Source organism: Glycine soja, chromosome 18, assembly GCF_004193775.1.
Source record: "Glycine soja cultivar W05 chromosome 18, ASM419377v2, whole genome shotgun sequence".
Lineage (NCBI taxonomy): Eukaryota > Viridiplantae > Streptophyta > Magnoliopsida > Fabales > Fabaceae > Glycine > Glycine soja.
Window position 1 is genome coordinate 4,811,186 of NC_041019.1, and position 144,179 is coordinate 4,955,364.

At 32.1% G+C, this 144,179-nt stretch overlaps 13 protein-coding genes across 19 annotated transcripts; 7 read left to right on the top strand and 6 right to left on the bottom strand.

The window, feature by feature from the left end:
• The first annotated feature begins 22,971 nt into the window (after positions 1-22,971).
• On the top strand, positions 22,972-25,715 carry LOC114394450 (CBL-interacting serine/threonine-protein kinase 11-like). Its single transcript, XM_028356025.1, has 2 exons — positions 22,972-23,905; positions 24,437-25,715. Exons 1-2 carry the CDS (start codon positions 23,323-23,325, stop codon positions 25,204-25,206), a joined length of 1,353 nt encoding a protein of 450 aa, XP_028211826.1. The 5' UTR covers positions 22,972-23,322; the 3' UTR covers positions 25,207-25,715.
• A 1,567-nt stretch (positions 25,716-27,282) lies between these two features.
• On the top strand, positions 27,283-38,642 carry LOC114394569 (GTPase Der-like). Of its 3 annotated transcripts, none has more exons than XR_003662798.1 (12): positions 27,283-28,317; positions 33,938-34,056; positions 34,157-34,276; positions 34,404-34,491; positions 35,171-35,262; positions 35,364-35,468; positions 36,992-37,101; positions 37,300-37,387; positions 37,474-37,509; positions 37,610-37,700; positions 38,025-38,154; positions 38,260-38,642. XR_003662798.1 is itself a non-coding variant. In XM_028356184.1 (11 exons), the coding sequence occupies exons 1-10, from the start codon at positions 27,531-27,533 to the stop codon at positions 37,694-37,696; spliced, it is 1,632 nt and encodes a 543-aa protein (XP_028211985.1). In that variant the 5' UTR covers positions 27,283-27,530; the 3' UTR covers positions 37,697-37,700; positions 38,260-38,642. The 3 variants fall into 3 exon arrangements, 1 of the variants encoding a protein (XP_028211985.1); XR_003662797.1 differs by having other exon boundaries at positions 38,025-38,092; XM_028356184.1 differs by lacking the exon at positions 38,025-38,154.
• Positions 38,643-40,040: 1,398 nt separating this feature from the next.
• On the top strand, positions 40,041-40,729 carry LOC114396652. The gene is made up of 2 exons (XM_028358741.1): positions 40,041-40,318; positions 40,398-40,729. Exons 1-2 carry the CDS (start codon positions 40,151-40,153, stop codon positions 40,497-40,499), a joined length of 270 nt encoding a protein of 89 aa, XP_028214542.1. The 5' UTR covers positions 40,041-40,150; the 3' UTR covers positions 40,500-40,729.
• Positions 40,730-43,492: 2,763 nt separating this feature from the next.
• LOC114396651 lies at positions 43,493-46,135 on the top strand. Its single transcript, XM_028358740.1, has 4 exons — positions 43,493-43,703; positions 44,193-44,331; positions 45,001-45,134; positions 45,233-46,135. Exons 1-4 carry the CDS (start codon positions 43,564-43,566, stop codon positions 45,924-45,926), a joined length of 1,107 nt encoding a protein of 368 aa, XP_028214541.1. The 5' UTR covers positions 43,493-43,563; the 3' UTR covers positions 45,927-46,135.
• A 2,150-nt stretch (positions 46,136-48,285) lies between these two features.
• LOC114394814 (CBL-interacting serine/threonine-protein kinase 10-like) lies at positions 48,286-51,645 on the bottom strand. 3 transcript variants are annotated; one of them, XR_003662847.1, is made up of 3 exons: positions 51,542-51,645; positions 50,707-50,871; positions 48,286-48,611 (listed from the first exon to the last, which is right to left on the bottom strand). XR_003662847.1 is itself a non-coding variant. In XM_028356486.1 (2 exons), the coding sequence occupies exon 2, from the start codon at positions 50,429-50,431 to the stop codon at positions 49,043-49,045; it is 1,389 nt and encodes a 462-aa protein (XP_028212287.1). In that variant the 5' UTR covers positions 50,432-50,871; positions 51,542-51,644; the 3' UTR covers positions 48,286-49,042. The 3 variants fall into 3 exon arrangements, 2 of the variants coding, with proteins under 2 accessions (XP_028212287.1, XP_028212288.1); XM_028356486.1 differs by having other exon boundaries at positions 48,286-50,871; positions 51,542-51,644; XM_028356487.1 differs by having other exon boundaries at positions 48,286-50,808; positions 51,542-51,636.
• Positions 51,646-58,406: 6,761 nt separating this feature from the next.
• LOC114397576 (phosphatidate cytidylyltransferase 4, chloroplastic-like) lies at positions 58,407-64,497 on the bottom strand. 2 transcript variants are annotated; one of them, XM_028359675.1, is made up of 8 exons: positions 64,181-64,497; positions 62,977-63,236; positions 61,941-62,131; positions 61,088-61,212; positions 59,933-60,066; positions 59,576-59,691; positions 59,062-59,165; positions 58,407-58,916 (listed from the first exon to the last, which is right to left on the bottom strand). In XM_028359675.1, exons 1-7 carry the CDS (start codon positions 64,451-64,453, stop codon positions 59,074-59,076), a joined length of 1,191 nt encoding a protein of 396 aa, XP_028215476.1. In that variant the 5' UTR covers positions 64,454-64,497; the 3' UTR covers positions 58,407-58,916; positions 59,062-59,073. The 2 variants fall into 2 exon arrangements, with proteins under 2 accessions (XP_028215476.1, XP_028215477.1); XM_028359676.1 differs by having other exon boundaries at positions 58,407-58,920.
• Positions 64,498-69,434: 4,937 nt separating this feature from the next.
• Positions 69,435-77,325, top strand: LOC114395051 (U-box domain-containing protein 4-like). Its single transcript, XM_028356740.1, has 5 exons — positions 69,435-69,762; positions 73,088-73,368; positions 74,376-74,492; positions 74,603-76,666; positions 76,760-77,325. The coding sequence occupies exons 1-5, from the start codon at positions 69,759-69,761 to the stop codon at positions 76,817-76,819; spliced, it is 2,526 nt and encodes an 841-aa protein (XP_028212541.1). The 5' UTR covers positions 69,435-69,758; the 3' UTR covers positions 76,820-77,325.
• Positions 77,326-79,465: 2,140 nt separating this feature from the next.
• LOC114395156 (peroxidase 4-like) lies at positions 79,466-83,420 on the bottom strand. The gene is made up of 4 exons (XM_028356863.1): positions 83,144-83,420; positions 81,771-81,962; positions 80,889-81,057; positions 79,466-80,059 (listed from the first exon to the last, which is right to left on the bottom strand). Exons 1-4 carry the CDS (start codon positions 83,375-83,377, stop codon positions 79,668-79,670), a joined length of 987 nt encoding a protein of 328 aa, XP_028212664.1. The 5' UTR covers positions 83,378-83,420; the 3' UTR covers positions 79,466-79,667.
• Positions 83,421-98,684: 15,264 nt separating this feature from the next.
• LOC114395787 (peroxidase 4-like) lies at positions 98,685-102,754 on the top strand. Its single transcript, XM_028357630.1, has 3 exons — positions 98,685-98,931; positions 100,875-101,069; positions 101,954-102,754. The coding sequence occupies exons 1-3, from the start codon at positions 98,716-98,718 to the stop codon at positions 102,518-102,520; spliced, it is 978 nt and encodes a 325-aa protein (XP_028213431.1). The 5' UTR covers positions 98,685-98,715; the 3' UTR covers positions 102,521-102,754.
• Positions 102,755-105,943: 3,189 nt separating this feature from the next.
• Positions 105,944-108,573, top strand: LOC114395649 (cationic peroxidase 1-like). The gene is made up of 3 exons (XM_028357479.1): positions 105,944-106,221; positions 107,031-107,225; positions 107,768-108,573. The coding sequence occupies exons 1-3, from the start codon at positions 106,012-106,014 to the stop codon at positions 108,329-108,331; spliced, it is 969 nt and encodes a 322-aa protein (XP_028213280.1). The 5' UTR covers positions 105,944-106,011; the 3' UTR covers positions 108,332-108,573.
• A 7,856-nt stretch (positions 108,574-116,429) lies between these two features.
• Positions 116,430-119,049, bottom strand: LOC114395699 (cationic peroxidase 1-like). Its single transcript, XM_028357533.1, has 4 exons — positions 118,745-119,049; positions 117,880-118,071; positions 117,334-117,499; positions 116,430-117,129 (listed from the first exon to the last, which is right to left on the bottom strand). The coding sequence occupies exons 1-4, from the start codon at positions 118,961-118,963 to the stop codon at positions 116,744-116,746; spliced, it is 963 nt and encodes a 320-aa protein (XP_028213334.1). The 5' UTR covers positions 118,964-119,049; the 3' UTR covers positions 116,430-116,743.
• A 9,084-nt stretch (positions 119,050-128,133) lies between these two features.
• LOC114395817 (protein TIC110, chloroplastic-like) lies at positions 128,134-135,170 on the bottom strand. The gene is made up of 15 exons (XM_028357673.1): positions 134,563-135,170; positions 134,264-134,323; positions 133,980-134,103; positions 133,798-133,866; positions 133,594-133,692; positions 133,112-133,178; positions 132,625-132,689; positions 132,396-132,490; positions 132,062-132,189; positions 131,870-131,970; positions 130,811-131,027; positions 130,364-130,518; positions 129,770-129,895; positions 128,710-129,678; positions 128,134-128,607 (listed from the first exon to the last, which is right to left on the bottom strand). Exons 1-15 carry the CDS (start codon positions 135,015-135,017, stop codon positions 128,365-128,367), a joined length of 2,973 nt encoding a protein of 990 aa, XP_028213474.1. The 5' UTR covers positions 135,018-135,170; the 3' UTR covers positions 128,134-128,364.
• Positions 135,171-139,884: 4,714 nt separating this feature from the next.
• LOC114395807 lies at positions 139,885-141,747 on the bottom strand. Of its 2 annotated transcripts, none has more exons than XM_028357664.1 (4): positions 141,554-141,747; positions 140,946-141,047; positions 140,425-140,595; positions 139,885-140,155 (listed from the first exon to the last, which is right to left on the bottom strand). In XM_028357664.1, exons 1-4 carry the CDS (start codon positions 141,629-141,631, stop codon positions 140,060-140,062), a joined length of 447 nt encoding a protein of 148 aa, XP_028213465.1. In that variant the 5' UTR covers positions 141,632-141,747; the 3' UTR covers positions 139,885-140,059. The 2 variants fall into 2 exon arrangements, with proteins under 2 accessions (XP_028213465.1, XP_028213464.1); XM_028357663.1 differs by lacking the exon at positions 141,554-141,747 and adding an exon at positions 141,321-141,535.
• Between the last annotated feature and the right edge of the window lie 2,432 nt (positions 141,748-144,179).

Consider the following 144,179-nt stretch of genomic DNA (forward strand, 5'->3'; position numbering starts at 1 on the left):
AAGATGTTGTCTTCTCTTTGCTGCTTCTCTTGGATTTATTATTTATCCGTTACCTCAAGCAAAACAATTAGGTACATTAACAAAAGATTTTGAAAAACGGAGGAAAAAACATTACTACTTCATTTCTGTTTTATATACTATGTTAAATTTGTTGAAATTTATAATACTTATCTATGAAGTCGAGTTAAATATTATTTTAATTGATTGATAAGGTAAAAGGTTTACACAAATAATGCATGTTTATTAAACTCAAAAAAAATATTTCTATTTTATTTATTCTTTTTGAAGTACTATATAAATTTAATTATAATTCATCTAATTCTCAAATAATAAATGAGATAAATAATTGCTAAGATAAATAAAGAAAAAAAATTATAAAATAAATAAGTATATAGTGAAAATTTAAACAATGTTTTAAAAATAATTACATTTGAGCACATTCATGAAAACAAGTACAACTGAAAAAGGAACAGCAATCATGTTAGAGGTTCTGGTCAGAATAGAAACCAAAGGTCTTCTTCCTTCACTAGAAGTCTAAGGATATCGATATACTGTATGATAGGTGGCCCTAATTGTTGCAAAATTGCTATAAATGTTATTTAAATTATTAACACAAATATATTATTAAAATAACATATGTTATTTTATTATTTTACATATTCTGTTTGTAATTTGTGACACACATAAACTTAATATCATTATCAAAATTGATAAAATTATTCGTGTACTTTTATTTTATCTGACCATTACTGAAAAAAATTCAAAAAAGATTGGTTCGTAACCTTAGTATTTATAATTAAATTAATAGTATAAGATAAAATAAAAGTTAAATTTCAGTACAAGATAAAATAAGTTTGTGTATTATCTACACTTCAAAACCCAAAGTATTGTTATGCTTGAACGTGATAGAAATATAAATTATATATATATATATATATATATATATATATATATATATATATATATATATATAAAAGTTAGTGACAAATGAAAATTTATATTAGTAAGTAAACCTTTTTAATTTGGTAGTAATTGAGTAGACTTCAATTATTAATTAAAGAAAACCAATATAATTTGGAGAGAGAAAAATACGGAACAAGTTTTTATAGCTTTATATATTAGAAAATAATAAAGCAACTCAAATAAGAGAAACACAAGTGAGAAGAAGAAAACTCAAAGAACAATTAATCCATTTCATATATACTTTATCAATTAATTCACGTTTTTTTATACAACTTATATAGGAAAGCAGAAAGGTGCTAAGATCCACTCCAGGCCCACTAGCTAATTTTCTAACAGACCTTGGTTACAATGTACTCAACAAACTTTTGGTCACGTGTTTTTATTCGATATTACTCGTATGAACTAATACCCCACTTAAGTTGGAGGATGGAAGATGTTTATCATCCTCAGTTCAGAAAAGTGATCTTAATTAAAATACTCATGGTGTAGATGCCTTAATTAGTAAACATGTCCACTACTTGTGCATGAGAAGTGACTAGAAGAAGACACATGAGACAGCCAGAAGTTTCTCTCCAACGACATGACAATTGATGCGTTAAAGGTTTGTTAATTTGGTCATGGAAAATTAAATTTGCTATAATGTGGACTTGTGGAGTACTGCACTATGATTGTCACGGTAGATAATGGAAGAGCTATGATAAGGAATGTTAATTACCATTGTCCATTCTAGCTCTCTTGTTGCATATGCAATGGATTTGTATTCTTCCTCAAAATAAGAAGCATATATTATTATTTGTGTTAAATTTCATCTTAAAATCAATTGACTTTAAGTGAAATTGTCCAACAGATATATAACCTACATTCCAAGGAGTGAGGCAGTCGATATAGAACTTAGGTATTTTTCAACAATTTGTTTCTTTCATTTCCACGGGTGATCAAAGAGAAACCAAAGATAAAAGTAAATGACACCGTTAACACTCTTCAACATATTTTGACATCCAAAAAAGTGAAAAGTAATCATCAAATGTAAAAGAAATAAGACAAATAAAAAATAAATCATCATACACTTATAGTGAAAAAATATATAAATAAATCAAATACCCAATGGATTGAAAAAAAATCCAAAAATTATATATAGGTAAGAGATTATGTAATTTTGGAATGAATGACCATTTAAGATATTTCTTAGGATGTCTATTATCATTGAAGACAAAAATATGTAAAAAAAATCTTGTATTAATTTATGAGAATCATGGCCAACCTTAAAAGTGTTGATTCGTTACAAACACATCTTCCTCCGCATCACCGAAGCCAAGGATCTGCACGTCAAAGTTCTGATAATGTAGCTAGATCATGACTTTATATGGGGTTGGCCACGAAGTGGCTAAGTTGTTGGGTGGCATAACAAATGTTTGATCATGTGATCGTCAAGAAAAGTTAGTGACTTATGAGTTTGGGATAAGAAGGATCAACAAAGAAAAACTCGAGTCTATCATTTGAAAAGTGTCCTAACTTCAAATGCCAAATTGCAGCTAGAAATCGGTAGTGTTTGATGCCAACTGATCATGTGCGTTTACTTCATTATTTATTGATAAAAAAGGTTTAAATATATTTTAGTCTTTTAAATTTAAATATATTTTTTTTAATTTTAAAAAAATATTTTTATTAATCTCTCAAATTTTCGAAAAGTTATTTTTAATTCCTTTCTATTCATGGTGTTCATGATTTCGCAATTATTTGTGACTTAACTATCAAAATTTATTATTTTAATTTGAATTTTAAAAAAAATTTATGCTGGTTTAATACCACCATAATATGTAAAGAAAAATAAAATAAAAACATGGATGTAGAATTGTGGTGATTTTTTGTTTAAATTTTACATAGTTGGTAGTTCAAAACCGTCGAAAATTATATTTAAGGAAACTAAATTTTAAAAAATTATTATGATAAAAAATCATCACAAATTATTACATCTTTAATGCAATGAAAGAGAGGGATTAAAATTATTTTTTCGGAAATTTAAGAAATTAATAAAATAAATATTTTTTAAAGATTAAAAAAATATCCAAATTTAAAGGATTAAAAATATATTTAAATCTAAAAATAAAAAAACAATTTCACCTCCAAAGAGTAAAAGACTATTTTGCTTAACCAAATCAATCTTTAGCTGTTTCTCGCGTGAATAATGCATAAATCACAATTGAAGATCAAAGTACAACTTAACTCATTTTCAAAGTATGCTTGGAAACAATATTAAATCGACAAATCCAAATTCTTAAAAAATAGCACATTATCAAGCAATAAACATTGATCGACTGAGATAACTTTACTATGCCAACAAAATGTGCCAACCAGTGATGGTCAATTTAATTTAATTTAATTTTTTTAATAGTAATAATATAAATATTTTTACACTATAAGTTCATTAAGAATCACGTTAAATGTGACTTTTAAAATAATTGTTCAAAATTTAACAAACAAATCATTTTTAAAAATATTCCATCCTATTTATATATTTAAATTTAATTAAAAATATAAAAAAAATGTATAAATAGATTTATTTATTTCTTCAAAACGTACAACCACACATGTCCATGTTCATATCACGTATGGTCGATGCCATGAGACATAGACATATTGTTGGATTAAGACAATACAACGATATAAAACAAATATTAATTAATTAGATGGATTGATATCATTGTGTTAAATCGGTGTGTCGGCACTCACTTTTGAGCTTTATTTTTATCAGAGTCTAAACTCAATTAATTGGATAGAATGTGCGAGATATATTATAAATTTTCTTATATCGTTTTTGATTTTTAAGTATATATAAAAGTAAAAATCATTTCCACCTTTTAAGTTACATCACGTGTACGACACTGCATGTGTAATTTCTCGTTTCCATTGCCGTATCAAGCTTAATTTCCATCACTTAAACTCACTATCATGTATCTGTTTCAAACCTATATATTTTCGATATAGTTGATTCCTATACGTGTATATGTGTATATGCTCCTAAGACAACGTTAATTTAAGGTACATTATTAGTTAGGTTACTCCAGTGGACCTTATAATTTAAGGTGTTAATTAATGGGAAGACTTTTAATTTTGAATTATTGGTAGAAAAGCATTATCCGGAATCCATTCAACATGTTGCTGAAATGGAATAGAAGTCTAGTTTTACAATGAAATCCAACTTAATTAAGATGCCGACACCTAATATTATGCTCTATCCTCACATTTGTTCGGAGTTTCAGTTTATTCCCTCAGTAATTCCATTGCTGCACTGAGTCTCAAAGAAAGGAATTATAGATAATCAACCAATTAACTCCGTTGATGAATTCTGAAAAATAAAATAAAAGACCAAGAACCCTAATGAAGGAACCCCAAGGCTCTAAATCATTCATTCATTGCTGCCACGAAGAAATAATTAAAACCAACGACCTTATACCACATATTTTATATTAATTAGTTTCTATGGCAAAAAATAAAATCAAACTAAGATCCCGAAAGATGCTTTTTTATCATTCAAGCCTTTTTTTTTAATCTTACAATCAAATTATAAGTTGATGGCATATAATTTTATTTATCTTTCTCTCCTTTTTTTTACATTTTTTATACACATGTCTCAAAAATTATATTTTTAAAATTAATTAAAGAAAATTTTAAAGGTTAAATTACTTTTTAAAAAATAATAAAATTAAACTAGTAAAGATAGCAATCATAAAAATGATCTAGAATATTCGCTTGTGCAGGTCGCTTTATTTTTTTGGTTACGTGAAAGTTGTGGAGATCTAGATTTCGTTAAATGTTTAATACAAGATTGCAGAAGAAAAATATACAATTGAATAACACACATGATCTATTCCCTTTTAAAAAATCATGGATAAAAAAAACAGTAAAAAAGATCGAGGGTGTTATTTTTTTTTAATTATTTGTCATTTTAAGTAAGAAATTAGGAGGGGACAAAAAAATTAAGACATATACGTTCTTTCAATCGATCCCACACGCTTATAATACATCAAAATATATACTTCACTAGGGAGTTATTAATTAAAGACCGCACACACATATATAGATAAAAAAGTAAAAGAAAAAAAATTTGTTGGACATTTTAGTGTAATTGATCTCTTTATTATGTTAAAATAAGAGTGCACGCTTGTTTTAATGTAACAACGAGATGTTCGGTTTAGGCAAAGGTTGGAAGTTACATGGAAGTTACTAAAACTTCCATCAACGGTTGGAAGTTACATGGAAGTTACTAAAACTTCCATTAACGGCAATTTTTAAAAATAAATAACTTCCATCAACCGCCAAAAACCACCTGTTCTTTGATTATAAATAATCATCCTGGTTCAGAAAGCATAACGGGTGAAAAACTCACAAGACCAAAACAAAACTCTTGAATTATAATTTTCTGATTTTATCCGATTGAACAATTTTGGTTGAACCCCGAAATTTGATTCAATCTGAAAGTGTTTATACACGACTTCAGATTTATCCAGGATTATCTCGATTTTCAAAATTAACCAACAAAAGATTGAATCAAATCTTTCGAGATGACGAACGATAGTTCGAAGATGACAAGCAAGTTTGCGAAGTTGGACAAGTTTGAAGGGCAGGATTTCAGAAGATGGCAGAAGAAGATGCACTTTCTCTTGACAACATTGAATGTGGTGTATGTGCTGAGTACACCGATGCCGGTGTATATGGAAGGCGAAACTCTGGATCAAACAAGGAAGCGTTCGAAATGGGAGAACGACGATTACATTTGTCGTGGACACATTCTGAACGGTATGTCTGACTCTCTCTTTGATATTTATCAAAATGTTGAGTCTGCTAAGGAATTATGGGACTCTCTTGAATCCAAGTATATGGCAGAAGATGCCTCAAGTAACAAATTCTTAGTTAGTAATTTCTTTAATTACAAAATGATTGATTCGAGGCCTGTTATGGAGCAATATAATGAACTGCTGCGGATTTTGGGTCAATTTACTCAACATGATTTGAAAATGGATGAATCCATTGCAGTTTCATCTATAATTGATAAACTGCCTTCTTCTTGGAAAGACTTCAAGCATACCTTGAAACATATGAAGGAAGAGTTGACTCTGGTTCAACTCGGCAGTCATTTCATGATTGAGGAGTCGCTGAGGGCTCAGGAAATTGACAAAGTCAATAATAAAACCGTAGCAGGTTCCTCTTCCGTTAATATGGTAGAGGAAAGTGGAACAGTTAAGCAAAATTACAATGCTAAAGGTAACAAACGAAAATTTCAAGGAAATAAGAACAAAGGTCCAAACAAACAGACAAAATTGTCATGTTGGAAGTGTGGGAAACCTGGTCATTTAAAGAGGGATTGCCGGGTGTTCAAAGGAAAGAACAAGGCTGGTCCAAGTGGGTCTAATGATCCTGAAAAGCAACAAGGTCAGATTGTAGTGAATAATTTTAATTCGAATACGAATTCGAATTATGTATCACTAATATCTGATGCATTCTATGTGCAGGATGATGACGTTGCTTGGTGGTTTGATTCGGGAGCAACAAGCCATGTGTGCAAAGATCGTCGTTGGTTCAAGGAATTTAGACCAATCGATGATGGCTCTATTGTGAAGATGGGCAATGTTGCAACTGAACCAATCCTAGGATTAGGTTGTGTGAATTTAGTTTTTACTTCCGGAAAAAGTTTGTATTTGGATAATGTCTTATTTGTACCTGGTATTCGTAAGAACTTATTGTCTGGTATGGTTTTAAATAATTGTGGTTTCAAACAAGTACTTGAAAGTGACAAGTACATCTTGTCAAGACATGGTTCGTTTGTTGGATTTGGTTATCGTTGTAATGGAATGTTTAAATTAAACATTGATGTTCCTTTTGTTCATGAATCTGTTTGTATGGCCTCGTGTAGTTCTATAACTAATATGACAAAATCAGAAATTTGGCATGCTAGATTAGGACATGTTCATTACAAAAGATTAAAAGATATGTCAAAAACAAGTATGATTCCTCCTTTTGATATGAACATTGAAAAATGAAAAACTTGCATGTTGACCAAGATCACTAGGAAACTTTTTAAGGGTGTTAAAAGTGAGACTAAAGTCTTAGACCTTATTCATAGTGATTTGTGTGATTTGCATGCTACTCCATCATTAGGTCATAAAAAATATCTTGTTACTTTTATTGATGATGCATCAAGGTATTGTTATGTATATTTATTAAATACAAAAGATGAAGCTCTTGATAAATTTAAAATTTATAAGAAAGAGGTAGAACTTCATCAAAATGGGCTAATCAAAACTCTTCATACGGATAGGGGAGGTGAGTATTATGATCCGGTTTATTTTCAATCTACTGGAATAATACATCAAACTACAGCTCCCTATACACCACAACAGAATGGTGTAGCCGAAAGGAAGAATAGAACCTTGAAAGAAATGGTGAATTCCATGTTATCCTATTCGGGTTTAAGTGAAGGATTTTGGGGTGAGGCTATGTTGACAGCCTGTTACTTGTTGAACCGAATTCCTAACAAAAGGAATAAGGTTACCCCATATGAACTTTGGCACAAAAAGACACCAAATTTGAATTATCTCAAAATTTGGGGATGTAGGGCTGTAGTCAGGCTTACAGAACCTAAAAGGAAAACCATAGGTGAAAGAGGTATAGATTGCATATTTATTGGATATGCTGAATATTCTAAAGCATATAGATTCTATGTGCTAGAATCTAATGATTATGTTGCTGTGAACTCGGTTATAGAGTCACGAGATGCTATCTTTGATGAACAAAGGTTTACATCTATACCTAGGCCAAAGGACATGAATTCCATGTCGAAAGTCTCAGTTAATATTGAGGATATACCTTCAACTAGTACTGAAACTAGAAAGAGTACGAGAGTAAGAAAGGCTAAGTCATTTGGTGATGACTTTCAACTCTATTTGGTTGAAGGGTCAAGGAATGATATTGAATTTCAATATCAATATTGCCTTAATGTTGAGGAAGACCCAAAGACTTTTAGTGAAGCAATGGCTTCAAGGGATGCTGTATTCTGGAAAGAAGCAATCCAAAGTGAGATGGATTCCATCATGCAAAATAATACCTTGAAATTGGTTGACTTACCTCCTGGATGTAAGCCATTAGGATGTAAGATGATCTTTAGGAGAAAGATGAAAGTGGATGGTACTGTTGACAAGTACAAAGCCAGATTGGTTATCCAAGGCTTTAGGCAAAAGGAGGGTATTGATTTTTTCGATACATATGCTCCTGTTGCTAGGATATCCACTATTAGACTGTTGTTAGCACTTGCTGCTATCCACAATCTGATGATTCACCAAATGGATGTGAAAACTGCATTCTTAAATGGTGAATTGGATGAAGAGATATACATGAAACAACCTAAAGGGTTTGTTATGCCAGGAAATGAAAATAAGGTGTGTAAACTGATGAAATCTCTTTATGGCTTGAAACAAGCGCCTAAGCAATGGCATCAAAAATTTGATGAGGTTGTGTTGTCTAGTGGTTTTGTTATAAACCAAGCAGATAAATGTCTATACAGCAAGTTTGATACTCATGGCAAAGGAGTTATCATTTGTCTGTATGTAGACGACATGTTGATCTTTGGTACCGACCAAGATCAAGTTGATGAAACTAAGGCATTTTTGTCTTCTAAGTTTGATATGAAAGATATGGGGGAGGCGGATGTGATCTTAGGAATAAAGATCAAACGTGGAAACAATGGTATTTCCATCTCTCAATCACATTATATTGAGAAGATATTGGAGAAATTTAATTTTAAAGATTGTTCTCCGGTAAGTACTCCCATTGATCCTAACCTGAAGCTATTACCTAATAAAGGTGTAGCAGTGTCTCAACTTGAATACTCAAGGGCGATAGGATCACTCATGTATGCAATGATTAGTACTAGGCCTGATATAGCTTATGCTGTTGCTAAACTCAGTAGGTTTACAAGTAATCCTAGTTCTCATCATTGGCAAGCTATGAATAGAGTATTCAAATACTTAAAGGGAACCATTGATTATGGTTTGACATATACTGGATTTCCTTCGATTATTGAAGGTTATTCTGATGCAAGTTGGATAACCAATATGGAGGATTATTCATCCACAAGTGGTTGGGTATTCCTCCTTGGAGGAGGTGCTATCTCTTGGGCATCCAAGAAACAGACCTGCATTACAAATTCAACAATGGAATCTGAATTTGTAGCTTTAGCAGCAGCTGGTAAAGAAGCTGAGTGGCTAAGAAATCTAATCTATGAGATTCCATTGTGGCCCAAACCTATACCTCCCATGTCTATCAGGTGTGATAGTCAGGCAACTTTGGCTAAGGCATATAGTCAAGTGTATAATGGGAAGTCTAGACACTTGGGTGTTAGACACAACATGGTTCGGGAGTTAATCATGCATGGTGTGATATCAGTGGAGTTTGTGAGAACTCAGCATAATTTGGCCGATCATTTAACCAAAGGGTTAAGTAGAGATCTCGTAAAAAGGTCGGCTGTGGGATTAGGATTAAAGTCCATCTGAAATCTCTTATGTTAAGATACCCAATTCCCATCTAATATGACATTAGGTGCTGAATTCAATGTGGAAAGCTTAACATGTAGAGATTGGAACACATCATCCAAAGTATCCCAAAAGGAATGTGTTCGGTTCTGTAAGTTAAGGAGGTTGAAGTATAACTTCTCAATGGTTCTTTTGAAAAATTGCATTTACAGGTGCAAGAAAAAAAAGGACTACCTATATAAGCATGAAGTTTAGCCGCTTCAAGAAGCTGGGACTTGGCTTTGATATGCTTATGAAGGATAGGGACACAGGCTAGTAAAACTAGTGTCGAGCAAGAGTAATGTTATAAACTATTGTGCAGATTATCTTCATGTATTCATTATGAATAGAAAGGGTTCAATCCTTAGTGACACCCTGATATTCGAATATTTGAAACGTGTAATTTGCTAAGATGAAATTCAATCGTCACGATATTTCATCTATGCAGTAGTTTGTGGTATGTTATGACTTTGGTGATTTGATCGGTAATTACACTAAAATGGGGGAGGTTTGTTGGACATTTTAGTGTAATTGATCTCTTTATTATGTTAAAATAAGAGTGCACGCTTGTTTTAATGTAACAACGAGATGTTCGGTTTAGGCAAAGGTTGGAAGTTACATGGAAGTTACTAAAACTTCCATCAACGGTTGGAAGTTACATGGAAGTTACTAAAACTTCCATTAACGGCAATTTTTAAAAATAAATAACTTCCATCAACCGCCAAAAACCACCTGTTCTTTGATTATAAATAATCATCCTGGTTCAGAAAGCATAACGGGTGAAAAACTCACAAGACCAAAACAAAACTCTTGAATTATAATCTTCTGATTTTATCCGATTGAACAATTTTGGTTGAACCCCGAAATTTGATTCAATCTGAAAGTGTTTATACACGACTTCAAATTTATCCAGGATTATCTCGATTTTCAAAATTAACCAACAAAATTGATTCATCTAAAAATTGTGCAATCATTAGTATATATATTTTAAATTTTGTTTTAATGAGCTCAAGTTTTAAGAAGTTATTCAAAAAAATTTACATCTCACATCGATTAAAAATAGTCATACAAAAGTATATAAATGAAAAATAACTTTCACCTTTTAAATTAGTTTTTAAAGTTGAATTAGTATTAAACTCACGATTCTAAAATAAGTTAAGAATAACATAACTCATCAAATTAAATTTCACTATTCACTTGAATTAATAAGCTTGAATATAGGGACAGATTCCAGAGAAGTTCCATGGGTTACGTTTAATAATACGTCTTGCATAGGATGGCATGGGTTTACTTGCATAAATTGCTTCCTTAAAAATCTCTTCAAGATACATGCTGCATAGGTGAAATTCTACAAGTGGATAGAAACACGCAAAACCTCTCTTCATTCACTGCAAGTGTTTGGATCCGGATCATCTTTTCCTGCTTAATTAATTATTGGATGATTTTAACAAAAGTTATTGTTAATTATTGCTCAACAAAGATATTAGATTTCCAATTAAATTCTATCAAAGCACCAAATTCATTCTTATTATTATGCATGATTTTCCTAGCAATTTCGTCCAATATATAAAACCTTATATATATATCCTTTGTTGAAGCAGGCAAAGCAACTCCATAATGCACTAATTTCTTCTTAAAACCCTATAACCTATACCATCAAATGACCCCTAATATTCTGTTACCCCATGCATCTGCGCATCTTTAACGAGTATCTGCTAGAATTGAAAGTTCTCATCTGGGTATCTAGGTATATATAAATTTTCATGTCATGTCTACTTTGGTTTATGTCAATTGTCAGTTGTCAAATTAATTAGCAAAACATACTTTTTATTACCTTTCTAGATACTATGATAATAAGACTGGAACTTCTACTTTTTCTGCTAACAACCAAACAATCTTTATTTGCTATAATATATACGTGTTATGTGTGGACTATAGTAATCACCTTATCACCAGCCTTGTGTACGCTGCCGGGTAACATCATGCATGGGAGGTGGTGATGTCCAAATTATTTTTTTTTTCAACAAATGTTAATTTATTAATTAATTTGATTAAAAAATATCTAAAACTATTACCTGAAAATTCTAATTTTTTTTGTCAATGTGATCCACCCTCAAAGCACACCATGCATGTACTCCTATTTAATAGAAGTGATTGAGTAGTTGTATTGCTCATAGTATTCATTTGCTTGATTTACGCCAATTGCATGCACTGTGCCACTTCACGCTTGTCTGCTAATTAATTACAACCAGCAAATTAATTACAACCAGCATAGAAATATGATAAATACAAATTATAAATATAGATACAATTAAGTATATAGTGACATAATGTGATACTACTCTATCAAGTCACAACTCGGACACTATTAGGCTTAAAAGAACATCATGAGGCCTAATTACCTTAATGATTTCGTGTAAATGCAGGAGGAGTAAAAGAAAACAAGATCATTAGATAATTATCTCACTACAAATCAATTATATAACATAATTATATTTCATACCTCATTCTGTTATCCTTAGAAATATTCTTTGTTGGCCAATAATTGACAATTTTCTCTCATTTGTAAACACTATAAATACCATCAATAGTAATAAAATCAACAAAGTATTTTTTTTCCACAGTTTCATTAGCCATTTAGCATAGGTAGTTATCTTATCAATTGGTCTGACCTGCCTCCGACAACCTTCACACCATGCTTGACAATAATATCCGCTAGGCCATCATTGATCCCTCAAGGAGGCCATTACATGCCTCGCACAAAACCATGCCACCCTGGCTCACGCCCAAACCACCATGGAAGCCAAGCTCGACTCCATCATGGGACGACTAGCAGCCCTTACTGTCACCCCCTCTTCCCTTAAAACCCTCCATACACCTACCCCGCCCTCACCTTCATGACCTCACATGAAGCTTGAGGTACCACGCTTCGACGGTCAGGATCCCATGGGATGGATCTTCAAAATTTGTCAGTTCTTCGATTATCAGGGGACCCCTGACCACGAGAGACTAATGGTCGCCTCCTTTTACATGGAGGGTCCTGTCCTCTGCTAGTACCAGTGGATGTCGAGGAATGGATTCCTCACATCATGGCCCGCCATGCTTAAAACGATCAAATCACGTTTCACCCTTTCATACTATGGTGACCCTCAGGGTGCTTTGTTCAAATTAACTCAACGAGGCTTTGTCAATGAGTACCTCACTGAGTTTGAGTGACTCGCAAACAGGATCGTGGGCCTTGCCCCTTTTTTTCCTCCTCAGTTGTTTCATTTCTGGCCTTAATTTGGAATTGCGTCGAGAAGTTCAAGCACTCCAGCCTCTTCTTTGCCTTAGGCGGTTGCTCTCGCTAAGCTTCAGGAAGACAAATTACAAGACTATCGTCGTTACTCCCGCTCTCCAATCCATCTTTCGTTTTCACCACTAGGCGCTGCCAACACACCCACCCCGAAATTTCCAGTCAAATGACTGACCCCGAAGGAGATGGCAGTCAAACGAGAAAAAGGTCTTTGCTACCAATGTGATGAGAAGTGGATCGTAGGCCATAGATGCAAGCCTCGCCTCCACCTTCTCATCCCCGACAACAACAAACATTCGGACTTTGACCACCCAATCGCAGAGCCACTAGCTTGTGTTGACAATACAACACTTTTCCCTTCAAATCAGCTTCAACGCTCTCTCGGAGATGTTGTCGGCCGAAAGATTTCACTTATACGTCCATATTCTTCATCATCGTGTCACCATTCTTGTGGACGGCAAAAGCACCCATAACTTCATTCAGAGTCACGTTGCTAAATTCTTTAACCTCCTTGCGTCCTCAACACCATCCCTGCATGTTAAAGTGGGAAATGGAAACCAGCTAACCTGCTACACCACATGCCCCAAGGTTGCCATCACCATTCAGGGCCACCAATTCACCCTAGACCTCTTCCAACTTCCTCTCTACGATGCCTATATAGTCCTCGGGGTCTAGTGGCTCCATGACCTAGGCCCTATAATGACTTATTACACCTTTCTAACTATGTCCTTCACCCATCTGGGTCGACCTATAACCTTACACATGGATGTACCTCTCCGTCCTGATTATGCATCATCTCATCAACTGAAATGCTATATGCACACCTAGAGCTTATCAGCCCTGTTTCATTTGGTCCAAATACCCGACCCAAAACCTCTACACTTAATTGGTCCTACTGTACCCCCAGCTTCACCTTCAATACCCCCTGTCATCACCACCCTGCTTTTGAGCTTTGAGTCCCTCTTCTAAGAACCTTCTCAATTACCTTTCATCGTTCAATCTCCCACCACATCCACCTTATACCGAACTCCGCACTAGTGGACATAAAACCTTATCGATACCTATATTGCCAAAAGTCAAAACATGAAAGGTAAGTAGCTTTTATGCTCGTGGCTGGCCTCATCCAACCCAGTCGCAACCCCTTCTCTTCGCCGATGCTCCTGGTAAAGAAGAAGGACAGAACCTGGCGTTGTTGTGTCAACTACGGGCTCTGAACACCATCACAGTCAAAGACAAATTTCCCATGCCTACGATAGACGAGCTCCTCAACGAGTTAGGCAAGGCTTCCTAGTTCTCCAAGCTTGACCTCCGACAAGGTTTTCACCAAATACGTATGACTAAAGATGACATCTCGAAAGCGGACTTTTGTACTCACCATGGACATTTTGAGTATAAAGTCATGTCGTTCGGACTTTGTAATGTCCCCTCGACATTTCAAGCGACTATGAATGATCTTCTTAGACCATTTCTTCAAAAATTTGTCGCGGTCTTCTTTAACGACATTCTCGTCTTTAGTCTATCGCTTTTAAACCACCTCAAACACTTGAAAGTTGTCATTACCACTTTATCTCAGGGCCAATTCTTTTTGCGCCGTTCTAAGTGTTTGTTTGCTTAGGACAACTTACACTACCTTGAGCATATCGTGTCAGCCGACAACATGGCCCCAGACCTGGATAAGATTTAGGCAATAGTTGCATGGCCAACTCCCTCCTCACAATTTGAATTGCGAGGGTTCCTCGGATTAACTGGTTTCTATCGAAAATTCATTGCTAAGAAAGGACCAATTTTTCTAGCAATTGGAAGCCCAACGAGCCTTCAAAGCTCTCAAACAATGTATGATTAACGCCCCAGTTCTAGCTATGTCGAACTTTTCTCTTCCTTTTACCTTGGAATTCGATGCTTCAGGCGTCGCCATGGGAGCAGTCCTCTTGCGAAATCCCCACCTAATTTCTTTTTTTAGCAAGTTATTTTATCCTCGTCTTCAACGGTCATCAAAATACATTTGTGAGCTTCATGCCATAACTACAGCAGTGCATAAGTGGAGACACTACCTTTTGGGTCATCCTTTTGTGATTCTTATAGATCACCAGAGCCTCAGGGACCTCATGTCTCAGGTGAAACAGACTCCCGAACAACAAATTTACCTTGCCAAACTCCTGGGCTACAATTACACAATCCAACACAAGTCAAGCTCCACCAATATCGTCGCCGACGCTTTCTCTCGGATTCCCTCAATTTAGTTGTATTCTCTATTGCTTCTTAATTTCAAATTCATGGACCAACTTTGGGCTTCTCTATTGGAACATTTGTCATACCAGGATTTACTCGTGCAAATCCAACAACACCTTGAAGCACATTCAAACTTCGCAATACACTGTAACCTCATTTTCCTCAATGGCAAGATTTGGCTCCCGACAAACAGTCCCTTCACTTTAATTTTGTTGGACAAATTTCATCAAACACCCCTTGGTGGTCACATTGAAGTTGCTAAAACTCTTCATCGCCTTCAGGACAACTTCTAGAACAATAAGCGTTCAGATGTCTGCCACCACATTTCTCGGTGTCTTGGCTGCCAACAAACCAAGTACGAATCTACGAAACCAGCGAGCCTCCTCCAACCCTTGCCGACACCATCTTCTATCTAGGAGGATTTATCCCTGAATTTCATATTAGGACTACCGTCGTCGAACGGTTTGACCACTATCCTGGTGGTGGTGGATAAATTTTTAAAAGGGATTCACTTTGGTGCCCTTCCTTCACACTATACGGTGCACAAGGTAGTCATCCTCTTCATGGACATTGTCTGCAAACTTCACAGTTTTCTTCGCAGTCTGGTTTTCGACCGTGATTCCTTATTTATCAGCTATTTTTGGTGCGAATTGTTCCGCCTAAGTGACAAAAAGTTATAGATTAGAACCTCCTACCACCCACAAATGGACGACCAGACGAAGGTCCTCAATCGCATTCTTGAACAATGCCTCAGAGCCTTCGTCCATGACAATCTTGCATAGTGGCTCTGATTCCTCGCCCTAGAGGAATGGTCTTACAACACCTTCGTCCACTCTGACACTGATTTTTCCCCCTTTGAGGTCACATACGACAAACGTCCTCCGTCCATCCCCAATTATCTGTTAGGATCATCACCAGTAGAGGTTGTTGATTCCTTGCTAACCACAAAAGCTAACGTTCACACCACTCTGATACAACGGCTCGCTAAAGCCCAAGCTTCCATGAATCAATTTGTAGATGCTCAATTTTCTGTGGATGATTGGTTGCTTGTTCGCCTTCGCCCTTATCGCCAAACATCACTAACTCCCACATACACGAAACTGGGAAAATGCTTCTATGGCCCTTTTCAAATAAAGGCACGCATTGGTCAGGTGGCTAACTGCCTCAAGTTGGCAATATCTTCTAGGATCCACCCGGTCTTCCATGTTTCACTATTGAAATCGTACCAAGGTCCTTCCTAAGTTGATTAGCAACTTATGTCCCCTGCAGCTTGCGATAACCACCTGATAGTTGAACCCATGATGATTCTAGACTAGAAATGGGACCAAATAACCACTCCCCTGACCAAGCTGACACTGTTTCAATGGTTTGGGCTTCCACTCAAGGACACCACATAGGAACGTTGGGAGGAGCTACGGGACTCCTATAACCTTGAGGACAAGGTTGTTTTCCCAGAGGGGTAATGATAGCAACCCAACTAGCAACTCAGACACCACTAGGCCCAAGAGAACATGCACAAGGCCTAACTCCCTTAGTGATTTTGTGTAAATACAATAATAAAAGAAGACAAAGCCATTAAATAATTATCTCACTACAAATCAGTTGTAACATAATTATATTCATACCCCATTTTGCTATCCTTAGAAATATTCTTTGTTGGCCAATGATTGGTAATTTCTCCTCATTTGTAAATACTATAAATACCACCAATAGTAATGAAATCAGGTGAGTATTTTTTCATAGTTCCATTAGAAATTTAGCATAGGTAATTACCTTATCATCCTCTCCTCCAAGATGCTCAATCGACTTAATACATCTTGGAAGGGCGACAATTATTTTTTTTTTAACTTTGTCGTGTTTGGCCTTAATGATTTTCCAAATAGATCGAATTCAATAATTGTTTTTTGCTCTCCTTTAACCGTATGTTGTGTCTAACTTTCTTATGCATAAATTGGCTGCGCTTGACCCAGAATATAAGAATGATCAAAATTCTGCATGTGCCTCAAGACAATAAAATAAGAATCTATTCACATCCAAAATATCAACTAATATATCATGTAGCATTAAACAACCAAAGCAATCAATTATGAATCAATAATTCCTAAAATGCAACTAAATGGTTAATTTATAGTCAAAGTAACTAAGGAATATCTCTAACGTGAGTGCTTATAAGTTGCTTAAAATTAAGTAATGTTGCTTTATAATTTTTCCATTGAAGCAAATGATCAGTTAGCAATGTGATGCTTATATGAATTGTTCAAATAAGTAATCATTGTTTAACTTATTCATACCAATATAATTGTTAATGCACTCCCTCTAATAATTTTAACATTATATTGGAGTATATTTTTGCAATAACAGATCCAAGGGAGGACAAGCAGGGGCCTTGGCCCCCTTTATGACAAAAAATTAAACTTAAAAACTACTAATAAAATGAAATGTATCAGAAATATATATATATATATATATATATATATATATATATATATATATATATATATATATATATATATATATATATATATATATATATATATATACTGTGTGTCTGGGTGTGTGCGCGTGCTTATTTCTCTTCTAGTAGTAGATCATACATCTAGTTTTAAACATAACATTAATAATAAATATTTTTGTTAAACTTATAATTTAGTATATAATTATTTATGTTAAAAAATTCCAATCCCTTTAATACACTCTTGGATTCATTCCTGTATTTTTGTATAAAATTTATAAATTTAAGTGACATTAATTATAGAATTCACAAATTTAAAATAAATAACTCCTTTAAACAATCATGCATGATAGATTATCTAACGCGTTACTTTTCCTTTAAAAAAACACATATTAATTCAAAAAAAGAAGAAAAATGTAACCAATAGGTTACAGACATAACCCAAAAATGTAGCCAACGCATATTGATTAAAAATCACGTTGTTTTTTTTAATTTTTTTTTTCTCATCACTCCTGATTTCACAAACAAGAATGAAGTCAGACTTAGATAATAGGAAGCCACGGGCCAACAATAAAAATTAAAGGTCATTAAATAAAAATATAAGCATCAATTTTTTTACTTTGGTTAGTTATAGTTACATAAATCCGTGTATAAAATATTTATAATTATGTGATTTTATTTTAAAATGATCCAACAACATGTAATACAAACATATTTGCTTAAATGACAAATTTAAATATATGTTTTAAGAATTGAAAATTACTTATGTTGAATACATGATTGCATGTACCAAAATTGTTTGTATTACACAAATGGTTTCAAGAAGTCACTGGCTCTTTTATCTAATCATACATTTCAAATGTTGAGTTTCCAATGGAATAAATCTTAGAAAACAATTAATTGAATGTCGTGATAACATAAAAAAATTAATCACTTTATTTATTAACTTTAGGCACATTCCATTATGAGTCTAATAATTATATCGATAATATTTTTTTCATTGACCAATATTTCATGTCCAAAGTTCATTATCATTAATCATATTAGGGAGTTGTTATTTTCTCTCCCCCTAATTACTAATTCACTTCCCTTTATAATTTTTTTTCCAAATATACCCTAAAAATTTATATTCACAAGAATCACACCGGTGATTGTGCACTCCCATTATGTAATTCTTTTGCCCTCTTCAGATGCAGATCCCACTCCTTCGCCACAACCAGCCTCAGATTCACACCACCATAAACATGTTTGTGCATCCTCTTCAGGTGCTTGACCATTTGCAAATTGAAACCGAAATGCAATATCTCTTATCTTTAAGCAAACATACATATATAGTCTATCATTATTCATTCATAGGTAAAAAATAATTACAATAACTATAAAATAGGAGAAGAGGAATGTTGTGTATTGTTTGGCTAAGACGAGACGAGAAAAATGAATAAAATATAAAAATAATATACTGATAGGATGAGAAATATAATGTATGAATTTAAATCGTTAAGATATTATTCAAATTTCATTTTTAACGAAAATAATTTTTAGTTAATCTTTATTTATCTTTTGATTGAACTTAATTTAAATTAGTCTAAGTCCCTTTACCTTAGTGAATCAAAGGATTAAGACAAAAAAAAAAAAGTTATCAATGTCTTATTAGTAATTTTTCTACTTGCAAAGGTTAATAAAAAATTGAATGAAGAAAATGATAGTAATAATTAATAAAGGCATGAGAATGTAAATTAAATAGAAGGAAATAAAAGTCAGCTAGCATAAAAACTTGAATATACTTTGTTAAAAAAAAGTTTGAGTTTGACTTATTTAACTAATTTGTAAGTTTATTATTTTTACTTTTAAAAAATTAGTTTTTTGTTAGCTTATTATATTTTGTATTTAATAAACATTTTATTACTAGATTACAATCTACATACTAGTACGTGCTCAAGATGTGATATGTGGATTTAAAATTTTTTACACGATAATGCAGTAAATAATATTTTTTTAACTTCCAAACTGGATAAATGGTTTGCCCCTTTTAAACATAATTTAAATTTAAATTTAAATTAATATTAACTATAAATTTATATTAAAATATTAAATATGTATTTCCTATAAAAAATTAAAAAAAACTGAAAAAAGGAAGAAAACATGGACACAGTCACACAGATAAGCTGTTTGCGAATTTCATGCTATATGAAGATAAAAGAAAAGAAGATAAATAATGCGAAAAGTTAAATATTACTAATAATCCATATTATGAGTTGTACTCAAACCACTGTTCGATTGCATTTCAAAAGCCGCATTATTAGCTTTCAAGCAATGTGTTTCTCAATTTGCGGACAATGCATTTGACGACCCATTGTTGCTCTAGATTATTGTGATTTGAATATTTTCATTTCATGGTTCATTACTTCAATTGCATTATGTCATTCTAAAAATAAATCATTTGCATTACGCGTTGGAAACATAATTGATTTGATTGTCAACATTAAATTGAGCACCTTACCTATATATATATAATTACCTTGATTGTGCTAATTTTTGAATAAAATGTGTATTAGTATAAAACTAGCATTCGGCCTGTGCTATGCACAGTGCAAAAGAAAGAAAAAGGGAGAAGGTGAATTGTAATTGTAAATGGAAAAAAAAAAAAACAGTGAACTCGGACATCATGTGAATGTGAAATGTGAAGAAGACCGGATGATTTTAATATAAGTATAGATAAGATCAAGGAATAATTTTATGTATTTTACCTAATAAAACCACAAGAAGATAGATATAAATCTAAAGATTTTAATTATCATACACTGTTAATGCAAATTTTTTTATAGTATATATCTAATAATTAAAAATCATCTTACAGATAACTTAAAATGTATAACGATATTTGATTAGATGATTATATAATTTTTTATCCTATTATTATATTTCAATTAGGTTCAAATGCAAAACACTAAATAAATTAGATCTTCTCAAAACATCTCATTTCCAAGTTTTATTTTCTCTTTGTATTTTAGTATTTTATTATGGAAACAATTTACATAAAAATACCGATTCCATAAAATATGTGTGTTTACAAGTTATGGACATTTATTACAATTAAGAAAAAGAAGTGACAAGTTAGTTGCAAGTGAAGAAATTGAAACTGGAATATGGCATATCTCATGGAATATTTGAGATTTTCTATAATTTAGCATTAGTATTTTAGATTTTTTTTAGGGGATAAGTATTTTTTCTAATCCAGTTTTAATTTATATTTATAACTTGAATTCATGATATGATTGATTAAACTTAATAATTTTGTTCAGATGATTAATGTATTTAGTAATCATTTTAGTTTATGTAATATTATATGAAATATTTATTTTGACATAACCAAGATTTATAATAAATAATTTTTTAAAAATATACATGTGTGTGTGTGTATATATATATATATATATATATATATATATATATATATATATATATATATATATATATATATATATATATATATATTACTTTGAATTTTTAACGAACAATTTATATTGTAATACAAAGTAAATTTTAATTATTGATATATTTTAAAAAAATATTAAAATTCAATTTAGAAATAAAAATAAAAATGATATATTGAAAAATAAATGATAAATAAAATTAAATATACGAATAAAAAGGAGATTTATTTGAGGTAGTTGAGAAATATTTTTTTGGATTAATTATTAAATCAAATTATTTCAAATTAAAATTAAAATTATATTTAAAAGGAATAAAAAAGATTAAAAAAATAAAACAAAATACTCAATATGAGATGTGAGAATTACCATAGGATCATTTGTTTCAAAGTTAAATAAAATTTATTTAAAATTTTAAAAATGATTAAAATTTATATTAAGAACGTGTATATTTTATTTAAAAGTAACAAGATTAATTTTTCTCCAAAAAAACAAACACGGGCATAGACAAATAACAATGAAACCTGTGCGAATTTCATGCTATATGAAAAATAAAGAAAAGAAGACAAATGATGCATAAAGTTAATTTTAACAAATAGCAATCCAAATTATGTACTGTGCAAACCATTGTTTCCATGCCTTTCAAATACTGTTACCACATTATTAACTTTTTAAGCAACATGTTTCTCAATTTGCCAACAATATATTTGAAAACCCACTTTGCTCTAAGTTGTGGTTTGGAACTTTTTAGGGTTCCTTTTCATTATTGACCTAACTGCGCGTTCAAAACATACGATTGGTTAGATTGTCAACATTATTAAGCAATATATAGCTTATTTTGATTGTGCTATTTTTGAATTAAAGTGTGTATAAAATCATAGTTTTTTGCGTAATTAATAAAACCATACAAATCAAGAGAGAGATATAAAAACAAAATATACTAAAATTTCCTCTGTTTTATTTTATTATGTTAACCATTTACGTAAAAAAACATTAATTTCGTGAAATGTCTTTGTTTGAAGGTTATTGGCATTCATTACAAGAAAAAGAAAGAGAGAAAAGTTAGTTGTAAGAGAAGAGATTGAAACCCTAAACCTAGAATATGACATATCTCATGGAATATCTGAAATTTTTTAGAATTGCCTTACTCTATTGCAGACATTAATAAGGTGTGTCTTACTATCACCAACATCATTTTTTTTCCGGCATTATTGGATGCAAAACAAAAATAGTATTTTATAAAAGCTATTTTTTAAAAAACTAAATAAGGCGAGTCTTAATTGCCTGTGTCTTAATTTTAACTAAACTACATGTTTGATAAATTTATGAAGGGTATATAGTTTTTCTAAAAAAATTCAAAGAACTCATGTTAACAATTTTTAAAATTGAAAAAATAATTTCTAAATAATTTATAAAGAAAGTAGTCATATAATCAACTTTTATAAACTTTAATCAAGAATCTTTTAACCGAAACTGAACGTGTTGTAAACTCGTAGTCAAGATATTCCAACAATAACACAATTTGTGTTGCCAACATAAAATATAGTTTATAGTTTTTACTAACAGCGGTTTGATGTCATAAACAAATTGCATTCCCAAAACAGAAGACCAAATTTAAGCTATAGATTCTGTTTGCTAGTTACTAACATAAAGTATGATTTGTAATTTACGGACATTGTAAAAAAATAGATTTTCTTTCTAAGTATTTACACGAAAGTAAATAATAATTCTATATTATTTAATTAAACAATATCAATAGTTATCACTTATCTCAATCATTATTATTGATATAACATAGATTATTTACTCAATAGTTAATCTTCCAATAAAATCATACTCCGACTAAAAAAACCCAAAAGCTATTGTTTTTAATTTTCATCAATTTCTTTTACCACCGACCAACGCCCATATTATCAAATGCTTAAACACGAAAATGAAGTTGATTCAAAACTGATGCAACGTGCACGAACGATTAATCACAAGCCACCATCTATTCTAATATTCAAAGAAGAAAAAGTAAGCAAAAGCATCTTAGCATATTTCACATTCACATTTTCAAACACCAAAGGGACCTCATATGGACACGTGTCAAAATCGCATGACATGGTCGACATGCACGTGTGTCCCACACCACCTCACAATCTTCTGTCGCTCCGAACCTGCCGTACCCCACAAACAAACAAAAAAAAAAAACTCAAAATCCTTCAAATTTTGTTCCCAAAAAAAACGCAGCAACACCCCCATTTGCAACGAGTCACCAAAATCGAATTCTGCAATCGACCCATTTCAATTCATCTATCCAAATCGCATAACCCACCCTTCAATTTCCGCTTCTGAGTGCTTCCTCCCCCATTTCAAAGTTAGGGTTCGGTCTCTGGTGGCGCAACAATGCCGGAGATCGACCAGGCGGCGGCGGCGGCGGAGGAAACCGCCCTGTTCGGAAAATACGAGCTGGGCCGCGTCCTCGGCTGCGGTGCCTTCGCCAAAGTCCACTACGCGCGCAACGTGCAAACGGGGCAGAGCGTGGCCGTGAAAATCATCAACAAGAAGAAACTCGCCGGAACCGGCCTCGTCGGAAACGTGAAGCGCGAAATCACGATCATGAGCAAGCTCCACCACCCCTACATAGTGCGCCTCCACGAAGTCCTCGCCACCAAGACCAAAATCTTCTTCATCATGGACTTCGTCCGCGGCGGCGAGTTATTCGCGAAAATCTCCAAGGGTCGCTTCGCCGAGGATCTCAGCCGCAAATACTTTCATCAATTGATCTCCGCCGTCGGGTACTGCCACTCGCGCGGCGTTTTCCACCGCGACCTCAAGCCGGAGAATCTCCTCCTCGACGAGAACGGCGATTTGAGGGTCTCGGATTTCGGGTTGAGTGCGGTTCGAGATCAGATCCGGCCCGATGGGCTGCTCCACACGCTTTGCGGAACCCCTGCTTACGTGGCACCTGAGATTTTAGGCAAAAAAGGTTACCATAATTTTTACCAAAATATTCATTAAAGTAACTCGGACAATAATTTTTACCAAAATTTTACCTTTTGATATGTGATTTCGTCTCAATTCTTATACTGTGGGCATAGTTTTAGAAAATGTCCACAACCTTAATTTACAAGTCACAATGTTAAGATTTTTTCTACTCATTGATTGCAAGCAAGGTTTTAAATATTGGTGGCGTTTTGTTAATATCAAACATCTTAACAAACAAACATCGTGACAAATTGCGGATAAATGCAGTTGATGTAATCGTGAACAGTTAAAACAACCTTGATGATGCTGTCTAAATCACGGTGGCAGGTGATTTTCCAAAACATTGTTGCAAGGATGATTTTGTCAACAGTGTCAAGAATTTGAGATGAAATTACTATCACAGTTTATTTATAATTTAAAATCTAGTCACCGGAAATTACAGACAAAACATACTATTATCTATGAGGTCTCTCTTAATCTCATTGTCTTATTAATTATAAAATTTGTTGTACAAAAATGACATTTTATGCAGGTTACGATGGTGCCAAGGTTGATGTGTGGTCATGCGGCGTCGTTCTGTTCGTGCTCGCCGCGGGATACTTACCGTTCAACGACCCGAATTTGATGGTAATGTATAAGAAAATCTACAAAGGCGAGTTCCGGTGTCCGCGGTGGATGTCGCCGGAGCTCCGGCGATTCTTATCGAAGTTGCTCGACACGAACCCAGAAACGAGGATCACGGTTGATGGCATGACGCGGGACCCGTGGTTCAAAAAAGGGTACAAAGAATTAAAATTTCACGAAGAGGATTACCATGCAACCGGGTCGGGTTCGTTTTTCGGGCCGAAGGACGAGAGGGTGGTGGATTTGAACGCTTTTGATTTGATATGTTTTTCTTCGGGGTTGGATTTGTCGGGGATGTTTGGCGGGGAGTGGGGGGAGAGGTTGGTGACGCGGGAGCCGCCGGAGAGGGTTTTGGAGGCGGCGGAGGATGCGGGGGCGGCGGCGGGGATGGCGGTGCGGTGGAAGAAGGAGTGTGGGGTGGAGTTGGAAGGGATGAATGGGAGGTTTGGGATTGGGGTGGAGGTTTACCGGCTCACGGCGGAGCTCGCGGTGGTGGAGGTAAGGAAGAGGGGCGGCGACGCCGTGGCCGCGGCAGTGAGGGGTGTGTGGGAGGAGAGGTTGAAGCCTTTGTTGCTTGGGGGTGCAACCACGTCGTATAGTAGTGAGGAGGAACAACAACAACAACATCAAGAAGAAGAAGAACAACAAGAACTTGAGTCGCAGGTTGCCGGTGACTGAAGTCAAAGGAAATTTGAATGGCTTGGGTTAAATCCAAAAGAAAGTCAAAATGTACAAAAGTTAAAAGAAAAAATGGAAATTGGTGGGGGCACGGTGTTTATGTTGCATAATAGATGGATGGAAGTTGGAAGGTAGTGATTATGTATTATTTTATGTTTTTTTGGTTTTTGTATATTATTGAATAAAAAAGGGGTGTATTATTTTGTTTTTTTTTTGAGGGATTGTGAGAGAGGAAGTTGCTGCGGGGAATTGAATTTACTCCTTATTATTATTCTTCTTACAAAACATTATGTGTATATTGAATATAAGTGATGGAAAGCCTTCTCCACATTATGGGATGGGAGCATGGTTAGACTTTGTACTTTTACATGGTGAGGACTATGGTTCCTCGTATAATTTTGTTTTGTAGTATTTCAGTGTGTTTTTGCCTTTGCTTTATGCATGATGGTGAGGACTGAGGATCATGTAAATGTTAAGCCCCCTTTTATCAATTGATAATTTCATATGCATTAGCATTATGTCAAATTCGGCTTTATTGTAATTTCAACCAAAAAAAAAAGAAGAAATATTTTATCATTAGATTGAAACCACAATTCCCATCCCTGTTTTTTCTTAACCCTTACAGTTTGACTTGGATTTTATTCATAACATAAAATTGAAAGATTAATATGTTATTTATTAAATATTTAATGTTAAGTCTTAACTTATTTTAAGGAATCAGTGAACAAGTATTGTTGGTTTGGGGTTTTGACCCCATGCCATTCAGCAAAAGAAAAGGTTAACAATTATTATTATTTTAAAGAATTAATTGATAAATCCCATGCTATAATGTATATTGGTTTTATTGTTATAACAAAAAAAAAATGATTTTGTTGAATGTATTGTGTAAGTGAGAGAACCCTTCTCCACGATATGGGAGTATGGTTAAACTAATAAACTTTGTACTTTTATTTTATAAGCCATATAAGATTATAAGAAGAAGGGTATAAGCTATACCCAACAGAAACAGTATATAAACAGGGTTTTGTGAACTTGCAAACAGAACCAAGCTACAACATAGCATGGCATTTATGTAAAACAACCCTCCAGGCTCCATTATTCGTTTCACCCTTCAAAGAACCCTTCCAAGACAAAACTACCCTAGTGAAATATAGTGTTAGCAGATGTTGATGTATGCAACGCAAAAATAGCATACAGACATAAATATCTATTTCATCATCCCAGCATATACAGAACTGAAAAACCTTAATTCTATACCAGTCAACAACATTTGTAATAAACTTTGTACTTTTACAGGGTGAGGTGAGGACTATGTTTCATCTTTAGCCCACATAATTGTTTGGTTTATCAGCGTGTTTCTGCCTTTTCTTTCTGCATTTTGCTCATCAATTGGATTTGTAAATAATATATGGGGGACATCAAGATTAGGAAGCATAGAGTTTTATTACTTATTTACTTTACATTGACATGTATTAACTGATTTTTGTTATGGAATTTAGTGGCGATGTTTCTGCTCCAGGTGACACCCGATATTGAATTTAGACGTGTATATTTTTTATACAATAATTATCTTTTATTTTAACTCCCTTAACTAGAATTTTAAGGAATTAGTTTGTATTTGTCCTATTTTCAAAGGACTCAATGCACATATTTGATATCACATGATAGCACAACTTTCATTTTTATTATTATAAACCGCATGTTAATCTTATTAAAGACTTAAACTAGACCCATTTTTTTCATCTGTGTAAAAACAATAGTTTTTCAAAAATAATTATGCGATGGTAGATAGTTAATCCTTTAATCAAAAGCATTAGAGTTTGATTTCTGTGTTGTATCTATGAAAAAAAAAATGTTACATGAGGATACCCTAAATTTACACCAAAACTCAAAACATTAGTTTTTTTTTTCATGTCCATCAAAATTTAGTTCCTCAAAATAAAATAAAAAGAAAAATAGAGGAAATGTGTAAGCAAGCCCAAAATCTAAGAAGGCCCGTGAGCCCATCTTGGTGGTGCTAGCAAGGCCCATGGCATTTCACACCTCAACCCAACCCAACGTAACATTACAGCGCCTCCTCCAGTGTCCCAAGATCACTGCCTCCACATTCCACCACAACACTCGAAGCTCCTATCTCAAATATTAACCGAAAGTTAAGAACTTTCGAACATTCCATGACGAGGTTAAGTTTCTAAACCTTATCTTCAGGGAACTCAAACCGTGTCTGACCCTGTTATTTGCTTCGTTGCACATAAAATTCATGTGGGGTGTTGATTTTAGTGTTTTTTGAGAAAAAAGTTTAACTGATTTTAGCATTGTTCAAAATGCCTTCTGAGGATAGTTTAAGGCAGAGGCTAAAAAAGAAGGCTACTAAACCTGTAGTAAGCACTTCTAGGAACTCTATTAGAACTAAGAAGAATGAAAATTCTTTTGAGAAAAATGGGGTTTGTGATAGAGGAAATGGGTCTGAGGGGAAGTTGAAGAAAAGGGTGAAGGTTAAAGGAATGCAATGTGGTGGAGAAGTTGAGGAGAGGGGAAAGTTGAGGACTTTGGATTCTGGTGGGAAGAAGAAGAGGGTATATGCTAAGGAGGGATGGGATAAAAATGTGAAGTTAGAGAATGGTGTGGAAACATCTAAGAAGAAGAGAACTTTGATTAGGAATGGTGAGAAGCGAGTGAAAGATGAGCCTGATAAAGGGAACACAGGCCACCTTACAATGCGGGGTCCCAGTAAGTCAATGAATGCCGGATTGAAGGTGAAGCAATCGACTCACATGGGGAAGGAAAGGAAGGAAGATGTTGCGTTGGTCACTGATAAACAGAAAGGCAAGGCGAAGGAGGTGGAGAAAATTGGATTGGTTGGGGCAGAAGATCAAGGAAGCCGTTCGGTGAAGAGAGGTAGAGAAAATAAAACTGAATTGAGCAAAGGGAAAAACCAAGAAGTTGTATCTCGTTCAAGTTTTGCCAAGAAAAAAGCCAGAGATAAAACAGGGTTGGATGATGATGATGCTGAGATGCTAGATGATCGCCCAAAGAAGAAGAAAAGGGTGATAAAGATTGACCCACATGATATCTCAAACAAGAGACTAGATGATGGCATTGGTATTAATGGTAGGTGGTTTATCTTCCTCTCTTTGCACAAACATAGGTGCTGTTTGACTATTCTTTATTTGTTGTTATGCTAATATTTTCCTTAGGAACTTTAAAATGCATTATGCAATCATACTTGTGAGTGGAAGAACTTTGCCAATGATTGTAATTTGTATGTTTAAATAAATGGTAGTTAATATATTTTTAATTCTGAATAATAAAATACTACTAGTAATTGAGCATCCTTATCTATGATGTTTAAGATGTGCAAATGATGATTTCTGTGAGTTAAGTTTTAGAGCTGTACTGAGATTATGACTTACGTTTATTTTGTCTAGTACTTCTGACACTACTAGGCACAATATGAAAATTGGTTATATGACATGAGTCATATGAACAAATTATAGTGAAATAAAGTTCTCTTTAGTCAGTAAGCTATGAAGGTTTATGTTATTTATGTGACCTTTTTGCCTTTCTCACGTGTACAAATAGTATGATTAGAATTCCACTGGAACACTTCAACTTTTTCTGCAGTCTGTTCAGTTTTGATTTTACCCTCCTGTGTGCATATGATCTAGCATTTCTCAATTGAGAAAATGTCAGTATTAAGTATATTACATATTCAACTGAATTACATTTGCATACTTGCACAAAAACTGCAATACTATTTTTAAGGGACTTGTAGTGTTAGATATTAATTAGAAAAATAATAATAACAAGTTTTATGAGCCTTAAATTGTGGAAGATGAAAGTTGTAAGGTTGTAAGTTACAAAGTCTTGAATAAGTAATTATGTGAGCATTTAGTATTCTTGAATAAGCAAATTATGTGAGTGGTCACTCTATTTTAGTATAAATAGGGGATCATACTCTTGTATTTTGTGTGTCAAATGAAATAAAATCTTCTTCTTCTTCCAACAAAGTGGCATCAGAGCTTGAGTTCTAGAGTGTTGAGAGAGAAACACTTTGTGAGTTGAGAGATGGCAAGCAATGGCTTGAGTATGTTTCAATTCCCTCGTCTTACCAAAGAGAATTATGATAATTGGTGTCGTCGCATGAAAGCCTTGTTAGGTTCTCAAGATGCATGGGAGATTGTAGAGAAAGGTTATACCCAACCTCAAAATGAGGCTATTTTGTCACCAAATGAGAAGGAGACTTTGTTGAAGTCGAAGAAGAAGGATCAACAAGCACTTACTTTCATTCATCAAGGTTTGGATGAAGCTATGTTCGAGTTGGTGTCAAATGCAACCACATCCAAAGAAGCATGGGAGATTTTGAAAACCTCCCTTGAAGGTGTTGATAAGGTAAAAAAGGTGCGCCTACAAACTCTACGTAGAGAGTTTGAATCATTACATATGAAGGAATCCGAATCTATCTCAGATTTTGGCAACAAAGTGTTGGCTATTGTGAACCAAATGAAGCGTTATGGAGAAAATATGGAAGATGTTCGTGTGGTGAAAAAGATCCTTCGCTCCTTAATCGCTAAATTTGATTATGTGGTTTGTGCTATTGAAGAGTCTAAGGATTTAGACTCAATGACCGTAGATCAATTGATGGGTTCTCTTCAAGCCTATAAAGAAAGGTTCAATAGAAGACATGATGAGTCATTGGAGCAAGTCCTCAAAGCCAAAGCTTCTTTGAAAGAAAATGGAGGAGAAAGTAGTCAAAAAGCACGTGGACATGGAAGAGGACGTGGTCGTGGACGTGGTCATGGCCAAGGAAGAGGAGGAAGAGGAGATCGTGATAATTTTGACAATAATGAATGGAGGAGCCATCAATCCGCTAGAAGTCGTGGAAGAGGAAGAGGAAGAGGTAGAAACAATTATGAAAAAGCATATGAAAAGAGGTATGATAAATCTAATGTTGAATGTTTTAATTGTCATAAATATGGCCATTACTCTTGGGAGTGTAGAACAAATGTTGAAGAGAAGGTCAATCTTGTTGATGATAAAGAAGATAAAGAAGTTGAAGAGTCAACACTACTACTATCACTTAATAATGGTGAGAAGGAAGACAAATGCTTATGGTATCTTGACAATGGAGCAAGCAATCACATGTGTGGATGCAAAGAGAAATTTGTGGAACTTGATGAGAAGGTGAAAGGAAATGTTTCTTTTGGAGATTCTTCCAAGGTGCAAATCCAAGGAAAAGGTACCATTTTAATTTCTTTAAAAGATGGTGTTCACAAATTAATCACGGATGTTTACTATGTTCCTAAACTAAAAAGCAATATTTTGAGTTTGGGACAACTTGTTGAAAAGGGGTATGAAATTCATATGAAAGATTGTTGTTTATGGCTTCGAGATCAAAATTCTAATTTGATTGCCAAGGTGTTTATGTCAAGAAATAGAATGTTCACTTTGAACATTAAAACCAATGAAGCAAAATGTTTGAAGGCTAGCATAAAAGATGAATCATGGTGTTGGCATATGAGATTTGGGCACTTGAATTTTGGAGCACTACAATCCTTAGGAGAGGAGAAGATGGTGAAAGGGATGCCTCACATCAACCATCCTAATCAATTGTGTGAAGCATGTCTCCTTGGAAAGCATGCAAGAAGGAGATTTCCAAAAGAAGCTAATTCAAGAGCAAAGGAGCCTCTCCAACTTATTTACACCGATGTGTGTGGCCCAATCAATCCTCCTTCATGTGGTAACAATAAATATTTCTTGCTTTTTATTGATGATTATAGTAGAAAGACTTGGGTTTATTTTCTAAAGCAAAAATCTGAGGCATTTGTAGCTTTTAAAATTTTTAAAGCTCTTGTGGAAAAGGAGAGTGGTTATGTAATCAAAGCTCTAAGATTCGATAGAGGTGACGAATTCACATCAAAAGAATTTAATGAATTTTGTGAAAAATATGGGATTCGTCGCCCTCTAACGGTTCCTAGATCTCCACAACAAAATGGGGTAGCGGAGAGAAAAAATAGAACTATTCTTAATATGACTAGATGTATGTTGAAGGCTAAAAATATGCCAAAGGAATTTTGGGCCGAAGCTGTTGCATATGCCGTTTATTTGTCCAATCGCTCCCCAACAAAGAATGTCAAAGATCAAACACCACAAGAAGCATGAAGTGGAGTGAAGCCAAGAGTTGATCACTTGAGAGTATTTGGGAGCATTGCATATGCTCATGTACCCGACCAAGGAAGATTCAAGCTTGATGATCGGAGTGAGAAACATGTGTTCATTGGCTATGATGCAAGCTCAAAAGGCTACAAATTGTACAATCCAAACAATGGAAAGACAATTGTGAGCCGAGATGTCGAGTTCTATGAAGAAGGCACATGGAATTGGGAGGAGAAAGAAGACACTTATGATTTTTTCCCGTACTTTGAAGAAATAGATGAAGAAGCCTTGACTCAAAATGATTCAACTCCAGCACTTTCACCAACTCCTTCAACCAATGAAGCCTCATTATCTTCCGAAGGGAGTTCAAGTGAAAGGCCAAGAAGAATGAGAAATATTCAAGAATTATATGATGAAACTGAAGTTATAAATGATTTGTTTTGTCTTTTTGTTGACAGTGAACCCTTAAACTTTGATGAAGCAATGAAAGACAAAAAGTGGAGACAAGCCATGGAAGAAGAAATCAAAGCCATTGAGAAGAACAACACTTGGGAGTTATCAAGCCTTCCCAAAGGTCATGAAGCAATTGGAGTCAAATGGGTGTTCAAAATCAAGAAGAATGCAAAAGGAGAGGTTGAGAGACACAAAGCAAGACTTGTAGCTAAAGGCTACAAACAACAATATGGAGTTGATTATGATGAAGTGTTTGCACCGGTTGCCCGCATGGAAACCATTCGTCTTCTTATTTCCTTGGCAGCTCAAATGAAGTGGAGAATTTTTCAGCTTGATGTAAAATCGGCATTTCTAAATGGCTATCTTGAAGAAGATGTCTATGTTGAACAACCAATGGGTTTTGTCATCGAAGGTCAAGAAGGAAAAGTCTTGAAATTGAACAAGGCGTTGTATGGTCTAAAGCAAGCACCGAGGGCATGGAATACTCGCATTGACAAGTACTTCCAAGACAATGGATTTGTTCGTTGTCAAAATGAGTATACTCTTTATGTTAAAACTTTTAATAATGGTGATGTCTTATTTATTTGTCTTTATGTGGATGACCTTATCTTTACCGGCAATAACCCAAATTTGTTTGAAGACTTCAAGGAGTCCATGTCTCGTGAATTTGATATGACAGATATGGGACTCATGTCATATTACTTGGGAATGGAAGTGAAGCAAACAGAGAATGGTATCTTTGTCTCACAAGAAAGCTACACAAAAGAAGTGTTGAAGAAATTTAATATGCTTGATTGCAATCCCGTGAACACACCTATGGAAGGTGGCTTGAAGTTATCAAAGTTTGATGAAGGAGAGAAGGTAGACTCCACGGTCTTCAAGAGTCTTGTGGGGAGTTTAAGGTATCTAACCAATACAAGGCCCGATATTCTATATGCGGTGGGAGTTATGTGTCGCTTTACGGAGGCTCCTACCTCTCCTCATCTAAAAGCCGCAAAAAGAATTCTTCGTTACTTGAAAGGTACAATTGATTTTGGATTGTTTTATTCTCCCTCCAATAACTATAAGCTTGTGGGATTTTGTGATAGTGATTTTGCCGGAGATGTTGATGATAGAAAAAGTACTATCGGATTTGTATTTTTTATGGGTGATTGTGTTTTTACATGGAGTTCTAAGAAGCAAGGCATTGTGACACTTTCTACTTGTGAAGCCGAGTATGTAGCTGCAACTTGTTGCACATGTCATGCCATTTGGCTAAGAAGATTGTTGGAGGAACTTCAGTTGTTGCAAAAGGAAAGCACAAAGATCTATGTTGATAATAGATCTGCACAAGAGCTTGCCAAGAATCTGGTGTTCCAGTAACGAAGTAAGCATATAGATACAAGGTATCATTTCATTAGAGAGTGTATTACAAAGAAAGAAGTAGAATTGACTCATGTGAAAACTCAAGATCAAGTTGCGGATATTTTCACCAAGCCTCTCAAATTTGAAGATTTTCGAAGATTGCGAGCAAAACTTGGTGTGCAGAAGAATTTTCCAATTAAGGGAGGATGTTAGATACTAATTAGAAAAATAATAATAACAAGTTTTATGAGCCTTAAATTGTGGAAGATGAAAGTTGTAAAGTTGTAAGTTACAAAGTCTTGAATAAGCAATTATGTGAGCATTTAGTATTCTTGAATAAGCAAATTATGTGAGTGGTCATTCTATTTTAGTATAAATAGGGGATCTTACTCTTGTATTTTGTGTGCCAAATGAAATAAAATCTTCTTCTTCTTCCAACATGTAGGTCCCAATGAACTGATTTTATAAATTATCGGATGAGGTTGAAGGTTTAGGACACATGCTTAACATCTTCTTTGTGTATTTTCTGTATTTTCAATTTAGAATTTAACAAAAAGATACAAAGAGGAGCTGTTCATTTACAGGACAGACCCGAAGGATGATTATCCTCTGCTGAACATTTAAGTTTAGTTTAAAGTTTGAATGAATCCTGTGACTGTCTTTCTGTACTGTCTGTAATACATCAAATGCTTGTGTTTTATCTTGAATGTGATGATTTTTACTGTTTACATGAATACCTTGAGAACTTCTTCCCTTTGATTCCCTAAGTTAATTTCAGGAAGTAAAGAGGAGAAGAAAAATGAAAAGGAGTCCGAGAAAGAGCCTAAGATGTCCAAGAATGCCCAGTTCCGTGCAATACAGCCTAGCCCTTTAATACTTTCCTTTGTGGAGAAAAATGTAATCTGTATGAGTAGGGACTTTTGATTGTTGTGTTGATTATGTTGTTCCATTGTTAATGTGAAGGTATTTTGACTTCTACTATGGTTATTATTCACAGCTTTTGGGAAGGAGACGCATGATTGACTTAAAAAGGGCAGGTTACAATATAGATCTTTCTGCACCCTTAGATAATATTCCCTTCTCTAGCAGTTCAGAAAGAGAGAAAATTGAAGAAAATGTATGTGTTTGTTTAGTGCAATAAAAAAACATTAATTATACTTCTAGAATAAGCATTGCTATTCAGTTTAATTGTTGTTGCTTTCCCTTTGTTAATCTTGTCATTCTGTTCTGATTGACTGTGACAGATTTTTAGGAATAAATTGGAATTTTTTGCTGCTGCAAAGGTCTCATCATCATTTCCAACTCCTAATCTTCCAGAGATTGCATTTGCTGGTATGGTTTTAAGGCACCATCATTTAACTCTACTTTTTTGTACCTTTGTTTTCTTTGTTTACGTTAATTGTATTATGGTATTGTTGCATTTATTTGGTTGAGGCGTTATATTTTATCATTATTACCTTGTTTCTGGTTTCATTATCTTTAGCTGTTTTATTTCTGTTATGTAAAAGTTAGTGTATGATATACTTGTAATAACAACAACAAAAACAATACAAATAATAAGTTTGATTGTCATTCTTGACGCAATGGCAAGCTTGCTTCCAGCTGGTCTAGTGGTCATCTGTTTTGGGTAAACAGCTTATCCATTCACAGGCAGGGCTAAATACATCTTAACCTCCTGAAAACAACAGTGGTGGTAGCCTCGTCTACTAAGCTGCCCTTTTTTGTTGTTTTTGTTGTAATAAGAGACTTGTCAAACTGTAGTCAAGTCATTGTGATGTTGATTATTTTGTATTTCACTTCCTTGTGACGGTACATTTTAGGGCTATAAACTGAACCTACATACGGTAAATTCAGTAAATTTTTTGCAGAAGGGTTTGGGGTTGTTTTCATCATTATTTTAAGGGTTCAGATAATCAAGTCAAATAGATCTGTGTAGAAAGTAGGTAGATATTAATGTACTTGCTAAGAGAAACAAGTGAAATGATATTTCTGACCGTGTTCTGGTTATCAGGAAGGTCAAATGTCGGGAAGTCATCTCTTCTTAATGCACTGACTAGACAATGGGGGGTTGTGCGGACATCAGACAAGCCCGGCCTTACACAGGTATCATAAGTTCTTGAAAGTTGGCACATTTAGAAATTTGAAAGATAAAGTGCGTTGATAGATGAAATGTTCTTTTGTAACAAATGATGAATACTCTGCAGACAATCAACTTCTTCCAGCTGGGAACAAAGCATTGCTTAGTTGATTTGCCAGGATATGGATTTGCTTATGCAAAAGAAGAAGTGAAAGAATCTTGGGAGGAGCTTGTAAGTATGCAAATTATATTCAATCTCTCATGGTCAGGTTGTTCTTAAAAATTTGGTTTAGCCTCTAAAGTATTATGATATCTTTCCATAAGTGCTAGTCTTCCCATACTTCAAGGTTATGTGTTAAAGTTCAATCACTATTTTGTTGGATTAAAACACCACTTGTCATGCTAAATTGGTTTTCAGTTTTGACCACCTACCTATTCATAGCTACTGTACTTGTGGGGCAAGAAAGAGGCCACAGGGGATTGAGGGACATCGATTCAATTCTGGGACTATTTTATTAACCTGGCAAGATGAAAATAATTCTGTTAACTAATTTTTTGTGCACTAAACTAATTGAGTTGTTTCTTGGAATTTGATTGTTTGCTGTGGTGTTTTACTGTTAATGGTGCCCTGACTCGGGAGAATGAAATAAAACCATGTTAATAATTTTTTTTGTGATAAATAATGAGTTTCACTACGACAGAAGAAATTACAAAAAGTTTGGAGGAAAAGCAATCCTCTTTGACACAGAATCAAAACATGGTGATATAAACTTTAGCACTGGTCAAGTCTTCAAAACTTGGTTTGATGTTGATGTTAGACTTAAGAGATTCACCAAATTTTATATAGAAATCATGTTAGATACTAAGCTAGATTTCTTTGGTTTATTCACTTAATAAAAAAATAACTGTCCAATTGTCTATACAAAGTGATGAAGGGGCTTGTTATTCATGTGCCTAAAGGGGCTTGTTATTCATGTGCCTATACCAATAGTTAATGAGGAGAATAAGGATGGGAAGGTTTATTCTGGGAGGAATAAACAGTAATTATACGAAGTTAATGTATCATGAGTAAGTTACAAGAGTTTCTGTTAGAAGTTTAATGAGTCAGTTACTATTGATTTTTATTTGGAGTTATAGTTGGTTAATGAGTAGTTTGCTAGAGGTTCCTTCTGGAGTTGAATAAGGGAAAATTTTAAAGGAAGTTATCTGGGAGAAAATAATACAAACTGATCATTCTCGGTGAAAAAAGGCGACACCTCTTCTAAGGGAATTCTTCCTTGAGTTTCTTTTCTGTTCATATGAATAACAGGAAGTCAGGAACCCTTGTCTTATTTTTCTACCAGTCTACTATCGTTAGTCACTTGTAAATAGGAAACCTATCACTTCATCTTGGCCAATAGTGAATATATTAAGATCTTAATTTTCGTTTATTAGTATTAAAACTTTATACTATTACCTATTGTCAATTGACCCATTTAGTGGATGCTAGATATGACTTGATTGTTAGCTATAATAACTTTGCATTGTTTGTTGCCACACATCCTTTATATGTTAAAGTTTTCTCTTAGCCAAATGGATCTGTGTTTTTAACTTGTCTTTTCTGCCTTCACACTGGGACAGTATAAGGTTCATTTGGTCATATGTGTTGGCATTTTCCATGTTTCCTCATATTTTATTGTAGAAATGTTCATGGAGTGGGTTTTTGAGTTGCCTTGTTATATTAAGCACCGGTTTCTGGAAACCCTCTAATTTTAGGTGAAGGAGTATGTGTCCACAAGAGTTGGTCTCAAACGAGTATGCCTGCTGATTGATACAAAGTGGGGTATGAAACCAAGAGATCTTGAACTAATTGAATTAATGGAAAGGTAAACCATACATGGGCAATTGGCATCATGTGTCGTTGTGCTTTATTTTGGCCATTGGTGTTGTGCACCTTTGTTCTTTATTTCTTCTTTCCTTGGGAAAGCTACAAATATAAGTGTGGCTTATATTCTGATCATATAAACTCATAAGGGGGTATGTCAGGTACCTAAATTTATTTGACAAGTGATATCAATTTGCAGATCAAAAACTAAATATCAGATTGTATTAACTAAGACAGATATGGTCTTTCCAATTGATGTGGCAAGACGTGCCATGCAAATTGAAGAGGTAAACACTGACCATCCAAATTAACCTTCTATGAAAATTAACATTCTATTTTGGAGATTAACAAGTTTCTTCATGCTTGATCACAGAGCCTCTTCCAGAACAAATCTGTAGTTAAGCCTGTGGTATGCTGATCCTTTTGGCAGATTTATTCATACTATTTTATTTTCCAATTTTCCTGACATTATTGTTGGGATTAAGCTTTGGGTGGATTGTCTATGGCAGATGATGGTAAGCTCAAAATCTGGAGCAGGAATTCGAAGCCTGAGAACGGCCCTAGCCAACATAACTCGATTTGCCAGAAGATTGTAGTAAGGTGGTCTGATTCTTTTCTTTTTTTAATTTTCTAGTATTTTGCTCGTAGCACCACGTATGCATACTTGTTTATACTATAGGTAAACCAAATATAAAGGGCACTATGCTTCCATTGTAAAACCAACTACTATCTTAACCATTTGCACACCAAGTCCAGGTACATGCTTAAGTAACATATGATAAGGCGAATGCTATTGTATTCCTTATTATTCATGGAAGACTAGGTGCATGTTTGGTAACACGGTGATTTGTACTCACTGCGATTTTCTGAAGCAACAAATAATTGTTTTGGTGTTGATTTTACCATGATTTTCATGTGAACCAGGATTTTTACCACCAATCCAAACACGCTGTAGAAGTTGTGACCTTAAAAGTGGTTACGAATCCCCTTTAGTGAGTACTTTGGTGCAACCTTCGTGCCATCATCCATCATATTTTGTGTTTTTTTTTCACTGGTAAAACATAATAATCAATAGTAATGTCTATGTCTAATTGCTTCCAATAAAACCCGGTTTTGCTTTTACTCTTACCTTGCTGACCATGCTCTCTTTCTGGTGCAGATGTTTTATATAGTCAAGACAGCACATGGGCATAGTGAAGTGGATTCATTTGTTTGAAGTGCAGACTTCATTTGCCACGTGCCAGGCCAAACCTTTTTTTTTGCCTCCCATCTAATTTTTAGTAGCATTGCAAGAAATTATTTTATGATTGTTTTGGGTGTTTTTTATATAATAGCTCAAATAATTTTTTTTCTTTGGTCAAAAAGAGTGGGTGCATGCATGACATGCTTACCACTTTAGTTTTCAGCGTGGACCTAACCTTATTAACTCCCTCAGCCGCCCCACACTTGATCTAAATATTTCTATTTATTACTATTTCCCCTGAGAAATGGATTTCAAGGATCAGCAATGAATGCCATTAACTTGTGGAGCAGTTAAATTAATGGCATTGGAATTTAATGCTGATTTGCGATAACTCAACTAAGTGGCAATTTTGAAAGTTCCATTTTACCTATAAAAAAATTCCAATATTCAAACATTGGGACATAAAGACTGGGTCCAGCTTTGTTATATTAGGGACATATATTTTGGTTTTTTATTTATGTAAAAAAATGCTTTAAACTGAAAATTTCTCCAATCAAATACAACAAAATATTATTATACCAGTTCACATTCTCCTCTAACAACCCTTTCAGAGGTCATTTAAATTAATCAGTACCAGGTCATAAAATAAAAATTCCCATTGTGGTCATCATAAAAAAAAGTCTAAATGATCATTTTAGTCTCTTATCTTATTTATTTTGTTTAAAATGATCCTTTGTTTTTTCAAAAGATCAAGGTGATCTTTTATCTTATTTATTTTGTCTAAAATGATTCTTTATTTTTTTAAAGTTATTTTAGCATTTTATATTATTTAAAATGTTCTTTCAATTATAAATATGTTTAACTTTGTCATTCGAATAATATTATAATAAATTATCATTTTAAATTAAATAGTTGAAAGAGTATTTTGAATCTTTTAAATAGTCTAAAACATATATTTGATCCCCAAACTTTGGTTCTAAATTGGTTCCTTATGTTATAAAAGTTCTAAAATGATTCCCTAAAAAAATTTTAGTAAAAAGTTTGTCCTTTCATTAGTTCTAATTTAAACGGCATTAAATTTGCATCATTGACAAGTCAATTGTGGTTCCTCCATAGTGGAATGAAACAGAGGTAAACGTTGTCCCATTGCTTACACTTGCAGAGTTCATCTTGAACAATGTTGACGAACCGAATCTCTCGTGAAACAACAAGGTCACACTGATGCTAGAAACTTCACCTCCACTAGAGGAGTTGAAATTGCCAATTACCTAAGTTTAATGTCGTTTTAATTAAAAGTTTGTCCTTATTAGTTCTAAATTGGTTTCCTAACTATTTTAGAACTTTTAAAACATAGATGACCAATTTAAAACTAAAAAATAAATTAGGAGATCAAGCATATATTTTATCCTTTAAAATAAGATAAAATATCAAAGTGAATTTTTAAAATGATAAAAGATTATTTTGAATAAAATAAAAGATCAAAATAAATATTTTAAAAAATAAAAGATTAAACTGAAAATAAAAGGCTAAAATAATCATTTTTTAATCTAAAAAAAAAACAAAAACGAGCATTTTTATCTAACATGCATAGGAGTGCTCAAATTTCTCAAATTAAACTTTGGCAAGTGTCATTATCATTATCTTTTTTTTAAGGATTTGACTTTTTATAATCTAAACCCACCAACCACATGTGTGATCCTTCCTATTGGTTATGCAGTGAGTGTCCACTACACTTAACACAACAATAAAACTAATAATAATAACGAGTTTTTAACAGCAGCCATTAAAGGGAATTTATCAACCTTAATCCCTTTGGGGTCCAAGAGTGTGCCACACACACACATTTCTGCAGAGAAAAAATAACAAAATGTGTCCTCTGCGGGTCATTCTGATATTCTTGTCCGCAACCCTCGCCGGTTTCTTCGTTCTCAGAAACCTCAGATCTCAGCCTCAGATCGAAGAAGACGACGCTGTTGTTCCTCCCAACCCCAAAATCTCTGACTCCTCCGACGCTTCCTCAAATGGAACTTCCAAGGTTGACCCATTTCACCCTTTTGCCTCAATTTCACAAAAACGTTCGCTTTTTCTTATAACCCTAATTTTTGCGGATGCAGGTTCGCGCTGTGGTAGAGTCTGGATTCTGGACCTTCGTGGATATGGCTAGTGGGCGTTACCTTTGGAGGCATTTGGTCTCTAATTCTTCCAAGAGATCGTGATGATGTGATTGTATGTTGTTGTAATTGTTCGGTTCCATGATCTCTGTGGGCCCAAATTGGGTGATTAAACGTTGCCTCTGGGATTGTAATTTTTGGGGTCAGTTTAGATGTTATGTATCATATAGATGTTGTTCATAGTGTTGTTGTTGTTGGTTTTGAATGGTGAAAAGTGCTATAACTGCAAAAATAATGATAATGATGAAAATGAAGCTTATTTTCTTGATATATCATCACGTGAAGTGTTGTCTTTTTTTAACTGCTTCTGTTCTGGATTACTGGGTTGTTTCTTGTTTTCATGTAAACTTGTTAATTTCAATATGGGTTTTCCATGAGATGCTTGTATGTTTTCGGGTTCAAGTGTATATATATATATATATATACAGCTTCATAGCATGGTGTCAACAGAGGTGCAATGCTTTTGTTGGATTCACTGAGATTTAGTTGTAGGCATTGTTATTGTTTAGCAATTGGCAACACAAGGTATCTGGTGTAGATGTAGGAATAGGATAGGTGAGTTGTTGCATTTTTCCTATAGTCAAAACTCAGAAGTTATATGGGAGTGGGGCAGGCATGGTAAACAATAAAATTTCAGCAGGATAGAATAACATTGAAATTGGATGGATTAAAGGGTTATTGAGTGTTCTGATCTATGGTTAAACTTTATAGTATGTCTGGTTCACTACTCATTAGTAATAGTAGGATAATGATAGGGAACTGAGTTGTGGCGGTTGAGTTCTCTAAACAGCATGTCTAAAAAAAATATTTTGGGATGCTGATGGGTTTTTAGGTAGAAAGCAAGAACAGATTGGTTTCTAAAAAAGCAATTTGCGATGATGTTTAGTGAAGGAAACTTCCCTGCGTAAAACTGGGGAGTGAATATGCCTGTATAGAGAAGCAAAAAAAGAACATGAACACGGAATCATTGCTTCTTAAATTCTTCATGAAACTGACTGGTGCTTGAAAAATGTCATTATAAAAGTAAACTTTCTGAACCTGTTCTACAAGAATTTGGATTAGATTCTCGCTTTCTCAGTCATTAGAGGATTTAAACTTTCTACCAATACTAGAATAAACTGTGCTTGATGTTTGATGATATTTCTATTCTTTCCAAATCCAAATTTTTTCCATAATGTGAACCTTTCTCTATTCTCCAGTTAGTGTCTCCTTGACTCTCTTGCATCCTGTGTCCCATGTGTCAGTAAAATGTAATATACTGAAAGCATGAGTAGACACCAATGCAAAAGATCTGAAGCTAATTTTGACCAGTATCATATATGATCTTGCATGGTAATGGCGACCTATGTCCTTTGTATATGATCTTTCTAACTGGGAAAATTTCTATTCTGGTGGTTTATCTAGTTTATGCATCTCTGGAGAGCAGTGGCATGTGAATGTTGTATCATCTTGTATTGATTATCACAATGGAATTTATCTTGATTGTGACAGGGTAAGAATTACCAAGTTATGCAACATTTGGAACGAGATTTTTTCCTTCCTATTATTGGTGTCATTGCTAATTCTTAATTTGACTTTTGATCAGTATCACTACAATCATTTGGTTACAATCTTGTGGGGGGTAATATTATAAATGGGATCCCTCATTTAGTTACAATTTTGTTTTTCTCAAAATATTAATGTTTAATTAAACTCAAATATAAATAAGGATTTAAAAAATGTACATCTTCATTACTTATCTTCATTTTGATATTCATTATTTTTAAAACGTCGGTTAAATAGTAATAATTTATTTCAAACTCTTTCGTTATTCATTAGTAGTATTCATTTTTGGTCCAAAAAAAAGTTTGTAGTGTTCATTTCTTTATCTTCATTAAAAGAAAAGTACTTGACATGGTCAATATGCTAATGCTAATTGTTATAACGTTTTCTATTTTTCCCTCCCAATTAAATACCTAAAATCTCATCCTAAAAAAAATACCTAAAATCTCATTATATAAAAATCACTTAAATGGATCCTCTAATATTGATGAAGTATCACCTACTATTGAATTTGGCTTTGTCAAGGTAAGAAGATCTTAAATAGTAATTTTTTATAACAAAAAAAAAGAAATTGCTTCATTAAATAATATAAAGTATTATTAAATTAATTTTGTATTATAATCATCGAGAGAATCTAAAGGAAGATATTAATTTTTCAGACAAATGGAATTTCAAAGTTTGAGTTTTTTTTAAGAAAGATTTCACATTTAAGCCAATGTTTGGTTAAAAAAATGAAGGAAAAAAAAAAGACTAAAGAAGTCATTTATGAAGCTATTTAGTACCAGAGAAAATTAAAATAAATAAAGATAATTTTTTCTTTTCTCTTATTTAATTGTGTAATAAGAGAATGAAAATATATGTATATAAAATAACAAATACCTAAATGTAAATAAGATATGTAATAAATAAGAATATTTTTTTAGGGAAAGAACATTTTTATCTTTATATCTTATAAAATATTGGTGGGAAAATAAAAATAATAATTTTTTGGTTACAAATGCAATTTTTTTTAAACAATACCTGCACTAAAAGGTTAAGGAAATGACCATTTTAATAATTATCTGATTATTACTCATTTCTATTAATCTTTTTTATATATATAATAACGACAATGAAGTTTGAATTTTTTTAAGTATGATTTTTACCATTAGTACAACAAATTGTATAATAATAATAATAATATTTTACAAAGTTAATACATTAAAATCAAATAAAATAACTTCAACAAAAACTAATCATTATTTCCGATTAAGGTTATTTTATACTAATATCAAGAAAAAAATCAAACAAAAAATATAATTACATATTTGAAATCGATAATTACACCACACATAACGATTTTTTTCAAAAATCAAAATTGCAAAATGCAGAAAATGTGTTTTTTTCAAAAATGTCATTTTTTTCCTCTCTCTAATAAAGCCAACGTATCTTCCGAGCATAATTTAATTTTAATAATTATATAACATCATGAGAGTGACCTTATGCAATCTCATCTCATAGACAAACATATCTACCAGTCTCGACTCAACGGTCATATTTCATTAGAGAGAGAGAGAGAGAGAGAGAGATGCGGAAGAGAAAGGGTGCATCTGCAGTGGTAGAAGACGAAGAAGAAAACGAAAACGAGGATTGTGAAGGAAATGGTTTCTTTGCTTGCTACCTCTTGACATCCCTCAGCCCCCGCTACAAAGGCCACACTTATATCGGGTTCCTCTCTCATCTCATCTCTCTTATTTTCACTTCTCAAAGATCCAATTTTGATGACACCCTTTTACTCAATCCAAAAATCACGCACACCCCTTTTGATTTTTTCTTTATACAAACCATGGGTCTTTACCAATTTGTTTGGTTTCAATTTCATTTCAAGTTGGTGCCCTTATTATGATCTGATGATCCTCTTGTGCTGCTAGTTTTTTTTATAAAAAAAATCACTTTTCTTTGGTAGAAATGTTGGGTATTTAACTATTTTGTTTTTAAGGTTTCTGCTTTGACTTGTTTGTTTTGTGATGGATCTTACACTTGTTTGGTTAGAAATGTTTCTGCTGCTAGTTGTTGAAAAAATTTGAATTTTTCTTTGGTAGAAATGTTGGGTATTTAACAATTTTGTTTTTAAGGTTTCTGATTCAACTTGTTTCTTGTGTGATGGATCTTATGCTTTTAGTCTTCGTGTTTATGTTTCCATGTATGCAATTTCAGATTCACAGTGAATCCGAGGCGCCGGATCAGGCAACACAATGGGGAGATTGGGTGTGGAGCTTGGAGAACGAGGAAGAGGAGGCCTTGGGAGATGGTTTTGTGTATCTATGGCTTCCCAACAAATGTCTCTGCTCTTCAGGTTTGAATCTGATCTTGCTTTCCGTATGTAATGTTTCGAACATTTTTAGCAATCAAAATGTTTGAAGCTTTATGTTTGGCGTTGTTGGTTGCTTGAGCTAGTTGAATTCATGAAGTGCTAAGCATGAGGGCATGTTATGAATGCTGAAAGATTGTTATTTTATGGACTTACTCATTAATAAGCAATTAAACATGCAAGGGTCAAGTCTATTTTTGGTGCAGTATCAATTTCCAACAGGACTAATTTGCTTCTAGATGTATGGTACTTGGGAACTATCAACTGACATGTTTTCTAGTCATACTAAAAAATGCACTTGTTAAATTCTGGCAGTTTGTGGTTAACATATCCAATCACTTGTATGAGAATATGCGCTGATAAAAAAAAAACTTGTATGAGAATGTGCTTTAGAATTTTCATTTGGAAAAGATAAGATGTGGAAAATATGGGTATTGGGGCTCAGATTCCAATACTAGTCTTTTTTGGTTTCTTCCATTTCACCTTTTTATTCTTTGTAAACTTAATTTGTCAGGTTTTACATAGCATGAATGAGTCTGGTTCCTGAGAAGTTTGGCATGATTGGATCAAGTAGAAAGCAAGCATATCATGTTATTTAAATCCCAAATTTTAAGATAATGTTTTTATGATGTTAATTTGATTTGGGATTTGCAGTTTGAATGGGCATGGCAGCACCCTGTTGAATCATTGGCGGTAAGGAAGGCAGCTGTGGAGTTTAAATCCCTCTCAGGAATTGCCAACAAGATTAAACTTGCATACACAATGCTCACCCTTCCATCCTGGCAGAGGTATGGTCTCTATCTCTATTGAGTTAGGAATGGACTTTCTTTTTTGCTGTAATGGTGTGATTTAGTTCTTGATGCTGACTTGATATAAATGATCACAGCATGAATATCACTGTGAACTTCTTCTCCACTAAGTACATGAAACACTGTGCTGGTTGCCCGAGCTTGCCCGCACACATGAAGACCAAGTTTGGCTCACTGGATGAACTTCCATGTTATAATGAAGGCATTGATGGTTTGTCAGAGAATGAAGATGATAATATTGATGAAGTAGAATTCAATAATAATACTAGTACTAGTGGTTCTGTTCCAGATGTGGGTGATGATTTAGTCACTCCTGATTCACCAGAAAATCCAAATCACAGGGACAAGATTAGCGAAGCATTTGAGTGGAACAAAGAATCTGAAGTAAGACAACCACTAGGTAATTCATTTTCTTCACAAGAGCAGAGCCAACCGTTTAGTTCTACAACGCCACTGACAATGAAATCATCTTCAACAACTTCATTACATAGAGTAGATATTATTGAAGATGATTTTATGAGTGTGATCAATAAGAGTGGTGCTGATTTGATTCAACCAGAACCTGAGCAATCAGGTGCTACATCAGCAGCCAATAAAAATCATGATGTCAGCCACACATTTGTTGTGCCCAATGAAGCTGAGATTATCGATTTGTCAACCCCCTCCCCTAGTTGCAGAAGTGTTTTGGATAGGAAGAAGAGAAGAGTTTCCTCTTCTGTTGGTACTGATTTTATTGACTTAACCAACTCCCCCAACTTTGTCCAATTGTAAGGCTTTGGCCTGCCACAACACTGATGTGATGTGATGAGAAAACATAATTTGTTAAATAATCTGCTTTGTCACACTCCATTATCTTTCTCAGATATGGATCACACAAAGCAGTTATTGACAACAGAGACCACCAATGAATGTGTAAGAATGGAGAATTCTGAACAAATAAATATTATCTTGTTTGTTTCCTCAAGGTTTGGTTACTGCCATATTTTCTTTCTACCATATTTATGTTCTTATCTAAGGAGTTTGTTTCCAGTAATTGCACATAATTGAGAAGAATTAGTGAATATATTCACATGAAAAATATTATGAAACCTTTCAAGCGTTTCTACCTTCAGTACAACTAACTTTTTAACACCACACTTCTGTTATTTGTTTTACCAAATGAGTTTGTATTAGGCAAGATGAATTTAGATTCCATTAATTGGACAGAATTTCAGAAGAGTCAGTAAACACATGATACACATGTTTGAAACTTTCAAGTGTAACAACCATAAACTATTGTTGCTTCAGTTTTTTAATTTTTTATTTGAGAAAAAAGATGAAAACGTAAGTCCATGCCAATAATTTACTAATCATAATGTTCAATTCATGTGCGTGTCTCATTGGGAGATATATAATGTTACTAACAATAGCCAATAATAATTTTTGCCCTGAATTTTTTGACGTTTAATACGTAATGGCCGTTGATCAATATGACTTACACTTCAGTAGCAAACACAATTGCTAAAGTTTGCAATGATCATTCTGCATCATATAATAGTAGCGGTGCCTCAAAACTAGGCCTGCCTCTCCTTTCCTTTGTTATGCTTTTGGCACATGGGACATTGACTTTGATTAAAGTGCTTTTGAAAAGGACCAAGCAGATGACAATTTGAGATAAGGTGCCTCAATCAAAACTTGATCGGGTAGCATGCATCTTATGATGAATGCTTTGTATTCATCCTTTTCTCTCGAAAATAAACAAGAGATCTTCCATGTCGAGTAAATTATCACTTTCGTCTTTCCAAATATTAGTGTGATATGACATTAATTTTTGAAATTTTTTTTATCTAAATTAACATTGAAATTTATCTTGTCACCACAATAATAATAAACTAATATTCCACTATCAGTCTCTTTGCTTCACAAAAGTATGGGAGAGAGTAATTATATGCAGTTTTCCTCTTACATATGCAAAGAGGTTGTCAATCGCAATAATTATCTTTTTAAAAAAATACTATTATCATATATTCATATTCGTTTATAAAACATACAAAATAATCATTAGATTATCAGAGTAATCACTTTGTGACACTACTTCAGTCCTCCATAAAAATGAATATATTATAGTTGGAAAACATTTTAAAATCTTAAAATTTAGTGCAAATATTATAGTTGGAAGAACCACGCTAGAAAAGGTAAATATTAAAGTTGGAAAGTCCAAAACCTTATGAATTCCTCTCTAGAATCTCGTACTTCTAACATGGGACTCAAGTCTCATACCTTGTAATTAAATCCTAACATACATAATACTTATAATGTAAGATTCAAGTCTCATATCTTTCAATTAGATCCTAACATCTCACTACGCTCCATAGTACTTCTAACATTGAACTCAAGTCTCTAACCTTAAAATTAGATACTAACATCTCTCCATGCTCTGTAAACCTAGACCCCATGCAGGCTAGTTGTGTACTAACTCTTTGATTAGACCCAGATGAACATTGCAACATCAGTATCACTACCTCGCGCCACACGTTTGCAACTGATACATTGTGAAAGGCTCTAATATTGAAAAAACCTTGTTAAAACTACACAAAAGCCCGTTGTAGTTAAAAGCCCAAGACCTTATAATCTGCAGGCTAGGATCCCATATTTTCCAATATGAGACTCAAATCTCATACCTTACAATTGGATTCTGATGAAAACTAATGTAATAACTACTTAATCATCGAGGATTTCTTTTCTTTTCTTTTTTTATCAGTCAATATTAGTTGTTAGTTTTTATTTAAGAAAAATCTTTAAAAGACTAAAATGGCTACACAGGACAACTCAATGTTTAGAAGACCAAACCAAGAGTTGCACTAGCGTGTTTACTCGTAGCTTTTTCATTGAAGAGCTGAGATCCTTCACATGCTGCTAAATGAGCTCTTGTTGCTTACTCAGCCTGCTGATTGTGTTAAGAAATGGCACACTGAAAATCACGCCAAGCAAACAGAAATTAGTGCCTGCTTCTGCCCCTCACCAATATGCTTTCTTACTGTCAATGAATTCTATTCTGTGATCAAAATGCCATTACACAAAATTCCTTTCCATGATGTGCAAACAATAATAAAGGGAACAAAAGGAGGAAGTGTCCACCGGAGAGAGTTAATAAACAACCAATACTTTTGAGGCCAGCACGGCTCTCACTATGAAAGTTTTCATTTCCTTGAAAGATGAGGAACCAATAGAAACTATTGTTGTCTATCACAACCAAACATGGATTGAGATCGCCTGCAGTTACACTTTTAACTGCACCACTCCTAACCTTTCAAAACATTTGTTTTTGTATTAAATAGAAGCGTGAAAGCTTCTTCTGAAAATTAATCACCATCAGATTTGGAACTGCACCTCACGCAATTCAATCACCAACTGTAGGGGACCCAATTTCACCTAGTCTCTTCTGACACAAGTGTGCTTGTTCCTTAGGCAACCCTCCTACACATTTGAGCATTCATATATCATTTGGAGTAATAATACTGGCTTGAGTGGATTGGCTCAACAGAGCTGAGAGTTGGTATATATATTTAGGATTTAGTTCATCTAACGTGAGTAAAAGTAAAGTAAATAAACTCCTAAAACATATTTAAATTATACTTTGATTGAATCTGAACTGGACAAGAGTTCCTAAGACTGATGTTATACAGAAAAATTGAGAAATGATCAACTTCAATTTTGCAAACAAAATTTTGAGACAAGATATGCTACAACAAGGTGAAACAGCTAAAAATGAAGGGAAAAAATGATACAATGATGTCATAGTGTGATGAAATGCAAGATATGCAAAAACAAAATTTAGAAGAAAAAAAGAAAAGAACTGGGATTGCCATGAAATGCAGTAAGCATGACATCTCAAAACCGAGAACAGGTTATGACTGTGGTTGTTGTTGCTGCTGGTCATCTGTCTGTTGCTGTTGCTCTGACTGTTGTGATTGCAGTTGTTGGTCACTTTGCCAGATCCAAACAATATCCTGAAGAGCAGGCCTAATATCCTCTTTCAATATCTTTTGATATTCCAATGTATCTCCATTTGATTTTTTCACCTCCACCATATGGAAACAAGGTGTAACCTCAAAGATCTCTGCATCAATGGATAAAACTCCCTTCCTACCTTCATTGAGGCTCTCTAATTTCAACAAACCCGCAGCTTTTTTCTTTATTTTCATCCTCAGTTGGTTAGCAATGTCTTCCAGCTTGGAGATGATGACATTTGCAGGTAACCTTGAACTAAATCTTGCTTCCTTTTTCTTAAAACTTTCATCAAAGAATCTAGAAAGATCAAAACCAACAGAACGGGAGATAATATCAAAGGCGTTTATACTTAAGGGCACAACTGACTCCCCATTTGCTTCTGCTGCTAGACCATCACAATCATTTTGATCAAGAAGAACAGTACTTGAAGAAGAGACAGTGTTGTTTTCCACTACAGGTCTTTTGTTTTTTATATTTTGTCCTTTCTTAAACCAACTATTTTCTCTAATAGTAGATATCGGAATCCTAGTTTCAGGATTTGGATTCAACATCATGCCCAATAGCTCACATACTTCTGGTGGGAACCAATTAGGACATTTTAATTCTGCTTTGCTTATCTTCCTATACATCTCTATCAAATTCGGGTCGTGAAAAGGGAGATAACCTGCCAACAAGACAAACAAAACAATTCCACAAGACCATATATCAGCTTTGGTACCATCATATCCCTTCCTTTTGATGACTTCGGGAGCAACATAAGCAGGTGTGCCACAAGGTGTATGGAGTAAGCCATCCTGCCTCTTGGAATCAACGAGAGCACTTAAACCGAAGTCAGAAACCTTTAGATTCCCATTTTCATCCAATAGAATGTTCTCAGGCTTTATGTCTCGGTGGTACACGCCTCTACTGTGACAATAATCTACAGCATTGATTAGCTGCTTAAAATACTTGTGTGCCACATCTTCCTTGAGCTTTCCTTTGGCCACCTTGTTGAAGAGCTCGCCACCTTTAGCATATTCTATAACAAAGTAAATCTTACTCTTGTTGGCCAAAACCTCAAAAAGCTGTATAATATTGGGGTGCCTGGCCAGTCTCATAACAGATATTTCGCGCTTGATTTGTTCAGCTTGCCCAGTTCTCATAACCTTATCTTTGTCAATCACTTTAATAGCCACACTCTGGTTAGTTATTGTACTCCTAGCATAGTAAACCTTTCCAAAGGTTCCCTGGCCAAGTAATCTTCCTAACTCATATCTTTGCATTAAGACATGTGGCTTACTCTCCATATGAGACCTTAAAGTAGTATGAAATTTTCCACAACTTCCTCGGCTCACTTAAATTCTATATCATTTACTATTATGAAGTGTATGTAACTATACCTATATACATATAGCATAAAGGTGTTTCAACCGTCTTCACACGGGTCGTGTATTAGCAGAACAGGCACTCTACAAAAACTTGTGTGCCTATTGTGCATCAAGGAATAGCTAATAAATGAGCTACAAACTTGTAGTCCCCTCTTGTCAAGCATTAAGTGGGGAATCAATAGCAAGGGTATCACCTTATGAATCTCAGCCACAAAGCTGCAATCAAGAAGGCACATCTTTTTGGCATTCCCAGTGGTGTCTCTGTCAACCAGAAGTCAGAGTATGTGCTGGAAACCCTAAATCAATGAACTTCAGTCACATACTTGATTTTCAGAAAATAATCATTTGTTAGAGAGAATCTGCAAAACAAAAGGAACAAGTACAACCACTTGAATAACTTCTAAGATCTGAATAAAAAAAGGGAGAATATGTATTAAGATGATGAACACAGATCAGATGCTGATCTAAAAACATACAAGGAGAAAAACTAAGAATGGCCATGACACGATTAATTGATTACTAATGTCAGGTAAATAAACAATAATTTATGTTCTGAAGTTAAATATGCAAATAAATAGAAAATTTCAGAAAGCAAACCAACTGATCTTCTTTAGTTATGATCTTCAAATGATTGTCTAAATGAGAATTGAATCAAAACAACAATTCTGCACTATTCATCAGGTTTGGAAAAAGTTATTACTCATTCAACAAGAATCCAAAAGGGTGCAAAGAGAAGAGATGAAACTGTGGTAGAATGATAAAGAAACCTCAGAATCTGAACTACACTTTTGGTCTATGATTGTTTGCAGGAAAAACCATGACTAAATTTTGCTTCCTAGTATGCAGAAGCTTTAAAATCAGTCTCAAAGAGGAAATAAAATAACCAACCCAAGTTCACAGGTACAGTGATAGGTGATGATATCATATGGATGATTCAGGAACATGCTCGAGTTGTACATATAAATTGAACCAGAAAATCTAACAGATATAAAAAATAAAAAACAAAGAACAAAAAAATAATTTACTAACCTTTAGGATTTAAGATGCACATGTAGGTACACATTGAAGATGCTTCACAAACCAAGAAACAGATGTGTGCGTTTGTGTGTGTGTGTGTGTTTTGCATCTATGTGTATATATTTATATATTGCACATTATAAAGTAAAGATTTCAAATCAGGATTAGGAAACCAAAGTGAATTGATTGGTAATTTAATTATTTATTATAATTATTATTTGATTGTGGCAGCATGTATTGTATCTCTCAAGAAAATGATGAATAAGTGTGACTGGGCCCGGCCCAAGACGTGTGACCAAAAAAGGAAAAGTTAAATCATCTTGTAATTGTATGATCATTTGTAAATTACAATTTATTAGTTTTGGCTTGATTTATAGTTTAAAAAGTGACGTTTTATTTTTAATTTTTTTTTTCTTGAATTTTTCTCGTTTATTGCATCTGATTTTCAAAGAAAAAGAAAAAGTGTAGAGTTGTTGAGGGACTTTTTAAACAACTCTTGATGTCCTACATCAGAAACCTTCTGAAGACTGAAAATTTTTATTCAAGAAATATCAAATATTTAATTGCCAAAAAGATTTTTCTTAAGAATCGCACGTTGAAAAGAAAATTAAATATGTAACAATGCATCAAGAACCTACACAAAAATTTAGTTGGAATGCATTTCTTTAAATTTAATTTACCTTAAAACCTACATGATAAACTTTTAAAGATTTAATCATTTTGAAAATATAAATACCTAATTAAACATTTTAAAATATTATATTAACCTACAAAATTATTTTAATTGAAAATTTATAATTAATCCAGTAGTACTCAAAAGAATGCAAGTAGTAAATTCATAAGATTGATGCAATGGTATAAGAATAATTTAATAAAAAAAAATATGTTTGATTTTTTGTATGCAAAATTCTCTTAAATTAAAGATAACTACACATCACCAATGAGATTATTGTATAACTCAGGAAAAAGAAAAGAAAAGAAAGGTACAAATACCATATCAAATACTATGGTATTGTTTTGATGGAAGAAACACACACACCGTGACTCACGGAACATACCTTCCACTTTCATTTCAAATAATATTATATGGCTCTTTCGTAGGATCTTAACTTATTGTAGGTACTAATCCTTGTGCACAATTATTCACTTTTTCCCCCCTTTGCTTGAAACTACAGAAACTTCCTTCTATAAGTCCAAATTGTTAGTTTATAGTGAATAATTTAGAGCGAATAGGTTCTTTTGCCAAAGTAAAGATATTTTGGTAATGACCATTATTTCATTATCTTATATTTTTTTATTAATTTATAATATTTTCTCATGTTCTTCTTAAAAAATATGGATATAGTGCGTAACTTTTTTTTTTTCATTTTTATATTCACTATTAAGTAATTCTTCTTTTATCTAATACTACCTCTTTCTTGTCACCTAATTTTTCTAGTGGTCTATTAATATTTAGCTAAAACGCTTTTTGTTTTCGGTACATGTTGAAAATAAAGACAAACAACCAAAAATTATATATTCAGGGATGGATTTAAGTAGGAAAGCACGGATCTTGATCCTTGCCCTTAAGATTCTTTATGAATATATATGAGAAAAAAATAAAATAAAAAATAAAAAATACTAATAAAGAAAATGTATAAAGAATGAATTTTTGAATTAATATTTACTTAAAAAATTTCTACTAATAAATTATGTCTTTAATTTATCAATAAAATAAATAATAAATATTATTTTGATTTATTATTTAATAAATAATTATTTATTAGAAGTTAGATATTTAAATAATTGTGAAAAAAAAATTGACTCCCATTTGATAAACTCCAGGATCCGTACCTGCAGAAATAACTCTTTTTGTTTAATTATTCAAATAATGTTTATATATTGACGATGCTTTCTACACAATTTGAAAAAAAAAAAAAAAAAAAAAACTCCCCTATTTGAATGCTGAAGCAATTATATCCATCCGCGGCAATACAGTTATTTTAATATTTATTCTTTCTTTTTATATGTTTTTGGATGAATGTGTTGATATTTGGCCAAATTAGGAGAATGATAAATAAAAAATAAATAATGTTAATTAATTTATTTAAAAAATTAACTAAAAAATAAAATTAACACATATTTAATAAAATGTTTTTTATATTAAAATAAAAAATGTTCAATATACTATTTTAAAGCAATTAAAAATGAAAATACATTACATATTTTTAATTAATATATTCTTAAGCTAGTCATTAATAAGATCTTAAAATAAACAAATGGGTAGGGTAAAATGACCTGTACTCTGGAAGACACGTTCAAATTTTAGGTATATCTTTATCTTTCTTTCTTTTTTTTGGTAAAAAAAATTCTAAATATATTAGTATATATCTTCAAAATATCCCAAGTCTACCTGTCGCGGTTCACAATATGAGCCCATGAGGTCATGACCGCCCCAATTCTATTACAGTACAAGCTTGTTAAAAATAATACTACTTACATTTGATTATATTTTAATATAAATGGACTTCTTAAATATTTTTAAAGGTGATTCTTGACATAATCAACAATTAGTTTTGACTATATATTACTAACTTTGAAATGTTAGAAGATAGAATAAAGACTATAGCCAAAAAATTTAAGTCGAGATAGTTAAAATCACCTCATACCTTTTAAAATACTAAAATTAATAAGATGTTTAAAATTAGTTATTAGTTGCTTGTGATGCTAAACATTGAAAAAGGCAAAATATTATTGGAAAAGATATTTATAATTATTCACTAATGCTAAGATATTCCTTTATATTGCAAATCTAACACATAATTCATAGTTATATCTTCAAGGAAGGAAACATATTTTTTTAAAAAAATATATCAAACATGTTTAAGTGTTTTTCTTGTAGTGTTTCTATATCAACTTATTAGCATACATTCACAAAACATATATAAAATGTTAAAAACAACTAATGTTAAAAAGAATTTTTTGTACTGGTTCCTTTATATTATATTGTGGGTGCTAAATAATTAAATTCTTATAATTACATTAAGATTTTTAATTAGTTGATGGGGTAAAATTATTTACACCAGCAATAAATTAAAATTAAACACAAATTTAAAATGAATTTAATTTTCATAAATCACTAGTATAAATACTTTTACATTGTTTAGTCAGACCAAATCGAATTAGGTATGACTTGTGTTTTGAAAGAACCAATATAATAATCTATTCTAGTGTTTGAAGAGGGGAAGTTGATCTCAAGCTTCTACCATTAACTTCATTGGAGGTCCATTCACTTGCAGATGTATTAATAAGATCTCTACTTATAAAGACTTTGACACTCATGTTAGAATTCAATAGAATAACGACTAAGATGTGTTAATAATGCATATTTGTATAAAGTTGTTTTAGAGGGTAAACATCTTTCATCATGAACATGTCATGTCTCTCCAAAACAGTATTTGCTAAAAAGTGAGGTGAACATCTTTTATATCTCAGGTCTATGCTCGTAGGAACTACTTGATTGACAACAATAATTATGTTATTGATAATGAATGATGATCAAGTGATGATTGTTCTTAATTAGGGAGTAGTCGAACTCTTGATTGATAGGAGAAACCGGGTGATTGATAAGAGGTCGAACTAAGTGTTCAGTCTAATTATTTCTCTAGAATAATTTTGAAGGTTTAACCTACAAAATAATTTTAGCATTATATAAAAGTTTGAAAATTATTTATACTCTCAAAATTAAATCCATTTAAAGATAGACAATAATTGTGTAGCATAAGCTCCAAACAAAGAAACGCATTGAGCGGCTCTGCGCATCCCTCGGCCTCAGCCACCGCCTTGCATTTTACTCATTCAATGCCTTTGTCCCCTGTAAATAAGAAATGGATTCTTGCATCTCAGAATATACTACCTATTTAATTAATATTATAATACTTTGAGATATAATGGAGTAATTGACAATTTGGAACAAAAATGATAATAATAATAAAAGAAAGCATATATTACTCTAAGAATAGTTTTCACGTGTCTGAACAAATTAGCTAGCTCTGCGAACAATAATGGAGTCATCCCTGTATATAAAGTATAATTTCACCATGCACAGAATTACTGGACATTTAACTTTTGTATTTTCTGCCATCAACGCCGTATATAATATGAATAATATACCCCTTGTTTGGATTAGTGTTGATATACACTCGATCCATGTTTACCCAAAGTTAGAGGTGACAAATGGATGGATCGAATCACCTTAATCAATATTCTAATGAATGAATTAAACTAGTCTATTAATTTATTTTAATCTATTAAAAATTATTTCAGGGATTTGACGATCTGTTTGATAAGAAAATATATTTAATCCATCCATTAACACTTTCTTTATGAATGGATATTCATTCAATCCATATAAAAAAATATAATTTAAAACTTAATTATTTTTAGTTTAAAAATAATATATTTTTTTAAAAAAATCAATATAATTTTTAAAATAATAATAGCCCAAACAAATGTCGATCTAGATTGTTTTTAACTAATCTCGATTAAGGCTAATTATTTGCAGACATCGATTGAGACTATTTTTTTTGTTGATGTTGACAGATGATGTTAACTAACTTGGCCGATGTTGGCCAAGAGTATTTTTTTGGTCGAGGTCGACTAAGTTTTTGGGTCAATGTCGGTCGATGATTATTTTTTGCCGACATCAACTAGGATTTTTCGTTCCACATCAATCGAGACTATTTTTTAGCTGATGTTGATCTTCAACTAGGTTTTTATTGGCCACATCAGTCAATGATGTTATTTTGCCAATATCAACCATAACTTTTTTTTGTCGATATTGGTCATGGTTATTTTTTCTAGTGTCGACTAGCATTTTTTCGGTCGATATCGGTCGGGGCTATTTTTCGACCGACATCAGATAGTGTTTTTCTCGATCAACGTCAGTTTAGACTATTTTTTGGACAATATCAGTTAGGATTTTTTGGCCGATATCGACTAGAATTTTTTGGTCGACATTGACCAATGTTATTTTTTGAATGATGTCGACTAGGATTTTTTTGGACGATGTTGGTCAATGATATTTTTCAACCAAAAAATAGCCCTAGTCGATGTCAACTAGAAAAACCTAGTCGATGTCAACAAAATAAAAGTCGTAACTGATGTCGACCAAAAACCTAAGGCAATGTCGGCCAAAAATAGCTCTAGTAACTGATGTCGACCAAAAACCTAAGGCAATGTCAGCCAAAAATAGCTCTAACTGATGTCGGCCAAAAAAATCCTGACCAAAGTTGGCAAAAATAGCCTCGACAGACATCGGAAAAAAACTCTAATTGACATCGATCAAAAAATAGTCTCGGCTGATGTTGGCCTAAAAACATCATCAACTAAAATTGTCCAAAAAAATCCTAGTTAGCACCGACGAAAAAAATAGCCCCAACCAAATTCAATCGAAAAAACCCTAGTTGACATCGTCTGAAAAATAGCATTGGCCGATGTCAACTAAAAAATATCATAGACCAACATAAGTCGAAAAAACTCTGAACAACATTAGCCAAAATATAGCCCCAACCAAAGTCGACCGAAAAAAACTTAGTCAACATCGTTAGAAAAATAGCATCAACCACATTGGCTGAAATACTTCATTAACTAATGTCAGCAAAAAAAAACTCAAGATGACATCAATAAAAAAATAGCTCCGACCAAAGTCAACCAAAAAAATCATACCCAATATCATCCGTAAGTTAGCATCCACCAATGTCGGTTAAAAAATATCATCAACCAACGTCGGCCAAAAAACTCGGACCGATGTTTGCCAAAAGAATAGTCTTGACCGATAACGACCGGAAAAAATCATGGTCGACGTTAGTCGAAAATTGGTTACATTCTTTTATTATTAAGTTGGATCAATTTTAATACATTAAGTATTGATTAGAGAATTCATTAGATTTTAAATAAAGTGGATGAATCATTAACTATCCATAAAATTAAATGGATGAATTTAAATCCATTCATTTGTTTTATTTTTTTTCTAATGAATAGATTGGATGGATTTATTGTGGATGGATGGCGAATAAACGGATTCATTTACCATCCTAATCAAAGCTATTACAAATAGCTTCTACCCCATTTTTAGTTTTTTGATGTGAAAATCTTATTGTACGTGGATCTGAAACGCATGCCCAAACACGATATATGTCCCCTTAGAAATCATATTAGGTTTCGGATAGGAAAATCAATTATCGACAAAATCAGTGAATATTTTATATCTATAACATGACAAAAAGAAAATATTAGGTATCATTTTTACACTGTTTTCCTTGTGATATCAACATAAGCAAGAAATATATTGGATGACCTCAACAGGGAAAGGCTACTAGATTTGTAAATTAATTATTTTACGAAGCTACACATTATTTTTTCAAATACTTACATTAAGACTTTTATTCTTCTGTTTTTCTGCCTCCTCCTACAGTCCGACTCAAAATAGATTTGATGCACGATACAAATCTTAAAACTCAACATTGACTTATATACGATGAATATCGTCAGGTATAATCAAGTTTTAATTTTAAGTCGCCTTAAAAAAAAATTTAATCTATAGCATTGCTTCTATAGGACAATGCACCAGACCAACAGCAACGTGTACAATATGCAGTTGGTTTGACATCTTTTGAGGTTTCACTCATTTCCAGGGTCCAAAATTTGTTTGCTTCATTCAAATGTTGCCATTTGCACCCCCAACTTAAATCTTCAAGTACCGTTGCTGCACAATTACTATGTAATATGTTTACTGAAATTTTTCTTTAATCTCCTCACTACAAGATAATTTTGATTTTTAGTTAAACTAGTTTGACATTTTTTGGCCTGTTTACTTTTCATTTGACAAACCCGAAAATGTTTCTAATGGCTTCAATTATATAAGTAACTAATACAATACTAGTACCAATTATAAGTTTATAACAATTTATTTTCACTAGCCCCACATTTCTCTGATTATTCTACAGTAGTATTCCTTAGAATATAAGTTAGCAAGACATCAAAATAACTGGAGCGACTCTGCAACCGTTCTTTTTCTTTCAAAGCCAATTGTGCTATTTACAAGTTAAAATACAATAAATACCCCTGCTTTGTCCTCGTATCTGTGACCTATTGACCTCATGCAATTCGAAAAAGAAGCAGCGATGAACTGTGGTCAAGTAGACCTGGCGTGATAAGAAAATTTCTGCTGCTCCTTTTCTGATGATCATCAGAAAAAATTTCTTTCCCACCAAGAAGCTTATCCAAATTTATGTAAATCATCACTTAATCCCATGAAAAATGTCCAGGAGTTTCCGTGAATATTTGAGTTCAATTTGTCGCCAGTAATGTTTCAAAGCTGTCAGTGAACATACTATGCAGATACCACCTAACTTTAAAAAATTTACACATGATAAGATATCTTAATAATTCTGGTAAAGATTATGTTACTTGTTACTTCATATTTACTGATAATATATTGTTTTAAACTATAAGCAGATGAAATTTAAACTCTAACTTGAAGAAACACTTACCACTGTTTCATGTCATACTCCATACAGTGGTAAAACGGTTTTGATAAAGTTGTATGCTAGAGCACCCGTGAACACATAACTGTCCGCTCTGTCTAGTACTCCACCTGCATTTAATGTAGTTAATAAAATATGTTTTACCTTTCAAGTACTTTCTAGTTTCCAATGAAGAAAAAAAATAATAAGGCAGGACTCTAATATGAGGTGTTCATCTTCGGAAGCAAGATGACATCCCTAAACAAAATTTTCAACCATATGATATGTAATTACTTATTAATGATTTGGAGATAACCAAAATAACAGGACTATTTATATATTGCTATTTCTTCAGTCCACGCTAAAATTTCTCATATCAAGCAACAACAATATCAAAACCTTATCCTATTAGGTGAGATCAGCTACATGGATCACACGACATCATTCAGCATGGTTAAAAACCAAAATTTCTCATATCAAACAATAAAGTATATAAATAATGCATCTATCACAGAAATATTATTAAGTAAAGAGGAATTACCATGACCAGGTATTAGTGTGCCAGAGTCTTTAACTCCTGCATCTCGTTTAATCATTGATTCAGTGAGATCACCAAAAACAGACCCAAAGAAACTTAGAACACCAAGACCTATTGCACTGACAAAACCCATGCAAAAACCACAAATGACCACATGTCAATAACTGTTCACAGGATATAAAGTTGCATGGTAAATGTACAAATGTTCATCTTAGACTAGAATGACATCTATTCATTGATTAACAGAAGACAAGTAACATTATGAACAAAACAACCATGATACTGAAACATCTTAATTCTTAAACAGGTGGGACAAACCGAATTACACACTGACGTTAACTTCAAGAATAGGTAGTGTACCTTGATAAAGGTATTGGCCAGCTGAAAATTTTTGACAGAACAGCAGAAGTAACTATACACCCACAAAAGCCTATAATAGTACCCTCCCATGTCTTCTTTGGACTTATACTGGTAAGTGGTGTTCTACCAAATGCCTGCATGAAAATACAAAAAGAAATTGCTGGATTAAGGGTGTATTTTTGGAACGGATAACAAAGAAACTGTTTGAATGTGAAGTCAAGAAAAACTAATAACTTAAATCATGACAAATTCATAATAATTAGTTAGATAGATGCCAACTTTTGACTTAAAAAATGCAATAGCTACATAAAATACTTTTATAAAGGAAAAAATAAATAGTTCTGTTCCCTCGGTCTGTTTTTTTTTTTAAAAAAGTATTCCTTATACTCCAACTTAGAACTTCTCAACTTTGCCCTCATACAAGCAAGTATTAGCTCCCTCAAAATTCTGGATTTTGTTTTGGTACCAACCTACTAATGCCACTGAGAAACGAGGTGTGCTAATCTTTCGCAACTTAGCTTCAGACTGATGTGTCTGAAGATTTACTCACTTATGTTTGGTGTAGAATTTTTTTTAATCAAAAGATGATCCTTCAAAAAACTGCTCAATGAAGTGCATGCCACTCTTCAAACAATTGAACACAACAGCAATAAAAGGAGAAATCTAATCAACTTCAAGATATTATAATGAATTTGACATAGAATATGTGGAGACACGTTACAAAATCATTTCTAACCGATAATAGGCTTATATGCGAATAAATTACTATCACAGAACATTGATGATACTCAGTTATTTGGACTTATAACCAAGATAACAAACAGACTTAAGCATATGTATATCCATAGTATTAATTATGTTGTTTTCCAACCGAATAAAATCAATCCATAGTTCCACTCCGTTCACATGCTCCAGTTGTTGTTTCAAGATGTGACTTGTCAGACTGTATGACCAGGATATCTCACTAAAAACAATTTATTTTATACTAACATTAAAATAAACTTCGAACACCACTAATATCATGATAAATTTTAAGAATCAGAACAGGCTCAAAGAAATGGCAGGACAAGTTGGCAGTTACCAAATATAAATACTCTTTAAGCAAGTGACAAATTTGAGAACATAGCTAAGTTGCAAACCAATAAGTCTATATACCTTGCCACCAAGAAATGCAAATGTATCCGCTGCAATAACGCTGCTTATGGTAATCAAAGTTGCCACAAGACCAACTGTCCAATGAGCTTGGCCACCAAGAAGTATAGGCCATGTTGCTCCTATTCCTACAAAATAATAATCTATTAAGGACATAGGGCCTAATTCAAGCCACAGAGAAAATAGGGAGTTCAAAATTATGCTAATGAATATAAATAATAATATATGCATAAGTTAGCTTTCATTAATAAATTCTAACTAAAGGAACAGACATCAATGACAAGTGCTGTAAAGTAACATACATAAAATGGGTAAACATATATAAGCTTCCTGAATGATGTCAACCGGGCATTTGATTCATTGTAGAAATTACATCTGCTACTATAGCTAGTCAAATTCAAAGCACCTCACATCATAACATTGCACATGAAAGAAAAATAACTAGAATATATAACCAAACAGTTTTCTAAACTAGAAAACCCGGAAACTAAATCATATACAAGGAGGAAAAAATACCAGACTTGCTGCCATGGTCCCTTTAGTTCATATTATTACACTATTTGAAGTTTAATTTACTTTCAGCCAAGGGCAAGAACACATTTCAAACAAAGTATTCAAATTTTGAACTAAACAACTACAAATCTACAATGAAGCAAGAGTGCATTCAGATTCACAAATTATTGGTTTGAATCATACATATAAATCTACTACTACTACTACTACAAAGAGATATAAACAGCAATGAAGGGTCGTGACTTTGGTGATTTTATTAATTATGAAGAAATAGATCTGACCCTTTTCAGCCACACAATCAGCAGAACCAAAATTGAAAGAGGAATTAAAAAAAGTCAATTACTTGTGTTCAAGGCTGGAGCTGCTAAACCACATCGAAGTTTAAGCCAAAAAGAGGGAAGATATCCACAATAAAATAACCCAAATATGGCACTACTTAGCTGTGCAAAACGAGGACTTCCTCTTTGTAAGAGTAATGCTGTGGCCAAAACAAAAGCAGCAGAAGTCACAGAAACATCAATATGACCACGATACCTGGCATGTATCAGAAATACCAATCAATCAGCAAGCAACATCCATCAACCTTCTATACCAGAAGTTATAACATATAAATACGTTTTAGAAGCTCTCGACATAAGTGTTCACATCATACAGATAGAAGCAAAGCAAACTTATAAGGGTAAAATACAGATTACCCCCTAAAGTTTGGGGCATTTTTATGATTGGTACATAAACTTCATTTTGTTACACATAACCCCCTTAATGTAAAGAAAAGATAGAAATCATCACATAGGCTGCTAGAGATGACAGAATTTTGCAACAAATGTGCCTCACATGTCCCATGAGAAAGGTCCCAAACAATCTTCATTTTCTTTCCCAACAATGGTAACCAAAAATCCTTCTTGCACTAAAATTCTCAAGTGTGTTAATCTTTCTCGAGATAGAAAAGGCTATTTTGTTGATAGGTTGATGTCCCTTTGATACCATTTGAAAAAAGGCGGTGGGTAATGTAGGAGGACAATCAAGATAAGTTGAAAAAAAAAAAGGTCAATTATAAATCAATTAAAAACCATCAATTATTTTTAAAAAATTAATCAAAGATTATTATATTAACCATAACCTCTCCCCCTTAACCTCTTTTCCCCTCAACCTCTCTTTCCCAACATTTGATTTTGGTCCCCCTAGATATCAAAAGTTAAATGATAGGTATCCTGTTCCAACAGGTATGATAACATAAAATCCAAGAGAATAAATTGCAGAATTGCACTCAACATGTAAAACAAATATCAATAACTTTTCACTGTTAAATGCATATGAATCATGATTGCTAGCAAAATGCAAGTGCTAATGGAAAAATAAGGCAGACTAACCAATCTTACATGACAAACAATGGCATCAAGGCACAAATGACAGAGCAGACTCGTGACACATAACGTGGAGGTGGTGTCATTCCTTCAGTAATTCCATGACTCCGAACCAATTCAAAATATTCTCGAGCACCAGTAAAGACAGCAGCAGCTAGGGCAACCGCGAAGACCCATCCACCAGCCAAAACAATGCCTCCTACACTAATCCCAATGCCAAGTCCAAAAACCACCCGGTTCCTAAGCTGCTGTTGAGATTTTGAGGGCAAATCCTCCTACAAAGGCAAATGACAACATCCATCAACTCCTCACAAATCACAATCATCCACTTCAGTGACCACATTCTGTCCACATGCATACCCAAAAAGTAAAAAATGAAAGTGCATTGTCACCCAACACAATTTCTCAACAGTTCTTCAAACATTCTAAGCTTTAATTCCAAAATAACAAAATCCTCAGCAAGCCTCCAGTTCACCATTATATTAAAACTCAACCAACTTCAAATTTCATCATTTTACAAGGAACAAAACCAAAACCAGTCCATCCTGTTACACACTTTTCTTGCACAAAATTGAAACACACCACACGATTGCAGTGCACAGCATTTTCACTCTATTTCTTCAATTAAAAAATTTAACATCAATTCCACATAACAAAATTGCGTCAATTTTAATTCCATCCTTCACAAAAATGTTAACATTTATGTTTCCACAAACTGGTTCAGAGCTCAGAACTCAGGTGACATTTTTTCCATGTTGCGCACGGTAGAACTCTAAACTCAACACGTTACTGACCTAATTAACTGAACTCGTAATCATGCACAACCAAATGGAACGAATTCCATTTCAATGAAAATTTCAAGTTCGTTATTGAATAATTGAATTGAATACCTCCTCTCCAGTGATTGTAGCACACGGCATTTTATGTTATTTTATTTTACCAATTAAAAAGCTAACTGCAGTTCCACATAACAAAATCGCGTAAATTTCAACTCCGTCCTTGAAAAAAAAAATGTTAAACGTCTCTGTTTACACAAACCGGCTAAGAACTCAGATAACAATTTTCCAGGGACGACGAAATTGCGCATAGTAGAACCCTAAATTGAAGACGCTATTGACTTAATTAACTGAACTCATAAACCGTAATCAGACATAAGTTAATCAAATGAAAGGAATAAAATTTGACAGAAAAATTCGGTTTTGGTAATTGAATTGAATACCTCGTCTTCGGGAATGACCGTGGGGGCACTGGTTTGAGGAAGTTCGGGTTCGGCCTGGCCGACGGCGGCGAGGACGAGGGGCGGTCCGGTTCGGCGGGCGAACCGGAGGAGAGGTTTGGGTTTGGCGAGGAAAAGAGGGTGAGAATGGAGAATTAGGGATTGCGAAGAGAAGGGACGGCATGAGCAAGTGCAGAGAGGAATGAGTTTGGGATTGGGATTGAGATTGCGAAGGGGAGAAGAACAGAGCGAGTTAGTGAGTCGAGGGTGAGCCATGAGACCGAGTTGATAGAAGAAGAAGAATGGAATGTTCTTTTAAAGCTTCGATTTGGAGCATTTTTATTACCCTGCCTCGTTTTTATCATAATACAACTAGTTGGTTTTTTTTTTTTACTTTGGAGGATTTAAGAGTTTTTATTTATTATTTATTTTCTATTTTTCTATTTAACGGTAAAGTAGAGCATAGATTTTTATAAAAAAATATGATAATTTTTAATTGATTTTTTTTTTGCAATAATTAAATGTCAAAATTTATATGTTTGGTAACAAAATCTCATGTATTAAACCTCATATATTTTATAAAATTATTCTAGTAAAGTTATTCGAGTTATATATAAAAATAAATATGAATTAATCGTAACATAAATAAATTATATAATAGTTTAAAAAATATAATTTTTATACTTTCAAATTAAAAAATAAAAAATATTTTGATATAAAAAATATAAATATTATTTATGTAAAAGTTAAATATATTAAATTTAAATATAAATATATAAAAGACTCTTGAAATTAAAAAAAAAAATATATATTTATAAAAGAAAAATGAATTTATTATAAGTTGAGTACCTATGCACAGGGAGAATATACATATGGATTAGTGTATCATAAATAAAATATACTTTTTATAATTTCAAATTAAAAAAATAAGGATGATTTGATATAAAAATAAATTTAAAAATTTTTCATATAAAAATTGTATCAACTAAATTTAAACATAAATAAAAAAAGTCTCTCAACATCAAAAACTAATTTAAAAAATATTTATCAAGATATATTTGTTTACTAATGTGACAAATGAATTAAGATAACATAAATAAAATATATAATTAAATATATTTTTCTAGTAAAAAATATTTTTTTTTTTACTTTTAGAATAAAGATATGAAAGATATTTTCATATAAAAAGAAATATGAATATCATTCTTATAAAAGTTGTATCTATTAATTTAAATATAAATATCTAAGAGTTTCTTTATATAAAATAAAATTATGAATATAGAAAAATTATTTACCTAAAAATATTTAATCTAATATAATTACTTGTCTCATGAACGGATATAAATATGAATTAATATAACATAAAAAAATATATGTAACTATTTAAATATATATAATTTTTATACTTATAAATAAAAGAAATAAAGATGTTTTGATATAAAAATAAATTTAAAACTTCATTCATGTGAAATTTACATATAAATATAAATATCTAGAGTGTTTTGACGTAAAAAAATCAATGATTATAAAACAAATATAAAAATTATTTAGATGAATCTGTTTTAATATTAATATATGTGTAACCATTGAATATAAATATGAATTAGTGTATCATAAATATAATATATAATAGTTAAAAAGATATAATTTTTATATTTCTTAATTAAAAAAGGATATTTTGATATAAAAGAAATTTAAACATTATTTATATAAAATTTATATATATTAATTTAAAATATCAATATCTAAGAATACTCACATGAAATAACAATGATTATAAAAAAGGTATAGAGATATTGGGAGGTCTAATAAAATTTCTTTTTATCACCTTAATTATTTGTTACTAATAATAGTTGATAAATTATTTTATGCAAATGAATTATGGTTAAAAAATTAGGAAATTATTAGCGCAATATAAATAAAAATGTAATCTATTATGGTAAAAAAAAATTAGGAAAAGTATAGACATATTGAGAGGTCTAATAAAATTTATTTTTATTACCTGAATTATTTGTTATAATAATAGTTAATAAATTATTTTACAGTATTGAATTATGGTTAAAAAAAATTAGAAAATTATAAAGTGTACACATATTGAAAGGTCTCATAAATTATTAACGTGTAAAATAAAATTGGAGCTGCAAATAAAATGATAAATCATAAAATCATATTTAAATTTGAACACAACCAATGATTATGAATGAACCAAAATTACACCACATCTCTTTGCCTTAATCCCGTTATCTTTTGTAAATGTATATCACCCTTTAGCAATGTATCGCTATTTTCAGTTCTATTTTTTCTCTTTATTTGACAAACATATTTCCTCCCTCCTTCGAGATGAACATTGATGTGTTTTTGGCATGCTTTAACAATGTTGCCAACAAATCTAGCTGGTATATACTGCAAACGTATGAGATTGTTAACAATAAAGTTAATATCTCCAAAATTAAAAAAAAAATTGAAATTCACATTCAAATTCTAATAATTTTTTTAAAATGGTTAAAAATTTAAAGAATAAAAATTATCATCCTATGGAATTGTCAACAACAAAATTACGATTTACAGTATTGTTTAATATTAAAAACGATTAAAAATATAATTAATATGATAAAATATGCGATTGCAAAGGAATTGATTTAATTGATTCGTGACGAAGGAAGACTGTGTCCACGCCGCCGCTTGTACAAATAGCGGGGATTGTTGAGTTCATGGTGTCTATGAATGTGACTCAAGCTAAATAGGAATGAGTCACGTGACTTAGCCAAATAATTTTAACACTTAGATTAATTCATTTTAATGGTTGAGTCATATCAAACTCGATTCTCTTAACTAAAATTTTAGTTTAAGTCTTATAAATAAAAAAGAAAATTCTAATTAAAGATGATTAATCAAATTTTTTAATGAAAATTTGTCATTAACAAGATCATGAATACCCATATCAATAATGTGAAAAAAAATTAAATAAATTCATTCATAGGACTAATACCTAGATTAGAGATTAATTCTTTAGTCAACCCTTTGAAATTTATGAAAAATATCTAGAGTTCTCATGGACGAGCCAAATATTCTAATTAGTAGTGTGGTTATTAAAAATAAGTATACAAAGGATAAAAAATGTTCAAGATTAATAAACTTTTAAGTTAAACGGACTGTAATTTTGAAAATTAAATATTTGAAATATATTTTACTATGCAAGAAACCTTAAAACAAAATTGTTTTTTTTTTTCCTCATTTGCTTTAAGAAAATATCAATATTACATAATTTTGTGCATAACTTGTAAGCCCTAGTACAAGAAATGAGTTTATTTTAGTATAGAAATATCCTTACAAATTATGAAAAATATAATCATAACTTTATACATTGTAAAAAAAATAATCCTAACTTTGGATTGTCGATTTCATGTTTGAAATAAAAATAAATGCTTAGTTCAATCCATGTAGAAAAATTATTTTACCTGGTTTGATTTCTAAAATAAACTACTAAATAATCTTAGGATTATTAGTGTGAAAAGCTATAGTCTGTCCATTTTTTTGAAATAAAATTTTTCTGAAATAACTTATGTTACCAATTTTTTTTTCAGAGACTAAATTATAGGATTTACTTAGGAATTACCGAATTAGTTATACGATAAAAAAAAATAGCAACACTACAAAAAATATGACAACAGACAAGGAAAACTCATTGTTGCTCCTTATTTATTATTTTTCCTCCTAGATAAAGAATTTGGTGATGACTGATGAATGTTGTTACATTCAAGGTCCTCATACATTTCAAAAGGTGAAAGGATAAAAAACATAATGTATATTTATCTTTTTCGTTCGAGACATTCTTAGGGCTTTGATTTGAATAATGAATACCACTTACCATAGGATAGGGTTATAGGAAGCATCGACGTACGTGGTTAAGGGATCGCGAGATTAATCAGAATATGGTTTCATTAATGAAGAAATGTGTAAAGTATATAAACATAAAAATATTATTATTTCGAATAAAGTATTTTATAATAAATTTAACCCATTCTAAATTATTAATAGGTATATTTTATTTTTTAGTTTATACATTTATTTACTTTTGAAGAGATATAAATCTTATTAAAACATGGAAAGGGATAAAGCTTTTTTATTCCGTTCCAAATCCCATTACAGATCAAAGGAACTTTTTGTCTTGTTCTCTTTTAAAGCTGAGTGGATAGAATCAATAGATGAATAGATAACTTTACACCAAATAAATAAATAAACAAAATGAATAGATCTCTAACTATTTTTCGTGTGATTATTAACTTTATTATAGTTATTACAAATATACTACAACTATATATCACTTATGTATGAACGTCTCATTCCCCAGATAAAAAAAAAGAAAAAAAAAACTTTATGTATGTGTCTATGTGGATCCAGATATTTATTTGATCCAAAAAAAGAAAAAAAAAACAGCACACATATTCTTTACAAACTACACATAAAAGTCAAAGTTGAGAAATAAAAAAATCTTCCTTGTTTTTTTAAGATGTTAAAGACATATATTTTCTATAACGAATTTGTGTTTCAACTTTGTATCTATGCACACAACTTTGCTTGTTTTTTTAGTATGCATGTGTGTGAAATATTTGTTAGTTTTATGAATAATTTGCTTTTTATTTTTTTTCATTTATGACTAATCGATTATATTTTAAAATTTTAATAGAATTTACTTGTATCAATTTATGTTTTTTTGTCATATGTTAGTGTAAAATATTCACGAGATTTTATTTGTATAAGACTTTTATTGATTACCTTTAGAGACATTTTTTCTTTAGATTTTCATCTTCATTACTTGTGTGAAATCTTCCTAATGTCATTTTTGTGGCTTGATGGACAATTCTCCTTAGAGTAATTTTCTTACTATTAAAGATTAGTTGAGTAATTACAAATTAGATGAAATTATTTGTGATTTGGGCATGTTTTACAGTAATCTTCTAGGTGGACTTACTCCATAGTATTAAGAATGTTTTTCTATTCTCATTTTTAATATAAAAAAATACAAGTTGGTATGTAATGAAAGAATTTTAAGATTGATTTAGTAGTAAAAAAAAAAATTATTTTTCAGTAGCCACGGAATCTTGTATCATTTAAAAGTTAAGACCACAAATTATTTTTAAATACTAAAAAAAAAAGAAGGGTAATGAAGTCAATTATGAGATACTTCGAATGACCAATCATGTGATTATGATCATTAATCCTAATTAAAAAAATCCAGCAAGAGAAGTTGGGATTCAACAAAATAATAATAATAAAAAAACTCGAACAGAAGAGAAGACGGAGTCTCTAAAATTTCCCAATTCATTGAGCACCTTGCCCTAATCACGCGTCCTATTCTTCCGGCGAATCGCCACCGTCGCCGGCAATAAAACCAGCCGCTCCACTCCCTCGCCGGCGGTGGTACTAGCAACTCTCCCTCGCCGGCAACTAACCAAGACTAAGGAAGTAGAGTGAGAACCCGCGAAGACTCTTAGCTTCACTTTCTTCAGCTCACAGTTTCTATCACTTGCCGAATCCAATCCAACAGAGTCCTGGAAACAGTGGCATCAGCTTTCGCCCCATGGGTAAATTCCACGTTTGATTAAAATTTTATCGAAATTTTATCTTTGACCAATCGTGAAAATTTTCTTGTGAGAGTTTGCTACTGTGGTTTGTTGTTTTTGCATCGTTGTTAACGTGATGAAGAAGATAAAAACTAGGAGAGTTTGAAATACAGTTGCTGGTTAAGCGTTAAAGAAGTTATGATTTGTTTTCTGGTGTGGGTTGAGTTCGGCTTGTTGAACTGGATCAGCTCCAAGTGTTTCTTTCTATATTTAGGAGTTTCGGTCGTTTCGAGAAAACTGATTCCTAGTCATGTGGAACAAACTTAACTGTAGTTACGTTGCGTTTGATTTGATATACTCAACTTGATTTGAGGAATCCGATTTTTTTTCTAATTAAATTATTGCGTGTCTGGATATGCTCTGGCAACGAACGTATATGTATTTTTTCACGTAAAAACTGATAGATGCTAGTTATATTTTCTTCGGTTGGACGTGCACTAATTTTATCTTGATGTGCTGCCTGTGTGTTGAGTTAAGCAAACTTGTCTAGAACTGCTTTAGCTTGACTCAGCTGGTAGAGTGTTGTTATCTTGAACGCCTCTTTTGCTGTATTGCACCAGGAATGGATATTATAAGATAAAATTGTCAAGTGACAATGATGCTTGGGTGCATTTGCATGAGCGCGAGTCATCTTTTTGTTAGGTGTGACATGGAGTCAGAACCCCTACTTGAAGTAGAGTGGTCTCCTCTTCTAAAATTGGTATTTAGAGGTGGCTGTTCCTCCATGTCAAATGGAAATTTGGAACCACAGTCCGGCTTGTTTACCTTGTGTAGATGTACCATTCTTCATGACTTGATTGGGTTGACTCAGTAGTGTGACTCTCATATTAGGCCTGTTATTAGCTTGGCATTTGGTATTAGGCTCTCTTTTTCTTTGAAGTTTCCTGATTGTATTGATATATTGATACTGACTAAAAGTTTGTCATCTTTCTTATTTAGCCTTATTTGATTTCTCCATTTATTGCAACTCTCTTTTTCGTATTTTTTCCTTTTTAAACCATCAAACGCCATAAATTGGCATTTAATTATATAAGTAGGGCTGTCGCCTGGAGTGTCGTGTTGCGGCACCCTGCTGCTCCGCTAAGGGCTGTCACGTCATGCCTAACCATTGAGGCCAAAATCATGGAACATTGCTGCAATTTGCAGGCTTCGTGGTGGCTCCTCCATTTGTGCCATTGCCGGACAGGCTTTGCGACCTGCACTGTCATTGGACAGCCTCTGTTCTGTGTTTTTTCTGCAACTTCGGGTGAGGCAAAATGGTTGGTGATAGGGGTTGACAGCTGATTGGAGAAGAGGCTATGTTTTTTTTTTTTTTTTTTGTTGGTGATAAAGGGTGATGGCTGATGAAACTAGAAAGAGGCTTGGGTTTCTTTTGGGTGAGAAGGGTGTTGGTCCTGCACCCAAATTGGCCCACTCCTATGGTAATCAGTCTTTTAATTTGGGAAGGATTTTTTTGCTGTCCACATATTTAGTTGTTTAAGATATTTCTGTTGATTAGACCAGGGTTGTCAGAATCAAATTTAAGTGTTGGAACAGAGGGGGCTTGTAGGATGGTATGATTGTAACATGAATAATAAGTTCCAACTAAAATGAAAGAATTACATGTATGTTGTGTGTATAATAATAAGAAAACTAACCTCTAAATCACAACAAACATTTGATTAAACTTAGATGGATGATTCATAGGATCTTATACAACTCATAAGTCACATAAGTTTTTGACAACACATAAAACTAAAGCATGAAATTAAATCACAACAGAGCACCAGCAAAATCATAGAACTGGAGAAAAGAAGAGAAGCAACAGGCCGAAAAACTACAACGAAGCTATGAGAGAGAAGGTCAAGTGTAAGGGAGAGAGGGAGAACCAAAAAGGGGATTGAATGTGGTTGAGCTTTAGGGAGTAAGGGGGTTTGCACAGAATTAGGGCACCAACTATATATATAATCTGGCCTGGTTCATCTGCATCTCCTAGTGCATTTTCAGAGCGCTGACCTGACAATCTTATGCCTTGGAGTGATGATCCATGATGAGCTAACAATGGAAATGATTTAGATGGGTGGGCGACTTGTGGAGGAAGAAAAATGTTGGATCATACAATCCAACAAGTTGGTTTGCAATTTGTCTACATTGGGTTAGACACAACCGATGCTAACATTATTCCAATATGATTGGGAGGCTCGAGGTTCTGATCACAAGTCTCTTCACTCAAAGGAGGAAGGAGGCATATGTCTCACCTTCCCCACCTCATACTATAGTGGAAGCTGGTACCCTTGTGCACTAGGCTTTCCATTAGACAAAACTCACATTCATGAGCCTTTCCTTTTATCATTCACAGATGTGATGTATAAAAAGGTAATGATTTTCATTTTTTTGTTATCAATTGTATGTGACATACTAGAGTAAGTTACCACCAGGTATGTAGCTCTCAACTTGGCTGACCTAGTTCAGCTTCATGTCTTTGTTTGCCCTATGCCAACAGGATTGGGTTGAATGTTCGGTAAATAGTTTCTGAAAAATGTCAACACTAACCATAATGGGTTGGTAGATATATAGGCTAACATTTATTATTTAAGAAAAAAAGCTTCAAAACATGTAAACAACTAATAAGAATTCACCAAATGGGTTGCTTAACATTATGTGTGTGTGGGGGGGGGGGGGGGGGGGGCTGGGGGTGGTGGGGGTTGGGGTTGGTATCAAGTGAGAACTTATTTTAAGAAAGGAGAACTATAAATCTGAGTCATATAACCGTACATGAATGGTCAAGATTAAAAGTTCGTTAGTGGTCACATGACCACTTTAAAAAGCCATGTGCTTTTTCTTTTAATCTTGACCATCCAACTAATATCTAATGGTCTATATTTATAGTTTTCATTTTTCAGGATAAGACGTGTTGTCATTTGATACGTTCCCTATACGCACATGTATGTATGTATGCCTTATTTTTCTTTGGTTTGTGCCTTTGAAATGTAACATAACTTGTTAGGATTCCTTTATTAATTGGCTTAATTATAAGACAATATATGTATGTATATAACTTTCTTTTTACATGCATGTAGTGAAGTGTATGAGGAGGCTTCAATCTTCTACTCTGCACTTACATGTATTATATTTTGGTTTTGTATTGTACCTGAAGGTCATACCTTCACTTTTTGTTTTTTTATTAGAGTTAGAATTTTCTAGCTTACGCTGTTATACAGATTGGGAGCTATTTTACCCTCCTTTTGTATTGTATCTACATGCAACTTATTATTGCTGCTGTTGTTGTTGTTATTATTATATGCAGGTGTTATGGAGATATCATTGTTAAAAATGATCGTAAATGGAATGTCCTCATTTTTGCATTTATCTTTTTCTGGAAACATGAACTCTGAACCTGTCTCAAAGTATTACCAGAAGGCAGAGGAGATACATAAGTTGTTGAAGCCAATCATTGATGCAATTGTTAATCCTGAGTTAGCTTCTGATGAAGTGCTTAATAAGATATTGGAAGAAATTGGTTTTGCTGTTAATGAGTTAAAGGAGCATGTTGAGAACTGGCACCTATTATCTAGCAAAGTATACTTTGTAAGTCTCTCAATATCTTAACTCTTAGTATGTAGATACAGAGGACATATTTGTCTTAGTTGCTACTTCAAAGTAAAATGAAAGAGCTTCCGTTATGGGGTAGTTGTCCTTGTCTTTTCTTTATGTGCAGATTCAATTTTAGTATAAATATGTCCAATACTTTGTTTTGTGGTTGGTGAGGAAATCATGCTATTTACTTCTGTTTCATATAGAGGATCATGGTTATGATAGCATTGGTGTATTTTGTCATCTCGCTCAGTCCTTCCCTTACTACCTTTCTATCATCTTGTGCCTTTTCTTTCAGCAGTACTTCAAAGCATTTCACTCTCTGCATAATCAATGCTTTGCTTTGTGTTTGCTATGCACCTATGTTGGAATTGCCTTTTCAAGTTCATTTGTTTTTAATAATTAGAGTTAAGTGGTTTTACTTTTGGAAAACCAAAGGTTCAGGATCCTAATGATTCAGAAGACATGATGGTACAGTAATACTATTTAGTGTAAATAGAGAAGATGTGGTGGTGGTAGTGCATGTGATAACATGTAGCTTGCTTTTGGCTTCCAAAATGCTGTGACTTTTATCAAATATGGATTTGTGTTCTATTATTTCAATTTTCATCATGTTTATTTTTTTTGGGTCATGATCCTGAATCATCATTTCTAACATTTTGTTTGGAGAAATAAATGATTGTTATCTTGGAAAATGTGTACATTTGTCATTTTATTGAACATCTTCAGAAGATCAAGTTTATTTTTTACTGCAACTCAGTGAACTTAGTTAGTCCTTCCAAAAAGGTTGCTGTTTCTTGTGTCTCCACCTTAGTGTGATGTGTTCAGGTTAGAAGTGAGAAACTTGCAAGTATCTTTGCTTGAGTTGGGTTGCCACCTGGTCTAGAAGAATGTATAGTAATTCTTTTGTTGTGCCTGCATCTCATGGACGTTCATGGTTTGATTTTTGCATGTTGATTGCATGTCAAGTTCTCACTACTTCCTCTGTCTTTGATTGCTAGGTTATGCAAGTTGAACCCCTGATATCAAGAATTCGCACTTCAGGGCTCAATATTTTCCAGCAGCTGAAGGATTCTCAGCATTGTCTCCCTGATGAATTAAGTTCTGAATATTTACAGGTAAAATATTCTGCTGATCAAGTACTTAAATTGAGATCCCCTTTTAGTTGGATTTATATGTTTATTAAAGGGAAAAAACATTGGATGTATAATTAATGTAAAAATTGCAGCTCTGTTCACAAAAACTTAAGCTTTTGGGACATGAAGAAATCTCCCCAGTCATTAAGGAAGCTATTACAGAACACTTGGAAAATGTAGGACCCAGTTCAGAGCTCCTGACAAAAATAGCTGATAGCCTGGGCCTAAGGTCTAATCAGGAGGTTCTTATTGAGGCAGTGGCCCTCGAAAGGTTGAAGGAGAATGCTGAACAAACTGAAAAGACTGCAGAAGCTGAATTCATTGATCAAATGATTGCTGTTGTAACGCGAATGCATGAGCGTCTTGTTATGCTTAAACAAGCCCAGAGTAGCAGCCCAGTTTCAATACCTGCTGATTTTTGTTGTCCTCTTTCTTTGGAGTTGATGACTGATCCCGTGATTGTGGCATCAGGGCAAACATATGAGCGAGCTTTCATCAAGAACTGGATTGATCTTGGGCTTACTGTTTGTCCAAAGACACGTCAGACTCTGGTTCATACCCACTTAATACCTAATTATACTGTAAAAGCACTAATTGCAAATTGGTGTGAATCAAACAATGTGCAACTGGTTGATCCCACAAAATCCACAAATTTAAATCAAGCATCTGTCCTTCATGGTTATATGGAATCTGGTACAACCAGGGAATCACCTGTTTTTGCTCATTCCAGGAGCAACCAGCCATCCTCACCTGAGTCAGCACGTTCTCGTTCTTTTAGTTCACCAGCTAATAACTTAACTTCTGGTGGAACTCAGCGAGAGGGAACATCACCTTTGCATCCCCGTTCAACTTCAGAAGGCTCCTTCAGAGGTATGGTTAATGGGCAATATATGGATCTTGCTAGAATATCTCCTGAAGGTTTGGATGACAGGTCTGCTAGCTCAGATGAAAGCAGTGTGGATTCAGCTAGCCATCCATCAATGTCACCATCTAGAAGGGAATCTTCCAGTGCCTTCAGCTCTGAACAATCTCAAACCCATATTAGAGCTGTTTCTGATTCCAGTGCACTTTCTAATGCAAATTTTCCCCAAGAAACACAAGATGATGACAACAATGCTCCTCAGCTGTCAACAAGTGCAGGGCACAGTAGAGAAGCTTCTGGTGAATTAAATCCAGGGACAGAAACTGGTGGTACTACTGCCGTGCCATCAGTGCATAGAGAACCTGAGTTCCCACTCCGATTGGAGACAAGGTCTCGAAGTCAAGCCATTTGGAGGCGGCCATCAGAGAGGCATGTTCCTAGGATAGTATCTTCTCCTGTTGTTGAAACAAGAGCTGATCTTTCTGCTATTGAAACCCAGGTTCGGAATTTGGTTGAGGGGTTGAGGAGCTCTGATGTTGATACTCAGAGAGAGGCAACAGCAGAACTCCGCCTTCTTGCTAAGCACAATATGGATAATAGAATTGCGATTGCAAACTGTGGAGCCATTAACTTATTAGTTGATTTACTTCAATCAACTGATACAACAATCCAAGAAAATGCTGTTACTGCACTTCTAAACTTGTCAATCAATGATAACAACAAAACTGCAATTGCAAATGCTGGTGCAATTGAACCTCTGATTCATGTGCTTGAGACTGGGAGCCCAGAAGCCAAGGAGAATTCAGCTGCCACTCTTTTCAGCTTATCAGTGATTGAGGAAAACAAGATTTTCATAGGGAGGTCTGGGGCTATTGGACCACTGGTAGAATTATTGGGAAGTGGAACCCCTCGGGGAAAGAGAGATGCTGCCACTGCTTTATTTAATTTGTCAATATTTCATGAAAACAAGAATCGGATTGTGCAAGCTGGTGCTGTGAGGCACCTTGTGGACTTAATGGACCCAGCAGCTGGAATGGTTGACAAGGCGGTTGCCGTCTTAGCAAATCTTGCCACAATTCCAGAAGGAAGAAATGCAATTGGTGATGAAGGTGGTATTCCTGTTCTGGTTGAGGTTGTGGAGTTGGGTTCTGCGAGAGGAAAGGAGAATGCAGCTGCAGCTCTTCTACATCTTTGCTTACATAGTCCCAAATTTTCAAGCAAGGTGCTTCAACAAGGAGCTGTCCCGCCATTAGTAGCTTTATCACAGTCAGGCACCCCAAGGGCCAAAGAAAAGGTGGGGTTCTTTCTTTGTAGTTTCATACTTTAGTTGCTTTTAATTCTTCCTTCTATTCTTTCAAAAAAGTGATGGGTTTTCTTCTATGTTTAGGCTCAGGCTCTCCTCAATCAATTTAAAAGTCAAAGACATGGGAGTTCTGGGAGGGGCTGATCTTGAATTCCCAACTCGTGTGGTATCCAAAGGTTTTGAATTAACTCCTGTATAATGTCCAATTTATATATTACATGGTGCAAATAATGTGTGTAAAGGTGTTTTGTATCGTTTTCTCTTGCTTGGAAAGGGAAAAAAATATTTGTGGAGGATTGATTGTGTCCTCCTTGTGAAAAACCTTTCTGTATTGCAAAAAAATTATACATGTAAGTCTAGCTTTTGTATTAACAAAAAGGGTCCGGTTTTTGTTGTTGTGGTAATGGTTGTGGACAAATAAAACATTTGGTTTATTTAGTGACACTGTAATTTCCCCTTTCATTGAGATAGGGATGTAGGTGTAAACTGTTATGTTCATGCGTGGATGATTTTATAACAGGCAAGGCAAGCATCTTGAAGAAAGCATGATTATTTGTCCAATTGATGCTTGATTACATGTAGAAGGTTCTTGCCTTCCTATTTTTCATTTTCCCCTTGATAATCCAATTGCTTTATAGTATTGTTGTTCATGTTACAATATAATAAAGAAAAGAGTTTGTCAACTTTGTCTAAGAATTTATCCCCCTTCACCCATTTTGTAGACACCTCCTTTTCTGTATCAATGCAAGGTATTAGTGTTTATACAAATTAATAGATTTTGGAAATTGAATTGTACAATGTGAATTGTGAGCCGTTAAGCTGACAAACTAGACTATTAGTCTTTATTATTTGCAAGGCGAATTTGACAAGGGGATTTTGAATGAAAGTAATTTTATAAAATTAATTTTGATTGAAATTGATTTTAAAATGATGTGATTTATGTTTTTATTATAAAATCAAGTTAGGAGTCAAATTTAATATACTTTTTTTTTATCAAATGCAAAAGTTACTTTAAATCATAATCAATTTTAAACTCAATTAATTCTTAAATTTTTTTTACCATGAAACTAAACATGTGAAAGTTTATTTGAAATCAATGCTGGATTTAAAAATAATTTTTTAATGTGAAATCAAATACATTTGGATTCATCAAATTCTGATGTGTTTTATTTAATTTATGCAATTACATAATACATGAATTATATGTACGGAAAAGTGAGTACACAATAGAAGTAATAAAAAATATAAATGAACAAATGAACCTTTTTCTACTTTTGAGAGAGAATTGTGAAGATCATAAGTTGTTGCTAAAAAAAATATTCAAGAAATTCAAACAAATAAAAAGATACTCCCCCATTTCAAAATAATACTCTTCATTCTAAAATGACTAAATTTTTAGGATTTTTTTTTCATATTGACTGATATTTTTCAGTTTTTAACAAGATATTAAAACTTTTATTCAAAATTTATCTTAAATAAAACGGAAATTTTACCATATAAAAAACTCACACTCTTAGGATAAAGAATCTAAAATTTCATCAAAACAAAATACAAAGATCCAAAGTGATCTCATAATGAGCAAACTTTCTCACCTCTGAAAATAATCGTGTCGAATGTAAAAAAAAGAAACTCAATTAAAAAAAAGTAATCAGGAAGTAAAAGGCGCAACTCAATTAAAAAAAAGAAATGCACACCTTATTAAAAAGGCACAACCAAACACAAACAAAGAAAAGTAAAGCCTTGTTGCACCTTTTAAGTCAAAGGCAATGACACCCATAACCATAAACTTTCATTGACTCTGAGATTTATATATTACTCAACAGTGTAATTCTTATGCCTTTTTCATTTTAATCATAAAAAGTAATGATACGGAAAGAGCTTGAAAAAGAAAAAAGGTCCCACACAATCCACGTAGCAAATGTTGTAGAATTTGATCTCACTAATTAGCACAGATCATATTCACTAGATCCTTGTGAAGTTTGTTTGATTTAATTTAATTAAGAAGATTCAGTTTGAACTCAAATTGTCAATGGAACCATACAAACTTGTTTTTCAGAATCAAATCAGATTATTTAGAAAATGGAATCAAATAATTGGTTTCATTGGTTTTGTCAAATTTAGAACACTCATAACTAGTGATAGTTATTAACAATGATTATGACGAATTGACGAGGCAAAAGAAGTCAAAGAGAAAATTTATTCAGCAGGGGAAATGTTTTAAAAGAAATTATTTTCAGTCGTCTTATAATATGAGATAATTTAAGAAAGTTACTAAGAGTGATAGCCACCATTAGACAGAATCTCTTTTATTTTTTACTCCATCTGTTTGATAAGTAATTTCATATCACTTAAGCAAGTTATGTATCAAATGTGTTGTTTGAAAGACCATCTTGAGGGACTACAACTATAAGTCTGTGACTACTTTACACTGAAGCAACATTATCAAAGAAAAACAAAATATTAGTTAATATGAGAAATTTAACAGTATTAGTCTCAAACAATTGAGTTGTAAAATGTTAAAATTACAAAGACTGTTAACACTTTTTAAACTATAACGACTTGATCAAAACATGAATAAAATTAACATTTTTACTATTCAAATAAATAAATAAAAACAAAATTTTAATTCTGTCTTAAGATTTCAAAATGTTCTTGGGTCAAATCCGATCCATTATTTACATTAAGGAAACTTTTCTTTTGTTTATAGTTAAAAGTTGAAGATATATACACCGGAGACTATGTTTCATACAGTGTAGCATTATTGATTGAAGTTATATGCATTATTCCACCTGCTACAAAAGGCAAAATGCCATATAATTTATTCCATATTAAAATTATAAGGTTACACAAGTACAATTTAAATTGAACTAAACAAACAATTCACAATTTCCCAACCCAAGAGAAATCACTTAAACAACAAAAAAGACCAAACAACTTCCCCCTTTTGAAGGGTACAAAGTTTACAACAAACAAATTTATGTGTCACTTCTAATTAATTCACTCTCCTGCAGTTCTTCCTAATCTCACCTTGTGACCCAGTTAAGGGTTTGATATCTCCCATCCTAATCATTGCTTTAACAAAGTCAGTATCAAATGCCTTGTTATTCTGGCTGTAAGTTCTTACCAGTGAATCAGTGGATCCACCATTGAAAAGCACTTGATCAGAATTCAGGAGTCCCCTTTTGATGAGAAGGTTTTTGAAGTAGTTGTTGTCAAAATGATTTGGAGTTCTGAAGTCTAGATTTGCTAGATTGTTGTCACCTGTGCCATTAGTCCTAGGACACCTCCTCTGCCTGGCCAATGCAAATGTTCTATCAATGTTGGTTTGATTGTATATGCGATCTCTGAAACTAGTACACCTTGCTTTGCCAAATGTGTGAGCTCCTGCAAGTGAAACCACACACATAATATCATAAATAGAAATTTTCAGTATTCCTATATAATTTTTAATAACTGATTTACTGTTGTTAGTCTCATGTACTAGTCTCACTAATAATTATTAAGTTTAATTTTCATGCGCTGTTAGTGTAAATATTTTTTTACAGTGTCAACTAATTAGAAATCTCATTAGATAAGACATTCTAATTAAATTCATATTATTTACTTACTTTTATGAATGATAAATTAAATATATGGAGGACTCTCGAAATAGAGTATTTCTTTATTATTTTTTGATTATTAACTTCATTCTCTCTATTTAGAGAATTTGAGGTTACTAAATCCCATAACTATAATGTAGCTGTAATTTCTGTTGATTTATGAAATTGCTTGTTATTCATATTTTATAGTTATATATGAAATATATTTTTTTTTCAATGACAGACAACAAGGTTTGAACTTAAGATTTTGTGAAATTTTAATTTTCACCATTAGGTCAATCCTAATATTAGATTCACTTATTTCCCCGTACATTGAAAAATCATGGATGATTCTTGGTTGGTTAAATGTGCCTTTCTTGTTGCTTAAATGTGTTACTATTTAAGGACATGACTTCAAACTTAGAAAAAGGACTTGATCCAATGCATGTGGTTGTTTAAATGTCACATTCTAGTATGAATTTTGGAAAGGAAAAATCACTGTTATATGCAAAACCGATATTAAAACGTGTCTCAAGTCTCAACTAAACACAGACAAAAGGAGTAATTGTTCATATAATGGAAGGGAGAGATCAAAGATGGGGAAAAATAAGATAAAGAAGAAAAAAGAGAAATACCAGATAAAGCAACCATGTCCCTAGCAGAGAGTCCTTGATCTCGAAACCTTGTGATAAGGTTGGTGAGGTTAGATGTGGGAGGTGGAATAACACCAGTGTTAGCAGCAGTAAAGTTGGCAGTTCTGGAATCCCTTCTTCCAAGTCTAACTTTCCAAAATGGCCCTCCAAGCTGCACAATACAACAAATAAATATTTTAAGGACTTCAAAGTTCAGAAACGACATATTTATCAAATATGTTTGGAAAATCACACTACAAACAAATATAATTTATATGCTAATGATAGAATCATTAGACTTAATTAACTTCTTTGCTATAAACTTTATGTAATGCAGATATGATAATTAGTATAAATATTATAAGTCTATACTGTTATTATTTTTGGTTTTTCACAAATATTTTTTTTTGTTTGTTTAGATAACCCTGTATGAAACATAGATGAATATTAAATATAAATACCTCTTACGAAGGAATTCAAATCTTAATTTGTCACGTTTTGAGGAAGTAATCCATTCTGTTAGATTCAATTTTCTTGATGTCTATTGTGTTAGATCGATGTAACACATTGATATATAATTTTATTGATATGAGAAATTAATATATATCGTTGGTGAATCATACTTTTTGCATAGATATACACTGTTAATATAAACGTTGTAACTCTACACTAACAATATGTCTCATTACATTAATACAACAAATAATAATATACTAATATATAGCGTAAAAGTTTTTTATATTTTCATTTAATCATAAATAATTAATTATGAATGATAAAATTATTGATTTTTATAACAGTCATCTTAAAATTCATATTAAAAATTATTTCTGATCTAGGCTTATTAAACTCGATGTTTAGCAGATTAATTAGGTTTGAACTCACAAGAACAACAGAGTCACGAGAAGCAATGTCCAAGATATCAGCACATGAGACCACACCAGGGCATATTTTCTCGACCTCAGACTTGATAGCATCAATTACTTCAAAGCCTCTCACTGAATTGTTGTTAGCAGCTGCAGTTTTCTCCCCCTGGAAGGTTGGAGTGTCATCAAGTAGTATTGACCCATCACAGCCCTGTTTCCATTAAAGCACCATCAATCATATATCTCAAACATGACCAAAGAATTACCATAAATTTGATTCAGAGATCTTTTGAAGGCAAAAAGAATTAGTTAAATTTTAATTTATCCAAAAAAATTTAATTAAAATTCATGCATAAGTTGATTTTAGTTTACGGAAGAGTTTTTTTTTTAATTTTCTTTTCATATAAGTGCTTATATATAGAAGCTTATCTAAATAGGACTATAATTTTGAATGAATTTAGGATACTATGTTTTGATTTGAGAAAATATTTTTATTATTATTTTATGTTTTAATAAATAATAATAAAATTGCTATTTTATTTTATTAATTTTCTGTTCATAAAATTTTGAATTGAAAAATGTTTTTTTTTTCACTTTTTTTTTACAAACTTTGAAAGCAAGAAATATTTTAAAATAATATGATATTTATATATATTCATTTATAAAAACATGAAGTAAAAATAATAATTACTTAAAGATAATATGTTTTGGTTTTTAAAAAGAATGAAAAATACTACATATTTACCCGGAAACTATCTGCTATCATTATTAATAAACGTATAATAAATTAAAAACTTATCAAAATTAATTTTTGTTTTGAATAACATTACTGAAAGAGGACAAAATCAATTTCTTAGTGTCAAATCAACGCACCGTGCTACGTTAATATCTCAGTACAAGTGTCTGTGTATTATATTAGTCGGTAACAAAAAGTGATAAATATAACCATTGATTTACCAAGAGAGAGGTAAAAAATATAAAATTAATGAGTGAAAAAAAAGTTAAGTTATTTATTTACAACGTTTGCATTGTTAAAAGACAAGTGAAAGATGCATGAGTTATATCATATATGTACTTGTCATCACCAGTGAGATCTTAACTGAGAAAATTATGGAGAGGTTTTGAAAAAAGGACATGAGCTATATAGCCCCAAAATGTAGATAGCTAAAAAGAGTTACTTCATGAACAAAAAAGATCATATCACATGCAAAAGTCCTAATAATCTAGTAGTAAAAAATATAATTGGTAAGAAAAATCCTATTAAAAGTGATATGTTAGTTAGGTTTTTCAGTAAAATTAGCCAATAAATACTTCACACTGATATACCATTAAAAAAAGTCATACTCTAGTAGAAGAAAAAAAAAACTAGTATAAAGGTTAGGAGTAAATTACTTGAACAAAGCAGTCATGGAAGAAGAGACGAACAATAGATGCCCCAATGCGAGGTTCTCTGACAACAGCAGATTTAACTACAGATTTTACAGTGTTGAAAACGTTGGGACATGTCTTGGAATAGAAGTTCTTTGAGAGGTTAGCTGAAGAGGTCCCTGAAAGAAGCAGTAACACAGCCAATGCAACAATAGCTGATGAAGAGAAAGAAGAAGAACGAATAGGAGAAAGTGCCATTCTTATAAATTGAAGCTATAGAAGTGGCTGTAGTAAAATGTGCATACGAGAGCTTCAATATATAGAGACCATGATGAAGCTGGTAGTTCACACCCTCACCTAATTATTTTATCAGCTTTACGTGAACATCTCTGCATTGAATTGACCTATTTTTATTTTTGTCATCATGATATTTATATTGATATAAAACATTTATTAATTTTATTAATAATTAATCTTTATAAAAAAAATGTTTAACTAATTAATATTTTTAATAGAATTTTTTAATCATATTTTTTTTTTATCTATAAAACTAGAATGCATGCAAGACTTTATTTAAAAAAAATGAATCTATTTTTGTCAGATAAATCTCACATATAATTAGTGGTTTGAATTGATGACAATAAAGACGATTCATTTAACTTTTCTTTTAAATTGGGAAACATGCACATTAAATTACGATGAAATGAACTTAGTTTGTTCGATCAGGGGTGTTATGCTTTTGATTTTTCAACATTGTAGGGTCCGCATCCGTGTTGCCTAGCTGCTAGGAAAGAACATGCATGCATGCCAATGTTGATGACTAGTAAAATTAACTAAAGGTTGCAAAAACCCGTGCTATATATTTTATTTTATGATATTACCTAGAGATATAGTATTTTATATTATCTTTATAACATAACGATATTAATATTTACAAATAACATATAATAGAATGTTTTAGTTGTTTATTCAATTCTTATGATATTAATATATATAAACTTGAAAATATTGGAAAACGTAGAGAAAATATATAATTGAAAAGATAGACAACTACTTAATTAAATGTCCGAGCTTGCTTGTTTTATATATGGTTCTTTTAAATCTCCAGAGCATGTGATAAATTAGGGGTTCACCAATACGAATGTGACAGATTAATATTATAATGGCCACACACACTGCCCTAGAGTTATAAGAAAATAACTACTGTCCTTGATCGCCGATCCAAGTGTCTCACTCTCACTTCTTCTCTTCGTTGATATGTCTCACTCTAACTTAGTTACAAATAATTGTAAAATTTTTAAGTATTGTCTTTATTTTGATTATGAAAATGGAGCGGTTCAATTGTCCTTGCATTTTAATATTATATTTTCTTCCTATTGATTAATAGTCTTTAACGAAGATCAACGAATTAAACTCAAGTCAAATAAGCTCAATCGTAAACTTTCGTTTGAATGTGCGTTTAAAAAGTAATGCATTGCACGAGCAGGACGTGTGTTGATTGCTTATGCACACATGTTTGTTGTAATATACCATGATGGTTTATATATTATTAATTAAGCAAATTATATAGTTAGATTAATTCTAATTTACGTATGCTGAAAAGGATGTTTGGTCAAGATTGTCGACGTCGTAATTAGTCTGATTATTCTTGATCAAACTAATATATTCAGTATATTTTATTGAGATAAAGATGCTTTACCCAGATCATGGAAAATCGTGTATCTCTCTATAGAACGAGATGATTCACACTAAACATAAATTATTTGCGCCAGAAATGTTTCCTATGAAACAAACCTCTGGTCCGTTGATTATTATGTGCCTAGAAACATGTTTGAGGAGAAAGAAACCAAAGGCATCAGTAAGATCTATTCCATACTTTTTCCCTACGTTAATTTTGAGAGCAAATCAAATTTTACTAAAATTAAGGAGTAAAGGGTTATGTTCCAACTTATATAAAAACACGTACTAGTAAGTAGTAACAGCCAAAGAACTTAAAACAAGATGAGAACTTGAAATAAGTCAAAACTCCCACCAATTCTGAGGGTTATGATACCATTTCGTATAAAAGATAAGGGTTCTTTTAGATCTCCGCAAAATCCATTTCTACTAGGCAACCTTAATTCTATTAAGTAGATATGAGAAAAAAGTAACATATATAGTTTGATCTTAATTATGACAAGGCTCCATCAATGCTATTATAAATTAATGAGGAATATAACTTGTAATAATTAAATAAGAATTTTGATACACACCACTTCTTTATGACCTCGCTCCCACGCAAACCTCTGGCATCTAGAATGAGAAGAAGTTTCACTTTTAACTTGTCCGTAAAACAAACATCACCATATTATTATTTGGATATTGCTAACTAATACTCTTAGATTATTAATTAAGAAAATAAAAAAAAATATTGTGAAAATCGTAAAAAAATGTAAAAAAAATTATGGATAACATGTATAATTTTGTATATTTTAATAATTTTTTTTAGTTTCTTAACTAATGCCTTAAAAGAATTAGTTAACATTTTTTTACTATTTTATTTCTCTTTATTAATTACCTTACATATTTTTCGTTCTGTTTTTTTTAATCTTTCTTTGTTGTACAAAATTGTCCATATTAATTTTACAAATACAGTTCCTAGCAAGTGACACGAAACCAATTAATGATATATACGTATTCTTCGCTGTTCTGATGTCAACGCATTAGTTAGCTATCCACATCATATTTACATGAAGTTCAAGCATGCATGTGCTTGCAATACAATTCAAAAGAAAGGGGCACTTATAGCAATGCGGCGGTAACTCGTTTTCCTAAAGTAGAAAAATGTTATATATTATATACAAAAGCATTTTAATATTTGTATGAGGTATCTTAATTAGTTCATATAAACATACGTGTATGATGCAAAATCAAAGACTTGTATTCAAAGACAGTAATTAATTGTTGACAGTGGATTTTATTTCGAGAATACTAGTTATTTTGATTATAATTAATTTGACTCAAATTCTTAATGTATACTTTTTCTGTTTGATTATAAATTATAATATTGAGGACTTATGATTCAAATCCTCTTAGTAAGTTAATAGTGTTTAGCTTTTAGTTGATAACATATGTATGTGTCAAACTTAATTCTCTAATTCGATCAAGACCCTGGTCTACTGATAAATTTGAGTAACGAAATTTGACTTGATTGTCAAATAATCAAATCCAATATGCCAGATAAATTTGTTATCGTGAACAAGTAGGTAAAAGATTTATTTCAATTTAGTCTTGAAGTTAATCGAATCACAATTTACATGGGGAAAAGAAATTATGTGCCAAGGGGAAATCGTTTTGCCGTGCTGGGTCGAGCTAGGTAAATGCAAAGAAGGGAGAGACATGTAGCCGAGCTATCAATTGAGTGGGTTGTGCGTGGTGAAGTCAGAGGTATGTCAATCTTTGAGGAGGGATCTTTGATGGGGAAGAAGTAGTGATGTTGGAGAAGTTGAAACATATGGAAGAGAGCGATAAAATTGGGTTGTTAGAAGCTCAAAAAGAACATTTGAAGGGAAGGAGAGGTTTTATGATGTAGATGCTATCAAACAACATTAGGGCACTTGGGGGAAAGGTGAAGGAGGAATTTATTTGAAGATTGATACAAAATGAGAAAATACAATTTCTTTGCTTACAAGAAACAAAGAAAGAAGTGGTTGATAATATTTTTTGTTGTTTTTTGGGATGATGGGGATTTCCATTGGATAGCATCACCGGCACGTGGAGCTTCAAGGGATTTGTTGTGCATTTGGGATACAAAGTGTTTTCAACTTAGAATTCATTTTGTAAATGAAAGGTTTGTGGGAGTGGAAGGAATGCGGAAAGAGAAGTCACAATAAACATTTATGCACCGTGTGAGAGGATGCAAAAGAGAAGTATTTGTGAGGATTTGAGGGAGAAAAAGAATGAAGTAGGGGAAAGAATGAAGTTTAATAACTTCAAAAAGTTTATTTGGTATAGACCAAATAAAAAAGTAAGAAGTCAATTGATTGAGTCTTGGTAACTAGAAAGTGGTTGAATTTGTGGTCAATCCAGAAACATATAATAAATTTTTGATATATATAAATATTTCAGATCATTATCCTATTTGGGTAAAGAATTCTATTATTGATTGGGAACCTAACCCTTTAAGGTTCTTGATTGTTTGTTCTTGAATAAAAGATTTGTGAAGTATGTGAAAGAAATATGAAATGATTTAAATATTGTAGGGTGGGAAACTTATTCACTTAAAGAGAAATTGAAGGAGTTGAAGAAGGGATTGATCATGAAAGTGTGGAACTTGGAGCATTTTGGGAACATAGAAACAAGACAAAGTCAAATTGAAAAAGAGATGAGTGAGTTAGAGAAAAAAAGAAGATCAAGAGGAACTTTGTGAGGAGGAGGTGAGTAGGAAAAAGAGTTACAAGAGGAGTTTTGGAGGGTGATCACTGTTGGGAAAACTTGGACTTTCCTACTTCGTGAAGTTAAGATAGACACTTAGTCATTAAAGGTAGTAATGAGAGCACACAATTATAATTCTCAAATATGGAGATTCTTCCACTATACAAAAGAATAGTAGGATTACAAGGATGTGTTTACAAAATTGACTCACTCTACGATGACTCTTTAACTTTTTAGCTTTCTTACTCTAAGAAGTGGATTGACTCTTGTCTTGGATGGTTAGGAATGAAGGCTCCTATCTTGGCTCACTCAAGCTTGAGGATAGAGACTTCCAAGCTTGAAGATAGAGATTTTTCAAACTATTTATCTTCTCTTACAAAGAGGCTCTCTAACTTTTTAGTTGTGGAGTAAACACCGAATAGATTTACATCGGTGGACCATGAGCCACTACATGAGGGAACTTGACACCACATTTTAACCCAAAACCTTAAGGTTCAGGTTTATGGGTCTTCCTCACTTATATGGTTCTCAACTTTTTCACTTTTGCCCGATATGGGACTTCACCTCACACTTGTAACTCAACAGTCACATATAATAAATCTTTGACACGATAAAAATCAACAACAAAAAAAAGTGATAGAAGGTGGTCAAAATTCAATATATTTCATGTTTTTGTTAATTAGAGGAGAAAGAAAAATATGTTGAGAGGGTTGAATATTGCCGATAATGAGTGGGTGGATAACCCTTTGTAGGATAAAGAAGGAATTGGAGAGATTTTTTAATTGAGATTTTTAGACTAAAGTTGGAATGAGTTAGAATGAAGTAGGTAAATCCTCAACTAATTGAACAATGAGCTTCAATTTCGGTTCAAACTTCAATTTAAGATATTATTTTGAGAAATCGAAATGTAACAATCAAACATATCTTTTAATACTGTAAAAAAAATTACAAGTTAGACACCAATAATGATATATAATACCATATATAAATTAATGTTGATGTTATTGATATTTCCAATTTTCAACATAAGAATGAGGTCTTTTCGTTAATTAAAATCTTTTTTAAGAAAATGTATTTAGTTAAATATATATTTTTTTGTTCTACTCTAATTGCTACATGCATGTGTCTCAGTGACGTAACATATTAACAACTAATTCCTTTGGTCGATTATGATTATCCTATAAGAGAAAAAAATTGTTTCAAATTAATTTTTATTTTAGTTTTTTTAATGTAACATCAATTATATTTTTTTATTTACATTCCTTATAATATTAATAACGAATAATAAAATTTATAAATAAATTAATGATGATATAAGATTAATTTTATAAAATTATAAAATTCTTTTTTTATGTATTTATTGTTTCTTTTTTAACCTGTGTAAAATAACTAAAAATGACTATTATTTTGAGATATATAGGATAATTTATATAAAAGAAGCATACTTCATTTAAGGCAATTATAGTGATATTTATAGGTGTGAATATGGATGCTATATTTGGTGGTTTAAAACCAAGCATTGGGGTTAAATAGTGAAATAGCCAATCATATCATCTTGAATTCTGCAGGCCCAGCCTTTGTACTGAATTTTATCTTTAATCGTTAACTTGCATCTTTAATGCATGAATCCCCTTTTTTGAACCTATCCACAATATATAATATATCAACAATACTATAGTATATTAAGTTATCTTTACATTAAAGAAGTGCAACCAATATTGAAGAAATCTCTTTTATATAATTAGATGAAAGATGGATAGAAAAACAAGTTCGATAGCTTTTCTGGTGAAGCTCATTAAATCTTGTGTCGATATAATTATGAGTTAGTTAAAAGGTTTGAATCGTCATTTATGTATCAGATTTGAATGAAATTACATATATAGGTTATTTTAGTATAATTAATTGAAAAGTTATTTAAAAGTTAAAAAGTTAATTGAAAGTTGAAAATTAAAAAAATTAAGTTATTAAATTATAATTTTTTGATAAAATTAGTAAAAAATATAAAATAAAAAAAATTATGATTTAATTTAAAAATAATAATTAGGAAATTAAATAAATATTTTGTAGATGAAAATAAAAGAAAATATAAAAAATTAAAATTAGAATTTAATGTTTTAAAAAACACTACTTCAAATAATATTTTAAAAAAAATCTAAAAACTACTAAAAAAATTTATTTATCAAATAATAAAATAAAATTTTCAACTAATAAAATAATAAAAAAATTGAAAAATTAACTTATATGTCCCTCCTAACATAATATCATTCTTTAAATTGTGATCAGATAACCAGCTGGACCAACGTAATTAATGGATGGTGTGTGCTGAGTTCTACAAATTAATAATACATAGACTTTTTAGACCATGCCTGTTGTTTCACTTCTTCCGTTTTATTTATTTATTCTTAATTTAGGAACTCTGGCATGTGGCGTGAAATATTTGACTTGAAACTTACAATAAACACAAGGGACAAAATCTTGGTTGGCTAGCTTGTTATCTTTTGGTTTATAATATTCCAACTTTTACACAATATAGATACTGTCCGCAACTTTTTTTTTTTCTTTCTGAATCCAAAACTACTAAAATAATAAATATAAACATTTATTTTTTCAAAAGTGTTTTTTTTATAAGAAAAATTTTATTAATTTTTTTGTTTTAGTTTAGGGTGGAGAGTCCTAATTCCGTCTATACTACAAGGCTAACTGAGTAGATGCTGGATTTAGATTAATTGATTTTGGTGTATTTACTATTAGCCGTTTAATCTTCATCCAATAGCTCAAAACCAGTCTTGTTGAATCAACGTCTAGGAACATGCAATTTATGCATATGCATGATAATGATTGGATTATTATGGATGTTGCCTAATTCTATTTCTATGCTCACTAGTTTATTTTTGAGTAAATTACACTCTATCTATTTTTCTCTAATACTTTTTTTTACATTACTTTTACCTCATTCTTTTAATGTCGTTAATTAATGTTAATTAAAACATGTGAAAAGATTAAATTGCTCTAATATTTTTATTACACTCACACCTCTTCCTGTATTTTTCTCAAATTACACCCGATATCCTAACGTCAATTAAAATATGTGAGTAAATAAATTTATCCCAATATCTTTGTTAAATACTCAATAACAAATTAACAATTGATTATGTGAATGGATTTTTCTTAAGACAATAACAGTTTTTCTTTTAATATTTGACTCTTCATTATTGTTAACACTTAAAGAAGATCTAGTTCTTGATTGAGACATTATATCAAATACCTAATTATCAAAAATAAATATTTCAAAGAAAAGAGTTAAAAACACAAATACAAGAGCAGAACACTAAAATTTGAAACAAATAACCATATTCAATCAATAAACATTGCTGGAAACACGTCCAACAAAAACATAGTAACCAATGGGGTGTTTGGTTTGATTGTTTTCTGTTTTCATTTTCACTGAAAACAAAAAATGGTGATGAAAATGTGTTTGGTTAGATTTTTGAAAACATTTTCATTGAAAATGAAAACAGGAAACAACCAGAAAATGAAAACAATAAAATCTCGTTTTTAGTTGAAAACAGGAACCTCATTTTGGGTAAAATGAAAATGCGATGGTAAGGAATGTAATTTTAAGTAAATCTAAAAATACAAAAAGACAAGAAGTCAATATATCATAAATTTTGAATATTTTTATCTCCTGAAAACAGAAAACAAGAAGTCAAACCAAACATGTTTTCAGAATTCTAATCTTTTGAAAATGAAAACAGTTTTCAGAAAATGAAAACAGAAAATGAAAATAGAAAATAAAAATGCAAATCAAACACCCCCCAAATGATCCAACACGCACAAAAAATATTGAACTAAAAGAAGAAGAAGAAGAAATGATATTAACACATGCATATCAATAAGGTGGATTCATGTCCAACAAAAATTAAGTTCACGTCCAACAATTAGAGAAAAAAGAAAAAGAAAAAAATGTTAAAATATTTTAAAGTTGAAAATGATATCATGTCTTTTATGGAGTTAAGAGGAAGAAGATGAGATTATTTTTGACATAAATTTTCATTAAAAGTCATGTGACCAACATGTATCTATTTTCTCTTAAATTATTAAACAATGTTTAGAAGGGAAGATGTCTGAGTGTAATATAAACTAAATAATTAAGGAGTTTTTTTATAGGGTATAAAAAAAGAGAGATATCAAATGTAATTTAAAAAAACACAAGTGAATATAATTTACTTTATATTATATCATATATTCTTTAGCATACAGTGACAAGCTTTACTTGGAGTATCCATAATAAAATTGTTTTTCAGGATGTTATTTTTTATTTCAAAGGTATTGAAACTTGATATAATGCATTGTTTTTTATTTTTTATTTTTTTTATTGGTGTATTAATTTTTAGTATATCTTTATTTATCCCTTTAATATAATATGGCATTGTAAGACTCCTGGAGTCCTGGATTTGAGTTAGACTGTTAGAGTACCCCTTGTATTATATTTATAAAAAAACTCAAAGTTTTATAGACATGAATGATAACGCATGAATGGGTCACACACTGTAAGGTAACAAATTAAGTATAAGGTCGCCTCAATGGATGGCAAGAGAAGAAAAGGAAAAGGGATCATAGATCCGAATTCTCAATTAACAATTTTAATAAAACTTATAAATTAATATTTATCAATAAAAAATGTAAAAAATTAAACCTTAATGTCACACATTGTTACCCTTATGCAAATGTAAGCAAAATAAATAAAATAAAACCTAGTTAGGTGGATAGAAGGCATTGAAAACCCCCAATATACAGAACATTGGGTTAATTAATTAGAAATTTCACGTGCATTAGCAATTCCGTATAGCTAGATTATGCATGATTGTATGTGACAATTATTAATTAATAGTGGCTACAAATATGGTTTTCATCAGCTTGCTGCTCGACTCTATTGTTTTGCTCAAAATTCAGTGAAGTATGTATCATAATTTTGTACGTATATGCGTCATGCACGCTAGCTCATGAGAAAGAGAAAGGTGTAGACACTACAACATAAACAATGAACCAATTGGTTCGCAAAATAAACAACCACTGGTTGCTATCACTTTGTTAATTTAGACTTCTTTTTCTGGTGAAGTGTAGTTATCTTTTCATTGAAGTCGAGACTCATTGAGTATCACTTTCATTTGATTTTCATGTGTAAACAATTCAGACAAAAAATATGAAAAAGTATCGAGAGACTCATTGAGCATCACTTTCATTTGATTTTTTATTTCTTAAAAAGGGAAACAAGAGAAGAAAAAAGGGCATTTGTCTCTATCTGTCAATATTATATCCTTAAAAAAGGAAACAAGAAGAAAAAGTGTACCTAGAAAGTAGAAATGAATTGAATTAGACATTTGATAAAAACAAGTTTGATTATTATTTCCTTGGCTGGTTAAAAGGTATTTTTTTTATTTTATTAATTACTTGAGCACAACTCATTTGCCATTTGAATTGAACCAAAATATGCTCAACAATTTTGTCTTTAATTTTTGCATATTTACAACGAAAAAAAACATTATAGAATAGAAGCTAGAAAAAACTAAATACAGGCGCGCATACACAAATATAAACACTCAAATAATTCATGAACTGAATATATGAAAAACTGAAGTATGAGTTATTTAACAAACAAGCAAAGATTAATATTTTAAATTAGTAGCTTTGTAAGCTCAACATGTTGAGCTATTAAGAAATCGAATCGGTAATAATAACTTGATACAAGAATAAGAAAACAATCACCATTCTAATTTAACAACTTAAGTTTCTGAAAATATTGATTCTTAACTTAACATGATACAAGAATTTTTACTGTCAAATAATTAGAATCCTTGCATTTCGGAAGATTCAACCTTTAACACTAGTTTTTTTGGGGTCAATCATCCGTAACACCTTAAATCATTGGACGTTGGCAAGTGCTATTTCCACTATCTCTTTTTAATAATCCACTCCCCTTTCAAATTTGTTTACCCAAAATACCCTCTTACCATAAAACATATTCGAAATTATTTACACTCCCCACTACATGATTTGATTAGGATTAGCATTTCTTTGCAACATCATTACAATTATTGCTGTAAATATACATGTGTATTCTCTCTTGGCAGTAGTTAAATAGTACTAAAAAATTATCATATCCTTTGTCATGCTGGGTACGTTTATGGTCCACGTCAGTGTCAGGAATAATGTTAAGCTGTTGGATATATAAAGGTTATATTTGGTGGTTTCAAATAGAAGGGAACATGGTTGAGTGTTTCTATGTAGAGAAATCATGATATGGTGGGGTGTACCTTGTAGATATTAGCAATTTGGTCTTCTCAGCAAGTGGTTAGGGATGATGAAATAACAAATGTCGATTCGAATAGTGGGGAGCAGTGTAAATAAATGACACAAGGATTTGCAAAGTTTAAGTCTTTGGGATTTGGTACTCGTTATTGGCACTTTAACGAATGATATGTAAGCAAAGTGTGGGTATAAGGGTGCTGGTGTGAAAATCAATATAATTCAGGATAAAATTCAAGGCCAGTGGGTACAGTTGTGCTTAATGGTTGGAGGAGCTACGAGACATTGAATTGTTGGGATTTATTGTTGCGTGTTACTATTAGTATTTATCTTTGGGTAAAATTTTGATTGGGAAGTATTTTTGACATTTTTCAAAGGAAACGTGTTGGATATTTCTTTTACAATAGTGATTTGATTTGATTTGTAATCGGAGAGGAAGATGAATAAATGAAAATTACTAATTAATATTACCTCACGAGGGGGTGATTACGACAAGCTGAAGTCAGATTCCAGGAAAGAGAGGAGTGTAAATAATGTCCAGAATCTACTTTCCCATAACAGGGTATTTTGTATGATCAAATTTGAAAGAGGAGTGTATTAACAAGAAGGAGAAGTGGAAATAAAAATTACCTTGGATGCTTTCTCTTTATACTTGTTTATGAGACAAAAGCCCATTAATTTATTAAGAGAAAGCCTTCCTAGCCTTGGCCCAATGTTCTACCAAGGCTAATTAATTATAGTAGGTTAGCTGTCCACTGAGATTTTACCAATGGGAATTGATATTGGTCTCTTCAAAATTACTTTTCATCCTTATCATCAATGTATAAATATCAAAATATGTTTTGCCTTCTATTCTCTAATATTAACACTTACTCTTTCTTATCTATAATGTCCATAACACAAACAAAACATAATTTTCTTGTATTACACAAATTATAACATAACAAAATCATAATTTTGTTGTGTTATAGAAATTGTGACACAATGAAATTTCGTTATACAATATTTTTGTACTCTCATCAGGATAATAAAAATGTATTTTTATTGTGCATTGTGAAAAATAGTATTTTTGAAATTTTCAAAAGATGATAGGACCAATAATAATTGTATTGGGGTCAATAACAAACCTCTAATTATCTTGTTCCGTCTCATTTGTTAAAGCCTCTACTTTAGTTCTTTCCTGTTGGTCTTTGAATCAGAGGGGATAGATCTAAAATTTTCTTATGTCAATTACTTAGATGTATTCTAAGAGTTGACATATATAGTAGTGCAAATGAAAACAATATAGCTATTACCAACTGATTTTTCTAAGTTCTAATAGTCATGCGTGCGGCCGTGGATATTAGTTAGTTAGTCCAAATTGATCTTGTCTCCTCTCTTACTCGTTCAAATTTCAACACTTTCTCTCACTCTATAATGAAAACACTTTTCATACTTAATTGTGTTTTCTAGCAACTTTTTTTTTTATCACTTTCAGTGAGGCTGGCTATAAGCTTTTTTCCTTAATTTGTAATGATGGTACCAATTTATATAATAATAATAATAATAATAATAATAATAATAATAATGCCAAAACTTCTTGGCAAAGCCAATTATAAACATTTCTGGGATTCACATAAAGGCATTGCTAGGTGTAAGACCTTAAGAGTTTCCCATCATGGGAAATGTATTTTCCACCATTAAATATCTTTATTTTATAATCTATGACTGCCTGTGTGTTTCTCTTGGTAAAACTAGTTGACCATCGTAGAAGCTAAACTTTAGTACTACAATACAAAAAAAAAATGAAGTGATTGCTTAATGGTGATCCATTGCAACTAGCAATAATTACAGTTGCCAGATAAGTTAGTCATGTAGATGTTTATCATTTTTCTCTCTCTCAAATTTAACAACTGAATTATTATAAACTCTTCTTTTAACAAACATGATGTATTTAAATTTTATGTTTTACTATGAACCTTTATTTAATAGTATTTACTATTAGTTTTTTTTTCCTGCCCGGGCCCCTTTAAATATTGATTCATGATTCGTCAGTGTGTGTAACCTAATTTTATTTCCCAATTAAACTTGTGGCCCTGTTTCTTATTTATTAGATAGAATGCAATGATAAGATGTGAGTGGAGCCAATTACTTGCCCACCAACTTTTCGTAAGATTAGCTATGTCGATTTAAATAATATATGTATGGTTAACTGTCACCTGAATGCATGGCTGAATCCACCTGGGTCATACCAAGAAAAACGAATTAACTGACATCAAGCAATTTTTTGTTTGCTTGAAATTGCAGAAAAAGTTATATGTACTAGCTAAGATCTTAGTATTTCACAGGATTATGTTGAAAGCATCAAATGTATTGCATTAGATTTAATGAGAAGGTAGATTTTGGACAGAATAATAAGCTTGCATTTAATAATACCGTTGACAATCTTTTGGGTAACATCAAGTTGTATGCTATCTATTTTATCTTATTTTTCTTGGGTCAAAAGCATACTCCCGTTGACCCCGAGCCAGAGCTCATGATTACCATGAACTCGATGCAGTTATAGGTAGAGCAATGAAATAATAAGATATATCAAATAAGATTCCTTTATCAATGTCTATAATGGAAAAATATGATTCCTAATGGCAACGTTTTGCAATATTTCTTTTTTGGACTCCGACTTTATTATATTTTTTTAATCACATTATTCAAGTTCCCACACCTCTAACATTTGTTTACATGGTAGAATCAGCGAACAAATTGCAAAATAATGAGGTAAACTGTTGTTAAAATTTAAGCTCAATTGCATTTTTCTCCAAAGTTTTATAATATATCGCATATTTTATCCTCATTTTTTTTTCAAAATTTGTCCCCTAATTTATAAAACATTACAAATTTTGCCCCACATTAAAAAATTGCCACGATTATAACATTCGTAGTGGTTTTTCATTTAAACCATTACAATTAAGACAATTTTGTGAATTTTATTCGTTAATTGTAGTGTTTTTTATATGAGGATTTTTTTTATATTTTATAAACTGGAGACAAAATTCGTGACATTTTAAAATTTTATGAGATAAATTTGTAATCAAGCTTGAAATTTCATTGTAAAAGGTATATTGATATAAACTGATATGCATATATGTTTATTATGAATTCACTTCATCATGGAATTTTTCCAAGAGACTTGATTAATTTATATTTTAATAATACACTTTTTTCCTGCGAGACAATTCTTCTTAACAAAGATAGGAATAATGAATGACTAAAATGTAATTTTTATTTTCATTTAATTCGCGATCCTTAATTTTGTGTTTCATTTAATTCCTAATTCTTAATTTTGGTTCTTATATTTTTTCTGCAACTTTAATTCAATTCTTAATGTTGCATATGTTTTTTTTTATAATTTTTTTAGTACAATGACATAACATATTCACTTAAAGTATTATAACAAATACTTAATCAATTAAAATATAAAAATAAATTTTACAAAATTAGGAATTTGATCAAAATTACAGATTTTATCATAGAAAGACCAGAATCACGTGAAAAAAACATAGAAAAATCCAAATTATGGATCAGAAATTTAAAAGAGACAAAAGTTACAATTTAATCTATAATGAATGGGTACGGAGATTAAACATGTAAACGTGTATAAGAATTAAAGTATTTCTTGTACTCCTTTAATAAAAAAACTATTGTTTATAAAATAAATGTTATTTATGAATCAAAATTAATAATTAATTATGTTACACCTATCTTATTTGTTTAGAAAATAAATTGAGGGAGTGACTGCTGAAATAAATATTTAATTTTATTATTTTATAAAGTCGAATAAAAATAATGTAAGAAAAATTATGCAAAGAAAAAAAATTATTACTCAACAGAAAATAATGGTTGTTTGATTACATGTGCAGATGTATATATACACTCCAACATCCCGCAGAAAGCTCAGGGTGGGAAGGAGTTCAAGAGTTACATGCTGAGTAAGTCTTAAAAAATATGCGTATAAATTAAATCTGTAGACGCAAAAGGGAAGTACCAAGCAACCAAATGATTAAGAAAGGAAAATTAAAAAAAAAACTGAGATCTACGTATCTAATTTAACTATTTATTTAATATGCTGCAATTGCAGTCGAGTGTTTTGAGCTTTATTTATTGGAAACGGCATGTTTACCTATTGTGTTATATATTTATCAGCACATATCATATTAATTTTAAATATTATTTAGGTGTTAGACAATGAATCATGCCCTCAACATGCTTGCATCTTAATATAGTGCACATAAAATTACTGAACATTAACAAGAAAAAACCTGTCTGGGTCATTGTTGCGAGCTCACTGCTATATAAAAATGTTTTGCATTGAATTCTTATATAAAACTTCAGGATATCGGATGCTCCTACTGTATTATAGCTAGGTTGTAATAAGGAAAACTTAATCATTTTTATGCTTAGCATTTATATGATTGAATAAAAGTTAGGGAAAATAACAAAAAGTTAGTAAAAGAAATAGTGCTCCAAAAGTTGTGAAAGTTGATTAATTAGTATCTTATTTAGGGCTTAAATATGTAATGTAAGTCCTCCTCTCTCTCTATATATATCTATGCAATATTACTAATTCACTATGCATTTATATGAACATATATATATATATATAAAATCTCTTGACTTTATTTAGTTTCTAGCCGACGTGTGGCAATGTTATGGACCACAATCCAGTTGTATTATGTACATGATGAACTAAAATATTATAATGTGAATAGTTTAAGCAAGTATAGTCAATAATCAATTAATTTTGCTCGATGGCTTATGGCTACTTCCTTTCTATATAAATCATATCCCTAGCCAAGGCAATAATAACTTACACAAAGCAGGGTAATAGCCAGCACAACACAATGGCTTCTAATATCCAAACTCTGCTTGTGCTTGTTCTGGCAACATTGGGAACATTTATGATCCCTTCCAATGCACAGCTTACTCCTAATTTCTATAAGAAAGTTTGTCCCCAGGCATTGCCAATCATAAGGTCTGTCGTTCACCGAGCAATTATTCGTGAACGACGCATTGGAGCCTCCTTGCTGCGTTTGCATTTCCATGACTGCTTTGTTAATGTAAGTTATTTGTGTGTGAAATGGTACATATGCATATGCTACTGTTCTTTTATACACACATATTGACAGTGATTTTTTTCATGTTTTCATACCATAAATTTAGACACAACTTGGTACTAATATTGTGGTCTACTTTCCTATATTACTTTGTTAAAATCAAAGCTGAAAACTTGTTACTAATTACTATATGCATGGCCAATTAAAGCTTCCTAGCTATATCAATTTATATTTATGGTTTAATCAATTAAAGTCTTTTAGTTTTACCAGCCAAAACCACATTATATATGTTGTAGCTTTTGCCTCTAGGTCACTATTGAGGTTGATATATGTTAATATCTCTAAATGATTTTTTTTACGGGTTTCTTAAACTTAAAGAACTAATTCTTATACAATTTCATTATTGGAGTGACAATTCTTATGTGAGAATTGTTTTTTATATAAACAACTGTTCTGATCTTAAGAATGTGAAACAATTATATTATATGACTTATAGTTCTTAGGAGCTGTGCTGTTGGTTCTGTCAAAAACAAAAAAAAACTGTACTATTGGAGAATTTTTTTATATTGAAATTCTTAAATCTCATGTCACAATGTCGAGTATACTAGAAGTGGCTAAGCAACTCCATCATAGATTCATAGTTGCACCATTGGAGATGCTCAAAAAGTTAAAATCCCTGCCTTCCACTTTTACAGTCAAAGTGCAATTTTATAACAAATTAAATAACCAATCCTGTATGTTAAACAACTTCATACCACGATTATTTTGGTTTGATTTCGAAACTTCCAAAATTTGTGGCTTGTAATAAAATAAAGATCAATTGAATTAGAATATACTTAACATGTGAAAATTTATACATTGTTATCTAATTATGGATTGATATATAATTATTTTTTGTTTATCATTTTGAAAATCACAAACAGTATAAAAATTTACGCATAGTATATGAAAGTTCAATTCATAAAAGAATTGCTTCAAAATGCTATGAACTGACAGCATGTTTGGGAATCATTAGCTAACTCATTTATTTTGCAGGGAAAAATTTGTTTATGGATGAAAATTATATTTATTATATTAAAATTTATTATGAATTACAATATTCGGTCTTTTGAAGTTAAGCAAATCTCAATTTTTAAGAAAAAATATTTTAACTCTATAAAAAAAATACCATTAATATATTATCATTCAAATTTTAACATCAAATTATTTTCAATATAATTCGAGATAAATTCATACCCTTTTATTGTAATTTGATTTGTCTTGAAATTAAGCGTACATGATTACACTAGGTTCTTAAAATAGACCGTTAAGTTTACAAAATGAATATTTATACACACTACAAATATTATTGTAGTAATGTTTAAATAAATTAACCTGTTTAATCCAAAAGACTTAATCAAAATCTTAAAACTTGACGTATTTAATTGTTTTGACTTTCTATTTGTCCCATTTTTTTCTTTATAATTATATCTAAATTAATAAGGTTTCGAGTAACAAAATTGAAGCCAGTTCAATTTTCACTACAGCTTCAAATTAATTAAAGGAAAATAGAAACAAAAAATAGAAAATAGAAAAAAGCGAGGATAATTAGATATATAATGGAGATAGGTGATATGAAGTGAAAGTAAAAAGTGTTATGGAAATATTTATAATGAATGGTTGTTTATGTATCATTACATATAAATCATAATTAAATTAAATTTCAATTTTCACTGATCAATATACGGTTAAACCTGAATTATTGTCAACCTCAATTACGTGTTGCAAAGTGATGAAATCATGTCCATCATAAAATAAAATAATCTAAACATCCATCAATTAAGAATTAACGGAAACATGCATCAACAGGCACACGAACATGCATGTCATTTTCTATTAGATAACATTATAATTTTCTTTTTTATAATATACTAATTTGGTGATTTGTTGAATCCTTGGGAGCACAGGGTTGTGATGGATCAGTTCTACTGGATGACACGCACAACTTCACTGGCGAGAAAACAGCCCTACCTAATCTGAATTCAATAAGAGGTTTGGAAGTGGTTGATGAGATTAAGGCAGCGGTTGACAAAGCTTGCAACCGTCCTGCTGTATCATGTGCAGATATCTTAGCTATAGCTGCTCGTGATTCTGTGGCCATAGTAAGTATTGATTATAATTAACCAAACTTTTCTTTCCAGCTAGGAATTCTTAATTTATTTGTTGGGATAAAGTCTTTAATTAAGTTATATATTTATATTATTGTTATTATTATCGACTTCTTAAATTAAAAAATAAATTTAATTAAAATACTCTCGGTTACACAAAAAGATTCATGGAATAAAAATTATCTTTTGGACACTCAAAGTAAGTCTGTAGACCAGAAATTATTACATGACAGGAATTATTAGGACAAGTTATTGAGTGTTATTATTCTATTTTTTTTAAATTAAAAAACTCAATTACATGTAATGTATAGATTGATTGGAATCATAAACGTGATGATTTATAACTTTGTAATAATTGCTCAGTTACACACCTAGAGACTTAAGAAAACATGATAGAAAATGATTAATATGATGTGATAAAAGGAGGAATAAAGAAAAATAAAAAGTATCAATGAAACATTTGTATTGTTTGACTGCGAAAGAATCAAGACTTTTATCACAAATATTGTGGTGTTACAAATAGGAATTTGTCACCTCTTTGTCTCTATATCATATTTTACTTATTATATCTATCACTCGTTTTTTATTTATTTTTTCGTATATGTAATTAGTATTGTATCCGCGAAATATTATATTACTAGTAAAACCAGAGTTTAGTTTAGAGTAATATTTTTTGAACATTTCATTTTTCAAACACCTCAAACTCTTTTTGTTTTCTTATCATATCATATTATTTATTATATTTATATACTTTTTTTTCTCAGTCACTAGGCATTGAGTAACATTTGGAGTGTACATGTAAAAACCATTTTTGGTTAGTTTATTCATTTCTTAAAGGGAACCCTAAACGTAGCACATTGTCTTCCTGTTAACAACAGTTAGGGGGTCCACACCTATGGTACGGCGTATTACTAGGCAGAAGAGACGCGAGAACAGCAAGCAAGGATGCTGCAAACGCCAATCTCCCTCCTCCATTTTTCAACTTCTCACAGCTTCTCTCCAACTTCAACTCTCACGGATTAGACCTCAAAGATCTTGTGGCACTCTCTGGTGGCCACACCATAGGGTTTGCAAGGTGCACTACCTTCAGGGACCGCATCTACAACGACACCATGGCCAACATAAACCCTACTTTTGCAGCCTCTTTGAGGAAAACATGCCCTAGAGTTGGCGGTGACAACAACTTGGCACCGTTGGATCCAACTCCTGCAACGGTTGACACTTCATACTTCAAGGAATTGCTGTGCAAAAAGGGTCTCCTTCATTCGGATCAAGAACTCTACAAGGGAAATGGCAGTGAAAGTGACAAGTTGGTGGAGCTTTATAGCAGGAACCCTTTTGCATTTGCTAGAGATTTCAAGGCTTCTATGATCAAGATGGGTAACATGAAGCCTCTCACAGGGAACAAAGGAGAGATCAGACGCAACTGCAGAAGAGTTAATTAATTAATGTTGTTGGGATGGACCACAATAAAGATTGAAAAATTAAGAGATTAAGAGTATTATTATTATATGTCAAGTGAATCAAGCCATGCTTGCCATGTATTATTTTTTAACTGTGTGTGATTGTTATTTTATATTTTCTTGTACTAAAATATTAATGTGTTAGGTTCAAATAATGTTGAACCAAAAGTTTCAAAAAGAAATCAGCTAAAGAATAAAGGTCACATGTTAATTAGACTGGCTGTGCAACAATTTGTACTTTTTGAATGCATGCACCAAGGCAATCACCGCAGGAATTTATAATTTTTGTTATTAAAATTTTAGCTACCAACGACAAAAACAAGGTTAGACTTCTCTAAAGTAAACACGAGTAAATTAAGTAAGTAGACAAAGTAACTAGATTTTTTAGTATCCAACAGAATTTTAAGGTATCTTAACAAACATCAAATCTTGAGCCCACGGTATGACACATATTTAGCTTATGACTTGGAATAAACATGAATAAATTTTAATTATTTTCTAATCCCCATGATCTTTGATTCTTTTATAAGACCTTAAGATATACTTATAATTTTGATTTTGATTCTTTGTGCCGACTAGTGACTAATCCTTAATACGGGGTCTCATCGAAATTAGCATACTTAAACTCTTATCCCGTGCATCTTTAAGGATGTGTTCTACAAGAATTCATAGTTGTGGTTTTGGTAATTCTTTGGACTGATTATGTGACATTTTTAATAGAGACTTAGTTGCATCTTAACTCCTTGCCCCTTTTTAAATATGAATGACAAGAACTAGGAGAACCTACAATAAGAGCCAGATCCAAAAAGAAAGAAATCCAACAGATCACAACAATTCTTGAAGTTGTAATTATGTTGAAGGACATTGAATCAAAATTATTTTAGTGCATGATTATTATTGAAGATCCATGAGCTAGAGGGTGTTAGTGATGACTTTCTTCCTTCTAGAACTAAATGAAGTTATATTTTTTTTATTTTCATTTTTTAGTATGTGACTAATTACCATGGTGTCTTTTCGTGTGCACCACTAGAAATTAAAGTCTTATATTCATAATTGCAATTACTAGGTGCATTTAGAATAATTAAAGACTGATTATGTCTGCATGTACACAAAATTACAATGGATCTAAGAAACTTGAATTTTTAGATAAATACTTGTGTGTTGTGAGAGTATTCTTTAGGTTTTAAACTGAATCCTGACCCATTCAAGGATTGTTTATCACCCTTGTATCATCTTCGTTTTATTAAGCGATCTTTGACTAGAACTGTATCATGATACAAGAATCAAACTCAATTCTTGTCACACGAATTTAATATGTGTTATTAATTAAGTTACAACTATTTGATTATTCCATCACATATAATTTGTTGTGTAAGTACACATAATATTAATAGTTGATTTTCTGATTAACGACTGAGATTTAATAGTTTATTTCCTAAGGTAAAATTAATAAATAATTATAAACTACTTAACTATGAATTAGTTACAAATAAGTTTATAAACTTGTTTCTCTCCTTATAATAGACTTAAAAATCTTTTCGTATCATATGCAATTGTACAGACTCCTTGATTAGGTCTTCCTCTCTAGCTAGTGCTTTCTTCTTCCCCCGATCTCTCCGTTATATATGGCTCCATTCATGTCCTTAATTTTAGGGCATACATTCAAAGTTAAAAAATATTTACTCGTCATTTTTTGCAGGGTATGTTGGCCTGCAACTTAAAATAAGGGAAAATTATATGTCTGTAATGCTGAGCGCGTAACGTTTATATATGTAACATTTTTAATTAAAGCATTATTACATCTGGTCAAGGTGAAAGAATACACAAAGAGAATAAGCTCTATTAATTATTTGGAATTGGTCTGGTCCCTTAGTAATTTGGATTATTTTCGTTGAAAAGTCATTTGGAATATACTATCACACTTAATTGATGGAGAATAGTGAAACGGAGATCATGATGCATGCCACACGCTCTCGGTATTTAATTATTAATTAAATTAACAATACCTACCCAATATTTTTGGTCATATCTCAATTATTGTTAGTGCTAAGCCATTACCATGGTCGCTTCGCTCCTCAACCTCCTTCAGCCTATTTGAAATTAATTTCTGATTTTCTTTTCCTTGGTTACTTGTATGACTCACTCTAGAGTAACGAACAAAGCATGTATTAGCAGACGGCTATGACGGAATTTTTGACGGGAGATGCAAGTTTTGACGGAATTTCCTACAGAAATTGAGATAAAAACCTAATTTATTTTGATTTAAGAATGAGTTGAATTGAAATAAAATAAATATTTATATATTTAGTCACTGTCCACCTATACAAATTAAATGGTGGTTGCTTAGAAACTATCATTAATTCAAGGTCAATGTAATAGCTTTACATTTTATATATTTATATTATTATATATTATGTATTTTTATAAATATGTAAGCATAGTTAACATTTTAAGAAATCATTATATAATTGAACTATTTTAGTTTTTCTTTTTGATAAATCCGCGTGGGGTCAGTTTGATTTGAGGTAAAAACTAAGTTAAAGAAAAATAATTATGAATTAATGAATACAATTACTCAATATATTCTTTTAAATGTTTGTCTTTTTTTTTTATAATGACAGTAATAAGATTTAAATTATGATCTCATATAAATTATTATAACCCTTTATTACTAGTTAGGCTGACTCTAATGAAACATTAGTAGTGCTGCACGGCTAGCTGCACCTCTTTAAATTAGTAGTACTGCACAAAATGAAAGTACAAGATACGATTTACTCTTAAATATTTTAACATTGCAGAATATAGGCCGAGTTTTTCGTTCCAATGTTTTCAACTATACTTGGTTACAACTTGTCAAATACGAACTTATTATATTCAGTTTTCTCAAGAAAAGTTGGTATTGACTTTTGGATACAATGCAATTTGTCTCATTGACCCATTATACACAGTATTTTATCAAACAAACATTTTCATTTTTCTTTTATTTCTTTATCTTTTTCGTAATTATATATGGCTCTCATTTTTCATTTTGTTTCGTAATAAATCCGTGTTTCAAAACTTCGGTATTAACATCCTTTATATTTTTATATACCCCGTATACCCCGAAAAGATTAGTCCAGTTTTTAGCACAAGATTCTTACAAATTTCTTCACTATTTTGTTTTGGCCAAACATACGACTTTTTCCCTTTTTAAGCTGGCATGCATTATGCACGGATAATTGCATGCAGTGCATGGATGTATGGCCTGTGGGGGCATATTTGAACATTTCTCGTACGCGGTTTACGTCAATTTGTTATTTAGCAAAACCAAGTTGGAACACAACGATATAATATATTACTATGTAGATAACTCAAACAAGTAAGCTACCTTAGCTAGTTGCTACTTCGAGTCTATATAAATCCTCCCCAACCAAGATAAACTCACACATCAATCTTTGCTTGTTAAGGTCCATCGAACCTAGTAAAACAAAGAAATGGCTTCTCATCATCTCCAATATCTTGTGCTTGCCATAGCCACACTTCTCACAATCTCTTCACATGCACAACTCACTCCTGATTTTTACAACAATGTTTGCCCTCAGGCACTGCCTATCATTAAGTCAGTTGTTCAACGAGCAATATTTCGTGAACGGCGCATTGGAGCATCTTTACTTCGTTTGCACTTCCATGACTGTTTTGTCAATGTGAGTTACATATCCCTGACATGCATGCTGTCATGAGAATTTTTCCTAACCAATATATTCATGCATGCAGTAATCTTTCCTACTACATTTAGTAATCCTCTTTACAAAATGTATAAAGTAGTGTAAAACAAAGTGATGTAAAATAAATATATAGTAGAAAAATGTTTGCAACACACGTTCCACTCTCTTATTGCATAAAATTTATTGAAAGTGAAAAAAATTGTGATACCACATCATATTTAATAATTTTTTTTATCTTGATTAATTTTATAATTTTTAATAAATTTTAACCTATTAAAAAGAATGTATTTAAAGAATTAATGTGTTAGAGAATATATTCCAAACACTCCCCTAAATATAATTTTAGAAAAGAACTTTATATATATATATATATATATCTCTTCAAATGGTAATCTTGTCCAGCTTTGTTTTCTAGATGTTGCTAATGCAAAAACCTTAATTTCATTCATTATAATTGTCTCTGACTTTTGTTTTCCTCCCTTATTGATAACCAAATTAAACTTATACTTCATTTTCAAGCCAAGTTGACTAGGCCAAGTTAATTGATTTCATTTACAGTTATTTTTCATTGTAAACATGAAATTTTTAGTTTAAACTTCGTACGCGGCAAAATGATAAACGAGGAAAGGTAGTCCAAGTCAGAACCCATATATAGCAGAAAGTTTAGTGAACTTTCCAATGGATGCAACCATTCATGATAAATTTAATAATTTAATGCATGCAACCATATTTATAATATATATTATTATGACCTGAAAGCAATTAATGTCTATGGCTGCAAATTATAGGGCTGTGATGGATCAATTCTGCTGGATGACACCCCCAACTTCACTGGGGAGAAGACTGCCCTTCCAAATATTAACTCAATAAGAGGTTTGGAGGTGGTTGATGAAATTAAAGCAGCCGTTGACAGAGCTTGCAAACGTCCCGTGGTATCATGTGCAGATATCTTAGCTGTAGCCGCTCGTGATTCTGTGTCCATAGTAAGTGTCATACTAATCTTAATTTTATTCTCACACTTCACGAAAAAATTGTGTTTCACTTCTCTTTAGCATGTATATATATATATATATATATATATATATAAGAAAGGTGTTTTAAAAAAAGAAGTGGTGTAAAAAAATAAGGAAAAATGATAGATATACATTACATTTTTTAGGTGAAAGAAAGAGAGAAACAAAGAATAAAAAATATAGTAAAGGAAAATACTAAACATACACTCTAAAAATGGGGTGTCTGAACGAAAAGAAGAAAAGGACATGAGCAAAAATAAAGTGAGAAAAATATAATAAATGTTGCGAGGATAAATGAAGAAAAAAAATAAGATAAAAATGAAATGAAAGAGTTGAAAAGTGAATGTATAATAATATTTTTATAATTGGCAATGCATGTGATATAATGATAAAGAAAGAAATACATAGAAAAATAAAATAAGATAAAGTAGAAGAAATTAACTGTATAAATATTATTGATGAAAAAAATAAATCCACCTTCAAAAAGTAACGAGTGTGGTTTTCTGTAACAGTTGGGAGGCTCACTCTACTGGTACAAAGTGTTACTAGGCAGAAGGGATTCAAGAACTGCTAGCAAAGATGCTGCAAACTCAAATCTTCCACCCCCATTTTTCAGCCTCTCTCAGCTACTTTCAAGTTTTCAGTCTCACGGCTTAGACCTCAAAGATCTCGTGGCTCTCTCTGGTGCACACACCATTGGATTCGCGCAATGCGCCACCTTTAGGAACAGGATCTACAATGACACCAACATAGACCCCAACTTTGCATCTTCTCTGCAGGGTACGTGCCCTAGAAGTGGTGGAGACAGCAATCTAGCACCGTTGGATCGTTTCTCTCCCTCAAGAGTTGACACTTCGTACTATACCTCTTTGCTGAGTAAAAAGGGTCTCCTTCATTCTGATCAAGAGCTCTTCAAAGGAGATGGTGGTGAGAGTGACACTTTGGTGAAGCTCTACAGCAGGAACCCTTTTGCTTTTGCTAGAGATTTTAAGGCTTCCATGATCAAGATGGGTAACATGAAGCCTCTTATTGGGAATGCTGGAGAGATCAGAGTCAATTGTAGAAGTGTCAACTAAATGCTTTTAAAGTGAAGCGTGGGGTTTCCATAATAATCATGTGATCTTCTGCTGGTTCAAAATTGTATTACAATTCATTTTTTTTATTAGAATGTTATTAAGTGAAGTTGCTGTATTGGATGTCATTTATTGTGGCACTTCTAAAAGTAATATTGAAGGTGCCACAATGTCAAGACTTTCAAGGTTTTATGATCGTAATTGTATCATTGTTATAAATGTAATAATTGTTTCTGATTGTATTAGTTGTATTTGTCCACAATTTTTTAGAATATAAAAAGTTGGGATGAAACCATACTATCGAAATTGTAGTATAACATAATTAATAATTAGTAATATGTGTGTCAAGTCAATATCTAGCTACAATGATTATCTTGGAAGTAACATTATGTTTGACTTTGGAGCAGAGAACCATGCTCAAAGTATATGACAGAAACCTTGATACGGAATCAAATCTTTATTAGTGTGTTTTGGTTTTCGTTTAGACTTTAGACTAACTTTCAAGTAATGTAAATTAAAAAACAATAACTAATTATTTTAGCTCTTTTTCAATAGAAAATCAAATACATTCTACTGTATGTCTTAATTTTAGTCTCTCCATTAAAAGTAACATATCATTAGAAAAAACAACTGAGAAAACAAATGTTATATTTAAAAAGAAAAAAATTATTAGAATTTCTTTTGAAGAAATTATATATATATATATATATAGATAAAGAAATAAGTGATTTTGAATTTTTAATCCCTTAATTAGGACAACTTTGAAATTTTTTGTTAGGCCAACGAATTAGCCTATCACTAAACTAAATGACGAATCAATATTGTTAATTTGTTTTCAATAATGATAATTTTTGAACAAAAAAATGCTAAACTCTTATTTTATATATTTTTTCATGAAAATTGAGCAAGTGTATTCATCTTGAATCCGTGGTGGAAAAATGATATTGTGTTTCGAAGTGACTAGGCTGTAATGGTGGTACTAAGAGGAAAGTCGTCTTAAAAAAAGAAAGAAAGAAAGAAAAGTCTTCGCCTGGCCTGCAAAAAAAAAAATGACTTTCAAGTTAATTTTTGTCTTCAACAAAAGCAAATGATATATTAAAACGGTACCAGCCAGTGGTACCAATAACTTTTAAAACCAAATAGGATGGTAACCGACAATATCCAAAACTGTTACCATATCCCACACACTCGATCGATCCCATGGTTATAAGTTATTAATGTCAGCGCAGAGACATAAATAAAACACAATCACCGATTGAGCTTGATCGATATCCGTCCAATAACCCTGCACTATAATAAATTACATTGCCATTAAAATTTCCTACAATATTCAGCACCTAATATTAATGTGTTACGAACTAAATTCACACTACCAAACTAAACTACCAAGTAAGATTATTCAATTTTTTTCTTGCCTTTATTTCATTGATAATGGGTATTTATAGTGATGTACATTATTGACACTTAGGTCATAACAGAAAAGGGGACAATAATAATAAAAAGGAATAACAGAATGCAATGACAAATAACATAATGCATAAAGTTGTCGGTAAGGATCTCTTCACAAGGTTGTAATCAATTGTACGTGTGGGCCTCATGTTGCTATCATTACAGCTGGTGTTGCTATCATTACCCACAGCTGGAAAAACCAACCTGTCCTCAAGGTTGGGCAATCAAAACAAAACTGAAACAAGAGTGAATTTAGAAAAAAAAAACGTGAGTGTTTGGGACTTGACAAAGATAACCCTGAGAGTTATCACATACGTGAAGGTGGAGAAGGTTGGGTTTGTGACCCGCATCGAGGGTTGTGAATGTAGAATGTTGGTAAATATTTGTGTTTTAATTTAAAATTTATAAATATATATTAATTATATTAATTCTATTTTATAAAATAATATTTATTTTAGATTTTTTTAAGATTTTGTTTTAATGAGTCAACTAGTTTGTTCCGTTTGTTGTGGCAATTGTAGGTTGATTTTCAACGGTCATATTTTGTTGTTACATAAATGCTTATATATATCTTTCTTACTCTCTAGAAACACAACAATGACAGAGCTACAGTCTTATTTCTTTCTCCCTAAAATTTTCTCTTTCTTTCCTATAAAAAACTTATTTCTTGAGAGAAAGAGCATGAGTGTTCAGAAGGTTCGATGATCTTTTCGCTGCACACGATCGGAATCAACGGGTTGTCGTATCTTGGGAGAGAAGGACAATCATAATTTCTTACCCGTACAGTGGGGGCGTTTTCTCTCTAAGGATAGTGTTTACCCGCTTCAACCGAGGCTATTTAATTCTTTCCCTTGATTTAATTTTTCCTTGTGCTTATTGTATGCTATAGTGCATTATTGTTTCATGTGCTATCAATTAAATTTGTTTTGTTACTACTATTTTATTATTTAATTTAAAACTCTGCATCTTCTTATTTATTTCTTTCATTTTTATTTTATTTTTCTAACGTGAGAGAAGTGGCTTTGTTGGTGGGCTTTGTTTAGGGGCCTGACAAAGATAACCTTGAGGGTTATCTCATACGTGAAGGTGGAGAAGGTTGGGTTTGTGACCTACACCGAGGGTTGTGAATGTAGAATGCATGGCCAAGACCTTGACGATTGTAACACCACGGTCAACGAAGCGCTGACAGTGGCTTCGGTGGTTGTGGTGGACATGGTGGTGGGTGTGGCGGCGGGCGTCAACGCCAGTGAGAGGCAGAGCAAGAGGCTGAGGGGCAAAAACGCGAACGGTGACAAGAATGGCGAGTCCAAGAAAGATCTTGACAGAGACAGAGAGATACCATGACCGCGAATGATCCTCTGGCCGTCACAGGAATGAGAGGGAGAGAAACTGAGAAAGAAGAGACGTTCCCACCAATCTATCATAATAAATTCAACAGGTAAATACTAACGAGTATTTCAAGAGCATTAATTAAAAAAATTAAAATAAAAATATTTTTATTGAAATAGAAAATTATAATATTTATATTTTTTTGTTCTTTTATAATTTATATAATAAATACTTTTCACTTTTAATTTTTTAACCAACAGCCTAATGTCCCTAATAACATTAGTTACCAACAACGTAACCTGTCCAATATCCTAAATAAGTGTTGCAACATAATTGTTTCCTATAACCACGATGCATGTTTTTCACTACCAAACTTCAGAAGTCCAACCAATCCATTTGAAACCTGCCAAGTGCAAACACACCATGAGCAGAAGCCAGCATTGAGCAAAGGACAATAGAAATTTCTGATGAGTGTTGCAACATAATTGTTTCCTATAATGGAATTGGTACAACAACTCAACCCCGGATACATGCTGCCGGATTGTATGACCATTGAGCAAAGGACAATAGAAATTTCTGATGAGTTCTTTATCCACGTCCAGGAATGATACAGAATCTGTTGAATAATCTCATCTTTACGGGAAGATATATCCCTAAACACAGGTTTATTTCTGAAATTCCACACAACTCCATACCAAAAAATTTGCCATCTTGAATTCACTACATTGTTTGTTTGCAGTTGATGCTGCCGAAAGTGCATATCAGGGGAGCTTGGCAGAACTGTCAACACATTCGCCCAACCATAACAAGTCTTCCATATATCTTCCACCTTTGTACACCAAAAGAGAGTGTGTGATACAGATTCTTCCACAGAATTGCAGAATGGACAGGAAAAATCATAGCCTTCAATAACCAAATTCCTAGCCTTTAAGTTATCCCTTGTGGATAGTCTATTTCTCATTAATCTCCACACAAAAATCCTCACTTTTTGTGTTGAATTTAAAAATAACCTAGGATATTTATTTGCCAATGATTGATCTCCCACCCTAACTCAGAGGTGAAAATAGGAGACCATATTATCCCTCAAGTCACATGGTTTAAATATCTTGGGTCTGTAATACAGGATGATGGGGAAATTGAAGGGGATGTGAATCATCGCATTCAAGCAGGATGGATGAAATGGAGAAAAACATCGGGGGTGTTATGTGATGCAAAGGTACCGATCAAGCTAAAGGGAAAGTTTTATCGGACTGCGGTAAGACCGGCGATTTTGTACGGAACAGAATGTTGGGCGGTCAAGAGCCAACATGAGAATAAAGTAGGTGTAGCGGAGATGAGGATGTTGCGGTGGATGTGTGGTAAGACTCGACAGGATAAAATTAGAAACGAAGCTATTAGAGAGAGGGTTGGAGTAGCGCCTATTGTAGAGAAGATGGTGGAAAATAGACTTAGGTGGTTTGGGCATGTAGAGAGAAGACCGGTAGACTCTGTAGTGAGGAGAGTAGACCAGATGGAGAGAAGACAAACAATTCGAGGCAGAGGAAGACCCAAAAAGACTATAAGAGAGGTTATCAAAAAGGATCTCGAAATTAATGGTTTGGATAGAAGTATGGTACTTGATAGAACATTATGGCGGAAGTTGATCCATGTAGCCGACCCCACCTAATGGGATAAGGCGTTGTTGTTGTTGTTGTTGTTGATTGATCTCCCACCCAAACATCCTTCCAAAAAAGTATTTTGTCCCCTTTCCCTAGTTCCCATTATCACATGCCCTACCACACGACATACTTATATCTCTCCACCAAATAGAAAAATTTTGTGAAATTTCCTCCCTCTCCAAACCTCTCCAACCCCCCATATCTAGACTCCAAGACTTCACTCCAAAGATCCCCATTCTCCTTCAAAAGCTCCCACCTCCATTAAATCAAGAGTGCCACATTAAATAAGAAAATGTTTTTCCCTCCGAGCCCTGAAATTCTTAGGTTGACAATTTTCTTTCTAACTCTCCCAACACATTTTCCTCCCCTATCAACCCCTCCCCATAAAAACTTTGAATATTGACTAGGATGTTCCCCAGATAAAGTGCAAAGAATATTGAAGGACATCTCTGCTTAGAGTGGTTTATATTGTTTTGTTCAATGGTTACTTGGTATTTATATTTTATGTGGGTATAAATATGAATTAATCATTGAAGGCGACATCTCTTTGTACAAGGGTTCTGGTGTATATATATATATACTTATATGCTGATAAAAAAATGTCTTTCAAGTTAGTTAATAAAGTGCAAAGAATAGAAGTGAACAATTATTAAAGAGAATGTATACTTTAAAATGTGTTAAGATACAATAACAATTTGTTACTTCATTCGTTACATAATAATTATTGTATAAAATAAAAAAATTTGTCATAAAATAATTATCATTTTAATTTTTAATGTAATATTAATTATTTTTAATTTTTACTTATATCCTTTATAATATTAATGATTAATGATTTGAACTAAAAAAATTAATGATGATAATATTATTTTTTATAAAATTGTTATTCTTTTTTATTTCTTTACTGATTTTTCTTAATATGTCTAAAATAATGTAGAACGATCATTATTATAATGGGATAAGGAGAGTATTGTATCTTATTAACAAAGGGCTAAAGTTGATGTTTAGCGGTAAATGTTGTTATGGATGTTAACAATTGTTTAAAAAATGTTGAAAGCTAGCAATTAATGCTATTCATTATGCATCACATGATGAATATTTAGAGACATGTTCTCTGCATATATTCTTGGACGTTTATAAATTAAGTTGACCTACACAATATTTCAGCCTAGCAAGCCATGATTGGGCAGAATTTTTTGGCGTTTTCGGTTTCAAATGTAAATTTTAAAACAAAGCGTGTCTAATAAAAATAAAATTAAATTAGTTTTTAACTCAATTTTTAAATATTTTTACATTCATTTTCAAAATTAAGAAAAAAAATTTACGAATTTGATTTTTAATTTTAAAAAACATATTTTAATCACTATCACCATTTGTTCCCAACATCACTTCTATCAGAGTCATTATCATCACTATCACACAATTATCTCTATTGTCACTATTTCACCACAATCACCATCACTGTTATTATCATCGTCATTTTCACAAATATTATATATATATATATATATATTAATAAATAAATACATTTTAAAATTATAATATATATAAGAATATAAAATATAAAATTAATACCCCAATTTGGGCACGAGACACTAAGCCAGTAAAACTAAAAAATAGGGTGTATCTTTTGTTATCCTAGGTTTGCCAAATCAAGAACAACAATCAACACAAGAACTTGAATTATCACGAAGCAGAATCGATTCTCAAACTCGTACAACTCAATTTGATGTATAAATAGTCCGAGGTGCGTGATAGTCATATTATTTGATGTATAATTCGATCTCTCAAGATTTATCATGCTGATCCTGCATTGATGGCAACATCAAAACTAACAAGAAAAAGAGAGTGGGAAAACCTAAAAAAAAACGAGGGAAGAAATTTGTGTGCATAAAACAAAAGGAAAATGTTATATTATACTAATAAGTTATTAAGAGAGTTTAATTCAGTTAGAGATTTTGAGTTATTATAAACTTTTAATATTGTTTTTTATTCCTATGAATAAAAAATATATTAATGTTATAAATACAGTTGATATAATAATTACAAATTAATTAACTAAACAAATTGTGAATTAATTATATATTTAAAAGAGATAATAAAATCAATTAAAACAAACTTCAATAGTACAACTTAAAACGGGTTATAAACATTAATTGAATGAATTTGCCATTAGTGTCATTAAAAACGAAAATTATTCCAAGTTAAAAACTGTAATTTAGAAATTAAACCTTTTCCGATTAATTTCAAAAATACATTCAAAACTATTACCCATAAATACTAATCCGATCAAAATACACAACTATAAGCCCTCACATTCCATCACCTTTATGAGCCAAAGAAGTGTAATAATTCAAATGTCTCTTCCAAGCTTCTTCACCATCCCTTTTGCTGCTCATCTATGGCTAAGCCTTGTAGGTATCATTTGACTCCAAGCCATTAATGGAACAAACACCAATTTCCCTGCTTACTCTTGCCAGCTGAAACAGCTGCTTCTTTCCATATCCCAACTGCAGCTCAATAACCTTGCCTTTGCCTCTGATGCAGGAAACTTTTTGGCTGGGTTTCTGGTCTTGTTTCTATTTACCCCCCCCCCCCCCTTTGGTTAGTCCTCTTGATTGGTTCAACTCTTGGCTTAATTGGTTATGGTGTGCAATATCTCTTCATAACCAGCCAAATTTCCTCTTTGTCCTATTGGCATGTGTTCTTGCTAACTTTTCTTGCTGGCAATAGCATTTGTTGGATCAACACAGTGTGCTATGTTGTCACCACAAGGAATTTCCCATCTGAAGGCCAAGTTGCTGTGGGACTAACAAATAGTTATCAAGGGCTAAGTGCAAAGATTTATACAAACATTGTTGATGCCTTTTCTCCAAACAAGAAGGCTAGAACCTTTCTCTTCTCTTACCCTTTGTAGTTAGCCTAATAGCGGCTCCTCAAACTAGAGAAATTGAGACCACAGGTCATAAGAACATTGGTTTTGAATTTGCTTTATTGTTTGTTAATACAATTTTCACTGGTATATATGCTGTGATGACCAGCTTGCAATTTTTCACAAGCAAAATGTCCTCATTGGTCATCCTGAATGATATTCTAGGCCTTTATTTTTATTTCAGTATGAATTCAACAAGATTGATATATTTTTCTTCTACAAATATTATTCCATATGTATATATAGACTTAGCCAGCTCAAAATAGGTATTTGAAACCGAAACAAAAAATTGAACATTGATATAAATTTCTTTTGTTTATATTAACAAATTAATTTTTAATTAAATATAATGACATTTAAAAGATATAAGTTGAACCGAATGATTAAGAAAGAAAGAAAAGGTGGTGTATTTGATCTCTTACTAACAAAAAATTAATAATTAACATCTAACAATTTACCTATATAAAAACCTAAATATAATGACACGATAATTCTTTTCCAAAGGGACATTAAAATTTTTTTCAGTAATAATGCAATGAAACATCTACTAACATTAAAATTTATTTCAGTAAATTAAACACCTAAAAATAATTTTAATTGAAAGTTTCTCAACAACATTCTCTATGAAAATAACTTTCATAATATTATTTATCCAAGGGACAGTGCTTTAAATTTAAGTACCTTTACTTAATATCAATTATAAAAAATCACAAAACAAAATCAATTCTACAGCTCGTCCAAACACACTAGATTGTAATAAAGTAACTTTTACACCAATAATTGAAAGTGGTATGAGTAATAAAAAAACAAAAAAGTGGTATGAGAATAACAACACTTTCTCTCTTTTTTTGGATGAATAATATCACTCTTTATTTGGCCAGTTCATAAATTTTTTGGAGAACTACAAAAATAAACCGACTACGTATCACACCATACACCAAGAAATTAAAACCATAACACATAAAGATTGTGACTGGATGAGCATATATAATTCTCGAGCTTAATTTTCTCAATTAATGCTCATTGATTAATTTTCTCCATTAATTTTTAGTTAACGTTGCGGCAGTTAGTACGAATTTGGCCACTGCTTCCTGTTAAAGGGCTGAGGTTTCCCATTTTGACCATAGCACTGGCAAAGTCTGCATAGAAAGTTGAAGAGCTAGTGCTGTAGGTAGTGACCTGAGAATCAGTAGAACCGCCACTGAAAAGTTGCTGATCAGAATGTAGAAGCCCTTTCTTGTTCACAAGGTTCTTGAAATAAGCATTGTCAAATAACACATTGGTGGTGACATCAAGTGGGGAGAGGTTGCTGTCACCATCAGTGCTTGGACAATTTGACTTGGCTGATGTTGCAAAATCTGAATCAATGTTGGTCTCATTGTAAATCCTACCCCGGAAGAATTGGCATTTGGCTTGCCCTGTTGTATGAGCTCCTATATATATATATATATACATACATACATGTACACAAATTTTAAGATAAGAAAAAAAAATACCATTAGGTTGCACTAGATCCACATGCGATTAATTATTATGTTGACATAATCTTAATTTGAGGTAATTAATTGATTAATTAGATACCAATGGAAGTCTTTGAGAATTGGATTTTTTTAATAAAAAAAGTGTTTTGAATTTACCTGAGAGGACTACCATCTCTTGGGAGGTAAACCCCTTGTTTGAAAAGGCAGATATGAGATCATTGAGATCCATTAGAGGGGATGGGATATCACTAGTGGCAGCATCTTTACTTGCAGTGGTTGAATCTCTTCTCCCTAACCCTATTGTCCATGATGGACCACCCAACTGAGATAATGAAAATACCAATCAGTTAATAATTCAAATTAATATCTATACATATATTTTAATGTGAAAAGGTTAGATTATCAATCATTCCAAAAGATATATTATAAAAGTTAACAAATTATATGTTAAATTGTGATCGAATGAAATGTAAAATTCCTCTATGATATCAAATATATATAGACTATTTACTCTTAAATTAATTTATATATCTAAAAATTTCAAAACATGGATCTTTTGATAAAAAATTCAAGATGTCGATTAATGTTTCTATTCTAAATATTACTAGACATTTTTCCATTTTAAAGACAGTATATGTATGTGTGTGTGTGTGTTGGTGAGTTCGTTTATGCTGATTATTGTATTAAGTAAAATTAACTTACTGCTACGACAGAATCTCGTGCAGCAACAGCAACAATATCTGCACAGGAAACAATTCCTGGACAAGCACTCTCCAACTGACTTTTGATGTCGTCAATTACATCAAAACCCCTCAAAGAATTCAAATTTGCAGCAGCTGACTTTTCTCCCGTGAAGCTCGAAGTGTCATCTAGAAGAACTGATGCATCACATCCCTACGAGGTTCATAACAATCAATCAGTGAAGACACAATGTGTAATGCATGGAAACTTATACCAGCTAGCTGGCTACATTCTATTCCTTGACCAAGTCCAATTTTTACATGATAAGTATTTAAGCTTTTCAATTTACGATTCAAAAATTGATGATATGAGAAAAAAAATTATGTACTAATGATATAATACAGTTTAACAATATCATCTAATATTACAGATTATAATGTATAATAATATTATTTACTTTTATAATAATTATCTTAAAAATAATTATATTAATGCTAAATTATAATTAAATAATAATATAAAACTGTTTTACAATGTAATTATATAATTATTTGAACTCTAATAATCATTTGATTATATGTCATGTGTGAATGATGAATCATGTGTTCTAAGACCATATTTAATAATTTCTTCCTATATATGTATGACAAAAATTAAGAATGCATCTAATATCATAGTATTAACGACACACAAAAGGAAAAAGGAAAAAGGAAACAATAACTTACAATTAAAAACAAATATATCATGTGAGAATATAAGTTGGTTAATTATTTTTATTCTACATATTTTGTACCTAAGTCATACGTGTGTGAATATGCATGCGTGCACTTCATGCATGAGTCAGAGTGAAACAGATGAAGGAAGAGTTAGAGAAGAAAGAACGTACATTAACAAAGCAATCATGGAAATGAAGACGGAGCAAGGATGCTCCCATGCGATGCTCTTTAGCAACTGCACTTTTCACTGCAGATTTTATGGTAGAGAGGGCATTGGGGCATGTTGATGCATAGAAATCTGAAGATAGCTCAGCAGAGGCTAAGGCAATAAGTAGAGAAAACAAAATAGAGAAGCAAAATACGTTATAACGTAGTGAATGGAAAGCCATTGTTCAAATTAATGCAATAGCACTAGCGATTAATAATGAGAAGTTGCTAGCTAGGTCAAGTTTAATTTGCACTTGTGTTGTTCTGTGAGTAAACACTGGTCCTCTCGAGCTTAATTTATAGCAAGGCATGCGCGGTCCATTTTGGACCTTATTGTGTGATCTGGTTATCATCAACTTTAATTTGGTCAAATTGACAGAAAATTAAACACTACTATTCACATGCGTTATTGGGTCTCAACCAAAGTCTTCCATTTTGTTAAATTATTGCATGGTAGTTGCTTATTTCGATGAGTAGTGTATTAAACTTTAAGGTAAAGTTAAAGGTAATCGAGGGGGAATAGATTTCTTATTCAATTGTTATAGACTTGGAAAAAAACGTTTCCAAGCAATGTATTAAGACTTGCAAAAAAGTATAGCAAGTATATTAATTAATAATAGACAATTATATAAATTTTAATGTCACAAAAAATATTTATATTTTAAAGTGATAATATATCAAGAGCTACAGTGTAAATGCACCGGTTGTACAGTACAACAGACATACACAGAATCTATTCCTCACTTTTTCGTGAGTCTTGGCCTAAAATTTGAACTTTCCTAATAGGAAAATAGTTTTTGCACAAGTGTAATAACTTTTTGTTTGGTCCTTTAATTTTGGAAGAATGTTTTTAAAATGTGTGTATACAAAAACAAAGTAAAAACATGAAGTATACTTCTTTAAGCACTCTGGATTTGAATGCTGTTCTTTCTTCTTACCATTAGCCATCATTAATTTACTATTAGTGGGTTTCCGTGTAACAGTGTTATAAGCATTTGAAAACGAATTAAAGAGAGGGATACTCTGAATATTCCAAATAAAAGTCTCACTTTTAAAATTAAAGGTGTAGAAATACTGCAGGGCAATGGCCTATATGAAGAAAAAAAATACTTTTTTAAAATTGAATTTGCTTCAATATGCTTTGACATGTCCAGTTGCTTATATGCCAAATCCCAATAACTAATTTTCTTCAGCTTAATTTATTAAAAGATAACCTAATCCTCAACAAAATAGTCATAAAAGGTAGCTACCAACTTATATATATAACACTGCTACTATAAAAGAAATTAAACGTGAATACCAAACGAAGTAGTCATGATATATTTATTCACCGCTAAAGGAAAAATGAATACAAGGGCTAGCTGTACGTAGTGCTTTCATTCATAAACTATTGCACTTTGAAATGTGAACCTGCGATTAAAGGAATCATATGTTAGTCAACAAAACTATTTCCAAGACTTGGAAACCAAGTTCTGCCAATCTGCCAAACTTTATATAGAACATTCCACATGTATGGTAAAATTAATAATTAATAACAAAAGTAAACGTTACATACAAAAAAGGGTCCAAAAGGTTCATATTTGAATCTGGTTTGTGAGAAGACCATGATGATGGAAGAATATACTTAGCAATATATATATATATATATATATATAAAGTGACTTTTCAAGGGTCACAGTAGCATATTCAATGTTTCATGTGAGGTCCACCATTTGTCCTTTATGTGTCTCCTTTGGTAAAGATGGAATATTGGTTTCTACTTTCCCCATTTGCAAGCAAGTAGCAGCCAAAATTGAAAATAAGGTGAAAGCTAGACGACTACCTACGTACGGTTGCCCAACACCCCACTAAACTCAAGGTTTTTTTTTATTCAACACTAAACTCATGGTTGACACCTTTCTTTTGGGCATTTTGAAGAATAGGGTGATACATAAACATTAGAATAAAAATGAATAGACACTCATATGTAGATAAGAGACAGAAATATAGGTAACATAGATAATATAATTTAGTACAAAGAGAAAAATAAAAATAAAATAACAGTGTCAACTTGGTGTTTATGATATATGAGTGTCAATATATAACCAGAGACACACAGATGGAGAGGGAGATGAGCCCAAGCCTCGCCCCTCTCTTGATACTTTTTACGGGTATAGATATATATTTTTAAGTTAATTAATGTAAAATTAATTATTTATTTTATTATTATAATAACGATTAAGATTAATTAGTGTAGAATTTTGTAAAATTAATTATGTTTGTTGTTTTTATAATACATTTAAAATAAAAATTAATTTTAATTTTGTAAAAATAATAATAAAAATTTAAAAAATTATTACTCATTAAAAGTCAAACACTACAACAATTATAAAAGAAGAAAAATATTTAACCCCTTTTAATAAGTTTCTGGATCCATCCATATAAAAAAAGAGTTTGTCTAATTGGTCGAAGGTAAAAATGAAATTAAAGAATCCCATCTTTAATGACAGGTAGAATTCAGATAATTTTTTTTATTTTAAATTCTACCATTAATACAATTACTATCATATTTAATGATTTTACATATTTATTTCAGATTAATAAATTAAAATTAATTTTTCTAGTTTCAAAATAAATGAAAACTATTTATCTAAAGTGAATAATGAGTATAGCTTTTTATAATTAATTAAATAAACAATCATAAAGATTTATCATTTTATATTTTATTACATATATTTATACATTTTAGTATAATTCTAATTATTAAATTTCAATTAACAATTATAACTTAATTATTTATCTATTAAAGTAATAAATAATATGACATGTGCGGGATATTCAAAATGTTATAATTTCAATTTTTCAATTTTCATAATTTTATCTATAATTTCACAAGTATAGTATTTATTTGTAATATTTAATTAAAATTATAATCAAAATTTTATAAAAAAAAATATTATACTTGAATGTTGTAAAATGAATAAAAAAAGAGTGTATGAAAAGAAAAATATGACATATACTATGTGTATTTAAAACAAGATAATTGTCTGAATTTTATTGATCATTGAAAATGATATTATTTTACCTCTCTTTTTTCATCTTGGATATCAATAAGACAAACCCTATGTATAATTACTCTAAACATTACTATCTTGTAAATACTTTATTGACATTTATTATTATTATTTTCTAAGTTTCTCTTGCTTTATATTTACAGCATATATTACTTATTAAACACTTCTCTCTTTCTCTTCCTAGATATTGAATAGCTATAGAGGGTCCATGCAACATTTCCCTTTAAGAATGCAGGTATGCAAGTATACAAATGAGTTACTAGCTAGTTAAATTCTTTCCTAAAATCAGTTGTATTAGGTCAAAGAAAGATATATAAAAAAATATCAAACAAGTTGTTGGTTCGAGTAATATTAAATTCAATTTCCTTAAATAAACTCTTGGGTTCGAGAGTCTTGTAAATAAAAAAAAAATGATTCTAATAAGAAAACCTCACTAAACGTGATTAGAAAAATGTGATGTATCCCATAAGAAAAAAATGTTATTACACTCCTCAATTTTACTAATATACTTCCCTTTATAAAAAAATTTCAAAAAATTTCATTTTTTTTGGGGAAAATACTTTCAGAAGTGTGTTAAAATTTCAACATTTTCTAAATGTGTCCAAATTTTAACACATTCGGAAAAATAATTTTTGAAAATCAATTTTCAAAAAAAAAATCCTAATTGTCTATAAGTTGCTCTATGTTATGCAACTCATTTTCTCCATTTCTTTAGAAGTAACCCTAGAAAAGAAATATAATTATGAAATTATGGAGAAGTTGCATATATGTGAATTTTGTGAATGTATCAACACCCCAATCATTGTAATGACAAATTTTTCAAGTGAAGTAATCAACAAAATCTTGTTATGTTTGTTTGGAAAAGTTGTTTGATTGAGAAGTAAATTTTTTGTAACAGCGAGAAGTGCAACCAAGCACCCTAGTTCTCTGCGACGAAGACAACATCGTGCACTATACCAAATAGTGCCAAGGTTGCCCCTTAAAGGTAATCAGCGCCTTTTTTTTTTCCCTTGAAATTTGGCTTTCTAAAAAGTGCTTTTTTGAATGTGTTAAAATTTTCCTACTTTCAAAAAATAGTTTCCAAATAAAGGATAGTTTTATAAAAGAAAATTATAAAATAAGGTATATTAATAAAACTTCGGGGTGTAAATACCAATTGCATCCTATAAGATCATTTTATCACATAACAATGGATCTTTAATGCAGCTCAGATTTGCACTGCTAGATAGTTTTAAAAATCGAACCAAATCGATGAATTCAACCACTTGAGCTAGGAACTTGTGGTATGGTTGATTCAAATTTTTCGTTGGATCCATCATATCATTGGTTCTATGGTTGAACCCATAAATCAATCTGGTTGGACTAGTTAATCAATTTTTTTATTACTAATATTTTTTTGGTTGAACTAGTAATATATTATTTTTAAAAATGCCAAATTTAATGAAAATACCAAAAAATATGGTAAACCCAAGGATCTGAAATTTATTAGTAGATCAATTAACTACTAAACTATCATAACTATTTATTAAACCTATGACACAATTAATACATATACTTAGATTTTATGTTACTTATATCGGTTCTTGTTTAACTATTGATCTACTGTTTCAACTAATAACTCATCAATTCAGTGTTTCAACTTAGTCTATTACAGTCCAATTTTAAAACTACAGTGTGCTCCGTATAGGAGTTTTTTTTTTTTATCATGCTTAGTATAGGAGTTGCACACATCACTAACAACCTATTGAATGTGTATAATACAAACTCTTAGTTATGCGTGTGATATACAATGAAGTCAGCTATTGATATTTTTGGTTAAATTAACATAAGTTATTTTAAAGAATAATTTGTAAGGGAATTAAAGAGATCCAATTGATGCACAGTCACACTTCTTGTGTTTCGACATTTCAGGAGGAATTGATCTTTGTATTTTATGGAATGAGACGTAAATTTAATGTTGTTGAACAAACATATTTTATATGCAAGAACAAAGGGTAGTGTATGAAGCAGTGAGTTCAATATTATGGTTATAATTCTAATATTATATATAAAGAAAGGGCTTCGATTCTTGGGGAAGACTTGCAAAGTACTCGAGCTTCCAACAAGCAAAGATAGACATCAATGGCTCGAGGCTACAAGCAACTTATATTGGCATTTCTTGTTGTGTGCATGTTTCCCAGTGGTTTACTACCAACCCCTGGATTCAGCTATTTGTCCCAAGTTATTAAGAAATACTAGCCCAGTTGTTGCTCCGAAAATGTAGATGAAGAAATACAACTACTTCAATTTCTTCTCTAATGTCCACTTGAACTTCTTTGTTGTCTAAAATTCACCCTCTTTCACCTCATTATTGTCTTTTAAGTCAGTAAAATTAATGGTAGACTCTTGATCTTCTCCATTTGTGTTCCATGATCCTACTAGGAGCCAAGAAGTGCAGTTCAAATGTTTTTCCCAAACTTCTTCACCATCATTTCTTCCTCTGCTCATCAATTGCTAAGCCTTGTAGGCTTCATTCGTATGCAAGTAACATCATAAGCCCTCACACACCATCACCTTTGTGAACCAAAGAAGTGTAATTCAAATGTTTTTTCCAAGCTTCTTCACCATCCCTTCTGCTGGTCATCAATGGCAAGACACTATGGACATTATTTGGCTCCAAGCTATTAATGGAACAAACATCAATTTCCCTGCTTACTCTTGCCAGCTGAAATAGCTTCTTTCCATATCCCAAGTGCAGCTCAAATAACCCTGCATTTGCCTCTGATGCAGGGAAACATTTTGGCCGGGTTCCTACTTACTGGTCTTGTTTCTATTTACATCCTGGCTATTCCTCTTGATTGGTTCAACGCTTGGGTTAATCGGTTATGGTGTGCAGTATCTCTTCATAGATATGGTTGGTTATGAAGCTTGGGAAAAACATTGGAAATGCACTTCTTGGCTCCTAGTGGGATCATAGAACACAAATGTACTAACATAGCATTGGATCTTCAATGCAGTCCACATTCTAGTAGCGTGGTGTTGGTGTGCCATGGTTGGAGTTGGCTCTTTGCTATTTTCTAGCAATGGAAGAAAGGGAACTTGAGAGAGGACTCCGTGCGTTTGTTGTATGTGAGAACGTGATCGTGTTTTCTACGATGAGTATGAGGTGTTCTTGTAAAGGGTGATTTTGAACGAGGAATGTGTGCATGCATGCGTGTCTAGATCGAGAAAGAGTGTGCCTTCCTTCAATGCATGTGGCATCAGTGGGGAGAGAACAGGTGAGAGAAAAATATTAAATGAGAATGATTCTTTAATCTTTATGACATGTAACGTGTGGAATGTGTGTGATACGTCATACGTGAGTATTAGCGATGAAAAAAGAAAAGGTGAGGGTTATGTGAAAAAAATTCAAATGTATCAAACCAATTCATATTTAATCCACTTTAAATTCATTTATATGTTGAAATTCAATTTTTTAGATTTTAAATCCAATCCATGATTGGTTATTTGTTTAGCTTTCTAAATCCAATTCAATTTTTTGGACGATGACAACGGTTAGGGTTATTTTAGTCAACTTTGATAGGGGTTATTTTTTAAGTTGATGTTGTTTAGAGTTTTTTTTTTTCTTGATGATGTTTTTAAATTGTCATTGGCTAGGACCATTTTTTGGTTAATGCCAACAAGGGTTTTTTTTCGACAACGTTGGTTGGGACTATTTTTTTTTATCAATGTCATCCAAAGTTTTTTTGGTCAACATTAGTCAAGATTATTTTTCAGTCAATATCAGCTAAGTTTTTCTTTTGTCGATGTCTGTCAAGGTTATTTTTGGGTAAATACTGAGTAAGGTTTTTCGCCTGACATCGGCTAGGAGTTTTTGGTTGATTTTAAACAATGCTATTTTTTGTGGATGACGACTAGGATTTTTTGGACAACATCATTCAGGACTATTTTTTGGTCAACATCGGTCGAAAAGTATCATTGAACGATGTCGAAAAAAACAAAAAACTAGTTGACATGTGATAATTGTTATGCATAAGTAATTTAAATATTAAAATCACATAGTAATTATCTAATTTTTCTCTTTTTATTGCTTATTTTGTGTTAAAACATTAGGAATTTAACTTCTTTTGAGTTTTATCTGGTAGATGTTAAAGTTAATTAATTTATAGTGTTTTTGGGTGTATTTTTTTGTAGAATTACACAATAGAAGGCCTAGAAGAGAGTTGAGTTGAAGGAATGGAGCAACGCGCTCAATGCGTCAACAACCGCTCAGCATGAGGAGCCAACTAGGAGGCCAATCTTAGGACGTCTTTGGCAGCTTAGCGCACATCTAACGGCTTAACGTGCAGTCACTTATGTCAACTAAACTTTGCATGTGCGCGTAGCGTGCACGTGCATGCTTAGCGCATAGTCAATGTCGAAAAACATGACTATGCTAAGTTTTAAAGGAAAAAGGAAGAAATCAGGACAGTTTTTTGGGGACCAAATAAGGAGCTAGGGTACGAGAAAAGATGGAGAACCCATTCATTTGGGGACCCTTTCCTCCATTTTCTTCCACACCTTTTGTTTCCCTTTTGTATTAGTAAGTCTTTGATGACAATGAGAGGGTAAACCATTCATTATTGGGAGCTCAACAACAAACACTCTTGATTCTAACTATCTATTTAATGTTATTTTGATATTATTGTCTTTTTTCTGTGTTTAGTATCATGTTTATGGTTTGATCACCCATGCTCATGTAGTGTTATAGGGTTTATGCATTGGAAAATGTTTATCTCCTAAGAACTTGAAAAGAACATCTAGGTAATCCATGTCTAGGGATAGAATGGTCTTGTTTAGCCTTATTTATGCATCTTTATTCTTAAAACAAATTATTTGATGTAACTCTTAAGGGATTAGGAGTGAAATTAGGTACTTTAAGCTCTTTCACATGAGGGATCATGATTAGGATAGGTTAGCGGTGAATGTAATAATCGGAATAATATTAAATAGTGAAAAAATTTTAATGTTGCAACAAGAGTAGTTTCGGTAGGCTGAGTCCCAACATATTCTGTAATTCTGCTTCAACCGATAACTCACCCCCCGAGTGTTTGTGTTCTATTTCTTTAATGTGCTCTACTTAATTATCTTTATTTATGTTGAATTTTACATTCTGTATCACTATTCGACCAATGTCGAATTTAATTCATTAATTGCTTAAAATTGGACATATACAAACTCCGAGTACAATCAAAGTCCTGTGAACTCGATACTCGATCTTACCGTTTTAAGATACTAAGAAAAATTGGTATACTTGCTAAGGAGTTTACAACGTTGATTGAAAAAACCTTAGCTGACATCAGCAAAAAATTATCCCAAGTCAATGTTGACCAAAAGAAATAATTATGGTTGATATCAGCCAACAAACCCTAGTCGACATCAACAAAAAAAGCCTCAACTAACATTGCTAAAAAAAACTCCAGTAAGTGCCAACAAAAAAAATAGTTTCGACCAATGTTGACAAAAAACATCACCGACTGACATCAGCAAAAAAAAGCCTAGTTGATATCGACCAAAAAAACCCTAGTCCACATCAACAAAAAATATCCACGATCAAGATCGGCCGAAAAATCCTAGTCGATGTCGGCCAAAAAATATCATTGGCCGACATTAACCAAAAAACCCTAGCCAACTTGACAACAATAAAACCTACTTGAGATCGACAGAAAAATCATTGATCGATATTGATCGAAAAATGCACTAACCAACATTAGCTGAAAAATACCCTAATTGATGTCGATCTAAAAATGTCTGGACCAATGTTAATTGCATCGATTGAAGTCGATTGAAAATAACCTTGGTTAAAGTCAATCAAAAACAACATCAGTCAATGTAAATCAAAAACTACGTCGAATAAGTTTGGACAAAAAATGATTTTTGATTTGAAAAAGAGATTTAAAATGGATCCAAAATATCCAAATTGGTTTTTTTTTTTAACAAAATATGAATTTTAAATCCAATCCATTTAATTAAATCTGAATTTTAAATCCAATTTATTTAAATGGATCTCGACTCTCGACTGGATTTAGATTGAATTTTCAAAAATCTAATTCATGTTCACCCTCTAGAGAGAGTTTCGTTTGTCAAGGTGAAAGGATAACTAGTTTGTCATGTAAATTACAAGGCTTTTAAAATTAAGGGACCAAATTACAAAGCTTACAATATTAATTAAATTTGATGGAAAAAGCAACATTGCATTAATTTAAAAAATTAAGGAACCAAATTAAATTTTTTAATAATAATAAAGGAAACATATTGAACTAGCTAAGACAAAAAAAATATAATTTAACCCTTTTTATTTTGATAAAGATCAATATGATTTGCATTGATCAAAAACATCAGCAGACTAAATCGTACTGTCAAAATATGATCAATCTGAAATCCCAACTTCTACTCATAAATCTGCGTCTTACTCATTTCTTTCCCGAGAATCTATATGATTTTCTTTTCTTTCACCTTTAAACAATATGACAATAGAAAATGGGTTTTTTGACAACTGTTTCTTATAATTCTCAGAATACAAACTCCTCTACCTCTGCATTATTACTAAGCAATCTTTCTCCCATCTCTCGAAGAGAAGCTGCTGTGGAATCATTTATGCCCAACAGATACTGCAAACGAGACAATTTTTCAGGAGTTGCATTACTCTTCATGTATATAGTATAAAGATCAGCAAGCTCCTCTTGCACTCCCCACGAATGTGGCCGAGAGGGCACTGCTTTGTCACAAGCCAGCATGTTATTGAGTGAAGAAACCTGTACACAAGGTGAGAAGCAATCACGATTGGGCTATACGCAACAAAATTTAGAAATATATATTATAATTTTCTGAACATGAAACTTCAGAAGACCACTTACCACCCCTTCACGATTTCTCTGTCTTAATAGTGCCACGGCTTGAATGAGAGAGTTAGATAACCTAGTTTCTGCAAGCTCTAGAACCACGCCTCTTGCTTTCTCTTTATTAATGTTGAGATCCAACGGGATTCTTTCATATACTTCCTCCTCATCGAACTCTCCAGTGCCTGATGAGAAAATATCACCAACAGTTTTTTTGAAGAGGGTCTCTCTCAAGTCTTCAGATACCATGTTGTCTATCTCAACACTGGCTTCCTTAAGTTCTCTTATCTGCTTAATACTAAGCTTCCCTTGAGTTACTGCAGTTTCAATGGCTGCTGCCATTTTGGTAGTAGTTATACTGTTGATTATCTTCTGAGAATATTCTTGAGGTAAGCCAACTTGGTTCTGCAGATTATTAAGCTGCTCCACCCTGGCCTTTGTCAGCTGTCCATCCACTAAAATTACCTCAGCTTGCTGCCTAAAAGCTTGCTCTGCTAGACTTCTATGTACTTCCACTATTTCTTTACCACTCAAACCAAGAATCCCGCCAAGCTGATTTAGCAGAACATATTCTGAATCATCCTTCTTGGCAGTGATTTGGGCACCAAATGGAACCCTTGTCTCTTCACCAGTTAAACAGAATAGGAGGTATATCTTGTAAAGATCAGTTCTATCTCTTTCCGAAAGGTCATCTATAAGAGTAATTTCTGTATGACCAAGATTCCCCAGCTTTGCTTCGAGTTCTTTGTTTTGTCTTATTTTCTTAAGTGTCTGCAGAGAATCCCATTCTTCATCTTCAGTTTGTATCACGTCATCCTTTCCAGGTTCTTCAGTCGACTCATCATCTGACTCCCCTTTAATGTCATTCACCAACTCAGTCACAACCAAGGTGTTGAAAGCTATCATTTTCTTTAATTCTTTTGCAGATTCTGTACAATTCCCAGCTGCTCGTGCACGTTTTATGTAATTAATAAATATTTTCCTTACCTGTAGTGTGATAAAAACAGCAGAGCAAAAGTTAAACTCATTTCAGATCCTCATAAATAGACATCCAATTTCCTGATAAATGGACACTCACGGTCTTGCTTGCAATAGACATAGCAGTATCCCCGGTTAGTCGCAAGCCATGTGCTGCTTTTCTTACTGATTTCCTCATCTCAGCACCATTTCCATCAACCCCTGATGCAATCGCATCCTTGACAACCTATTAAAAACAACACAGCAGAGTCAATAAGAATACATTGATTTCTTTGCATATCTATATCATCAACCAACTATAAATTAAGAGAATCAAAACCAATCCAGATTCATAGTATTTAGAAACAAGTCAAAATGAGTGCATCATCACCACATAAAAAAGTCACTTCCCATTTTAGTAATCCAAATAGCTATAGAATAAACAATACCCCGAAACGGAAAAATAACAGTCCTCAAAGAATAAGTAGAAATTAGCGAGAAACAACATTGCCTAGGAGAAACATCCTCTGTTCCATTGTCAATCACTGACTAACCTTGAACTATTGCTCATGGAGGAAGGACAAGGTTGGTATATCGAACAATAAATGACATGAAGACACATCATGTTTTGCACAAAATGTATGCATGGAATTCAGTAGATATGACCAATAAACTAATAAACAATAGAGCATTACATGCAACCTCAACCTGGTACCTTTTCAAACAAACTGCCACAGATATCCGAGTGAGCTGTATCAATGGTCTGTTGAGGTATACAGAGCATTACACCCAACCTCAACAAAGCAGCAGCATCTTTATCACTGAGCTCCCCATCAGCCACCAATTGCTGAAGCTTTTGGCGGTAAATTTCTTAATGTAAGAAACTATAGTTAGATTTGAATATAATAAAGCTTACAACAACTAAAGTAAATATGCACACTTTACCCTAAAGTAAATTTGACACAGAACAAAGATAACAGTCATGTAATGCTAAAAGCCAACCATCACAAATTCACAACAACTAAGAAAGTAGATAAAAAATTGAATAAGGTGTAAAGCTTCAGATTTAGAATCTTAGATAAATATAACCTTATAACAGCACATTGAAAATTCTGGCACTACATGTGTGTAAACATGACAAGGATAACACAGAACAAGTTACCTTCATGAATTTCACAGGCCTTTTGTGGATCAAAGTGTAATTCATCACAAAGTTTTTGAAGGAATGTTTCCTTGCTATCTGTCATTTCTAAAGAACCACCTGAGACAGCCTGTGCAAGTTTTTTGCGATATACTCTTGATGTAACATCAAGCATAATGGCTTCGGCTTCACGTTTACCCAACCCAAAAAATTTTCTCAACAGATTTAGTGCAGCTACCTGAAATATATGATAAGTATAATTAGAAAATCATCTTTCTGAGTGTTTAGCTAAAGAAAAACAAACCCAATATAAAGGTCAATTCAGCACATATAACAAAAACAATTTTTTCTAGTTATGCTTATGATGGTTTAGATAAAAGGTCATGTGTCTTTGCTTGGCAGAATGCTCATTCACCAAAACAAAATTAGAGAATGAACAAAAAAAGGCATGTGAGGCGGGATCTTATGGTTATACATTTTACATGTCAAAAAAACCACCAGATTTCAAAGTTTAAAGCTAAAGTTGTTTATCAAGGACCCAAGAATTATATAAAAATCAAACAAATGAAACCAAACTAGCAGTGAAACATGGAAAACAACCAAAATGTACAGTGGTGCTGAAAACAAATCCTACTTTAAATTGAAATGCTTATAATGAGAATGATGGTACCAAGGATTGCACACCAAACAACCAGTTCAATCAGCTTTGGCACTGTGCACAAGTAAAAAAGATAAGGAAGAGAATAGAGAACAAAGAAGGATCAGGAAGGCTCATTATAGGGATAGCTTCATTTATTTTAATGGTTATCAGATCCAGAGTTGTAGTTGCACTCACTATATGCTATGGGAACTAAAATCAATATATAAGAAATCATATAGAGCACTAAGTCCCAGCTAGGTTATTCCATCTATGTTGTCCAAATATCTATCAATTTTCTAAATGTTCCCATGTTCAATAGAAAAAAATCGGAATGTTGTACCTGAGAAAAAATAATCCAAACTCAGCTTCAAATAATTATCATAGTTTCCAGAAAAAAGGATATGTTAGTTAAACACTGCATAAATGAAATGGCTATTTACTTTATTATCTTCCATGCGACCACTAGACAAAGCATTTGCAATATATGCTCTATAAAGGAGCTTCAAGTCCTCTATCTTTCTGTCACCATCATACTCACCACCTGTTCCAACCAAAGATGAACTAGAGTTGACATAAAGATTTTGTATTCAATACTTGAAGCTGAACAGAACAAAATCAGTCAAGAAGTTTACCCAGTAAAGAAACTGGGCCAACACCTTGAGCAAAGTGGTCCACATCTGGGTGGTTCTTTAATGAGATTAGTATATTATTAAAAGCCAATATACTATCAAGCTCCTCTACAGCTTCGATAACTCCATAGCTGAAAATTTTAAAATTGATTAGAAGTGGGAAATTCCTCAATAGTAAATTTCTTGCACCAATAAAAATTAAAAAACCAAGAAACCCTTCATAATGGATTGCAAATAAAAGCATCTCCAGAATTAAATAGCTGAATCCAAGAAAATCCACCCGCATTGGGTGCAAAAGAACACATGATACACATTTTTTGAGAACTAGAAAACTTACACAGATCTTGTGTGGGATTTAAGTATACCATGTGCTACTGAAATACTTCCCTCAACCAATTTCCTTGTGTGCTCCTTAAACAAGTTTTCAGCAAGCTTCAAAGGAAATTTCATCTTAGTTAATAAGCAGTACACTATTCCTCAAGGAAATCTTTGATAATGAAAGGTTTATTACACAAGAGAAGCAGTCAAAAGTTATATTCATTAAAGAAGCAAAAAAGAAAATGCACCTGATCAGAAAGGCAATACAAGTGTTGTGCTTCTCTAAGTGTAACGAGTTGTTCTGCATCAATATCTGACAATTTTTTACTCAGTTAAGGAATCAAAATCAGATAAATAGTTAACTACTTGTTGTAGTTGCTACAGAATGCATTTGTTTTGTTTTGATAACAATTTTAGAGAAATACCATATTCAGAATAAAATCTAACGTTTCAGCAGAATACCGCAGAAGCTACAAGGCTTTATTTAATACCACAAATGCATAATAAACTGAAGAAAAGCATAATATGCAATAGTTTCTAGATGGTAACAGGCATTGATTAAAGTGTACCAAACTAGCTTCTTATAATCTAAGCAAAAACATCATAGTTATATTAACATATAAAAACAAATTACAAAAATTATGACAGCTTAACTGGAGGATTAACTAGTGTGTTAAACACTTCACTACAATAAGACCAACTAAAGCTCTAGATGCATACATATCGCATAATTACCTCTGCCAACTGATTTCAGCTTGGAAGCATACAATCGCTGGGCATTGTCACGTATAGCTACTTCAACCTAAAAAATATACTATTGCAGTCAGAAAAACAAAAAGAATAGCATAACAATCAAAATAATAACAAAAACCTATTAACACCATGAGAGAAAAAAAAAGCTATATCCATGTCAGTGTTGGCAAAGAAAAATAAGTAGTTATGCAGCAAATGTTAGTTCTTCATTTTTTGAAATACACCAATACATGATAATACAGTGCTGTTCCTAGGATATTTTTGAATAAACCTCTACGAAAGAACTTATGGAAGAAAAAAAATTGAAAAAGCAAAATGAATCAAATTTCTTCTATAACTTAAAAATCAACTTATGCACCTTAGCTTTTGGAGAAGTTAGTTTACACAAAAAAATGGCCCTAGTCTAAGTGTAAGATAAAAATATCACATTACACATGACACAGGTACCAGACGTAATTAAATACCTGAGAATCAGTGACCTTGAACACATGCTTCCAAGGTAGAAGGAATGATGATGCTTCTCCAAAAACGAGATATGACATATATATCAGCTTCTGAAATGCCTGCATTAGAGACTCACTAACAATGTTCAAGCTCCAAGTATTCATTTAAATCCTCAAAGATACCCATCTAATAGTTGAGATAATAGTACAATTGAATTGACTTACCCGGTATTGCTCAATATCCGCTTCACAATCCCCAACCTCAAGCCTCTGCCTGAAAATGTTCCTACCAACCTGACAATCAGCAAGCATCAAAGCAGCAAAATAATTAACTGATTCTGTTAAATGATAAAAAAAGGTATTCAATCGAGACAGACATTCACACTATTAACAGACAAAAAGCCTACCTCAATATGCATAGCAGCTGCATCTGGGTCATCAATTCCTAAAGAATTCTTGAAGCTAATGATCTTATCAGCCTCGTCTCCTTTAAGCTCCACATCACCAGGAGGAAGCAAAGACGACACAAAGCTGAATGAAAATTTGAAATGCAAATTAATTATTCGAGCAATTATAGGTCAACACAACACACATGCATGAATTCATAGCCTCATCACACTATGTAATCATACACAAACATGCACACGTGAAGATATCTCAATTCTCAATAGAAAATTGATTAGTCACTCACTGGCTGTAAATATCACAAATCTCCGCTTTAAATGCGTCATCCTGCTTGCTCACACCATACCTACAAAATTAACCATTGCAAGAGCATCGAAAGAATCAGATTCATAAAATAAAATAAAATAAAAAACACACAACTCTCTCGACAATCAACTTAAATAAATAAACAATTGATTAATTAATTAACGCCAATTAGTCATTGGTAATTGACCAACACCGTACCAACTACCAAACGTAGCTCTGAATCCATAATTTCTACGATCTAATAAAAAAAAAAAATACATAACAGCAATGCAAACACACCTATTGGAGATTCCATCGATGTCTTCCTTCTTCAACAAGAAAGGATTATCAAGCCCTACCACATAGTTATGCAAATTCACGGCAGCGACTTGCGGCGCAACCGCATTGAGAGCGTAAGCAGCGGCGGTGCCGGCCACGCCGAACGCGACGGCTCCGCCGATAGCGACATTCTGGCATCCACCGAGCTTGGAGCCGAGTCCATATCCGGCGGAGGCAGCGGCGGCGAAGACAACGACGGAGGTTGCGAGCCGCACCGGCGGCGACAGCTTATCGACGAGGTGTTCGATTCCGCAGAGATCCTTCGGGACTTGCGGCGGAGCGGAGGTGGCGGAGAAACAGCGAGGGAAGAAGACTCTGAAACGGCGTCGTTGGGAGGTGCAAAGAGTTGCGAAAGTAAAAGGAAGGAGGGGAGGGTAGCAGTGGGAAGAAGGAATGAGAGTGTGTGAGGGATTCATGATGATTCCCTCGGAAAACGACGTCGTAAAACTGGAGTGTGGTTGTTTGTTGCAGAAGAAACAGAGAGAGAGGGTTGCACCGTTACAGTTACTGTAGTGTTTTTAACGGAAAGGAAGATGAAGATGGCCAGGGCCTTAATTGAGCTCCTAAGGCCCAAACTATAATAATTAAAAAATGTGGTTTTTAGAAAGAAAAGAAAATGTATTTAGGAAATTGGAGTAATCATTAGAGAATATTTAGTATCACATTTTTTGGTACATAAACTTACTATCTTATGCTCCACTAAAAAATGTGATGGGTACCAAAAAAACAATGTTCCCCTAAAATAATGTATTTATAGTCATTAATATTAAATAGGAAGTTAAAAATAAAATAAAATATAAATTTAATTATAATTTTAATGTTTATTTTTTTAATTAATTTTACATTTTAAAGCAGTTAAATCCCAACTCCATTTGCATCAAGATATTCTTGAGGATATTCATTGTCTCATTATAGCACATAAATCACGAAGCTAATATACCTCTTGGATGGTTGGGATTCTCAACAAAACCATCTGAGAAATCTCATGAATGGACTTTTCCCTTGATGTTAGGAGTCTTCATGAACCAATCCAATCTAATGAGAATCGAAAAAATCCGATTAAAAAGCCTCATAAATTGGGGACTCGGGTGTTTTTATTCATTTGCTTTTACTGTTATACATAGACAAAGTTGGGTAGAGGATTTTAATTATGATTACTTGTAAAGTATATTCGATCTCTTTTTGTTTTTTTTTTTTTTCTTAAGGGTGAATATCCCTTGTACCCTTAATCCTCTATCCTGATGATATTCTCCATAGAGATGTCTTATAAAACCTACTACCTTTCAAGCATTTCATGGCTTATTGTGTTAGTTGATCCGATCCCTCACAATTTTATTAATTTTGTGATTTAATTATTTTATCAATCGTATCTCTACAAACAAAAATGATTTTTAGTTTAAAAATTTTAAGAGTAAAACTATTTTATGTTCTTAGTTTCATGTTTTTTATTTTACTTTTTAATATGCATCGCATCAAATAACAAAACTCCTTCCAACATTTTATAACAAAAATTCAATCCTTTATTCTATTTAGGTATTTTGAGCTAAGAGGGGAAAGAAACAACATTGAATTATATGCTCATTCTCACCGAACTCAAAGCACACATTAACGCAAAAAGATAATTAAAGATGATATCAACTTTGTTTCCTCGAGTCATAAACCAAAATCTTTTATGGTTTCCTTGTGCAGTCTCATAATTACTTTGTTGCAACACCCAAGCTTCATTAAGTGTTATGATATTTTATGACCAGATGAAGATGATTTGGGTGATGAATGGGAGTGGGAGTGTGGTTCACAAGAATGAAGCAATTGACGTCAACGTTTTGAATTTTGATTAGATAAGTTTTACATTTTGTGTTCCAAAAGCTTCAAAATTAGTGACTATTGCTGACAAGTAGATGCAGTACGTGATTGTGGGAAGGTGGGTGTCGACCATGGCTGCCAAGTGAAAGCAATAATGGTTGGAAGCTGTTGAGCGATGATATGTTTTGAATTTGTTTTGCTTTTAATCATATTTTTCTTGAGACTTTATAATATTTTGGATATTTTTTTATTTTTTTTCTTTTAATTTCTTCTTTTTCATATCTGCAAATAATAAATAAGAAAAATATTAATTTTTATCATTTAATACAAAAATAACTTTTAAATAAATATTTTTAATATATTTTTATTATAAAAATAACTCATATTTAACCGTTATTAATCGATCACCATTATTCTCAAGTGGAGGTGATGGATGGTGGGTGGGATGTCATTGTGAAAGGTGAAGATGTTTTAGGATATCATTGAGATGGAGGAAAATAAATGTTTCTTAAAGTTATAACTATTTTCCTTTTTGGTTTTAAAAATTAATGTAAAAGGGTTTTCAAATTGATTAAAAAAATAATAATTTTAACTCCAATTTAAGCCAACACATTTTGTTTTGAAATATATATTTCAAAACTAAAAACTTACGAACAATCCAAACCAGCCTTAAAAGTTAATTACTAAAGTATAAAAGATATAAATGATAGATAATCATATCAAGGAAACTTGTCCCTCATTGTATGTAGGAAAATTGTCATAACACACTCTTTTGACAAGACATTTTTTTTTTCAACATTCTTTGACTAAAACTTATTTAAAAAAAATTGTAGAAGTTATTTCTTATATGACGAGTTTCTCTTTTGATATTTTAGTTTTTAATAATTTTTAACTAATTATAGAATGTATTGTTAGTTGTCCTCTAGATAGATTAATAATCCTTCTTGGTCAATTTAACTATTAAAGAAACATCTTTAAGGATTTTATTTAATCTCTTAATACACATCATATTTTTCCCTATTAGTAAATTTAACTATTAAAGAAAGATCTTTAAGGATTTTTCCACGATATATGGTCCACAGCAACACTGTTAATAAGTGGGTGAATAGCTAAGAAAAGAACCCGGAAGAATTAACAAGTTTGGTGTAAAGTTTGTCTTTGGAGACAAAAGAGCAATAATTTGAGGAAGTAGAAGGTTCATAATTATAATTTGGTTGAATGTGGGTGATGGATGATTCTCTTTGTCGAACAAACACACAGTGTAGTTAATGATGTAAAGAGAGAATGTGAGTAAAAAAGACGTTGGATTGCGTGAGTTATTATTGGTATATATGCATGCATGAAGCATGATAATAGTGGTTGTTCCTACTCAACGACATTTCTCTAGCCAAAGGGAAAGGAACAAGATGGGGAATCACGTACGTTAATGTGTCCGTTTTCAACACTTGGGAGATAAAGTTGACGAGTACTATAAGAAGCAGCCAGATTCTTCTGTATTTGTTCAATGATTGTTCTGATCACAAAATGTTAATTATAAGGTGTTCTTTCTCCCTGCTAATGCTAATAGAATATAATGTGTGTAGAGGACACTTATTGGATTTAGCCATTTTGGATCGGACATGTAAAAGCCCAACTAATGGAAGGCATAACATAAGCATGAAAAGGGCAAACAAAAAAAAAAGTTAATTGGTAAAAAAAAACAGTGACACACGTGATCCCAATATTTTTTACTGGATGAGTCAGATTAAAAATGTTTCTTTAAAAAAAAACAAAAAAGAAGGATTAAGAATGTTCAAAACCAACACTATACATGTAAAATTAAAAGACCGAAACAAAATTTCAAATAATTAATTAGATTAACTCGGCATTGAATAACATATATATCTATATGCATGCATACACACACACACATGTAAATGTAATATGTGTTTTGTACTGATGTTATATGTTTACAATATATATTTTTTGTTATGATAATTTTTAATATATGCTTCATTTTTTTTATAAATTTTATAGAAACATATGTTAGTAGATAAGTATATATAAATATTTTAATATATATATATATATATATATATATATATAGTTATGAATATTAATATATATTCAAATAATTCAATATTCACACATATTATATGTCTACTTCATTTATATAAATGTATGTTTTAAAAAATGTTATCTTTATTAAAAGGAAATAAAGCAATATGTAATAGAAAAATAAGAGATGTAATTCTCCATTATTTTAGTTAAAATATTTTCCCACTGTTTTTTTAGCTAGCGTTTTGGGATTTCTCTTGCTATTTTCTAAAGGGGTGGTTATTGCTTATTGTTAGATTGGTGTTGGTCCTTGAGAATGTTTTACTAGGAGTATTTAATGTTATTTATATTGTCTTCTTTTTTTAATGTAAATTAATGGGGGTGAGTGTTCATTGTATATATTCTTTATAATATAATTCATTTTCCTTTTAAAAAATAGTAGTAGAACTTTATTTAAACATTTATTTATTACATTTTAATATACATATTGAAAATTCTAATGAAATAAAAAATTCAACACAGATTAATTTATTTTGGGCAATAATTAAATGGTATTATCAATAAATTAATTAAAAAATAGTTTGATTGTGCAAAACTAATATACAATATTCCAACTTGCAAACACTCCTACTTCATATCTCGTGCTTCAAGTTAAAAGTAAAACTCTTTTACACTCATCCGCGAATTTGGATGTATATTTTATGGAACCCACCTGATAAGCAGAAACAATATATCTACGTGTGATAATTAGGCCTTTAATAACGGCGGTGGCATTTTTTATTAATCCTTATTCTCTTTTCACACTGGTTAGGATGGTAATTATATCATACAAATAAATATAATTACTTCTGGATGATAGTCTTGTTGAAATAACCAAGTTGTCTTTGAAAACTTCTTATAAACAGTAAGCTTCTTCCTTTCTAATTAATTAAATTTCTTTTAAGCTCTTGTTACAACACGAATAGGATTCAGCCAAACATATATAAGGGAAAGGACTATCTACTAAAAGAGTCGTGCAAAATTTTAATTTAATTTATAAAATATGTCAACTATAAATAAATACATATATATATATATATATATATATATATATATATATATATATATATATAATACAATATTTTGTGGAAAAAAAATTCCTCGGTCCCTAACTTTTATTTCGAGCCGAGAAATAAATATTAAAAATCTTGTAAGACTTTTTGCACCCTCATCGATCCCCGTTGCCTTCCGGAGTTAAACTCCCCCATATAAGATGTTCCCCAATAATATTTAAAATTAATTCGTTTTAGTTCTTTCATCTAGTACACTAGAACATTATTCACTTATTAATTAATCACCATATACCTAGTGGTACATATGGAAAATAATAAGTGTTCTGAAATTAATCTTCTATTCAGTCACTAAAAAATTAAGTAGAGAATAGAAGTTTATACATATGGGGTGTTTATGTGGAGAAAGTTTGAGCATTATCTTATAATTAATATTCAATATATTCATCAGAAAGGCCAACTTCTCGTTCTATTTAAAGGAGTAAACATTGTTACAAGAAGCAGGAAACTGATCAAGCAAGCATAATATTAATTTCTAATTATGACAATAGGTGCTGGGGCATGAATCATTATATCTGTGAAACTTCCCTCCAGTTTTGAATAGCTTGAGACACTACTTGCTCAACTAGTTGTGCATCCAATGGGCGAGTATCTTCATTGTTCTCCTGCAACACCCATAACAAATAATCAATACTATCCGTGGATCACAATGCTAGGAAATACAACTACTCAAAAACTCAAAAAGATATTTAAAAAAAAGGTTTAAAGTTTAAAGCAAAATTGGTACTAATAATATTTTATTTTTATCTAAAAAAATTGTTTCTTTTGTGATTAATTAATTTTTTTTATTGATTGTGCCTACACAAATTGCACTAACAGTACAAAATATTGCTCTTATGATTTAGATAATTATGTATGTGTGTCACATTATTACTTTGTTTCCGAGAGCTTCTATACTGAAGCTGTGCGCACAAGAAACCCTAGCTTGGAGCACATCAAGCCCCAGCTCTTCAAAGGCTTCCAATATAAACACCAGCAACCCCTGGCAACTGCTTTCACTCAGCACCTTGATCACAAAACCCTCTTCTTGTGTTTCAACTTCAAGCTACGAAATCATTAACAGCAACCACAAATTAATTATTGCCAACTTCTGCTGATAGGGAAATTAAATTGCGGTAGTATTCTTCCTAGTATGAATCAACTAACGGATTTTTCTATCCTATACAGTAAATATCCTAACTGGACATCTATATATACCCCTTTTAAATAAATGTTTTTAATTGTTTAAAAAGAAAAAAAATTATATCAATAATTTCAATATAATAAATATTTTCTACAACATAGATCGATTATCACAGGATTATTCCAGCTTCATTAAACATTAATCTCAAATTCAAGTCATGACATGTTTTAAGAACAGAAAACTATATATTAAATATGATGAAGTTCTCATACCTTAGGCATTGGATCATAGTCAACGATTTTTCGTGCCGTTGCCACTGTTAACTGGTTCAATTCTTCCAGTTTTTGCTTTAAACCTTGTATGTAATCTGACACCTGGAATAACACTGAGGCTTTAGGGCGCTGCATAATGAAACACGGAATACGTTCCATATCTATATATATATATATATATATATATATATATATATATATATATATATATATATATATATATATATATATATATATCAAAGTGATCTTCAATTGTTGAACAAAATATGCATTTAGAGGCAAAAATATAAGCAAGATATGAGAGTTTATATATATCCAACTGTTATTGAATATACACATACACACAAGTAGAAAAGAAATTATCAAAGTGAGTACATGAATGTTAATTAATATTGAGTGGAGAATTCTCCGAAGAAGATTTTGATGAATGAGATGAAATATGTGAATTGGATAAAGAGAAGAAAATGAAAGTGATAACTGTGAAGAAATCAAATGGGCTGTTCCCCCTTTATGAAGTGGATTCTTCATGTAATAAAGTTTGTCCAGAAACTGGATGAGTAGAAAATGGCATGCAAACAGGGAAGAAAGAGATGTTTCAGAGTAATCACCGAGTGTGAGTATCTGATTGAACGAAGCAGGTGTAGGTTCCTGTACATGGCTGTTCTCTTGTGAACCCTGGAAACCATATTCTCTCTCTCTCTCTTGATTTATCACACTAGTACTCTCTCTCTCACAAGAACTATGTGCAAAGAAATGTAAACATTATTTGATGGTATATAAAGAGAGGGTGAGAACGCAGAATCTTGTGGATCACATGTGATGCAGTTTTGGAATTACAAAATGCATGAAATATTGTTTTAACTTCGATCAAGGGTCTTGTTTTTTTCCTCGTGAGATATTCATTGTCACTCAACCAATTTTGTTCTCCTCTAGAGCTAATTATTAAGACCTAGTTTGACACCGTATGTTTTACGGGGACAGTACAGATAATAAAGTATTGGGATTTTTTAATTTGAAAATGGAAAGTTAATTAACCAAGATTTAAATAACTTGACAAAATTACCAGTAGGAAAATCTCAAAGATATTTGTTTATTAGTCCACCTACCTTTTACCGTGCCTTGATTTAGAATGGCCCAAACTATTACATTAATTCATTAACTATTGAATGTTAACTTTACAAGCGGGTAACTTAATAAATATGATTTTTTTTATCAATAAATTTTAATTTTATTAGTATATAAGGAGATTGAATTTGTGATATTTCTCATCTTTCCTTTTCATTTAACCATCCAATCCATTTTCCCTTTTGAACCTGTAACCTCCTCTCCTCTCCTTCTCATTTCACCCTAAAATTCCTCTTTCCAACTATTAAGTCAACCTTATATTTTGTTTGTATTTTGTTTTTCTTTTAAGACTTGCATGTACACACTTATGTAGTTTTATTAACATTGACTATATTCTAAATCTAGTTTGTCACACTATATAGGTAAGATAGAAAAAGGAGATCACTATTATAATATAGCCTGTACTTGAGACAAAACTTTTGTTTTTTTTTACACAAATTAACTCGAGTTAATTATCTATCCAAAATAAAGTAGATAGGCAAAGCCTCTTTCAATACAACTTATAATATACAGTCAGAAATTAAAGATTAGTAAACCTAAGGAATCAGCTTTCTAGCCATTGTATTAGGTCCTAGTTGGTCAATTTCTGTTACCATTCAAAATATGTTAGTTGAAATTGGCTAGTCGATGCTTAGAGTCAAAATTGTAGCCGATATAATTGAGAAGGAGATGAGGCCGGAAAGATGATTCTCTGGATTTATTTGAATTTTCATCTAAGCTAAGTTGTTAAGATTCGACGGGCAGGAATCAATTGGATTCAAATAAAACATGTCTCTACTCTGGATCCGGAAAACAATGAAGCACCACAGGAGGGGTTAGAATTGCAGATTTAGCAAAATTCCACTAGTAACAGATCGCACCTGAAAAATAGGAATTGAATTTGAAACGTGGTAAAAGAGGTTGCAGGTTGTCTTAGCCGGAATAAGTGTTTTCTATAATAGCTTGAGAACACAAAAACTGTTGATAGATAGATTTATCCTTTTGACATTCAAATCACATGACACAAATTTTGAAATCGTGTTGGAGCAAAGTTAGTCAAATTACATTCGGCTAGTTATTGATTCAGGCGACAACAATTTCTTAAACCATATAGAGCATATGAAAATTAAATTTACTCCTATAGTTATCTACAGTTACCAGTTACTTCTTGAAAATCGATATGAGTAAAAGGAAAGGAACTAGTATGATGAGAGCAGGAAGTTAATCATTTAGGAGTAATGGGGTTTGAGTTGCCACATTCTAGAGGCAGTCAAAGTGGATAACAGAGAAAGGGGACAACATGTGCAAGCTGGTGTGTACGTAGGTTTGTCCTGTGTAAAATAAGCCACCTATTCATTATACATATTCACGAAAGAAGAAGCGTGTGGGGCCATAGGGCAAGGGGAGAAAACAGTGAAATGAAACATTCTTCTGCATGGGAACGTGTAAAACTGATGAAATAAAAGAGGTGGTGGTGGTGCCATTTGCAGCATAGTGGGGTAGGGCTATGTTGAGGAAGGAATCTTAATGGCTGAGGATAACTAGCTTAGCGCTACATAGCAAAAAGTGTCAAAAACATGTTATAGCTTTAGGTGTCTTCTTTGGATGACTCCAAGCTTTTCTCACGGGATAATAAGTCGATTCTCTCTCTTCTTTCCCTATGCATTATCTCTACCCACACACGTTAAAAGAAATTTTGGTCTTATTATAAAGTGCTGCAAAAAAGAAAAAAAAATGATACTAAATCATGCAATTTGTTAAATTATTATTCTCCACCTTCCAACAAAAACAAAAAGCAAGAACGCTTTGTCCTTCTCTGCTGTCGTTTTTATTTACCTGTTGTGAATAAATTGAGTGTATGCGTATGGTTCGATTATATTATTAGGGTTTATGGAAAATTTTGAAAAATGGGTGATTATTTTTCACAAATTGTCTTAAACAAGCACTTCTTAAAATGATATAAAAGTTAATAATTATATATAAAGATTTTGGGATGGCGTTTAATTTTGTGATTTCTGAAAATAAATATATTTCATCGACTAATTAAAATCTCATAATTAGGCATCTGAATAGGATTAATCTCACCTAGTAAGATAGGAAATACCGTGATACTAGTTCTTGAGTTGATAA

What these genes read in the sequence shown, in the direction of transcription:
- LOC114394450 (XM_028356025.1), top strand. Translation starts at nt 23,323, where the DNA reads ATGCCGGAGATCGACCAGGCGGCGGCGGCGGCGGAGGAAACCGCCCTG. An exon ending in TGAGATTTTAGGCAAAAAAG is followed by an intron (nt 23,906 to 24,436) that starts GTTACCATAATT and finishes CATTTTATGCAG; the next exon opens with GTTACGATGGTGCCAAGGTT.
- LOC114394569 (XM_028356184.1), top strand. Translation starts at nt 27,531, where the DNA reads ATGCCTTCTGAGGATAGTTTAAGGCAGAGGCTAAAAAAGAAGGCTACT. An exon ending in TGATGGCATTGGTATTAATG is followed by an intron (nt 28,318 to 33,937) that starts GTAGGTGGTTTA and finishes AGTTAATTTCAG; the next exon opens with GAAGTAAAGAGGAGAAGAAA. An exon ending in AAGAATCTTGGGAGGAGCTT is followed by an intron (nt 35,469 to 36,991) that starts GTAAGTATGCAA and finishes CTCTAATTTTAG; the next exon opens with GTGAAGGAGTATGTGTCCAC.
- LOC114396652 (XM_028358741.1), top strand. Translation starts at nt 40,151, where the DNA reads ATGTGTCCTCTGCGGGTCATTCTGATATTCTTGTCCGCAACCCTCGCC. An exon ending in CCTCAAATGGAACTTCCAAG is followed by an intron (nt 40,319 to 40,397) that starts GTTGACCCATTT and finishes TTGCGGATGCAG; the next exon opens with GTTCGCGCTGTGGTAGAGTC.
- LOC114396651 (XM_028358740.1), top strand. Translation starts at nt 43,564, where the DNA reads ATGCGGAAGAGAAAGGGTGCATCTGCAGTGGTAGAAGACGAAGAAGAA. An exon ending in CAAATGTCTCTGCTCTTCAG is followed by an intron (nt 44,332 to 45,000) that starts GTTTGAATCTGA and finishes TGGGATTTGCAG; the next exon opens with TTTGAATGGGCATGGCAGCA. An exon ending in ACCCTTCCATCCTGGCAGAG is followed by an intron (nt 45,135 to 45,232) that starts GTATGGTCTCTA and finishes AAATGATCACAG; the next exon opens with CATGAATATCACTGTGAACT.
- LOC114394814 (XM_028356486.1), bottom strand. Translation starts at nt 50,431, where the DNA reads ATGGAGAGTAAGCCACATGTCTTAATGCAAAGATATGAGTTAGGAAGA.
- LOC114397576 (XM_028359675.1), bottom strand. Translation starts at nt 64,453, where the DNA reads ATGGCTCACCCTCGACTCACTAACTCGCTCTGTTCTTCTCCCCTTCGC. An exon ending in AGCTCCAGCCTTGAACACAA is followed by an intron (nt 61,213 to 61,940) that starts GTAATTGACTTT and finishes ATTATTTTGTAG; the next exon opens with GAATAGGAGCAACATGGCCT. An exon ending in TGGCCAATACCTTTATCAAG is followed by an intron (nt 59,692 to 59,932) that starts GTACACTACCTA and finishes GGGTTTTGTCAG; the next exon opens with TGCAATAGGTCTTGGTGTTC.
- LOC114395051 (XM_028356740.1), top strand. An exon ending in TATCTAGCAAAGTATACTTT is followed by an intron (nt 73,369 to 74,375) that starts GTAAGTCTCTCA and finishes TTTGATTGCTAG; the next exon opens with GTTATGCAAGTTGAACCCCT. An exon ending in CCCCAAGGGCCAAAGAAAAG is followed by an intron (nt 76,667 to 76,759) that starts GTGGGGTTCTTT and finishes TTCTATGTTTAG; the next exon opens with GCTCAGGCTCTCCTCAATCA.
- LOC114395156 (XM_028356863.1), bottom strand. Translation starts at nt 83,377, where the DNA reads ATGGCACTTTCTCCTATTCGTTCTTCTTCTTTCTCTTCATCAGCTATT. An exon ending in TCCATGACTGCTTTGTTCAA is followed by an intron (nt 81,963 to 83,143) that starts GTAATTTACTCC and finishes TAATGGAAACAG; the next exon opens with GGCTGTGATGGGTCAATACT. An exon ending in CTCGTGACTCTGTTGTTCTT is followed by an intron (nt 81,058 to 81,770) that starts GTGAGTTCAAAC and finishes TGTATTGTGCAG; the next exon opens with CTTGGAGGGCCATTTTGGAA.
- LOC114395787 (XM_028357630.1), top strand. Translation starts at nt 98,716, where the DNA reads ATGGCTTCTAATATCCAAACTCTGCTTGTGCTTGTTCTGGCAACATTG. An exon ending in TCCATGACTGCTTTGTTAAT is followed by an intron (nt 98,932 to 100,874) that starts GTAAGTTATTTG and finishes TTGGGAGCACAG; the next exon opens with GGTTGTGATGGATCAGTTCT. An exon ending in CTCGTGATTCTGTGGCCATA is followed by an intron (nt 101,070 to 101,953) that starts GTAAGTATTGAT and finishes TGTTAACAACAG; the next exon opens with TTAGGGGGTCCACACCTATG.
- LOC114395649 (XM_028357479.1), top strand. Translation starts at nt 106,012, where the DNA reads ATGGCTTCTCATCATCTCCAATATCTTGTGCTTGCCATAGCCACACTT. An exon ending in TCCATGACTGTTTTGTCAAT is followed by an intron (nt 106,222 to 107,030) that starts GTGAGTTACATA and finishes TGCAAATTATAG; the next exon opens with GGCTGTGATGGATCAATTCT. An exon ending in CTCGTGATTCTGTGTCCATA is followed by an intron (nt 107,226 to 107,767) that starts GTAAGTGTCATA and finishes TTTCTGTAACAG; the next exon opens with TTGGGAGGCTCACTCTACTG.
- LOC114395699 (XM_028357533.1), bottom strand. Translation starts at nt 118,963, where the DNA reads ATGGCTTTCCATTCACTACGTTATAACGTATTTTGCTTCTCTATTTTG. An exon ending in TCCATGATTGCTTTGTTAAT is followed by an intron (nt 118,072 to 118,744) that starts GTACGTTCTTTC and finishes TGAACCTCGTAG; the next exon opens with GGATGTGATGCATCAGTTCT. An exon ending in CACGAGATTCTGTCGTAGCA is followed by an intron (nt 117,500 to 117,879) that starts GTAAGTTAATTT and finishes TCATTATCTCAG; the next exon opens with TTGGGTGGTCCATCATGGAC.
- LOC114395817 (XM_028357673.1), bottom strand. Translation starts at nt 135,017, where the DNA reads ATGAATCCCTCACACACTCTCATTCCTTCTTCCCACTGCTACCCTCCC. An exon ending in GTGGCAGTTTGTTTGAAAAG is followed by an intron (nt 129,896 to 130,363) that starts GTACCAGGTTGA and finishes TGTTTTTAATAG; the next exon opens with GTTGTCAAGGATGCGATTGC. An exon ending in TGTCTATTGCAAGCAAGACC is followed by an intron (nt 129,679 to 129,769) that starts GTGAGTGTCCAT and finishes ATCACACTACAG; the next exon opens with GTAAGGAAAATATTTATTAA.
- LOC114395807 (XM_028357663.1), bottom strand. Translation starts at nt 141,473, where the DNA reads ATGAAGAATCCACTTCATAAAGGGGGAACAGCCCATTTGATTTCTTCA. An exon ending in ACTATGATCCAATGCCTAAG is followed by an intron (nt 140,596 to 140,945) that starts GTATGAGAACTT and finishes ATGATTTCGTAG; the next exon opens with CTTGAAGTTGAAACACAAGA. An exon ending in TAGAAGCTCTCGGAAACAAA is followed by an intron (nt 140,156 to 140,424) that starts GTAATAATGTGA and finishes TGGGTGTTGCAG; the next exon opens with GAGAACAATGAAGATACTCG.